Source organism: Perognathus longimembris, chromosome 11 (genome assembly GCF_023159225.1).
Source record: "Perognathus longimembris pacificus isolate PPM17 chromosome 11, ASM2315922v1, whole genome shotgun sequence".
NCBI lineage: Eukaryota > Metazoa > Chordata > Mammalia > Rodentia > Heteromyidae > Perognathus > Perognathus longimembris.
In genome coordinates, this window is record NC_063171.1 from 61274195 (window position 1) to 61412022 (window position 137828).

At 57.4% G+C, this 137828-nt stretch overlaps 4 protein-coding genes across 6 annotated transcripts in view; 3 read left to right on the forward strand and 1 right to left on the reverse strand.

Moving 5' to 3' along the window:
• The first annotated feature begins 66 nt into the window (after window positions 1-66).
• On the forward strand, window positions 67-751 carry Ascl5 (achaete-scute family bHLH transcription factor 5). The gene is made up of 2 exons (XM_048358251.1): window positions 67-218; window positions 328-751. Exons 1-2 carry the CDS (start codon window positions 67-69, stop codon window positions 749-751), a joined length of 576 nt encoding a protein of 191 aa, XP_048214208.1.
• Window positions 752-2556: 1805 nt separating this feature from the next.
• On the forward strand, window positions 2557-65918 carry Cacna1s (calcium voltage-gated channel subunit alpha1 S). The gene is given in 45 exon segments (XM_048358252.1): window positions 2557-2793; window positions 4234-4339; window positions 18467-18606; window positions 20090-20232; window positions 20404-20556; window positions 23786-23991; window positions 25663-25766; window positions 28087-28232; window positions 28630-28711; window positions 29897-30057; window positions 33646-33871; window positions 34815-35022; window positions 36213-36333; window positions 37123-37237; window positions 37937-38030; window positions 38768-38837; window positions 40779-40911; window positions 41204-41333; window positions 42521-42580; window positions 43038-43144; window positions 43297-43384; window positions 43632-43739; window positions 45528-45580; window positions 45831-45977; window positions 46074-46275; window positions 46608-46766; window positions 47731-47841; window positions 48389-48472; window positions 51383-51439; window positions 52530-52658; window positions 52786-52851; window positions 53458-53549; window positions 53993-54152; window positions 55692-55819; window positions 57154-57202; window positions 57204-57327; window positions 57635-57736; window positions 58558-58659; window positions 60245-60369; window positions 62345-62475; window positions 62804-63052; window positions 64143-64228; window positions 64942-65033; window positions 65121-65243; window positions 65358-65918. Coding segments are annotated over 45 exon segments (5676 nt in total). The 5' UTR covers window positions 2557-2641; the 3' UTR covers window positions 65610-65918.
• A 12345-nt stretch (window positions 65919-78263) lies between these two features.
• On the forward strand, window positions 78264-123818 carry Kif21b (kinesin family member 21B). 3 transcript variants are annotated; one of them, XM_048357430.1, is made up of 35 exons: window positions 78264-78380; window positions 92850-93072; window positions 93340-93522; window positions 95824-95973; window positions 96093-96227; window positions 96536-96703; window positions 96938-97053; window positions 97484-97679; window positions 98382-98571; window positions 99771-99834; window positions 99947-100165; window positions 100287-100368; window positions 100696-100813; window positions 101997-102188; window positions 103996-104195; window positions 107500-107607; window positions 108097-108165; window positions 108712-108944; window positions 109125-109272; window positions 109462-109656; window positions 109759-109860; window positions 110598-110763; window positions 110968-111019; window positions 111188-111245; window positions 111708-111913; window positions 111994-112068; window positions 114419-114532; window positions 116177-116215; window positions 117950-118086; window positions 118776-118956; window positions 120214-120378; window positions 120741-120858; window positions 121943-122113; window positions 122258-122457; window positions 123609-123818. In XM_048357430.1, the coding sequence occupies exons 1-35, from the start codon at window positions 78340-78342 to the stop codon at window positions 123667-123669; spliced, it is 4875 nt and encodes a 1624-aa protein (XP_048213387.1). In that variant the 5' UTR covers window positions 78264-78339; the 3' UTR covers window positions 123670-123818. The 3 variants fall into 3 exon arrangements, with proteins under 3 accessions (XP_048213387.1, XP_048213388.1, XP_048213389.1); XM_048357431.1 differs by lacking the exon at window positions 116177-116215; XM_048357432.1 differs by lacking the exons at window positions 114419-114532; window positions 116177-116215.
• Window positions 123819-129819: 6001 nt separating this feature from the next.
• LOC125360228 (maestro heat-like repeat-containing protein family member 7) overlaps window positions 129820-137828 on the reverse strand; it is a 19689-nt gene continuing 11680 nt past the window's right edge. Inside the window, exons 11-22 of the mRNA XM_048358253.1 lie at window positions 137589-137743; window positions 135887-136031; window positions 135461-135636; window positions 134940-135077; window positions 134744-134858; window positions 133412-133552; window positions 132828-133004; window positions 132546-132704; window positions 131653-131754; window positions 130996-131098; window positions 130503-130562; window positions 129820-129971 (exon numbers count right to left, since the gene is read on the reverse strand). Of these exons, the coding sequence (XP_048214210.1) occupies window positions 129820-129971; window positions 130503-130562; window positions 130996-131098; window positions 131653-131754; window positions 132546-132704; window positions 132828-133004; window positions 133412-133552; window positions 134744-134858; window positions 134940-135077; window positions 135461-135636; window positions 135887-136031; window positions 137589-137743 (1623 nt within the window). The remainder of the gene's footprint in view (window positions 129972-130502; window positions 130563-130995; window positions 131099-131652; window positions 131755-132545; window positions 132705-132827; window positions 133005-133411; window positions 133553-134743; window positions 134859-134939; window positions 135078-135460; window positions 135637-135886; window positions 136032-137588; window positions 137744-137828) is intronic.

Below are 137828 nucleotides of genomic sequence, written 5' to 3' on the forward strand. Positions count from 1 at the left end.
GCGACCCGTGACCCGTGGCTGGATGGGCAGGGGGCATCGCCAGCCTGCGCCAGGAGGACGCACACGATGCCCGGCTTCGGTGACTCGGCCGCAGCCACCCCTGGAGGCACAGGATCGCCCGTAGCCAGTCTTGGCGCCCCGGGAGCCGCGTCCGCCGCCGCCGAGGCCCGGCAGGCCCCCGCAGGGGCGGCAGCGCGAGGCCTCCCGTGGGTCCGGCCGTGAGCGATCGCTCGCGCGCGGAGCGATGGAGCCGACGCCCGCGGGGCCGTCGGGCGGGGCGCAGCGGGGCCTCGCGGGGCCTCCCGCCGCCGCCGCCGCCGCCGGGCCTGCGCCCCCGCCCGCCGCGCCCTTCCTGCTGTACCCGGGTCGCGCCGACCCCCCGTTCTACGAGCCCTACGCGGGGGTGTTCCCGTGCGCGCCCTTCCCCGGCGGCGGCGGCGGCGGCGGCGGCGGGTTCGGGGCCTACGACGGCCCCTTGGAGCCCGCCTTCATCCAGAAGCGCAACGAGCGCGAGCGGCAGCGCGTCAAGTGCGTGAACGCGGGCTACGCGCGCCTCCGCGGCCACCTGCCCGGCGCGCCCGCCGACCGCCGGCTCAGCAAGGTGGAGACGCTGCGCGCCGCCATCCGCTACATCAAGCACCTGCAGGCGCTGCTGGGCGCCGCCCCCGACGGCGCGGACCCGCCCCGCGCGCCCCCCCGCGCGCCCCACGCGCCGGCCCCCCCGGAGGACTCCGAGGAACCGGGACACTGATGCAGCTGGCGGACCTCCGCCCCCCCCACCCGGGGGGTGGGAGGGGGACTCACACCGCCTGGGGACCCCAGGAACGCCGGGCGCACCGCGGGGGCAGGGGGACTGGGGGCTCCCCCTCGGCCTCAGCCCTACGCTGGGGAAAGTTGGAGCCCAGTCCAGCCCGGAATGGGGGAGGGGGGTCTCTGCTTTGTCCATGCAGCCCGTGCCCCCTGCCGCGTCCCCCCCTCCCAGGCTCCTGGAGGATTAGGTGGGGAGGCCCGAGGGCAGACTGCTGCTCCTCCAGGATGACCTCACTCCCCGACCCTCTCCCCTCCCTGTGGCCTCCTTAGAATTCTCCCCCCCTCCCCGCCCCTTAGGTGAGGACAGCCTTTTTATTATTATTATTATTATTTTGAGGGGGGGGGACTGGGGGCTGAACTCAGGGTATCACAGCTAAGCACACACTCGACCACTTGAGCCACGCCCGCAGCCCCTTTTGCATTATCTTTGAGGATGGGTTGCGCCCAGCCTGGCAGGCCTGGAACTTCTTCCTATTTGTGCTTTCCGGTGTGGCAGCCGTTGTTTGAGATGGGGTCTCCCCAGCATTTTCCCCAGCATTTTCACTGCCTGGCTAGGTCTGCATTTGTATGTGTGTGTGTGTGTGTGTGTGTGTGTGTGTGTGTGTGTGTGTGTGTGTACGCTGCTACTGCTCCTGGGGCTTGAACTCAGGGCCTGGGGGCTGTCCTTCAACTTTGTTGCTCAAGGCTAGTGCTTTACCACTTGAGCCACAGCTCCATTTCCGGCTTTTTGCTAGTTACTTGGTGATTAGAGTCGCACGGACTTTTCCTGTCCTGCCAGCTTTGAATTGCTATCCTCAGATTCAGCCTCCTGAGTAGCTAGGATTACAATCACGAGCCACCAGTGCCTTGGCTTGCAATTCTTTCTAACCCTAAGTCTTGCAGGCCTCTGAGGTCCGTTTGCTGTGTGTTTTCACAAAGGACTGAGTAAAGGGACTGTTGAGTCGTGTGCTTCCTACAGCCTCGTGTGTCCCGGTATCCGCTCGCGAGGGCGGCGTGGGAAGCACTGCTTGCATTCATGTATTCCATTAACATTCACGGAGAGCTCGGGCCATCCGGGGGACTCTGGGAAGAGCCTGAGTCCCAGAGAAAACCCACAGCCCTTGCACACTTTGGGGTGGGAGGAGGTAGGGAAGGAAGACACTAAGTTGTAGGGTCACTTCACAGTGCGGCAGAGTCTCTGGGTCCTGGGCCTCCCACTGCAGTGGGAGGGGGTTCTGTGTTTGGAACCCCTGGGGGGCAACCCTGGGGAGGGGAGGGTTGAGGGCAGGAGGAAGCTTAATCTGATCCCTGCGGTGCTAAAATGGGGGGTGGGGGCTAGGCCACCCACCACCTCCTCCAAGACAACGTCAATCATCTGTTGGGGGGTAGAGGAAATGGGGGAAATAACCTCCACGTGAAGGGACGGCCTGAAGTCTGAGGGTCATTGCCAGAGGCTCTGCCTTCCCCCCAACTTCTTGCTCCAGCCTAGGAGCCCCCGCCCCATCTCAGGCCTTGGTGTAGCCTCCCCTCACCCTGCCTCCCCCCCCCCCACACCCCACCGTGCCAGCCCTCCTGCCGGGCAGATGGGGATGGCGTGGCTGGGCTGGAAGGAACGACAGCTGCTTGGCCCGGGAGCTCAGGCCGGCTGCAGAGGGGACTGGAAGCTAATTTTACTCCCAGGGAGCCGGGACGGTAATCCTCGGGCCCCACCCCCGCCCCGCCTGGGCACCTCAGCGGGGACGGGCTCAGCCAGGCCCAGTCCCCAAGACAGGCAGGGGGGCATTGGGGACAGACAGGGAGGAGAAGGCAGTGGGGTGGGGGAGCCGGGGACATCGCGGTTGCCAGGGAAGCCATGGAGCCAGCCGCACCCCAAGATGAGGGTCTCAAGAAGAAGCAGCCCAAGAAACCTGTGCCCGAGCTCCTGCCCAGGCCCCCCCGCGCCCTGTTCTGCCTGACCCTCCAGAACCCCCTGAGGAAGGCCTGCATCAGCATCGTGGAGTGGAAGTATCCTTCAGGACCGGGCTGGGGGGGGAGGGGGAGGGGGGGAGGGGGGTCACGGAGCACAGGCGTCAGGAGTTGGTGTGACGGGGGTCTTGGAAGGGGGCGCGCTGCTTCAGAGCAGTCTGAGGCGCCGCTGGGAAGGAAGGAGGCCTCCGTGACCCTGGTGACGGGATGTGGGGGGGGGGGGTCCCGCGTCCTCACCACCGTGGGGTTACCGGGGCTCGGAAGCAATGCCTTACTGTGGGATACATGGTGGAGAGAAGCAGTGGCCTTTCTGGGGAAAGTCTCCCCTGGGTGGGAAGGGTGACAGTTGAGGAAACGCTGGCCCTGCCGGGGGCCACGTCCAGCGGTGGACGGAGCTGGACGGGAGGAGACGCCGGCCGAGGGCGGGCCGGGGCTCACCGGGGCCCCGGGACGCAGTGGAGCCCATCTGGCTCTTTTAGCCCGGGGATTCTGTGGCGCCAAGCTCTGGGAAGAAGGATGGCAAACGTATCTGGGTCTATTTGGGGGGCCGGGGCCGGAGGTGCAGAGAGATGGGGAGGGAGGCTTGTGTCTGGGAGAGACAGGAATATTTGGAATGTTTCCACGGGGCTGTGGAAGCGTGGGCTCTCGCCAGTTGTTCCTTGGAAGAGAGGAAAAGGAGGGACGGCAGGAGGGACTGGAGAGGCAGGAGACCACATGGGGAGGACGGGGGGGGGGAGGGTCAGCTCTGAGCCCCAGGGCCTTCCCTCCTCCCTCCTCCCTCCTCCCTCCTCCCTCCTCCCTCCTCCCTCCTCCCTCGAGGTCTGGCTGCTGTCAGAGCAGGCTTGCAGACGGCCTTTCCCCCTCTCCCCATCCCTGGCTGCTGAGAGCCGCCTCCGCTCACAGCGTCTGCCTGCGGCCTCCCTTCTCCTTTCCACTGACGGCTGCTGCAAAGGGAAAGGAAGCTGCCCACCCTGTCCGTCTATGGGGCACACCTCCTCCCCAGACTGCACGGGGTGGGGGGCTCCCACCGCCCCCTCCGCGTCCCTCCCTCGGCCCTCCCACCCACTTGCTGTCTGGGAATGGCTGAGGAGGAAGAGGGGTGCAAGGCGGTACCCACAAAGTTCTGAAAATCCAACCACCAGCCCCTCCCCGGCACTTCTCAGGGTGAGCCCTGGCAGGTCTTAGGGGCAAAATCTCTGAAAGCCGGGACTCCTTGGGGTGGGAGGGCAGAGCCGTCAGCCGGGTGCCAACCCCCAGCAGCTCCATGGGTCCAAGAGGAATCTAGCCACCTGTTCGGGATGACAGGGATCCCGGGGCCGGGGCTGGAATTTGCAGGCAAGTTGGGAAGGAGCACCCCCATGTCTGTGTCCTTCCCCCTCCCCCCGCCCCGGGATTGCGGTCACAATCCAGGCCGCCCCCCCCCCCCTTTCCCCTCAACCCTACAGCTCAGCCAAGGGCTCTCCTTAACTCCAGCACCAGACCCTTCGAGACCATCATCTTGCTCACCATTTTTGCCAATTGCGTGGCCCTGGCTGTGTACCTGCCGATGCCTGAAGATGACAACGTCTCTCTGAACCTCGGCCTGGTAAGATGGGTCCTCCAGGCCCGGCTAAGGCTCTGTTGCACTGGGCAGCATCCAGGTCCTAGAGGATGCACAGGCTGATGTCCCATGCCTGCAGGTGTCCTATGCCGGCAGGGCCGCTGAGCCGTCAGGGGCAAGCCTGCTCATTCCCTACTTAGATAAAGCCAGGAGTCACTGTGCCCAGCCACTGTGCCAAGCACCACATAGGAGTGATGTTAGGAAGTCCCCCCAGCCCCCACAAAGAAGTCTCACTTGACAGATGGGGAAACTGAGCCCCGGTAAGGTCAACAGTGGGCAAAGTTGAATGATCATTTCCTTCCCTTGGGTATAATTCAAGGCCCCTCGTCCCACTGTAGAAATCTGCAGGAAGGATGCGTCTTAGAGATTGCTAGTGCCATTCTCCCCACTCCTGCACCAAGAACACCGGCACGGAACCAGCCAGTACCAGAGCTCCAAGTGATTTTCAAGACTTGGCTGGTCCTACCTCCCCCTTTTGCATCTCAGCAAACTGCTTCTATAGTACCAGGGTTTGAACTCCAAGTTGCTTGCTCAGCTGGTATTCTATTGCTTGTGCCGTGCCTCCAGCCTAGCCTTTGTGCTGATTATTTTAAAGATATAATCGTGTGGACTTTCTGCCCTGGCTGGCTTTGAACCTCAATCCTCTGGGTTTCAACCTCATAGGTGTGAGCCACTCGGGCCTCCCTGGCCTCACCCTGCTTTATACAGTAGAAAACGGAGGCCCGGAGAGGTTAAGGAACTTACCTACCCAATAGCTAGCTAATAATAAAATTATTATGCTCAATAAGTCATAATAATGCTACTTAGTAAGTGCTTGTTAGCTGCTAGACTCAGTGCCAAAAAGTAGTTTATATTACTGTATTATTGTATTCTACCCCTGGGGTATAAGTAACATTATTAGATGTACTTAACAGGCAGAAAAACTGAGATTTGGAGAAGTTTTGACACCTTGTCCAGGGTCATCCCCCACCCCAAAAGTCCTCTTACACTAGGGTCCCACGCTTGGGTCATGACAGCGTGGAGGCTTCTGGGAAGAGTGGGCCGGGGATGTGGCTCAGTGGGACCACACTTGCCTTACCTGCTCGAAGCCCTGGGTTCGGCTCCGAGCTTCTCAGAAACAACACATTCCAGGACCCCGGGGATCCTCGTTTCAGCGGGTCTTTCCCCTGCATTGAAGTGACAGGGGTGAGATGGGAGAGGCCCGCAGAGAGCCTCCCGGGCTAGAAATGGTGGTTGTTTTTCTCTGTCTTCGTGCTGGTTTCCATGGCAACCTGTCTTGAGCTGAGGAGAAGCCGGGCCTCTGCACCCGAGGCTTTCGGTGGTGGAAAGTGAGCTCCCAGGCAGGGCGGAAGGCGAGAGGCCAGGGGAGCACAGGGTCCCTGCGGCCGGTGCTGGCAGGAGTGGAGGATCTTCAGCACTCTGGGCTGGCAAAAGAATTCATGAAGACAGCAGGGAGAGGGGAGAAGAAAAGAGAGTGGCGGAGAATGAATAGTATCAACATAATTCACCTATGGATGGAGATGACATAATGAAACGCACTGAAAGCCAGGTGCCAGGGGCTCATGCCTGTATTCCTAGGATCCTAGGATTCCTGAGGATCGTGGTTCGAAGCCAGCCTGGGCAGGAAAGTCCGTGAGACTTTTATGTCCAATTAACACCAGAAAACCAGAAGTGGTGTTGTGGCTCAAAGTGGTAGAGTGCTAGCCTTGATTAAAAAAAAACCTCGGGGGACAGCGCTCAGGCCCTGAGTTTAAGCCCCATGACCAAACCCAAACCCAAACAAAAAACAAACCTCACTGAAAGGAGGTAAGGGGAAGGAGAGACCAATCTATGAGATTAATCTGCCTAAACTATAATAGATGCACATATGAATTACAATGATGAAATCTCTTGCTACAATTAATATACGCTGCAAAAGATGGATGTCAGGAAAATAAAGCTCTGTTGGGTCGTAGGTACCAATAGGAGAAGGGACAGGACAGCTGATGAAGAAGGTGAAGGGTGAATATAGTTGAAATACTTTATATGCACATGTGAAAAATAGAACCATGAAAGCTGTTGAAGTTGTTTTAAGAACAGGAATAAAGATGAGAGAGATGGAGGGGGAGAAATGACCAGGGTACATTGTATGTATGGGCGGGGTATGGAAATGTATGTACGCATTGTGTGTGTATGTGTGTGTGTGTGTGTGTGGTGTGTGTAAATGTCAGAATGAACCCCCTCGTACTAACATGCTAATACAAAAGAATTTACTAAGACAAGCAAGTAGAAGCAAGAAGTTTATTAGAACATGGAGAAACCTCAGGCAGCTAATCACACTGTTGCTTTGGCACCAACATGAGGGTTGGGGGGGAGGTCTTCTTTATGTAAAGCAAAGCAAAGTGCCCCTCTAGGAGAGTGGTCAGACTCAAGAAGGAACTGCACCTGAGGTCCCAAGACTTCAGACTTGTACTGGGGTCTGTAGAGATGGGGTTGATTTGTCCTGGAAACTATGAATCTCTCCTCTGTTTGCGGGGAGGTTGGGGGGCTGGTCTGCGAGGGTTAGAGTGGGGCTGTTATTTGGGGGGGATATGGTCAGCAGGATCTCACTGTATGCCATAAGCTGGTCTGTTAGCATCAGCAATTTGGTTGATTGAAAATGAGAGTCTCAGGAACGTCTCTGCCCAGGCTGACCTTGAACCTGGACCCTCAGATCTCAGCCTCCTGAGCAGCTAGGATTGCGGGCGTGCTTTCTTAGCGATGCCCGAGCGCTGATTCTCAGCCATCGATCTGGTTTCCTAACTCCCTGCCTGGCCCCATCGGCTAGGAAGGTGGTGTAGCATTTCCGACAGCACAGGCCCAGTTCCCCAAGTCTCCGTTTCTGGAGGAGTCTGGGTCCACCCCTTCCTCCTGGACTCCATATTTTTTAGCCCTTCATGTGCACCCTTTAAGAAGTTGACTACTTTTGCAAGCAACCCTGTCTTCCTTAGTGGGTACTAAAAGACCCCTGAGTGATTACGTCACCTTCCATCTTGAAATAAGATGGCTGCTTCGGATTTCAAATGGTCCTGTGAGTTCCCTTTAGTCCTTGGATGGGAACAGGTTCAGAGCCAGGTCTAGAGTTCATAGAGACGGGATGGAGAGTCCCCTGGAAGCGGGGAAGCTGACCCGGAAGCTTTCCGAGGCAGCCAATGTCACATGACCAGCCAAGAGCCCCTTGGATAGTCATCATAAGGGAAGGGCCCTATCTGATCCCTTTGTTGTGAAGTCCAGAGACAGCAGTTCATAACTCGGGGTCACACAGCAGATGACTCCTCATGCCTTCTTCCTGTCTCTTGCCAATGTTGCGTTCATCTCCATAACACCTAGCGGAAGGAAGTTAGAGGGGCCAGAGCAGGAGGAAGGCAGATGGTGAACTTACCTCTCCCTCAAAGTAGCCTGTTGGCTACTTTGAAGGTATCTGAGGAAGGCCAGGAACTTTCCAGTTATCCAAAATACCCCTCCCCGCCTTTTTTTTTTTTTTTCAAAAGGAAGGCCGTGGGACCCGTGATGAATAGCTTTCACATTCATTTTGCACACATATATTAAAGACACGGGATGGAAACCAGACATCAGTGGCTCGCCCCTGTAATCCTAGCTACTCAGGAGGCGGAGACCCGAGGATCACGGGTCAATGCCAGTTGGGAGTGGCTATAAGACGCTTCTCTCCAATTCACCACCCAAAAGCTGGAAGTGGAGCTGTGGTTCAAGTGGTAGAGCACCAGCCTAGAGTGAACAAAGCTCAGGTACAGCGTCTGGGCTGAGTTCAAGCCCTAGTACCAGCACACACACACACACACGCACACACACACACGTTGTGAACCAAGCAGACAGTCTTTCTATCCTCAGAAAGCTTAATTAAGGAAATCGATTAAATAAGTGTAATTAGACTGCTTGCACACACAGGTAGTTAAGATGAAGCCGCGGCGTGTGAGCTTGGGGACAGTGGTGGCACTGGAGGGGAAGCTAACGTGGTTCAGGCCAAGAAGCTTCCTGAAGGATGGGATGTGAGCTGACACACCCAGAGGAGCGGGCAGGGCCGGCTTTGTGGCATGTCACCCCTGCTAGGTCCACGCTTTAGGTCCCAGTGCTCTGGTCTTGGGACTGCCATTTTAATTAATTTTATGTTTGAATTTATAGTCCATACAAAGTCCATTGAGACGGTGCCACGCGCACTGCAAGCTTGGAGACTTGGCTCATACCTATCCTCACCTGCGGCCCCTTCCCCAGCATCCTAGAGGGGCTGCTGGGGTTGGCACATGAGCCTTTGCTTTTGTTCTGGGGCTAGTACCGGGGCTTGAATGCAGGGCCTTGTCCTCGTGCTGGGTGTTTTCTCTGAAAGCTGGTGCCATCGGAACCCTGTATCTCAGGGCGGGGCAGGGGAATTCAGTGAGAAGCTGTGAAAAACAGAGCCCCTAAGGCCCAGCCTCCACCCAGGGCCTCCGTGTCTCCCAGAATGGAGGCCATCAGGCCCCTGGGGTTTGCCTATCTATGGTGGGCTGCCATGGCAGGTGGGGGGTGGGGGGTGTACCCGTGCTCTCTGGGGGCAGCTGGCAAGGGTGGTGGGGAGGGGGTTGGAAGCGGGCGTCCGTGGGGGGTCTGCTCCCGCCTCACGGATGCTCACGGGGTCAGCTGTCACTCGAAGTGCCCTCGAGAGCCTTCCCACACCTATGAACGCTCAACCGGCAGTGAAACCACGCCATGGCAGGCCGAGAAAGAGACCACGACAACAGCCACAGCTTTCCCTTCTAGTACCTTTCTCAGCACGGATTTCTACTCCTAGAAGAAGGGGGCCCTGGTTTCATGTGCACTCCGCGCCCCCAGCGGTGCGGCGGCTCCTGGGGGAGGGGTGAGGATCTGCATGTTGCCGAAGCCGGGCAGGGGAGAGGGTTCTGGGTAGGAGAAGCCAGATGAGCCAAGGGCTAGAAGCGAGGCACAGTGTGGACCAGAGGCGGGAATGAGGCAGGGGCGGGGCAGGGCAGGAGTCCCTCCCCCCGCCCCCCAAGCCATCCCGACAGGAACTGGAATGAAGGCAGTGGAGATGGAGGTGGATGGGATGGGAGGGAGGGCAGGGGTGAGGGAGGTAGGAGATGGGCCCAGGGTGGCAGGGTGGCTGCCTGTGGAGATGGGAGGTGGAGAGGGGAAGGCAAGCATGGCGCCTTGATACAACTTGTAAGAGAAGGCGCGGGCCCTTCTCTGGTGCAGACAAGTCATGTGACCGCAGAGAAAGAACGGCTGGGTGACACACTATGGCCCCCAGGCCATGAAATCTAAGCCCTGTTAGGAAAGGTCTCTGTGGCAGGCTGAAGCCATCTCTACAAGGTCCAAGCGGGAGAGAGCAAGGTACCTCTGCAGCTTCGTAGGGTGCGGGCAGGGGGAGGACTCCTGCCCATCAAGAAACATTCAGCAGGGGCTGGGGATATAGCCTAGTGGCAAGAGTGCCTGCCTCGGATACACGAGGCCCTAGGTTCGATTCCCCAGCACCACATATACAGAAAAAAATGGCCAGAAGCGGCGCTGTGGCTCAAGTGGCAGAGTGCTAGCCTTGAGCGGGAAGAAGCCAGGGACAGTGCTCAGGCCCTGAGTCCAAGGCCCAGGACTGGCCAAAAAAAAAAAAAAAGAAACATTCAGCAGTGCCTGGAGTTGTGGAAGGAGGGTGGGGATTATGCTCTGGCATCTGGTGGGTGGAACCAGGGACCTGCGAAAGTCCTGCCGTACACCGGACAACCCCTCACCCGATGCAAAATGATCTCGCCTTGGACGTGGAGCTGTGGCTCAAGGGGCAGAGCGTTAGCTTTGAACAAGAAAAGCCCAAGGGCAGCATCCAGGGCCTGAGTTCAAGCCCCAGAACTGGCACAAAAATTTTTTTAAAAAAGAGAGAAAGAGAAAGAAAGACGGAAAGAAAAGCAAGAAGGAACCAGAATTATCCGGCCCACGTGTCCACCGCAGCCTAGCATGAGAAGCCGGCTCTGGACCGTGAAGTAGTCCTTGCTCCTATGCAATGTCCTATCATGGCATTGCAGAGATGCAGCACTCACCCTTTGCCTTGTCTCCGCACTCTAGATTTTTCTCCAGACCCATCAAGGGGGCATGGCCTGAGGAGGTGGCCCCCCCACAGCCCCCCACCGCCCCTCCTCAGCTCCGGAGCGGCCGCCGCCCCTAAGCCCTCGTGGGGCGCTCTGGGGGCACGGTCACATTCCTGGGGTTCAGGTTGCTGCTCGGCGTCCTCCGCGGGCTGGAGCCTAAGTCTCTGGCAGCTGGGGTATTTATCTTTTTATAGGGATCGGAATGTGCCGGCCAACGCCTGTGGCCCGCAGCCCATCCACCACGACATCTGGGAAGGCCGGGCCTTCAGGACCCCCCCAGCTCTGGCCTGGTCCTCAGGATTCCAAGGCCTGCAGGGCACACAGGGGTCAGAGCCTGGACCCCCAGACACAGGCCCGATGGCGCTCAAGAGGCTGTCAAAGCAAAATAAGCATCCGGCATTCGTCTGCGCTCCCCTACCGGGGAGCCTGCCTGCCTTCCCCCCCACCACAGTGGCTCTTAGCACCCCCCCCCCCATATTCTCCCCATCATAAGGGCAGTGATGTGGTATTTCCATTGCAAGGAAGAGCCCTTGGGCACTGGGCCATGCGTGCAGCTTTGTGTATGGGGTGGGGGGTACGTGTGTGTATGGTGCGTGACGTATTGGGGCTTGAACTCAGGGCCTGGGGGCCTTAGGGTTTTTTTCTCAAAGCTAGCACTACCATTTAAGCTACCGTTCCGCTTTCCTTTTTTGTGCTGGTTAATTAAAGATAAGAGTCTCATGGGCTTTCCTGCCTGGGCTGACTTTGAACCTTGATCCCCAGAGCTCAGCCTCCTCAGTCGCTAGGATTCCAGGCACGAGCCACCCACAGTGCCCGGCTGACTGCGCAATGTTTAGGGCGAGTGACGGGGACAAAGCTGCCCTCTATTGTTGGGCAACGTCGAAACCCTCTGGCCTCATTACTGAGCAGGGAACCACAGCCCCCTCTTGGGGAACCTTCAGATCTTGGGCACGGAACCACATGTCCGGCCCGGTACATGGCCATGGTGAAGAAAAGGCTCATTCCTTCCCCGTGTTCCTCGTCACAGTCACGCTGGGCCTAGGCCTGCAGGGACCATGGCAGAACCGGGGTCGTGTTGTTGGTAGGATCTGAGAACTGCATCCCAGCGTCCCAGGCGTTTCTTCCTCCTCCCACCCCGCCCCCACCCCCTTCCCAGTGCGGCACGGAGATGGAGACCATGGAGTCGGGAACCAGGCTGTCTGCGTTCATCTTGCGGGTGGATGTGCCATTTGGGTAGCCGTGTGGTGTGGAGACAGTGCTCAGCCTCTCTGTGTCTCCTCGTCTGTAAGATGAGGGCACGGCTGCTTCCCATGCAGAGTGTCGGTGTGTGTGCGTGTGTGTGTGTGTGCAGCTAGTGTAAGGTTTGGCAGGGAGCGGGTACTTAGAAAGGCTTAGCTGTTGTTACCCTCACTGCACAAGGCAGAGCGAGTCCGTGGCTCCCAGGCCGGGCGCTCTGCTCGCCTCCCCTCCGGGGACTGTCCGCCCCGTCAACCTGTCCAGACAGCTGTCGCATCTACCCACTCCCACCCCCAAGGGAGCTGGGTTCTCCTGGGTGGGGGAGGGAAAAAGAGACCAAGCCGCCCCCACCCCACAGCCAGGAGGGAGGGTGAAAAGAGAGACCCCACTTGAAGGGTGTCCGTTTGGGCGAGGGTTCACAGGGCTAAATATAGCCACGTTGCTCACTCCTCAACAGGTCAGTTTCCAAACGTGGAGGCTGAGGGGTCGGGCGGGTGCCAGGCCTGGGCGCCCCGAGGACAAGGGTGGACACGGCCGCAGGGCCTCAGGTTGGAGCTCGGCTGACTGGAGTGGGAAAGCGGTGGCCTGGGGACCCCGGCGTCCAGCGCCTGCCTCCCCCTCCCCCTCCCCCTCTAGGCTTCATTTTCCTCATCCATGAAACGGGAAGAATAACCGTCAGAGCCAAAGGGGCACAGAAAGGCCTTCTTTCTCCCGAGACCATGCTTCCCCTGGGTTCTGAGCCGACCCCCCACCCCCACCCCACAACTAGACCTTATTTCTTGCGCTTTGTCTTCAATACTTGGTGATTCGTTTTTCCCATCATGCCACCCAACTTCCACTAAAGGACATGCTGCCTTTCAACAAACCTACACTGTTGAGCCGCGTGCTCGGGCTCGCGCCTGAAATCCTGACTATTCACAACTAACCACCAGAACGTTGGCAGTGGAGCCGTGGCTCAAGTGGTTTAGAATACTGGTCTTGAATGAAAAAGCGGTACCCAGGCCCTAAGTTCAAGTCCCAGTAACAACAACAACAACAACCACACACACACACACACACACACACACACACACACACACACACACACCCCAAAGTTCACTTTATCATTTAAATCAAGCGTTCTTACTTTATCTAGCTTTCTGGGCATCATTTGCTTTTCAAGAGGCTGGTTTTCACGAAGGGCAAGAAAGCATTCAGCAGGAGCTGGGAATACGGCCTAGTGGTAAAGTGCTGGCCTCGTGTACATGAAGCCTTGGGTTCGATTCCTCAGCACCACATAGATAGAAAACGGCCAGAAGTGGCGCTGTGGCTCAAGTGGCAGAGTGCTAGCCTTGAGCAAAAAAGAAGCCAGGGACAGTGCTCAGGCCCTGAGTCCAAGCCCCAGGACCGGCAACAAAAACAAACAAACAAAAAAAGAAAGCATTCAGCAGCTCACACAAAGATTGATCTAAACACAGCTGATGATAACGGGAGACAGAGCGCTTCTCTGAGTCACCTGAGCTTCGTCATGTACACATGGGAACTAAAATTCTTGCTTTTAAAATGCTGGTGTTTGAACTCAGGGCCTCACCCTTGCTAGGAAGCACATTTGAGCCATGCCCCCAGCCCTGGTTTTTGAAATTGCTTTTGACTGTTTTCTGTTAGTGGGTTTTGTTGCTGCTGTTAGTCAGTCATGGGATTTGAACTCAGGGCCTGAGCACTGTCCCTGAGCTTCTTTGCTTAAGGATGGAGCTCTAACACTCAGAGCCACAGCTCTACTTCTGGTGCTTTTGGTGATCAACTGGAGAGAGGAGTCTCCCAGACTTTCCTGCCTGGGCTGGCTTCAGACTGCAGTCCTCAGATCTCAGCCTTCCGAAGCTAGGATTACAAGCATGAACCCCTGTTGGTGCTGTTCTTTTTAACCTTTACACCAACACCTGGTCTCAAGTACCTTCTTAAAATATTTCTCTAACATCAGATGTTCCTGAAAAGACTGGAAATAATCTTTCTTATTAGGAGCTACTTCTTATTCTAATTTGAAATAATAATAGTAATTTTATTCTTTTAGTAATACGTAGTTGTACAAAGAGACTTCAATTCTGTAAGTCGGGTTTTGAATACAACGCATCTTGATCAGTGTCATCCCTTTCATCATTCTCCCCCATTTTTCCTCTAGTAATAGTAAACGTAAAAGACCTTTTATTAGCGTACAACACACGTATACAGTGCACCCCATCAACCTCAACCCCTCTAGCACTGTTCCTCATCTCCCTTCTCCCTTTCTTTTCTTGTGTCCCTCTCCCCCTTTCTTAGAGCAATTTCAACTGGTTTCATTGTTCTCGTTCCATACACGTCTGCTCTTAGTCAAAACCACGGTTAATAAATCCGCAAATAAGCTGGGCTTCCTGTACCCAAATAAACTGAGATAGCAAACCAAACCTCAATGACTGTTCAACTAAATAAGTAACGTAAGGAGCTAGGTCTCAGGGAAGGAGTGGTTGGGAAGACCTCAGTGAAACATGACCGTCGAGTTGGGAGTTGAAAGAACGAAGACAGTGAGCCATGGGTCTATCCGGGGAACAGTATTGCTAGCAGTGGGAAAGCCAGGGAGGAAACCAGAACCCAGAGTCCTTTCAGCTGGGTGTGGTGGAAGTCCTCATTCCCGGGGGAGAGCATCTGGGTTACTCCTCTACCTGCTTGTGGCATCAACTCTCAGAGCCCTCTTACGGGGGACCCTGACTCTCTACCGAGGTACTATTGCAGATGGGGAGATGTTTCCCCTCCTCTGTTCCTGGGGCACAGTTAGAATACACAGGAGGAGGACGAGGTCATTCATCTAAAAGGCAGAGGTTTGCCTGAAGTTTGGCCTGGGGTACAGGAGACAGCAGAGAACATGCCAGTGGATTCTTCCTGTGGGGGTCACAGCTGTCCTGGGAGATGAGAGGTCTTCGTGGATGACAGGCCTCAGGACCTCAGGCAGACAGCCCGGTGGGGGGGTGGGGTGGAGGGGAGCGGCTAGTGAAGGCACAACAGCTGGATTGCTGTGGAATCTCAAGGTCATTCTACCTCACAGGGCAACAGGTCAGGGGTGAGCCAGAGAGGTCAAAGTCAGCAAGGGCCGTCTATAGGGGTGTCCTGCCCAGGGACAGCATGCAAGTGGACCCATGGCAGACCAGGATGGCGGGACCCAAATCTAGACAGACCTCTGGCATCTGGCATCTGGCTCGGGTGAAGATGTCATTGAGGAAGTACTCGTTCAAAGACAAGAGGAGTTCAGGTTCAAACAGGTTGTCAAGGTCAGACGGAGCCAGGCGCTGCTGAGCCAGCCACAGATGCGAGCCGATGTGTGAAGACTGATAGAAGAGCAGGGAAGCCAGGAGCAGGGTGTAGGCAGGAAGCAGGCCTCCCTGGGGCCATAGTGAGCACATGCTAGATGGGCTAGACGGGGCCTTGTCCGGTCATGGTAGCCACGCCCTCGCAGGTGCCTCTTTAATGCTTAGGGAATTCTTCAGCGAGGGGAAATTGTGTGTGTGTGTGTGTGTGTGTGTGTGTGTGTGTGTGTGTGTGTGTGTGTGTGTGTCTACCTACATGCTGGTTACTGAAGTTTGAACTCAGGGCTTGGTCACTGTCTCTTAGCTTTTTTGCTCAAGGCTGGTACCCTCCCATTTGAGCCACAGCTCCATTTCCACATTTCCATCTCTCTGTCTTTTTTTTTTTTTGTCAGTTGTGGGGCTTGAACTTGGGGCCTGAGCACTGTGCCTGAGCTCTTTTGCTCAAGGCTAGCACTCTACCACGTTGAGCCACAGCGCCACTTCCAGTTTTTTTGTGGGTTGGTTTTTTTTTTTTGGTGGCTAATTGGAGATAACAGTCTCACAGACTTTCCTGCTCAACTACTGGCTTTGAACCCCGATCCTCAGATCTCAGCCTCTTGAGTAGCGAGGATGACAGGCGGGAGCCAGCAGCATTTGGCTTCCATTTCCATCTTCTTGGCAGTTCACTGAAGATAAGAGTCTCACAAAGTGGTCTGCCTGGCTAGCTTCGAACCTCGATCTTTGGATCTCAGCCTCCTGAGCAGAGAGAATTAAGAGGCCTGAGCCACTGGCGCCCAGCAGCCAGGGTGAATTCTTACATCACGCCCCCCACAGCCTCCCACACGGACGACAGTCCCTTGAGGGGTGCTGGTGGAAGCTGGGTACTCTGTGAAGGCTGATGACTGATAGCCAGGCCTTGCCCAGGGATCCAGTTGTGAGCTTAATTAACGCCTGTGGAAGGAATAACCTTGCTCCTCTGTGCAAGACTGAGCCTGAGCTTGAGAGGCCTTGGACCAGGGCTGCGCGGCATTGAGGATGCTGCTCCTACGGCACAAGAGGGCATCCCTCCCCGGCCGTGTCTGCTCAGACAAGGGCCATGCTATTTACACACGCAGGATTCCAATGGCAGGGCGTTGTCTCCCCTGGCCCCCAAGATCAGGCTGTGGGGTGGGGTGCACAGAGCTTTAGTGCCAATGAGCTCTGGAACTCAGATGACCCCATCAGAGGCCCACAGCCCCTGACAAGTTTGCTCCGAGTCCAGCAGTGGCTGGACAGACAGTAGCAGGTGGAGGCAGTTCTCGGGTGTAGGTGGCCTGCTGCCCAGCCCTGTGAGCACGGCAACTATTTTGGGTCCTCGTTTTCCTTCCCTCAACCTGACTTCTGCCTGTCCCCTGGCATCGAAGCAACCTGGAATCCTAAATGCTGGCTTTACTTCCTTTTTCTCCCTTAGCCCTGTCCCTGAATAGTGGACCTGACTTCTAGAAGCCCAGCCTATAGAAGAGAGCCCCGCCCCCACCCCGCCCCGACTCCCTAGAGAAACTCCCATCACACCCTCTCAGCAGGAAGGGTGTCCTGGCCTCCCGGGTAGATTCCCTTGCATGGAAGGGCTTCCTGGCCACCTCACCGTCTGATGCTAAGCCTGGCCCCTAGCACCAGGTCCCTTAACAAAGCGAATGGTCCCTAGCCACACAGAACTTTACAGCCCTGCGGTTTAATCATACCAACTGCTATTTCTAGAAGGAGGAAGCCTTGGGCTTACACACCTGTACAGGTGGAGGAGAACAGATCTAGTTCGCAAGCGCCTCCGTTTCCTCCTCCACACGGAAGGGGAATTTGGGCTTTCAAGGAACATTCGAGTCACTGGTTTAGAGGTTTCTGGGGCCACATCCATATGAACGAGCCCTTTAGAGATCTCTTCCCTGCCTCCGCCTCCCACGTCGGAAGTAAAAATGCAACTGTCTTCCACATCGTTAATGGGGTTGCCAGCTCTGGGATCTAGCTTTGTCCAAAATGATCGTACTAGGCGTTGGACCTCCACGGTGAGCTGACGGAGGGAGGCCCAGGCTCCAAGGGACTGTCCCAGGAGTGGGTGCTGGCACCCAACAGTGACAGGAGGCTGGGTGGTGGGCACAGATGGGCCTTGTTGCACAGTTCTACGGGGCACCCGTCCAGTCACCTCTGGGCTGTACGGAGCTGCGTCAGGTCCAGCAGGAGGCTGGGTTGACACCGCCTGGAGAGACCAGGCTTGTTGGGAGAGGCCCGGGAGACCACAGCTCTTGGGAGCCACCAAGCCAGGGTTCAGGTAGCTGCAAGGAGAGCAGTTTCAGCACGCAGTCCTGGCAGAAGGACCTGCTTCCCCGATTAGAAATAGCTGTTGCCTGGGCCCAGAGAAGGGGAAGGGTGACCTGGCCAGACGCAGGGTGACCCAGCAGATCGGGCTACAGGAGCAGAGCCTGGCAGAGTCAGCAAGGCCTTCTGCAGGGCGGGGCTAAGAGGGATCAGACCTCCCCCACGCACAGTGCACCCCACATTCAGATTGCCCTGCCCACGGGGGGCTGCCTGCAGGAAAGTGGTGCGGGGCAAGAAGTGTGGGCAGGAATAGAAGTTAGAGGGCGAGGCCCTGCGCAGCAAAGGAGGGCCATCTAGGGTACAGAGAGGTTCCTCCCTCCTCCCCCCGCCTCCTGCCAGTCCACTGAGTGGAGGTGAAGGAAAGATGCCCCGACTGGAAGCTGCCCAGGGAACGAGGTCTTCGGGGCCGCCCCAGATCATCGATGTATTCACGTTGCTCTAGACCCGCGAAGGTAATGGGGAAAATGGACAGAAATCCCCTCCCCTGTATCCTGGAGTTCATATCCTGAGTAGGGAGGCGTAATGAACAAGATCGTTGTAAAGAATTGCAGCGAGGCGTGAGTGCGGACAAGTCAAAGGAAAGCTGGAGAGAGGAACAGGAAGCACGGGAGGTGCTGCCCTCGGAGGCCAGAGAAGACCGGGCGAAGGGTGCAGACTCTTGAGCGCAGACTAGATAGATGCAGACACTGGCTCACGCCCGTGATCCCAGCCACCCAGAAGGCCAAGACCTGGAGGCCTGAAGTTCAAAGCCCTTCGAAGTTGGCAGAAATGTCGGCAAGACCCATGAAGTCTGCCCGTCTCCAACTAACCAGCAAACCACTGGACTGGAGGCATGGCTCACGTGGTAGGGCAGCCACTGTAAGCAAGCAAAGCAGAGCAAAGGGGTGAGGCCCTGAGTTTAAGCCCTGGTACCTACACACACACACACACACACACACACACACACACACACACACACACACTCCTGCTAGAAGTGAGAGAGCAGGCGACACGAGAGTGGGTGGTCATGAGGTAGCCTGGGATTGGGTTTAGAGAACAGCACAAGCCAAGTGTCCTGACAGGATTCCTGGGGACCCGGTGGCTACGAGATGGGAGCACGCAGAGGAGAGGTGTGACCCCGTTTCCTCCCACAGGAAAAGCTGGAGTACTTCTTCCTCATCGTCTACTCCATCGAAGCGGCCATGAAGATCATTGCCTACGGCTTCCTGTTTCACCCGGACGCCTATCTGCGCAGTGGCTGGAACGTGCTGGACTTTACCATCGTCTTCCTGGGGTGAGGCCTAGCTGAGGGCTGGGGTGGGGTGAGGAGTCAGAGCCTCAGGACCCCGGTGGCGCTAGCTGCCTCCACTCCGGGCCGGTCCCCAGGGCGTGGTCCATGGTGGTGGAGAAGGGAGAACTGCCTCCTCACCCCGCAGCAGCCCACAAGCCCCTTCCCCCCCCCCCCCCCCCCGCTTATGACCCGGAAGTGGATGCGTGCGTGTGATGATGACCCGGAAGTGGCTGTGTGTGGTTCCACCGGCCTGGAGGTTCTGGAGCTTCACCTTCCTCTACTTTTGGTGCTGGTTCATTTACCCCACAGGCCGATCTTACGTACCTAGTATTTGGATTCTCACAACATGGACACTGAATCACCTTCACTCGCTTACAAGGGCAGTTGAGAATGGAGTCTTCCCCGTAGGCTAACACATAAACAATGGAGGTTTGTTCCCTGGCTGCTCTGGTGGCTTCGAGACCAAGGGCAAGCAGCTGCCTTCTCTTCTGTCCTCACATGGCTTTTCCATGCACATACATGTGTCCAGACTTCCTTTCCTAAGAGCATTGATTACATTGGATCAGCGCCCACCATGGGGGCCTTATGTGCACCACCTAAGTATAACAGCGACATTGACCCAGCACTTGCTGTGGATATCACACTCAATTCCCCCAATAAGCCTCTTGTTTCCCCCACGTTATAGATAAAGAGGCCAAGGCTAGAGGTGAGGGAACTTACCCAACGTCACACGGACAGCCAGTGGCAGTGACAGGATTCGAACCAAGGTGGCACCTTGGCGGCGTGTCCTGTCCACCTAACCTCCGTGCTGTCCTCCAATCCGGCTCATGGCAGCCATATTGGTCAGCGGCTTTACCCAGGGCTGCTTGAGGAAGGGAACAGGAGTCTGAGGACTCAACTTGGCCCTTAGTGAGCCGCCCCGGATGGAAGCCAAGACAAACATGCAGAAGAGAAGGCCAGAAAACCTCAGCGCGTGACGTGTCACTCAGTGTGTCTCGTGGGGGGGGGGGTGTTGCAAAAGGATTCTCGGGAGAAGAGTAGAGGTAGACTTGAGCAGAGGGAGAGGGGAAGGACACAGAAATGGCGACGGCCGGGGCTAGAAGAAAGGGCAGGGCAAGGGAAGGCTGAGGAGAACTCGGGGTTGTCTTCTGGGTCACCATCGAGTGGGGGGCTGGTCTGCAGCCCCCCCTCGGTGTAGCCAAAGACTGTGCCCGGGCCCCCACACCTCAACACCCTTTCATCACCCCAGGAAGACTCCACAAATGGGTCCCAGCCCCGCAGTCACTGCATCTGAACTTGACCTCTGAATCCTTTATAGCTCATTTCACCAGTGCAATCTAGTCGTGCGATAGCAGTGTGCGAACCACAATTGCCCTTGCCCCTAAGCTAGTGCCCTGAACAGAGGGGACCCTGGAGCCCCGGACCCCCGGCATGGGTTTCTAATGGACCCTTGGACCCCCCTGCTCTACCATCTTCTCTACTCCAGGGTCTTCACGGTGATCTTGGAACAGGTTAACGTCATCCAGAGCAACACAGCCCCCCTGAGCAACAAAGGAGCCGGCTTGGACGTCAAGGCCTTGAGAGCCTTCCGCGTGCTCAGACCGCTGCGGCTGGTGTCGGGGGTGCCCAGTGGGTGGCGACGCTCTGGGGACCCTTGCTCCTCCTCCTCCTCCAGCCTCCTCCCTTGCCCCCACCCACCCCCTCCCAGTGTCCCCCGGGGTTACCGAGAGGGAGGGCCCCGAAGAGCAAGAGCAGGGGGTGACGCCTCCTTTCCCCTTCCCTCCCCCCCCCCCCCGGCAGGCCTGCAGGTGGTCCTCAACTCCATCTTCCAGGCCATGCTGCCCCTGTTCCACATCGCCCTGCTGGTCCTCTTCATGGTCATCATCTACGCCATCATCGGGCTGGAGCTCTTCAAAGGCAAGATGCACAAGACCTGCTACTTCATTGGGACAGGTGAGCCTGGGACGGGCGGGGTAGAGGACCACTGGCAACATGAGCCCCCCCACCCCCACGGGCAGCAAGGAGCCTCCAGGGCCAGGCTTTCGCCTCCCCTACCTGTGGAAATGAGCTCCTGGAAGGAAGGTACATGTGCTTGATCGCGGAGGGCAGTGGCCTGAGCCACAGCTGGTCCTGAATAACCACCCCCCCACATGCCCATAGGAGGGGCTGTCTTCCAGGCTGCCTGGGCCTGTTGTAGATTGCCAGCAGCTTCAATGACTACCTCTCAGATCAGCTAGCAAGGTAGGCTCTAAAGGAGGCCTCCAGAAACGCTTCCATGTCGAAGTGGTCATGCGATGACTTGGCCGAACTAACCTCCCTCGAGGCCCAGAAAGATTCAAGGGAAGAAGCATCCTAAATAGTTTCCAGAAGTTCTCAGGGTTCTTGACTTTAGGACCCCTTTACCCCCCTGATGACGTAATGAGGACCCCCCCAAAGAACTTCACCTTATCTGCGTTTGGTCATTTCTGCTGGTGAAAACGGAGACCGAGGTCATGATGTTCTTCATGAAATGATTTGAAAAAGGGAACATTTGAAAACTCGTAAATAATTCTTATGACAAAGATTGTGTCTTCCAAAGTCAGAACGATTTAATTGGAAGTACACATTGGGAGTTTGCGTTGTCTGTAAACCTCGGTTCTTGAGTTGTGAGAAATTTCAAGGAAGACATGGAACACAGCAAAATGTACCACGACAGGGGGCTGGGAAGATGGCCTAGTGGTAGAGTGCTTGTCTTGTATACACGAAGTCCTGGGTTCGATTCCTCAGCACTACATATATAGGAAAAGCTGGAAGTGGCGCTGTGGCTCAGGTGGCAGAGTGCTAGCCTTGAGCAAAAAGAAGCCAGGGACAGTGCTCAGGCCCTGAGTCCAAGGCCCAGGACTGGCAAAAAAAAAAAAAAAGTACCACCACTGAGGGGTGAGCATGTATATCCTCACTCCTATAGAGAAGAGAAGATAGTCTCAGAACAAAGACAGACCATGCCCTGGCTTTCTTAGACCTTAAGGGGATGTTTTTTGAGAGCCTCTATAAATTTACAAGGACAATCTTGATTTTATAAATCAATTATCATTATAAGTGGTACACATTTGTACTTGGTTTTGTCTTTATCTGTCTCGGCCTTTCTATCCAACAATGGCCACTTTCTTTTTAAGCTTTGTTGTAACTCCCCATCTGTTTACTTAACTAGCTTCTTTTTACGTGTTACTTTTCTCTTTTATTATTATTATTATTACTTTTCTTTTGTTTGGTAGCAGGGCTGGAAATCAGGGCCTTGGGCTTGCTCAGCTTGTCTTGGGAAGACATCTTGGAAGCTCGCAGTTGTTGTTTAAGTCTGCTCTGTTTTGTTGGCTTGGTTCGGTTTCTTTCCTTTGGCAGTACTGGGGTTTGAACTCAGGGCCTCCCGCTTGTTAGGTAGACACTCTCATCACTGCCAGGCTCCAACCCTGCCTTTGCTGGGTATTTATAGGCCCTTGCACAGGGACAGGCCTAGGCACGATTCACCCGTTTGTCTTCCCATTGTAGCTAAGGCAACAGGCTTATGCCACTGTGTCCATCTCTCCACTGAGAAGGGGGTCTCATGTGTTTTTTTTTTTTTTTTTTTTTTTTTTGGCCTCGAAACATGACCCCTAACCCCCAGGCTCAGCCTCTCAAGTAGCTAGGATTATAGGCCTAGGGCACCAATGCCTGGCCAAGAGCTCCGTGTCGTGATCGACATTCCATCAGGCCCATTTCGCCAGCCTGGCTCATCTCTGGATTCCTTTGGGCCCATCTCCGCCTTCACTGGGTCCTCGGCACTTCGGTCTGTTCTGTCCCTTCGGTGGGCCCTCCTCCACAGTGACCAGGGCTGTGTCGCTAACTCCTGGGGACTGAACTATGTGTCACCCACCCCTCCCGCATGGCAGGTGGGGAGCTCTTAAGCCGGGGATACTCAGCCAAGGGCTGGGAGGCGTGTGAGCTGCAGGGTCTGGGGTCAGCCGCCCCCCCCCGCCCCGCCCCCCCCCACCCCGCGTGTTGTGAGCCGTTCTGTAAACATCCGCAGTCCACAGCAGCACCAAGTCCTCGTCTCCACCACTGGTTTCCTAACTCCCCGTCCAGCCCTGTGTCATTTCCATCGCCGTAGCCGTCCGTGTCCTGTCGTAGATCATCAGGCGGGGGGGGGGGGGGGGGGGGGGGGGGGGAGGGACTGGAAGTCCCCACCTGCAGTCCAAATTTGCAGATCCCACTGTACAGTCTTCTTTTTAATTGTCAAGGGGTTACAGTTACATATGTAAGGTAGTGAGTACATTTCTTGTCAGACTTGTTACCCATCCCTCATTTTTCTCCCACCCACCCCCTCCTCCCCAATGTTACCCATGGTCTTTTTTTTTTTTTTTTTTTTGGTACTTAAAAAAACAAAGTAGCTGCACCAGGGATTACGGTTCCACATGTCGGGTTATGAGCACCACGCATCTAGATCAGTGCCACCCCTTCCCCGGGAAATCTTCTCAGCACTGCTGAACAACAGTGGTTCAAAGCACCTCACGGGTCAGGAGTACTGAGCTCAGGGGACATCGATGCCCATCGGTGCCCACTGATGCCCATCGGTGCCCTCCCCCATCTCAGCGTCGTCGTGGGTCAGGCGGACTATTCCGATGAGCCAACCTGATCTCTAAACCCAGAGGCCATCTGTACAGCGTGCTAATATAAAAGGGAAGCCAGGACATTGTCAGAACTGCAGGTGTTGGGGGGCCACAGCTCCCGGGGAGCAGAGGGGGCTGCGAGCCAAGCCAAGGCGTGGTGGCTGCCTCCCCCGAGGTCAGACCTCAGCCAGGGGCACCGGGTCTGGTGCAGCTCACACCTGGCTGCATGGTGTCCGTTCGTCCCTCCGCTCCGAACTCACAGATGGGGAGCCCCCCACTCCAGTCAGGCAGTGGCCCCCATCTTTAAAGCTTGATGAGCTGTTACGGGATTGTGCTGCCCAGGACCATTTAACGGAGGAGCAGACCCCGCTAGAGGCCCCGAGGCCTAAGACCCACAGACCCCCTGCCCATTCTTGACCTCCGGCCTTCCTCTGGGTCTCCAGCCCACTGCTCCGGGAGAAGCAGTGCGTTGTCCCCCGCGCGTGTCCTTCCCTGTACCCGCAGCTTTTTCACGCTGCCGCCCACCGCGTTTTCTCCTGATACCGCTCGCCTCCTCCCTCCAGACATTGTGGCCACCGTGGAGAACGAGAAGCCATCCCCCTGTGCCCGGACAGGCTCGGGGCGCCCCTGTACCATCAACGGCAGCGAGTGCCGGGGTGGCTGGCCAGGGCCCAACCACGGCATCACCCACTTCGACAACTTCGGCTTCTCCATGCTCACCGTGTACCAGTGCATCACCATGGAAGGGTGGACCGATGTCCTTTACTGGGTACGTCTGGGCCTCCGTCTCTGGAGCCGGTCCCCCAACCTGCAGGCTCACTAGGGGAGCAGGTGCAATGGCCTCCTCCTCCTCCTCCCCCCCGAGGTGGTATCCCAGCATTCCCTGGGGCAGTCCCAAGCGGGTGGGGAAGGAAGGGCATGGAAGCCAGGAGCCCTGCAGGTCTCGTCTCTGTCCCCAACTTCTCCCTCGGCCTGGCTGTCTGTGACTCGGTCCTGGTGACCCACAGCTTAGGCAGCTCAAGAATGAGGGGCCCTTTGAGTTTTCGTCTTGGCCATGGGACAAGGCCGCTTTTCCGCCGGAAGATCACTCCTTGTCTATAAAGTGATAATGAGCTCCTCATATCACGGTGCAAGTGAGAGGGCTCGCCGAACCCCGGCACGCAGCACTCCGGGAGAGTTTTCTACTTGGAATCGATCATTTCTCTGTGTGTTAGTTAACAACTTAATTGTATTCCTATTTGTGCGTGTGTGTGTGTGTGTGTGTGTGTGTGTGTGTGTGTGCGCTGTTCCTGGGACTTGGACTCTAAGCTCTTTTTGCTCAAGTCTAGTGCTCTACCACTTGAGCCACAGCTCTACTTCTGGCTTTTTGCTGGTTCATGGGAGATAAGAGTCTTACAGACTTTCCTGCCCAGACTGCCTTCAAACCATGATCCTCAGATCTCAGCCTCCTGGGTGGCTGGGGTTAGAGGTGAGAGCCTGTAATGGAAGGCACTGTTCCCAGTTCCCCCCATTTTGTAGATGGGGAAATGGAGGCTCATAGACGTGAAACCGCTGGGAACCTAATTAGGAACTAACGAGAGCAACCAGAGCCAAGAACTGAGCTCTAATCCATCCGGCTACCACCCAGAGCTCCTAATCACAGTGCGGCGCTGCCTGTGAGCGGAAAATTGCAGCACCGTCAAACACTTGGCAGATACAAGGGATTAGGGTGAATATTTCTTATAAGCTGACTTTAGAGAAGCAAATTATTAAACATGTCAAAGGAATGCGGCACGTGTCACCTCACTGCCGCTGCAAGCCTGAGAGGAGACGGCAAGTGCCATTATCCTCATGGGGCAGAGACGTTAGGGGGCTTGTCACAGGGGGCCACCGAGATGGTTTGTTTGAAAAACTTGGGCTGCAAAGAAACCAGCCAAATGCCAGGCACTGATGGCTCACGCCTGTAATCCTAACTACTCAAGAAGCTGAAGATCACAGTTCAAAGCCAGTCTGAGCAGGAAAATCCCCCCCAACCCCAAGACTCTTATTTCAAGTGATAGAGTGCCATCATTAAGCAAAATTGCTAATCAAGAGTGCAAGGGCCTGAGTTTCAAGCCCCAGTACGAGAGAGAGAGAGAGAGAGAGAGAGAGAGAGAGAGAGAGAGGAGAGAGAGAGAGAGAGAGAATGAATCAGCTAGTTAACATCCAAGAAGTTGAGTCTAGAGAGAGATGGGAAACCCCTTGACTGGGTGGACAGTGGATGAGGTGGACAGTCAACAAGTATCTTCCCATGTCCCTGATGTCCTCCCAGCTCAGATCCTAGTGCTCAAGCCAGAAGAGGCTTCCTTGCTGGGCTCCCATGACTTTTCTTCTTATCCCCAGAGTGGGGAGAGCCTGACTGAACAGACTTGGGGACAGGATCTGAGTCAGAGGGAAGGACTCACACCTTTGTCTGCACCAGGTCAACGATGCCATCGGGAAGGAGTGGCCCTGGCTCTACTTCGTCACCCTCATTCTCCTGGGATCCTTCTTCATCCTCAACCTGGTGCTGGGTGTCCTGAGTGGGTAAGAAGCTCCAGGCAGCTGGAACAGGAGGAGGAAGGAGCGCAATGGGGACAGGCGGCGTGGGTCAGAACCCCAGCCCATCCCTAGGTACCTTTTCACCCCACTGAGGCAAGCAGAAGAGATAGAAGATGCGTACAAGTCTTCACTTTCCTCCCTTCTTGTCATCTCCTCCCATGCTTGCTTCCGTCTGCTCTTCTGCATTTGCATGCCTGCACCTGGTGGGTCTCCGTACCTGCTCCGTACTAGGAGACCACACAGCCTTCCAGTGAAATACCCGAACTCTGGAAGGAGCCCACCCATTCATTGCCTTTCTTCACCAAGGATTGGCAGTTGTGTGACCTTGGTCTAATCACCTCACCTCTCATGCCTCAGTTTCCATAGCTGTCAAATAGGAATAATTCCTATTGATATCATGGGTTATTGTGAGGGTTAAATAAGTTAGTACACAGAGCGCTTAGAACAGAGTCCATTGCATACAAAGCACTAAGTCTACTGGGCGCTGGTGGCTCTCACCTATAATCCTAACTACTATGGAGGCCGATATCTGAGGATTGTGGGGTTCCAGGCCAGCCTGGGTAGAAAAGTCCCCAGTTAACCAGAAAAATGCTAGAAGTGGAGGTGTGGCTTAAGTGGTAGAAAAGGCCAAGTGAGAGATCAAGAATCTGAGTTCACACCATAGTAGCAGCAATCACATAAAAAGTACTACTATTACTACTACTATTATTGCTGTAGTTATTACAAAGCTAAGGCCTGAATTCACATCTTAACCCTTTCTTTTTTTTGTTTTTTTTTTTTTGGCCAGTCCTGGGCCTTGGACTCAGGGCCTGAGCACTGTCCTTGGCTTCTTTTTGCTCAAGGCTAGCACTCTGCCACTTGAGCCACAGCGCCGCTTCTGGTCGTTTTCTGTATATGTGGTGCTGGGGAATCGAACCTAGGGCCTCATGTATCCGAGGCAGGCACTCTTGCCACTAGGCCATATCCCCAGCCCCTTCTTAACCCTTTCTAATCAAGTACTTTGCCACTTAAACCACACCCTTAATCCTTATTGCTTTCAGTGTGTGTGTGTGTGTGTGTGTGTGTGTGTGTGTGTGTGTGTGTGTGTGTGTTCCGATGGAGTCTCATGCTTTTGCCTTGGCTAACCTCAGATTTCAATCTTACTACCTTTGCCTCTGGAGTAGCTGGGATTATAGGAATGAGTCATCAAGTCCACTCGTTTCTGAGACAGGGTCTCCTTGGCTTCTTTTTTCCCAAACTGGCCTCATACCTCTATCTTCCAGTCTCCCCCTTCCAAGTCACTGGGATTACAGGCATTATTGAGCACTGTTCGATGTGGGGCAATCCGGCTTTGGTCCTTCCCCAGTGAAGGGACTATCGGTGGCCATCAGCGTCCTTCCCAACTATCATCATTCAGCCTGTAGACAGAACTCAGGGCGTCTGTGAAGTTAACTAGGAGAAAATTACGTTCATTTTTTATTCTGCCTATTGAAATTTTCTATTTCCTTTCATCATGAACATAGGCCACACACCACAGTGGTATCAGTAACTCCAAGTTGTGCTCACAGAAATCACGTGTGACAGTCTTTGCAAATCCGTTTTCACGTGTCCCTATCTGGAAATCATGACACACTGGACCTGCAAGTAGAGCTTGCAGTTGACGTTGCAGCTTGTAGTTGACGAGTCCATGAATATTTCGGCTACTGTATTTCCATAGAATGGGTTGCTATGTAAATGCTTTGGGCTCTATTTAGGGCATCGTGCAACATCATTCTGAGGAGGGGTCTGTGGTTCCAAGTATTCACAAGCCCCCACCTGGACATTGTCCCTCCAGGGAGAGATGGCTGCCCCCCTCAGAGCCCAAGACTTTGCTGTTAGCTCCCTCCCTGGTGACTGGAGGCACAGGGCTGCCCCCTGCTGGTCTGAAGAGCCCTTGCAACTCTCAGGCCGCTTGGGACACTGAGGCTGGGCTACTTTCAGGCCCGAGGTCTATGAGCAGAAGTCTCTTCCAAGGCAGCTTAAAGGGTCGGGCACTGTGACAGGTCCGAGCTCCAAGCCTGCTTCTGTAAGGGTGAAGGATTGTTCTGTCATTAACTCCTCACATCCAGGACAGAGCAGGAGAAAATAACACAGGTTGGGAAGAAATCAGAAGCGAGAGTAGACCCCAAGGCATCCCGGAGGGGGTGAGACACGGAGGAAAATGGCGACGGTCATCCCTCAGAGCACGCGCAGGCCGCGGAAGGTGCCTCCGTGTCCTCGAGCAGCTGCGTCTGCTCTCGCCCCGGCGGCTCCCCTCACCCCCTCTCCTCATCCCTGTCTACTCCAGAGAATTCACCAAGGAGCGGGAGAAGGCCAAGTCCAGGGGCACCTTCCAGAAGCTGCGGGAGAAGCAGCAGCTGGAGGAGGACCTCCGGGGCTACATGAGCTGGATCACCCAGGGCGAGGTCATGGATGTGGAGGACTTGAGAGAAGGTTTGGACCCGGGGCCCGCGGGCTGCCCGTGACCCCCAGCCCTCCCCTGGATGGCGGTGACCCCGTGTCACCCTCCTGAAAGCCCGTTGAGTGGGGAGAACACTTTCCCCTCAGAGGTCAACCGTGAGCCTAAAAGCCTTGCACCTCAAGATGGTAGAATTCCGGGTGCACTCTTGGACTCTCTCCAAAGTAGAGTGAGGTCACCCGCCGTAGCTGGGCGCCCCGCAGGTGGAGACTTGGAAGTCTGGCTCTCCCGGAGGGGCGGGGCACAGAAGGGCCACGCCCACCTAGGGCCCACTGCTGCCGGCGTCCTGCCCGGGGTACCTTACCTGGGCATGGGGCAGCCCGAGGAACCCAGAAGGCAGGCTGGCTCCAGCTAGATCCACTCTGTTTCCAGGGAAGCTGCCCTTGGATGAAGGTGGCTCTGACACGGAGAGCCTTTACGAAATCGAGGGCTTGAACAAAATCATCCAGTTCATGTGAGTCTATCAGCAGGTCAGCGGGACGCGGGGCTGCCATCCAGTCCCCTCCCTCCAAGGCTCTTTCCAGAGCCCTTGGAAAGGCGGCCTTTCTGAGACAACAGCGCGTGCTCTTGCTCTGAGGGCTTTGTAGCTGGATGCCCAAGGAATATGCAAATCAGAGAGGATCCTGTACAGGTGGCTGATGTATACGCCACGCAGGAAGGACACGGAGCCCTTGGGGGGCAGGTGGGCGGCTGCCCGAAGGGTGGGGGGGCGCTTCTAGGCAACTTGAAGTGGAAAGGGAAGGCAAGGGCGGAGGATAGGTTGTACAACACCGAGAGTTTTCCAGGAAGGAGACAGCTCTGGCCCAGGAGTCAGACAGAAGGGGATACGCCAAGCCCCCTTACATCCTTGTCTTCACAGGAGGGTTAGTTTGGCTGCTAGGCTGTGTCATTTGGCAGATTCATATATGATGGTGACTTCTGAGAAAGATCAAGCAGTAAAGAAATACATCAAAGATAAGATGAAGGCCCCTCCCTGGCTGCACTTCAAAGAGATAACCATGGCAACAGATGCCTAGCCCCTCCCACACGTTCTACAGCCACGGCTTACACACATACACACGTGTGCGCATACACACAGGAATATTTTGCTCTTTTTTTACGTAATGGAATTTTGTGATGTCAACTGTTGTCACTAAAGACACTAGAACAATGCCTAGCGCGTATCAAGTCTTAACAAATATTTGTTGAGTAGGTGTAGATGTAGAGATGTATGCATATGTATGTTGATGACATTTTTATTTCAGATTATCTATTGAGGACAGTTTTCATAGATATACCTGTATATTTGGGGAGCATATCATCAGATGTAAAGTTTTCCACAGTACGATGCACTGCTGCACCATCATGTTTTTAGTTAATCTTTCCTGGTTGTAGCAGTGCCACAGGGAACAATGGTATAAAAATATGACCATTTCAGCCGGGCAGATCAGTTACCTCGGGGGTCCTCCTCATTGCGATTCTTCTTTGAAAGATGGAGATCTTTGCTAGTAAGAGGCCAGCTCTCTTATGCAAGCTCTCCAGCCCACGCGCTTGGCTTCTCTCGGGTGGCTTGCAGGAGCGAGCTGGAGGAACGGGAGAACCGTAGCGTGCTCAGCTGAGCAGCTCTTGGCCCCCCCTCCTCTTCCGTCTCCTCCTGCAGCCGGCACTGGAGGCAGTGGAACCGCGTCTTCCGTTGGAAATGCCACGACCTGGTGAAATCCAAGGTCTTCTACTGGCTGGTCATCCTGGTGGTCGCCCTCAACACCTTGTCAATTGCCTCTGAGCACCACAACCAGCCGCTCTGGCTGACCCACTTGCAAGGTGAGCCTGCGGGCAGGAAGCGGGAAGTGGGGCCGGGAGGCCGGATGCTCGGACCTGCCAAGGGCTCCACAAGGTTTGCAGGAGAGGTCAGTTTAACCTTGGCAGTGTTTTCTAGAAATTACAGATATTGGTATTCGATCAGTGGCCGAATCCCTTCCTTTTATAGAGGAAAAACAGGGACCTCAAAAGACAAGGTAAAGCCGGGCTCCAGTAGCTCACGCCTGTGATCCTCGCTTCTCAGGAGGCTGAGATCTAAGGATCACAGCTCAAAGCCAGCCCCAGCAAGAAAGCCTGTGAGAGTCTTATCTCCAATTAATCACAGAAAAAGCCCAAAGTGGCGCCGTGGCTCAAGTGGTAGAGTGCCAGCCTTGAGCAAAAAGAGCTCAGGGATAGCACCCAGGCCTAGAGTTCAAGCCCCAGGACCAGCAAAAACCAAAACCAAGGTGACACACCCATCTCTCTAACTTGTGGCATCATTACTGCCCACGGGCAGTAACAGCAATAAATACATAGGGACAACTTTGTTCAGGTAGCTGGGAAAACCATTCCAATTCAGGATCATTGCCTATAGGATGACCAGTAATTTAGTTCCAAGCACCCAAGTTCAAATCCTACTACAAAACTAGCAATCTTTCTCCGGCTATTTATCGGCTACATAGACAAAGGAACATAGCAAACGGAGAGAGCTGACCACCGTGCTTGACTTTTAAGGACAGCACACTAGGCCAGAGGAGAAGACGAATAGTCATCGTTTCTGGTCCGCTTGGCATGGCAGTGATAGAGCTGATACAAAGGTATAGTGGGGAGGGGGGCTGTCACAAGACAGGAGATGTCTGAGCTCCATAGATCTTAAAGAAAGTAGATGAGGTCCAGAGGCCAACGGTTAGTAGGGATTCCTGCGGGAGAATGTCGGGAGCCACAGAAACCGTGAGTGTAACGAAGAGTGGCAGGAGCCGTGCGGCGGAACCTTACAAACTGCCACACAGTGCTAGCATGGTAGCCCGGGGACCAAGAGAAGCCAGTGAGGCTGTGCGGAAGGACATAACACAACCAGACTTGCGTCTTTGAACGTCCTGCCGTGGTGGAGAATAAAATAGGTCAGCTTCATCCATGCGGTGGATGCCCCTCTGGGTGCAGAGCTCGGGTCTTTCGCAACGAGTAGGGTCATCGGAAGAAGGACCAGTTAGTTCTCCCAACATAGCAGCCAGCCTGGGTGCCCTCTCCACTGTCAGTACGCGGTCATGCAGCACAGGCGACAACGTGATGCTTCCAGAAGGCGAAGCAAGTGTCGGAGTGGCAGAAACAAGGTGACTCAAAGACAGAGCAGTGGGCCGGAAGCTGACTTCCAGGGGGCGTTTCCGGATCTAGATTTAAACGGAGTGGTCCCTGGGCTCCTAATGTCTGTACAGAGACCACAGCAACGAGCCCTGGGCTTGCCTGGGTGGAAACTCTAATCGTGTAGAGCCAGCAGGGCCTGCAAAGGCTGCCCTTGCTTGAAGAGAGACAAAATCTTTATTGTCCATCAGGTCAGGTGAAGAACTTAAATGTTTCTCCCAGCTCGAGGTCTTGAAGGAAGGGAAACTGTGTCGAGGAAAAAATAAAACTCAAACTCCGATCTTCCCTGTGCAGAGTGCCCGGTACAGGTTTGGGGTCTAATTGACACTACTGTTCATGACACAAGGATTGGAAGCTAAGATAGAACCATTAAAAAAAACAAACCACAACCCAACTAGTCACAGACAAGTGAAATTTGCAGGGATCCAAGAGAAGCAAGCGCACACAAGCATGCTTGATGATGCTTCTCAAGACGAGGCAGCAGAATCCCTGAGGAGAACATTTCCCCATGATGAGCTCACAAGAAAAAATTACAAACCAGATAAGGAACGGAGCCATCCCGCAGACGAGTGGCGGGAAGTGGCAAACCCACGATCAGGACGTAACAGAGCAGTACCAAAGGGACCGTGGTTAAAGCGCTGAAACAGATGGAACCTTAAAGAACAGAAGGTTGTCTTCTATCGGAAAGAAATAGGAAGCAAAGCACGCATGCATCCGTAGGTCCCTTCAGTCCTGAGAGCCACCTTTGAATGTGCCATGCTCTGTGATGCATTGTCAGTGCCCTAAGGTTGGGAAGATGGAAACTCTGTCCACACAGAGGAGTCAGAGGGGAAGTCGAGGTTCCAGGCCTATGCAGATAAATGAGTGGCAGTAGCTCTACTTACTGAGAGGGAGAAGATGGTCAATGGACCAGGTCATTCCCATGGGTGGAGGAGGCTAGGCAGGATTCATCAGTTTTTCATCTTGGGCACGCTAAGTTCAAGATATTCCAATGAAGATGTCCAGGAAGCAGATGGAAAAGTAGGTATGGATTTTAGCAAGCATGTCTGAATTTATGAGGAATGAAATCTGGGAGGTCATTGGCAAGGATGACATTGAACAATGATCTTATAAATACCACCGGATCGCCGGGGGCTAGCACATCCTCAAACGCATGGCCCAAGTCCAGCGTTCAATCAAGAATGCAGCTGAGCCCGGCACTGGTGTTTCACGCCTGTAATTCTAACTACTCAGGAGGCCGAAATCTGAGTATTGGGGTTTGAAGCCAACTTTCCAGTTCCCATGAGACTTATCTCCAATTAACCAGCAAAATCCAAAAGTAGAGCTGTGGCTCAAGTGGTAGAGTGCTAACCTTAAGCAAAAAAAGTGAATGGGAAGCTCCCAGGCCCTAAGTGCAAGCCCCAGTACCAACACACACACAAGAAAGAAGGAAAGGAAGGAAGGAAGGAAGGAAGGAAGGAAGGAAGGAAGGAAGGAAGGAAGGAAGGAAGGAAGGAAGGAAAGAAGGAAGGAAGGAAGGAAGGGGAAAAAGGAAAAAGAGAAGATTGTATCTTCAGAAAAAGCTTAGAATTTAGAGTTATAGAGGAGGTTCTGGAAGATTTGGTGTCGCAGAAGAGAGGGCGAGGTAGGACAAGATGTTTGAAAAGGGAAAGGGAATTTCAGCAAAGCCTAGTGCTGCTGGTAGAACTGAGCGGAGGGCTTAGACATCTGCCAGATTTGACAACAAGGGGTGACAGGTGACCCCGGAGAGAGTCATGGCGAGTCCATCTGGAAGGAAGAGGGACCCTCTTGGACAAAGGGCCATTGAGAGTGGGCTTCCCAGAGGGGTGGGCAAGCGTAGGGGGACATGGCACATTCAAAGGTGGCTCTCAGGACTGAAGGCACCTACAGATGCATGCTTGCTTTGTTTCCTATTTCGTTCCTATAGAAGACAACCTTCTATTCTTCAAAGCGTAGGCTTTAGTGGAGGAAGAGCCTCTCCTATCAAGAGAAAGGAGGGAGCGGTGGAGCTTGTTAAATGTGTGTGAGATTAAAAGGACTACAGAGCAGGTGCTATTAGACATGGGATAGCGCAGCTCGTTGGAAATCTAGATCAGGACTTCTGCCGTGGGCTGCTGTCACCAGTTTTTACTGGGTTTGAGGATTCGTTAAAGGCTGGCGCCCTGGAAAGCTGGCGAGGGCGTTCTGGGCGCTTCGGCTCCGAGGCGGGAGGAGGATGGAGGGTGACTCGCAGACTGCCCTCCCCACCCCCAGATGTTGGCAACCGCGTGCTGCTGGCCTTGTTCACCATCGAGATGCTGATGAAGATGTACGGGCTGGGCCTGCGCCAGTACTTCATGTCCATCTTCAACCGCTTCGACTGCTTCGTGGTCTGCAGCGGCATCCTGGAGATCCTGCTGGTGGAGTCGGGCGCCATGACCCCGCTGGGCATCTCCGTGCTCCGCTGCATCCGCCTCCTCAGGATCTTCAAGATCACCAAGTGAGCCCCGGCGGCCGGCCTCCCAGCCCCAGCTCACTTCCAGGGCTCCGGGGTCTGGCAGGTTCAGGGCGAGCCCCGGCCCAGGACTCCCCCTCCATCCTTAAGCAGCCTTCCCCTGGGGAAAGAGAAACACCTCATATCGTCCCTTTTCTTGCCGTTATCTACGGCTCTGTGGAAGGAGAGACGCTCGAAAAGAGAAAGGAAATAGGCAGGGAGACACTGGGAGAGAGAAGGAATGGAAGGTGTGAGGGAGAAGTAAGGAGAAGGGATGGAAACGAGGAGGGGGGACGCGACGGCAGCGCGGGGAACGCGTGTGTTCACACAGCAGCTCCCCGAACCTGCTGCTGATCTGCTCCCAGACGCCAGCGGGTGTTTAAAGCTCTAACCGCACCCAGCCCTAGAGATACCACTTTTATACACACCGATCTATGGTAAGTCAGGCACCGTAAGAGACTAGCAAGCCAGGCACCCGTGGCTCATGACCGTAATCCTAACTGCTCAGGAGGCGGACATCCGAGGATCACGGTTTGCAATCAGTCTGAGCAGAAAAAATCCAGGAGACTTTATTTCCGAACTAACCAGCAAAAGGCAGGGCTGGCGTGGTGTCTGAGATGGTAAAGTGCCAACGACGAGCAGGCACGAGTCCCTGAGTTGAAACCACCAACCCCCTCCCCCCCCAAAAAACAAAGAGAGAGAGGTTAACAACAACGATTACAGCTGTCATAACTGTAATAAAATTCACAGGAAGGTGAGCCTGCCCTTTTCCTCCTTCCCTCGTTCTCCTATCTCACTGTGCATCTGTGCAGTGAGCCCCCAGCCCGCAGGCAGCCCTCCCCCCCTTCCTCAGCCCCCCCCTCCCACCAGGGCCTCTCCCCCTTCACACACACACCCCCCCCCAGCCTCTCCCACCCGGGAGCGCCCTCCTACCTCCTCCCCTCGCTAGGTACTGGACGTCCCTGAGCAACCTGGTGGCCTCTCTGCTCAACTCCATCCGCTCCATCGCCTCCCTGCTGCTGCTGCTCTTCCTCTTCATCCTCATCTTTGCCCTGCTGGGCATGCACCTGTTTGGGGGCAGGTATGACTTCGAGGACATGCCAGTGCCGCGCAGCAACTTTGACAGCTTCCCCCAGGCCCTCATCACCGTCTTCCAGGTGGGACATCCAGCGGGGCGCGCCACTTGGGGTGGGGGTGGGGCCCACGACGGCCACTGCGCGTGCGCGCTGAGGGGAGAGTGGGCGTCGCCTCCGCAGGAAGCCCTCGCTCAGCTGGTCCTCTCGACTCCCCCACCCCTGGCCCCTGTGGTTCCTGCCCCCTGTCTCCCCTGGAGCTGTGCTCTGTCTGATTCGCCTTGGCCTCCGGTCCCTGGCGCCCAGCAGGGCCCGCTACACCCCAGCTAGGGAGCGATTGGGCCTCGGGAGGGCCGGGGATCCACAGGCGAGCTGCTTGGGTCTCTGCTGGCAAAGGCAGCTAAGGTGAGCCCGTCCTCCCCAGGCTGGGCAAGACCTCGGCACCCAAGCACCCTTTTGCACCCTTAGAGGCGTGGTTCTCCCATCTGCTCGCCGGAAGCCACCCAAGGGAGTGTGGCGGTGTCCCCGTGAGCAGCGGCCTTCGCAGCTGCTGTCTCTGAGGAACGTCCTTTTTGTTGTGTTTGTTTCGTGTTCGGGTCCCAGGGCTGGAACTCAGGGCTCAGGTGCTGTCCCTGAGTTGTATTTGCTCAAGGCGAGCACCTCTACCCTTTGAGCCACAGATCCCCTTTCAGAATTTTGGGGGATTCGTTGGAAATATAAGAATCTCACGGACTTTCCTGCCTGGGCTGGCTTCAAATCACGATCCTCCGCCCTCAGCCTCCTGAGTAGCTAGGATGACAGGTGCGAGCCGCTGTTGCCTGGAGGACATTTTTGACGTAGAGCGTGGAAATGCTTTTCTTCCTGTCGCCAGTGCCTCAAAGGTCGCCTCCCTCATTTCGCCCGTGGGAAGGCCAGTGGGTGACATTCAGTGGGGCTCCTGAATGGTTTCCGTCTCCCTTTCCTTCCGTTCCCTCTGCTGCCTGGCTAGGCCATGAGACTTTCAGAGGCGCTGGTGCTCTTTACTTCCTGTGATCCAGTTCAGTCTGAAGACCAGGAACTCAGCTGGGGAAAGGACCGCCATCAAACCTCTTGTCCCTGGAGGGCCTTGATAGGCTTTTTAGATCCTAGAGGGGGCACGGAGGGGAGCGAGAGCTGGCACCTGCGCGGGCGCGGGACGCGCGACCAGCGGAAGCAGGCGTTGGGACGGTGCACTCGGGTGAAAGCCCCTTGGGTCTCTCTGTGTCCTCTCATTTTCTCCTTCCTCCTCTCCCCAGGTGCTGACCGGTGAAGGCTGGGCCTCCGTGATGTACAATGGCATCATGGCCTATGGGGGGCCGTCCTATCCCGGCATGCTGGTGTGCATCTACTTCATCATTCTTTTCGTCAGTGGCAACTGTATCCCCCTGCGACAGGGAACAGAGAAGAACTGAGGGGCGGGGGGGAGAGGGGAAGGGAGGGAGGGGTCTGCTGGACACACGTCACGTGCCTGTCACCCTAGCTGTTCAGGAGCTTGCGATCCAAGGAGTGCAGTTCAAAGCCAGCCTGGGCAGAAATGTCTGCGAGACTCTTTTAATCTCTAATTAAACAGCAAGAAGTCAGAAATGGGGGAGTGGCCCAAGTGGTAGAGTGCCGGCCTTGGGCAAAAACAAACAAACAAAAAGCTGATCAAGAGCACAAGGCCCTAAGTTCAAGCACCAGCCCAGAAACAAAAGCAGAAGAAAGAAAAGAAAACGAAGAGGGGTCACTCACCAGGTGGTAGAAACTTCCGGCTCAAGGGGAGCTCCCAGGCTTCTGGGGTGGGCTGTGGGATGCAGCGGAGAGCAAGTCCTTCCGCCAGAAAGGTTGGAGAAGCGCGGGGTGATGGGTCGGGAGGAGGCGTGCCGAGCCTGGTGCAGGAAGGCAGAAGGCAGGCAGGGGGGAATGGTGATCATGGCTAGCGTGGCTCCGTCTCAGCACTGAGACCAGGGGGACGGGGCCAGGGCGGTGCAGGGGCGGAGCGAGCAGAGCGGAGAGAGATCCCAGCGGACACCCTCCGAAGGGGGCCACGGGGAGCTGCCAGCCCTTTGCTGGCTGATTCTTACCCGCTTTGCTTCACTGGCTCCTCACCAGCCAGTCAGGGAGAGGGCCTGGGGACCCTCGGCAGGGCGGGACTCAACCCGAGGCTCCTTAGCTGGACTCTCTCAGACATCCTGCTCAACGTCTTCCTGGCCATTGCTGTGGACAACCTGGCAGAGGCGGAGAGCCTCACTTCCGCCCAGAAGGCCAAGGCTGAGGAGAGGAAACGCAGGAAGATGTCCAAGTGAGAGAGCTGCGCCCTCCCCACGCGTGGGGTGGGCTTCTCCCTGGAGCCGGCTGAACAGGGGTCACGGGGCACGTGCGTGCTCCAGGGGACAGGCTTCTGCAACCAGGGCGTCAGGGCTGCTGAAGCCTGAGGGGTAGACTCGGGGCAGGGGTGAGGGGCAGGCTGGCCATCTAGGCAGTGGCTTCTGGGATTTCTCCCCTCGGCGGGGCTGAGCCTTAGGCCTCCTCCCTCTGGGGAACAGGGTTGGATGCTCTCCCTGTGGGAGGTGGTTCCTCGCTCTCTGCAGCCCGATCTTCTTCTAGGGGTGGAAGCAGGGCTGGTCTAAGCATTATCTGGGGATCGTGTCAAAAATGCGGACTGTGGGCTGCACCAGGTGGGCTAACGCGGTTCCGCGTGTCTAGTGAGCTCCCAGGCGGTGCTGATGCTGCAGGTCATAGGAGGCATGCACGCGCGCACACACACGCGCACACACACACACACACTCACACACACACACACACAGCAGCCCGCTTCTCCCAGTGCCGGAACTCCCGTTCCTGTGGAGGCACGATGGGAAGAGCAGGGGAGAGCGACCAGGCCTTTCCAAAGAGTCGGGACCACCCTGGATAAACCAGGCACCCACCCTGTGAACTCTGAACCACACGCAACTCGACCGTCTACCCACTCGCTACCATTTCCCTTGGCTTTCCAACTCAGGGGTCTCCCAGACAAGACTGAAGAGGAGAAGACTTCGACGGCCAAGAAGCTGGAGCAGAAGCCCAAGGGGGAAGGAATCCCGACCACAGCCAAGGTGAGACTGCGGGGGGCGGGGGGAGGGCGATTATTTCACAAGATGGATAGAGAGGGTCTGAAGGTTCCCCCACCTGTGCTTCAGGTGACCCGTGAAGCCAAGCAGCGGGTGGGTGAGAGGGAGCGAGGGAGGGGGGGGAAGGGGGGAAGATAGGAGGAAGGGAAGGAGAGAGGGCGGTGGTCATCTGTCTGAAGAGGACATCCCCTTGGGGGGGGGGTCAGTGTGTGTGTGTGTGTGTGTGTGTGTGTGTGTGTGTGTGTGTGTCCAGGGACTTCCTCTACGTCCCGGCTTCCTACCCAGAGCAAGCAGGCAATCTACCTCTGCGTGAGAACCACTGTTCTACAGGGCAGCCCGGCCTGGCTTCTCGCCGTCCCTAGCCCTGCTGTGCTTGCTCTAGCCTGGCTCTGCTCATGATTCTTGGAGACTAAGGAGATGGAGTTCAAAGAGCCAGGAAACTGAGAGGGGTTCGGGATCCTGGCGGAAGGAGGTCAGCCCTGGTGGGGAGAATCGAGCAGGTGGCGCGGTGTAGACCGCTCAAGCGTGGCTCCCGCCGCCCGCCCGGCTAGGCCTGACTTCCATTTGGAAGCTGCGTTGGTCACACGCGCCCACCCCTCACACCAGTAAGCCGGGGATCGACCCGGTGAGCAGAAAGCTAGGCCGGCTCTGCGGCCCGTGCCCGGTCAGGGCAAGCTGCAGCTTTGGCTTCGTCGTCACCTTCATTTTGTTGCTCCCTACAGTTGAAAATCGATGAGTTTGAATCGAACGTCAATGAGGTCAAGGACCCCTACCCCTCGGCTGACTTCCCGGGTAAGGATCCTGGAGCCCGGGCGGGAGCCTGCTATTGTCTATGGGAGTGTGTGCTGGCTGAATCCTCTCCACAGTCGGCCCCTGTGTGTCCTCTGCCTGGGCCCCTCCCTGGGGAGTATAGGACACTGGAGATGTCCCTTCTGCATAAGCCACCTGCCAGCCCGCCTCTCCCCACAACACACCCAGGATCTTCATTGACCTCGGCCAGTGTGTGCTGACTGTCAGCTCCGTGCTTCAGGCCTGAGGCTCTGGTTTTCAAGGAGCGCCGAGCCGGTGGGGGGTGCACAGTCCCCCCGCCAGCCGTGCAGAATGGATCCTAAAGGAGGCCGCCCCCCAGCCAGCATCCAGGGTCTGGAATGGAACCGTAACTGGCCTTGCACAAAAAAAAATCCACAAGGGGAGAGGAGGGCTCACGGGAGGACGGATGCGTAAGACACAGCTAGGGTCTACTGCAAAACTCTCCTGACACCGACACATAACCCGCGTCTGCTGTGGAAACCCGACTCATCCCGACAGAGAAGACGACACAGGGACAAAGCAGAGCCAGGCTGGCTGACTCCAAGGAGCCGCCCGGAGGAGCCCTGGCGCCAAAGAGCTCTCAAGCGCTCTCTGAGCTCACACACATGTCCTTTGGAGCACTGAGCCACGGGACGATTTTACATGTCTTTGGGGGTGCTCAACTTGCTGTCATCTGTTTACCCCCCATGACTCTAGAGAGAAGAGAGGGCCCAGGGAGGAGGGCATGAGGGTGGGTTTGTTGCAAAGAGGTCTTGCCAAGGGGATCGAGTGTGTTTGTATCCAGCTTCTGGGATTTTTTTCTCTTTCTTTTCCTTTCCTTTTTCTTTTCTTTTCCGTTCTTTTTTTTTTTTAATCTTTTTTTTTTTTTTGGTGGTGTAGCTAAGGGTTTGAACTTAGGGCTTTGTGCTTGCTAGTCAAGCAGCTACCACTTGAGCTATGGCTAAGGCTGCTTTTGCTTTCATTATTTCTTAGGTAGGGCCTCACACTTTGGCCTTGGACCGCAATCCTCCTGTCTCTGTCACAAATAGATGGAATTGTAGGCATGCACCACTTCATTTAGCTGCCTCACGGCTATTTGTACAATGAAATGAACAAAATGGGATATAGACCGAGAGAGAGAGAGAACTATAGAGAACAGAGAGAGAACTATAGAGAACAGGATACAAATGTGGCAACTCTGTGAACTAACAGTCTCTGATAGTAAGCAGAAATTATGTCTCTGGGGCCCAGTGATAGTCCAGGTAGAGTAAGAAGTGTAAAGTTCTGAGCAGAAAACAGGAGTCCCAGCTTCTCGGGAGCAGAGGGGCGGGCGGGGCGGGGGGGGTGGAATATGGCACGGATGGGAAGGAGGACTCTCACGGGTCGGGCGGATAGACAACTGAATCCAGGAGCTCCTGGCCCGAGGAAGCCGCTGTCAGGAATCCCGGCTAGGAGCATTCCCCAGACACAAGCTCGGATATGCTTGGAATATCTACCCACCCCCGCATGCCCTCCACTCCTCCCCTCAACCTGCCCTAGTCCTGGAAGCTGACTGAAGCTCAAGAGATAGTGATTGCCTTCCTCCAGGCTGGAGGGTTCTCGCCATAATTGTTATGTCCTCTTGTCAGTCCCCCACGCTGTGTGGTGGAAACCCAGGAAGGGCTCCGTGTCCAGCACTGACCAGCAGCAGGGCCAGGAGCAGGGCCAGACGTCAGGGCCCCTGGTGAAGGTGTTGAACATCCAGCCTTGAGACAGGAGATGAGGCAACAAGACTCCTGGGCATCCTTCCAGAAGAGTCTGGGCCCCTCAGGCCCCTGACAGTTCAAGTCTATCCCCCCCCACACACAGGGCTGACTTCAGAGACTCCTTTTTAGGACACAGAAGCCAAGTGCACAGCAGAGTTTGGGGGAGGGGGAGCACCTCTGACTTCTCTCCTCTCCACAGGGGATGACGAGGAAGACGAGCCTGAGATCCCCGTGAGCCCGCGGCCTCGCCCCCTGGCCGAGCTGCAGCTCAAAGAGAAGGCAGTGCCCATTCCCGAAGCTAGCTCCTTCTTCATCTTCAGCCCCACCAATAAGTAGGTGGCGCCTGGCTGCTGGGGGGAGGGGGAGGGGAGGACTTGACCTCAGGGCCCCACCCTCACTAGGCCAGGGCTCTGCCTCTGGAGCCACGCCCCCGGGCCTGCAGCTTTCAGAGGCAGAGAGCGCAGGCTCGGTGGGGTTTCGTGGGACGGCGGGACGGGACGGTGCACACGCCGTCCCTGACCCAGGCCCCACGAAACGAACGGCCCCTCCGGGACAGAGGCCAGAGGCCGGCGGCGTGAGAGTGCCCAGCAGCTCCCAGCCCACCTTCTCCATCCTTCCCCCCAGAATCCGCGTCCTGTGTCACCGCATCGTCAACGCCACGTGGTTCACCAACTTCATCCTGCTCTTCATCCTGCTCAGCAGCGCCGCCCTGGCTGCCGAGGACCCCATCCGGGCCGAGTCCGTGAGGAATCAGGTGAGGGTGGCGGCCCTCCGCGGGCCCCGCAGCCCTCCCCTACCCGCACGCCGCGGCCCAGGGTGGGACCACAAGCGTGGGGGTTTCAGAGTCTAAGCTCCCGGAGGGTCAGGCCTGCCCGTGGCGTGGTTTCTGAACAATGACGGGTGCCACAGCAGGGCTGCCGGCTCGGAGGGTGGTGGTGAGGAGGACGGTGATGATGAAGGTCGTGGTGGGGATGGTCACAAGGTAGTGGTTGTGCGATGATGATGATGATGATGATAAAGGTGGCAGTGGTGGTGATGACGATGGTGGTGAGGATGATGGAGATGAGGATGATGGTGGTGGGAATGGTAAGGGTGATGGAAGTCATGATGGTGATCTTGGTGGTAATGGAGGTGACGTGGTGGTGGTGGTGATAGTGGTGGTAAGGGCAATGGCGTGGGGATAATAGTGGTGAAGACTGATAATTGTGATTATGTTGAGGATAATGGGAGTGCAAAGGTGATGGTGGTGGTGGTGGTAATGGAGATGATGGTGGTAGTGGTAATAGAGATGATGGTGGTGGTGGTATTGGAGATGATGATGGTGGTGGTAATGGAGATGATGGTGGTGGTGGTGGTATTGAAGGTGATGGTGGTGGTGGTATTGGAGATGATGATGGTGGTAGTAATGGAGGTGATGGCGGTGGTGGTGGTAATGGAGATGATGGTGGTGGTGGTATTGAAGGTGATGGTGGTGGTGGTATTGGAGATGATGATGGTGGTAGTAATGGAGGTGATGGCGGTGGTGGTGGTAATGGAGATGATGGTGGTGGTGGTATTGAAGGTGATGGTGGTGGTGGTATTGGAGATGATGATGGTGGTAGTAATGGAGGTGATGGCGGTGGTGGTGGTAATGGAGATGATGGTGGTGGTGGTATTGAAGGTGATGGTGGTGGTGGTATTGGAGATGATGATGGTGGTAGTAATGGAGGTGATGGCGGTGGTGGTGGTAATGGAGATGATGGTGGTGGTGGTATTGAAGGTGATGGTGGTGGTGGTATTGAAGGTGATGGTGGTGGTGGTAATGGAGGTAATGGCGGTGGTGTTGGCAAGGGTGATGGTCAAGGTGGTTTTGATGGTGAGGGTGGTGGTGGTGGTAGGGATGGTGGTACTGGTACTCTGGCCTTCCTCTCACTGGCTGTTCCCTCCCCTCCCCCTCCCCAGATCCTCGGGTATTTTGACATCGCCTTCACCTCTGTTTTCACCGTGGAGATTGTCCTCAAGGTGAGTGAAGGCTGTGGATGGACAGCCTTGGGCATGAGGCCAAACTTGCTGAGAGGCTGGGCTGAGGGGCAGAAGAAAAGCAGGTAGAGTGGAAGGAGAGGGGGCAGGGGGCCTGGTCCCTTCTTGGGAGGGAGAAGAGGAGAAGCGGGCTGGGGCTGCCCACTCCCAGTGTGTGTGAGTGTGTGTGTGTGTGTGTGTGTGTGTGTGTGTGTGTGTGTGTGTGTGTGTGTGCTGGGGGGAATCGGGGCTCTACGTGGCATGTGAAGCTCGGGACTTGGAGAACTTGGGCTGAAGCAGGGAGCTGAGCGGCGCCAGACCCGCCGGCAGCCATCTTGTCTGTACCGATGCTCTTCCTGAGCCAACTGAGGCAGGAAGCCTTCTCCGGGGAGGCCAGCTTGCTCCCCAGGCCCCCTCCCCCACCAGGTGCCGCCCTCCCCTCTTCCCCCCCCTCCCCCAGATGACCACCTACGGGGCCTTCCTGCACAAAGGTTCCTTCTGCCGCAACTACTTCAACATCTTGGACCTGCTGGTGGTGGCTGTGTCCCTCATCTCCATGGGGCTTGAGTGAGCACTGGCAGGGCCCTTCCCCCTGAGTGGGGGCGCGGGGAGTTCTGTGACAGGGTGGCGGGTGGAGAGCTCCGGGACACGGGGCGGGAAGGAGGCTGGTCATGGCGGCTGCCGGGCGGGAGCTCACGGCCCCTCGGCGGCTCCCGCAGGTCCAGCGCCATCTCCGTGGTGAAGATCCTCCGAGTGCTGAGGGTTCTCCGACCGCTCCGAGCCATCAACAGAGCCAAGGGGCTGAAGGTAGGGAAGCGCTGGGCGGGACCCCAGGGAGAGGGGCCGCCGGGTCTCGGTCCACAAAGCCCGGCCCAGCCGCCCATCTCCTGGGCCCAGCTGAGCAAGGGTGAGGGTGTGAGTCTGTGCTTCCCCACGCGCCTCGCCCTGCCTCCAGGTCCACTGAGAGGCCTCCCCCTTCCCGGGGTTCCCTCGCCCACCGGGGCTGTGGGGTGAGTTATGCAGGCTCCACCCCCATCCGGCCCTGTCTCCCCAGCACGTGGTACAGTGTGTGTTTGTGGCCATCAACACCATTGGGAACATTGTCCTGGTCACCACCTTCCTGCAGTTCATGTTCGCCTGCATCGGTGTCCAGCTCTTCAAGGTGAGGTCCTGTCCACCTGAGCAGTGCTCCCTCCCCCACCTGTCACCTGAGCAGTGCTCCCTCCCCCACCTGTCACCTGAGCAGTGCTCCCTCCCCCACCTGTCACCTGAGCGGTCCTCCCTTCCCACCTGTCACCTGAGCGGTGCTCCCTCCCCCACCTGTCACCTGAGCGGTGCTCCCTCCCCACCTGTCACCTGAGCAGTGCTCCCTCCCCACCTGTCACCTGAGCAGTCCTCCCTCCTGCACCTGTCACCTGAGCAATGCTCCCTCCTGCACCTGTCACCTGAGCGGTGCTCCCTCCCCCACCTGTCACCTGAGCGGTGCTCCCTCCCCCACCTGTCACCTGAGCGGTGCTCCCTTCCCCACCTGTCACCTGAGCAGTGCTCCCTCCCCCACCTGTCACCTGAGCGGTCCTCCCTTCCCACCTGTCACCTGAGCAGTGCTCCCTTCCCACCTGTCACCTGAGCAGTGCTCCCTTCCCACCTGTCACCTGAGCAGTGCTCCCTTCCCACCTGTCACCTGAGCGGTGCTCCCTTCCCACCTGTCACCTGAGCAGTGCTCCCTCCCCCACCTGTCACCTGAGCGGTGCTCCCTCCCCCACCTGTCACCTGAGCGGTGCTCCCTCCCCCACCTGTCACCTGAGCGGTCCTCCCTCCCCACCTGTCACCTGAGCAGTGCTCCCTCCCCCACCTGTCACCTGAGCAGTGCTCCCTTCCCACCTGTCACCTGAGCAGTGCTCCCTTCCCCATCGTGGCTCAGCTGCCAGGCCATGGCAAGAGCCAAACAGCCTCTCTCCCGGCACGCAGAGGACGCCCCAGACCATGGGGACAAACGCCCCCGCGTGAACGCCCGCGCGGTGTGGCGCTGCCTTGCATCGCCTTGTGCTTTACAGTACCCGGGTTTGAACCTGGCCTCGCGCTCGCGGGCGCTCTCGCACGCAAGGCCCTCCCGGCCCCTTTTGCTTCGCGTTTTCAGGCGGGGTCTGGTGCTTTTCCTCTGCCTTTCAGAGTAGCTGGCGTGACAGGCGCGAGCCGCCACGCCCAAGGACATGAGCCCACTGAAGGCCAGAGTAGCCCCAGTTTATACGTGGTTGTGCCTGCGTGCTGCCCACCTCCCGCTGCTCCCCCTCCTCATCCTGCCCACCTTCTACTTCGCCAGGCCCTCTAACACCCTGCACGCACGCACACACACACACACACACACACACACTCTAACACAGTTCCCACCGCCTCCCCAGCATGAGCTTCTGAAGTCACGCTGACAGGACCCCAGCGGGTCTCAGACACGCAGCGGCATCACGTGGCCACCGCTCACTCATCCGTTCATTCAACCAACACATGGGAAACGCTTTCCCCCTGAGCCAGCCAGGGCTCGTGACCTTTTCCTTTTGTGCAGCGGAGGGCTGCCCCTCTCCCCGCCCCAGGCTCCTCTTTGTCAAGCCGAGGACTCTGGCATCCTGTTGAAGACAGTGGGGACCTGACTCAGCCCTCGCCCTGGCACCCAGCGTTGGGCCTGGCCTGGGGGAGCCCACCCTCTTCATTCCTTAAAGGAATGGAGGCGAACCCACCCTTCCTCTGCCTCCTGTGTCCGGTGCTTCGGTGCCTGCCTGCTGCCCAGCCACTGGGAGCACCCTGCCACACACCCCCACTTTACACCATGTCCTACTCTGGGGATGCGTCCCCTGCTCCAGACAGTCCGCCCTCCCTTCCCTCTCTCAGTAACCCACTTTCTCTCCTGTTTCCATGACAACGCGTCTCCATCTCTCCCTCTCCCTCCCCGCGGCGGTAGGGGAAGTTCTTCAGCTGCAACGACTTGTCCAAGGTGACAGAGGAGGAGTGCAGGTACGCGGCGCCCCGCCCGCTGGAGGGCACGTGGGCGGGGCCCCACAGGCTGGGAACGGCAGGGCGTCGGCCCTGGGTGGGGGGAGTCACAGGAGCCCCTTTGCTTGGGTAGCTGGAGGTCGCGGATGCAGGCCTTGGCGTCTCTGGCGTGCTCACTGCCTCCCCTCCCCGGGGGCTCAGGGCTGAGGGTGGGGGCAGGGCAGCCCCCCCCCCCCGCGCTCAGCAGTGAGACGGGGCCTCGGCACCTCAGGGGCTCCTACTACGTGTACAAGGACGGCGACCCCACGCAGATCGAGCTGCGCCCTCGCCAGTGGACGCACAACCCCTTCCACTTCGACAACGTGCTCTCGGCCATGATGTCGCTCTTCACCGTCTCCACCTTCGAGGGGTGGCCTCAGTGAGTGAGGTGGGGGGGGGAGGGCACCGCGGGGGTGGGGGGGGGCAGTGCCAGGCTCCTCCGCCTTCCCATCCTCACCTCTTCGCCTCCCCTAAGGCTACTGTACAAAGCCATAGACTCCAACGAGGAGGACAAGGGCCCTGTCTACAACCACCGGGTGGAGATGGCCATCTTCTTCATCATCTACATCATCCTCATCGCCTTCTTCATGATGAACATCTTCGTGGGCTTCGTCATCGTCACCTTCCAGGAGCAGGGGGAGACGGAGTACAAGAACTGCGAGCTGGACAAGAACCAGGTGCGGGGCCCGCCCGGAGATGGAGAACGAGGCCTCGCGGGGCCTCTCGCTGCCCCCCCCCCGGTCCTTCCTGCAGCCTAGGGGTGACCTCAGAACCTCCACTGGTGTGGGTGGAGTGGCGGGGGGGGTGGGGTCCTTCTCATGGATTTCCCATGATGCCCCAGTGGGGTCCGGCTGGCGGCAGTGGTGAGAACGGGCCGTGACCCCTCCAGGGGAACCGAAGGGCCCCCGGCCCCCCGGCTGCAGGCCACGCGGAGCGCAGGGCTCCCCCTCAGCCCCCGCGCGCGCGCGCGGAGGGGTGCTGACCTCTCGCGTCGTGCCGTGTCCCTCAGCGTCAGTGCGTGCAGTACGCCCTGAAGGCCCGCCCACTGAGGTGCTACATCCCCAAGAACCCCTATCAGTACAAGGTGTGGTACGTCGTCACCTCCTCCTACTTCGAGTACCTGATGTTCGCCCTCATCATGCTCAACACCATCTGCCTGGGCATGCAGGTAAGCGGTCTCCTAGGAGACGGGGGACCCACGGGGCCCACCCCCACCCCCCCCAGGCCGGGGCCGGGGCTCTGAGGAGGGCAGAGAGGATAGACCAGAATTCTCTGCACCCCTCGCCCTCCTCCCACCACAGACATTTTTCCACATGCCGGGTGCTGAGCGGCGAGGTGCAGGATACAGAGGCGAATGGGTCCTCAGCCGAGGGACCCTTATACACCGCCCAGGCATTAATGACGCCTGTAATCCTTGAACTACGGATAGGCTCCCTGCGCCTAGGAGCCCCAGCCTCACCCAGTGTACCCACGGCAGGGGAGTGCGGGGCTGAGCCAGGCAGCGCGGCCCAGATGGGGTCTCGGGTAGCCATCTGGTCTACCTGGGAAGGTTTTTGTGGAAGACGTGAACCTCACCAGCTTTCTAAAAGTAGAAAGGGGGGGAAGGAGGTGAGAGAGGTTCTAGAGAACGAATGAGACACAGATTTACCGTGGGACATGGCTGTGGATTGGGGGGGGGGTCAAGGTCGTTGTCAAGGTCATCGATGGAAGTGCCTCTCCATCTGGGGCAGCGTGGTGACAGGAAGTGATGATACGGGAAGTGATGATAATAACCACCAAATCTAAGGCTCTGTCCAGCCCTGTACCAAAACAACTATATGGAAACTGTCCCCGAGTCCTCCTGCCCTAGTCACCGGGACTCATGTATGAGTGAGCTCGGGCCTTGCAGCCTTGAAATACACTCAGTAGGTCTTGAACTTGGAGAATCTCCCCTCCCCCCGCCTCTCTCTTTCAATGGAAAGGAGGGGAGCAAGGTTCAAAGATCTTAGTTACTGAAGCAGGATCCTGGATATCTGAGCGCAAACCAGGTGGGAAGGGGCGAGGGGCTGCCCAGGAAGAGGAAGTGCTCTGGGGATGGGATGTGAAGGCCAAGCCCCGCCCTCCCGGTGTACCTCTCCATGTTACCTCCGCAGCACTACAACCAATCCGAGGAGATGAACCACATCTCAGACATCCTCAACGTGGCCTTCACCATCATCTTCACTCTGGAGATGGTGCTCAAGCTCATGGCGTTCAAGGCCAGGGTGAGTGTCCAGGCATCAGGGCCCCACAGCATCCTCCCCCAGCCCTTCCTTCTCCTCACGGCTCCGCCACGCTAAGTTTGGCTCCCGAGTCGGTTAGCTCTTGGCCCACCTCTACTTCCCGGCACAGGTGAAACTACGGAATGGATGCTGGGTACCTCATCTCTGCCCCTTCTCGCAGCCAATCTTGGGGTCCTGCTTATTACCCTTCCGCCCTTGGGCTGGGGGTGGGGTTATCTTCACCAGTTTCTGTGGTTTACAAATCCACTCCCATGGTCCCTAATCCAGCCTAGGCACCCATCGGCTGTCAGTTCTGTTGCCAAACCTCAGGGGTCCCCATCTAGACCAACAACCTTCCCCCTCCCCTCCCCCCCAGCTTCTGCTAAAGAGCTGAGAGGAGAGGGGTGTGGGTAGGGGGGAACGTGGGGGAGGGGAGGGGCACCAGTGGACCGGCATCACCTCGGGTGGGAGTGGCGCCCCCTGCTGGCCGACGGAGCTTCCGCCTCCTCCAGAAGCTCAGTCCCTGCTCGCCCACTGCTTTCCTTCCCAGGGCTATTTTGGAGACCCCTGGAACGTGTTTGACTTCCTGATCGTCATCGGCAGCATCATCGACGTCATCCTCAGTGAGATTGACGTGAGTACCCAGAGGACGAGCGACCCCGGGGGGCGGGAAGGGAGGGAGGCCCCCACTCGTTCAGTCCCAGGACACGGGCGCCACGGGGCACCGTGCTGGTTACAGCGGCAGACATGGGGAGTAGAGACAGCGCAGGTACTCACGCGGTCACCGCCAGCGTCCTGGACTGCCTAGGGCAGAGCTGTGGTGGAAAGCCGCGGCTGTCTCGGGTTGGGTGTTGGGGAAGGTGTGGGCCCACCACGATCCACATGACGGGGTCAGGGCTGGGGGGAGAGGGTGAGAAGCGGTCGGCTTTGGATCTGGGACTGTGTGCTGGGCATGGGGGCCGTGGCCTCGGAGGCTGCGGACGAGACAGCTCTGCTCTGGATTGGTACCAGGCAGAGCCAGTGCAGGGGTGAAAGGGAGCAGGAGAGAGGAGGAAGGCAGGGGGGGAAGCGCCCATCTTCTGTGCCATCCCAGCCAGAGCCATGTGGGGCTCTACCTGGGGGTGGCTGACTGAGCCACGGGGGACCCTCACCCCCTGGAAACAAGCCGCAAAGCCAGGGGCTTCACCCACGTGCCGGGCTTCCTTCCCAACTCCTCACCGCTCAGTCCTAAGCGCCTTAGCCCTGCCACCCGTGCGTGAGCCTGATTTTGAGGGATCACAGTGGGGAGGGGGCCTCAGCTCTGGAGAGGCTAGGAAGGGGGGCAGCTGAGAGAAAGACCGCAGCTGTGAGGAAGGAGGCGGAGCTGAGCACTGGCAGGGGTGCCACCTTCTGGGGACTTGGCTGTCATGTCGTGGGGGGCGGGGCCTAGGAGCCCTGCTCACCCCTGTGCACAGATAGACAGTGCCAGACAGAGCTCCATCTGCTCCCGGCTGAGGAGGGATGGGACGAGGTGTGGACTTGCCAGGGAGAGAGAGAAAGAGGGGGGTGAGGAGGGAGGGAGAGAGAGAGAGAGAGAGAGAGAGAGACTGTTGAGCATTTCCATCTATGTTCACTGGGAACAATCGCATCCCAAGGCCCTGTGGTTTGCGAGTAGCACTTAATCACCAGCACCGTCAGGAGAGACCATTGAGCAGCCCAAACCACCCAAATTACAAATAATTACTTCCTGATAGTTGAGGGCTGTGTAGGAGGCCTGAATAAATCAAAGCAGTCTTCTTGGCTACCGGAGGGCAGAAGGACGTCATGGATCATTATCTGATTTATTTACTTTGTTTTTTATGTTTAAAAAAAATGTGATTGTGGGCTGGGAATATGGCCTAATGGTAGCGTGCTCGCCTCATATACATGAAGCCCTGGGTTCGATTCCTTAGCACCACATATATAGGAAGTGGCTCAAGTGGCAGAGGGCTAGCCTTGAGCAAAAAGAAGCCAGGGACAGTGCTCAGGCCCTGAATCCAAGCCCCAGGACTGGCAAAAAAAAACTAAACTAAAAATGTTATTGTTGTTATAAAGGTAATATACAGAGGGGTTACAGTTTCGTGAGTCAGGTAAACAGTCCGTTTCTTTTGGACAGTGTCCTCCTTTCCCTAACACCCTCTGACTTTTTTTTTCTTGAGTGGCAGATGTGCCTTACCAGGGTCATATGCTTAAAGTTAACGTTAGGATTGATTTCCATTCCTGAGTTGGGTTCAGCAATGTAATACCCATAATCCCAGCAACAGAGGAGATAGAGACAAAGGGTTACAGTTTGAGGCTGGCTCTGTTAGCATGAGACCCAATCTTGAAAAGACATTAAAAGCAAGAAAACCCAAAAACACAAAAAAAAAAACAGCTGCGGGTGTGGGTCTTGAGTAGTGGAGCCCTTGTCTAGCCGAGTTCAATTCTCAATACTGAAAAAAGGAATTGAATCACCTTTCTGACACATAAACAGAAAAGGTCAACCGTTGCAATGATATAGATTCTCCATCCTTCCAATACAGTCACGACTAGCCACGTGTGTCTACTGAGCACATTAAAACCTGGCTGGTGGAACTGAGAGACTGGATTGGAATTCGCTTGGCCGCCTGTGCCTGAGGCTGCTGTATGGACAAGTCTAGAACACAGCTGCCCTAGTGACTGCCCGTCAGATCACCCAGACAGCACACAAACCCCTAAAGCCAGGTGCTACCCTGTAGGATGGACTTCCCTGTAGAATGGGGCTCCCACGAAGGCCTGTATTTTAAGAAAAAAAAAATTCCAAGTAATTCTGACATGCACAGCCAGAAATGAGCCAGTGGTCCAAAGCAAAATGGCTCCGGCATGCTTGCGGGATGCCGCCACCGCACCAGCCTCAGACTCTGCAGAAATGGACATTCAACAAGTTCTTGTGACCCAGGGCTGCGGGGGAATGACTCCTCCTGAAATGTGGCCCAAGGGAGAAGCCTGGAGGGGGTGGGGGGATAGCTGTCTCCATACCCCCAAACCCCTGCTCTTTGAGAGCCTGGCCATTGACAGGTGAGCTGTAATCCTGGTCCAAGTCCTAGGCAGAGGGCCTCTGCTGGGGGCCCAGGCTCCCCCAGAGGGAGGGCCTCAGCCCAGCTTCAGGGCAAGAGGGGTGAATCCACTCAGAGTGATGCAGGAATTTCCCAGAATGCTCTTGGCAAGCGTGTCCCCGGCATCCCATAACCCTGGCGCAGGAAGAACTAGCCTTGTATCTGCAGCTGTAGAGTTGAGAAGGGGCCTGTCTGTGTGCAGTCTTCCCTCCCCTTCTTGTATCCTCGCCTAGCCTCTTGTTCCCACAGATCTCCGTCCTTCCTTCCCACCACCTCGGGCCCCTGATTACAACCACGGGAGTGGGAGGTGAGGGGGGGACTCACCTCCTGCCTCTTTTTCTCTCTTCAACTGTACCATGTGTCTGTCCTTCCTGACACCTCTCTTCATCTCCCTCCCATGTGTCCCTCCTCCTTCCTGTTCCTCCCCTCCCCTCGTCTCTTTTTCTCCACAGACTTTCCTGGCCTCCAGCGGGGGACTGTATTGCCTGGGTGGAGGCTGCGGGAACGTTGTAATTCCAGGCTGCATGAGCCCGTCTAGCACGTGGCCAACCAGCTCTGCCCTGCAGTTTGCATGCCCTAGCTGGCTGCATGCATGGCGTGGGGTGCCAAGCACTTCCAGGCTCCCTTCTTCTGGGGAGCGGGTCCACTGAGGGCCTGGCTGGGGGCGGTGGGGGCTCTGCATGGATGTGGTGGCCTCTTTTAACCCCTAGGGGCCACAGCAAGGGTCTCACCCAGCAGGGGAATCCAGCCCAGAGAGGACCGCTGTCACAGAACCTTAGTGACAGCTCACCAGGCACAAAGCCTGGGGGTGAGGGGAGACTTGGGGAGCAGGCCAGGGAGGCCTCTCTCTTCCCCAGTCATCTTGTGGTGAGGAAAGCTGGTGCGGCCCAGCGGCCGGTAGCTCACGCCTATAATCCTAGCTACTGAGGAAGTTGAGATCTCAGGATCCTTGGTTCGAAGCCAGCCTGGGGAGGAAAGTCCCTGAGACTCTCATCTCCAAGTAACCACCAGAAAACTGGAAGTGGCGCTGTGGTGGCTGGAAGCAGTAGAGCGCTGCTGGCCTTGAGCAAAAGAGCTCAGGGACGGCGCTCAGGCCCTGAGTTCAAACCCTGTAACTGACAAAAGAAAAAAGGCTGGCACAGGGCTAGCTAGGGCTTGCCTAAGCGGATACAGAGAATCCCCTAGAACTTAGGACTCCAGATCAGCCAGGCTTTGGGGGCACACCTCTGCATTGGAAGATTTGGGGGAGGGGGCACAGGTTGGCCCCTCAGTGGCAGCTTGAAGGGGGATGCGAGCCCCCCCCCAGGCCCCGGGGGAGCGGCAGTGGTCTGGCTGAAGCCTCGCCTCAAGGCAGAATCCCTGCTGCTGGCTGCTCTCAAGCACAGCCTGACGCCGCGCCCACCCCGCTCCCCGCTGACCAGTCCCAGAGCCCTGGGCCCCAGATGGCCCAGAGCTAGCGGCCAGCAGGGGCCCGGAGGTGGGGCTGGACACCCCCCCCCCGCCATGACTCACCCACCGCACCCCCTGCCCGCCCCGCCTCACTCCTGAGGCCCCCCCCCCCACTGACCTGACCTCTGGGGCTGCCACCTCGCCTCGCAGGACCCCGACGAGAGCGCCCGCATCTCCAGCGCCTTCTTCCGCCTGTTCCGCGTCATGAGGCTCATCAAGCTGCTGAGCCGGGCCGAGGGAGTGCGCAACCTGGTGTGGACGTTCATCAAGTCCTTCCAGGTGCGGCGCGGCGGCGTGCCGGGACCCCTGGCCTGCCCTGCTGCGGAGGAAGGTGGGCCGAGGGGCGGGCCGGGGGGGTGGTGGGGGAGGGCTGGGGCTACCGTTCCCTTCTCCTCCTCCTCTGCAGGCTCTGCCCTACGTGGCCCTGCTCATCGTCATGCTCTTCTTCATCTACGCCGTCATCGGCATGCAGGTGAGCCCACGCCCCTGGGGGACGCTAGTCCCCGGGAGAGGGGGCGTCTTGGGCCTGGGGAACCCTAACCAGCAGGGGGATGGGACCCTTCCTCTGCTCTGCCCCCTCATCCCAGCGGCCCAGGGAGCAGCACCCTGGCTCAGCAGGACTCTGTATAGCCCGATGCCTGGGGTTGGGGACAGGGCCAAGATGCCACCCTGGCAGGTGATAAACGGCAGTGGTCAGAGCTCCAAGGACTTGTCCCGGCCCTGGCCCTGAGTCCCGCCCACACCGTGACTTCCCGGGCCCTCCTTCTCCAATGGGACGCACTGGTCCGGCTTTTCTCTGGTTCGCTAGGAAGAATGTTGTGATCTAGAAAAGAAACCCCGGCTGATCTGGTTTTAGATCTGGCCTGAAGAGAAGGGGGGAGGGTAAGGGGAGGTGAATTGTGGGAGGTTGGGGAAAGGGGGGGGAGGTTGGGGTAAGGGGAGGGGAGTTAGGGAGAGGGGAGGGGAGGGGAGGGGAGTTAGGGAGAGGGGAGGGGAAGGGCAGCAAAGGCAGACGTCAAGGAGAGATAGGAGCCGAGGGAGCCAGCCGCCTGTACCAACAGATCTTTGTGCTTCACAGATGTTTGGAAAGATCGCCATGGTGGATGGGACCCAAATAAACCGGAACAACAACTTCCAGACCTTTCCCCAGGCCGTGCTGCTGCTCTTCAGGCACAGTCCTCCTGCCCCCACCCCCACCCCCTCCAGCCCGGCCCTCTTGCTCTGTTCCACCTGCACTGGAGACAGAGCTCAGCCCACCCCCCCACCCCCGTCTGCCCTGCACCCCAAGGCCCCTCACCCTGGCTTCATGGCCCGGCTGTCAGTTCTTACCTCTCCACCAGTGCTGCCCGTTCCTCCAGCCTCACCCCAGAACCAGAGCCGCCAGGCCGCCCCGGCCCTGCCCTCCCCACTGCTCTGTGACCCCAGCGCTGGAGGAGGGAGGAGGGAGGGCAGCTAGCAGGGCGCCCCCACCCCCATGCCTAAGCCTGCAGGGCCTGCAACCCTGGGCATTGGCCCCCAGTCTGCTCCTTTGCTGTCCCACCAAGCCGCGGGCTCCCGGTGGCCAGGCCGGGGCAGGGCCCAACGGCAGCTCTCTCTCCGCTCCTCTCCTGCAGATGCGCCACGGGGGAGGCCTGGCAGGAGATCCTGCTAGCCTGCAGCTACGGGAAGCTGTGTGACCCCGAGTCAGACTACGCCCCCGGGGAGGAGTACACGTGCGGCACCGGCTTCGCCTACTACTACTTCATCAGCTTCTACATGCTCTGCGCCTTCCTGGTGAGATGCAAGGGGGGGGGGAGGGGGAGGGGGAGGGGGCCTGGAGAAGCAAGGGCTGGGGCCTGCCAGGGCTCTGGACAGCCTTGTCCCCTCCAGGGACCCAGTGGAGCTCTGGCGCGCTGGTCCCGTGCCCCTCCTCTCTGGATCTCTTGGTTCGTGAGCCCTTTTTCTTGCCCCAGAGGCATTACAGACAGTTCCTACCGCATACGTAGTGTATATAATAGGTATGCCACATGCATTACGTACACGTGCACGTAGGTGCTTTTATGTGTTTCTTAGCCATTAGACATCAAGAGGAATTTAAAGAGGCCATGTCCCTAATGGGTAGGGGCTCCCCATAAAGACATTTACCCCTATGTACTCATGGGATGAGAACGTTACCCTATCTTGTGGACTGAAACTCCGCAAACTGGTTGGGGTTAACCCACACACAATGGTGCTTGCCTCCTGCTATTCTCTGAACCCAGCTCCATCCAGCTACGTGGAGTCACAGAGGTAGGAGAGGCACAGTCTGAGGCTGGCCCAGGAAAAAGCACAAGACCCTAGCTGAAAAGAGGTGGGGGTGGGGGGAAGCAAAAGGTTTGAGGACTCGTGGTTCAAGTGGTAGAGTGAGGCCTGAGAAAAAATGGAATGTAGAGAAAGGGGAAGGAAAGAAGGAGGGAAGAAAGAAAGAAAGGAAGAAGGAAGGAAGGGAGGGAGGGAGGGAGGGAGGGAGGGAGGGAGGGAGGGAGGGAGGGAGGGAAGAGAGAGAGAAGGAGGGAGGAAGGGAGGGAGGGAGGGAGGGAGGGAGGGAAGAGAGAGGGAAGGAGGAAGGGAGGGAGGGAGGGAGAGAGGAAGGAAAGAAGGAAGGAAGGAAGAAAGAAAGGAAGTAGGAAGGAAGAAAGGGAGGGAGGAAGGAAGGAAGAAAGGGAGGAAGGAAGGGAGAGAGGGAGGGAGGGAGGGAGGGAGGGAGGAAGGAAGGAAGGAAGGAGAAAGGGAATAGGAAAAGGGATTAGAAGCTGAGCAGTGTCAGTCGTGAGGCTTTCCAAAGGAAGGCCTTGCTGGGCCCTTCTTCCTACTGTTTTATTTTTTCCTAAATTCGTTCAAAACCTTTGATCGCCTGTGTGTGCCCAGCCCTGGATTCTGCTCAGAGACCCAAATCATGAATAAGCCCTATTCCCGACTTGGTGGAGCTCACAGGGACAAGGAGAGTCCATGAGCACACAAGCCTCACAGTTCCTATGGGCCCTCAGTTTGGACAGACAGACAGACATTGCGAGCGGGCCTAGGCGAGGCCCCGAGGAGGGCAGAGCACGTCCGGGTGGGGGCCACCAGCCAGGACTGGAGAAGCTGACGGAGAAGGCTCAGGCTGGGTGGAGAGAAGCTGTACGTGCAGGGACGCAGAGGCGGGGCCAGCCTGGCTTCCTGGGGACTGTGGGCTGAGCAGAAGGGTCCGGACGAGGGCTACCGTGGCCCCGCACCCCGTGGACGCCTCCCAGCCCCCTCCAGTCCCCACAGCCCCTGCCTTTCCTGTGGGAACCGGCAGTCTTCTTCTTGCAGATCATCAACCTCTTTGTGGCTGTCATCATGGACAACTTTGACTATCTCACGCGGGACTGGTCCATCCTGGGTCCTCATCATCTGGACGAGTTCAAGGCCATCTGGGCCGAGTATGACCCGGAGGCAAAGTGAGTCCAGTCAGGGTTCCCTGGAGACCCCCCCTCTCTTCTCCTTTCTTCCACCCAAGGGCTCAACCTAGGGCATGAGCTGGAAAGGACCTGCAGCCCCCCATGGGGGAGAGATGCTGGGCTTCCGAGGTCGAGCCTCTACTTGGCCTCACACTGCCTATCCCAGTGTGTTCTGCTGAGGACTGAACTCAGTTAAAAAGCAAAGTCCCTGGTCCCACCCAGACAGGAGGGTCAGAATCCATGTTTCCAGGTGCCGTGTCAAACCCATGTAATGCTCACAACAGCCCCATGACACAGACTGGCTGATCATTTAAGTGTCACCAGTGAGGAAAGTGAGACTCAGAGAGATCCGTCGTGCCCTGGCCTACGCAGTCAGGGAAGAGATGGGACCAAGATTCCAGGCGGGTCTGTCCAGGGGTGTCCTTGAGCAGCTGGGCTTTGCCACGTGTGTGTTAGGGGGATCAGAACCAGCCCTCCAACAAGCCCTAACCCAGCCCCCTGCCACAGACACCAAACAGTGCAGCTCCTTTAACAGCCAGCCCAGAGAAAGCGGGGACCATACTTAGGTCCTTCCGACATGATTTTTCTCAAGGCAGCGCCCTCCCCCCGCCCCCCGCCCCCCTCCCCCCCCACGACGCCCTTGCCTTGGTACTGGGCTCATCCAGCCTTTCTGGTTGCTCTGCTTTATGCTTCTTTGGCAGGGGCCATAGTTTCAATGAAAACATGGTTTCTAGCTCCCAAGCAGTCCCTGGAAATGGGCCTGCACACACACACACACACACACACACACACACACACACACTCCTTGATCTACTTGGAGATCCTCTACCCAAGAGGACACCCCTAAAGAGAGATCCTCCAGCTGAAACAGAGCACCACTCCTGCTAGTGGGCAAAGTGCATCCAACCCTCATCTCTTCTTTAAAAAGATGCTAGGTCTGGGTGCCGGTGGCTCACGCCTGCCATCCTAGCTACGTAGGAGGCTGAGATCTAAGGACTGCGGTTTGAAGCCAGCCTGGGCAGGAAAGTCTGTGAGACTCTTACCTCCAATAACAGCCACAAGTGGAGTTGTGGTTCAAGTGATAGAGCGCTAGCCTGGAGCAAAAGAAGCTCAGGGATAACGTCCAGACCCTAAGTTCAAGCCCCGTGAGGACCCGCACACGCAAAAATAATTTTTTTTTAAAGGATGCTAGGCTCCCTCATCCTCAACCAAGTTGGAAGACAAGGAAGTCTCCTCCCCCGTGCCGGGCCCCCCTTCCCTCTGGCCCCTCTCTGAGCAGGAGGGAGGGCGTGCGTGCGTGCGTGCGTGCGTGCGTGCGTGTGTGTCCTCCGCAGGGGGAGGATAAAGCACCTGGATGTGGTGACCCTGCTGAGGAGGATCCAGCCCCCCCCTAGGCTTCGGGAAGTTCTGCCCACACCGCGTGGCATGCAAGGTAACCGGCGGCGCAGGCGGCCAGGCGGGGGTGGCATCCTGGGAGAAGACGAGGCGCAGGGCAGCTGGCGGGGTGGGTGGGTGGGTGGGTGGAGGAGGGCAGGGATTTCCTGCCTCCCCAGGCCAGCTCCCATCACCGAGACAAAGATAAGCACAGAGTCCTTGGCGACGTTCCACGTGGGCGACACAGCGGTCACGAGCCGCCGCCCCAAGGGCGCGAGTCTTGATGGCGTTGCCCTGCATCATTCCAAGCCCTGGTGGAGGGGAGTCCCCGTCGGCCGACACCCCAGCCCTCAGATCCCTGTCCCTCCCGGGCCACACGGCAGGTCAGGTGACCCGCTGAGCTTGGCCCGGCCTCAGCTGCCGCCTGTCCCCCCCGCACAGCGCTGGTGGGCATGAACATGCCCATGAACAGCGATGGCACGGTCACCTTCAACGCCACGCTCTTCGCCCTGGTGCGCACGGCGCTCAAGATCAAGACGGAAGGTGAGGGAGGGCCCCTCTCTTCCCCCCGGGGGACGCTTGCTCACGTGGACTCTGCCAGGTTCTCAAAGCAAGAGCCCCAGGAGGGCGCGGAGGAGCTCAGACCATGGCCCGGTCCCCCTCGGGGCTCAGAGGAAGCTGGGGAACCCTCTCTCTCAGCAGGGCGAGGCCGCTGAGGACCCGTTCCCTCTCTCTGTAGCTAACGGTCTGGGGGCTGGAGGAACACCTCTGCCAGCACAGGGCTCCCCTGGAGTGGGCTCTGGGCCCGGGGCTGGGGTACAGCCCAGTGGTGTCGGGCAGGCTGCTGGGAGTCTACCCTTGACTCTCCTAAATCTATAGATCCTCACCTACCGGGACGGCGGACATGACAGGAGTGGCGGAAGGAATAAGGATGGGATCGGGGCCTGAGGCATCCATGGACAGGCTCCTTGGGAAGGATGTGGGGAGGAGTACATTAGAGCAGCAGAAAGGCAGCCTGGGGCGGGGGGGGGGGTCCTTGTAAGAGAGTGTAAGGGAATTGGAGGTTGGTGGGAGGAGGCAGGAGATGGACAGCCTTCAAGGTTAACCACTCTGGCACTGGAAGCCAAGGCCTATGGAGAGTAAGTGAAGGCCCCACGGGTTGGGCTACAAGTCAGGGGACAATGATGCCCTTGTCCCATTATCAGGACCCAGCTGAAGAACACCACGGATGAACTCGGAGCCATGTTTGCTCCAAGCGTGGCTTGGCTCTTGGGAGAGCTTGGGGAAAGGTCAGTGGCTATACAGAGCGCAGGCAGCTTGGCCTGGATGGTCTGAGGACCACTCTTACCTTTCCCTGGCCCCAGGTAACTTCGAGCAAGCTAATGAGGAGCTGAGAGCCATCATCAAGAAGATCTGGAAGAGGACCAGCATGAAGCTACTGGACCAGGTCATCCCTCCCATTGGAGGTGGGTGTGGCTTCAGGAAGATGCGGAAAGGGGACAGTGGTGTCAACAAGATGCTCCAAGAAAGGAGGGGCAAAGGTGTCCCTCAACTTCCTAATTGTCACACAACTGACAGGAACTTCAGACCCACCATGAAAAGTGTTTCAAGAAACTTTACAAAAAGAGTCTCACCAAGCCGAGGTTTAGCAGTAATTCACTTTAGTAAAACACAATAAAGTTTGGGGGACACAGGAAGAGAAGAAGAAATATCTCCTGCTTGACACACACACGAGAATCAAAAGAATCAAATCCTAGCTGGTGGCTCATGCCAATAACCTAGCTACTCAGGAGGCTGAGATCTGAGAACTGCAGTTCAAAGCCAGCCCGGGCAAGAAAGTCTGTGAGATTCTTATCTCCAATTACCATTGGAAAATGGAAGTGGTGCCGTGGCTCCAAGTTGTAGAGTGCCAACCTTGAGCAAAAGAGGTCAGGGACAGTGCCCAGGACCTGAGTTCAAGTCCCATGGCAGACCAAAAATAAGTCAAAAGAATAATCAAATCTTTATGTTAATGAGATGGGACACTACTTATGGTCTAGCATTCCCTAATTATTCTGCTGAGTTTCCAGTCATTGAGACAATGGGCTTAGAATGGGTTTGTTACCCAAAACACGGAGGCTTCTATTTGTCCAATCTGTCCCTTAAGGGTTTACAGATTCTTTAATGGGTACCAGTGGCTCATAACTGTAATCCTAGCTATTCAGGATGCTGAGAACTGAGGATCATAGCTCAAAGCCAACCCTAGCAGGAAAGTCCAGGAGAATTTTATCTCCAATCAACCACCAAACAAACTAACAAACAAAAGAATATCCTCGAGCTGGGTACCAGTGGCTCATACCTGTGATCCTAGCTACTCAGGAGGCTGAGATCTGAGGATTGCAGTTCAAAGCCAGCCCAGGAAGTTTATGAGTTCTTATCTCCACAACACTACTCAGAAAGAGAAGAAATGAGAAGCTCAGAGACAGTACTCAGCCCCCTGAGTTCAAGCTCCAAAATGGGCCAAAAAAAAAAAAAAAAAAAGCTGGAAGTGGAGCTGTGGCTCAAGTGGTAGAACACCAGCCTGGAGTGCAAAAGCTCAGGAATAGCACCTGGGCCTAGGCCCTAGGTTCAAACCCCAAAACCAGCACCGAAAACATAAACAAGAATGTACAGCTTCTTATCGTCCAAAATAAGAAGGCAGACTCACCACTAATTCTGACTCCTTAGTCTTAGAACTGAGCGTGTAGAAGGAGAAGGGAGGGTACATGGGAGAACAGCTAGCTGTGTCAGCTTTGATTGCCGGGTTCTGTTTTAACTCCTTATCCACTTCATCTATGTGGTCTCACAAGTAGTTCTACAAGAATCTGAGACTAGTCAAGAGCACTGTAACGACCTTAGCTAGACTCCCATGGGCACCTGTAGGGCAGCACCTGGCAGGTGTCAGGGTGGGAAGTGCCCACCCATTGACTCAGCCAGCAAGGCCAGGCAGGGCTTCGGTGCCCGGCTACCCCCCTCCCCCCCGCACCCACCTGAACTCGGTGTCAGAGCCTGCTTCCCTTGGCTCCTCTGCAGATGACGAGGTCACCGTGGGGAAGTTCTATGCCACCTTCCTCATCCAGGAGCACTTCCAGAAGTTCATGAAGCGCCAGGAGGAATATTACGGCTATCGGCCCAAGAAGGACACGGTACAGATTCAGGTAAGCCCAACCCAGGACAGTTCCTTGGGGTCCCCTCCCCCCACCCACCCCAGCCCGCACCTCACCCCTGCTGGTCCACAGCTCCAAGATCCAGATGCTCGTGTGTCCCCGGGCTGGAGAGGGAGAGAGGCAGAGGAGGAGGGAGGGAGGCTGGAGGAAAGGAGATGACAATCTGGGAGGGTCCACAAGGAAAGCAGAAGCAGGAGTTCCTCCTCTCTGGATGACAGGCCCAGGAATGGAGGGTCTTCTCAAAGGAGAGGTGTTAGGTGAGGGCTGCAGTCTCCGTCTCAGGAGAAAGCAGGTCTCTCCTGAGACTTGAAATAAACCCATTGTGTACGAAAAGAAAATGTTAGAACTTCGCGTTTTATCTCATGTGGTTTTTACTTCTCTGTTTTATGCTCATTTTGATGCACAAAGCCTACCAATTCAAAAAGTAAACAGGCTTTGGGCCGTGTGCTCACAAATTTATTTGAATTGCCATTTTTATTTTGAAATCTTATGCTTTAAAAAGATACAAGTATGAAGCTATATATATATATATATGTATGTAAATATACATATGCGGATATACATACATATGTCTGTATGTAGTACTGGGGCTTGAACTCACGGCCCTCATTTGCTGGATTTGCCTTCTCAGTTGGTGCAATGCCTCCAGTACAACCATTTTGCTGGTTAAGTGGAGTCTTTTCTGCCTTGGCACGCTTTGAACTATGATTCTCCAGGTCTCAGGCTTGAGCCACAAGTCCCCTGCCAACTCAGAACATTTAATTGTATATTTCCTGCAAGCAGCATTCCCCTACATAATTCTCCACAAACACAGTATACCCATTGAACACAGGAAGCTAATGTGGATGTCTTACTGCTGTGTGAATGTCAGACTTCATTCAAGCTTCACCAGTTGTCCCAATAATATCCTTTAGAGTAAAGGGATCCATTCCAGACTCACATAGCACATTCAGTTACCATGTCCCCTTAGTCTCTTCTCCTTGGAGCAGCTCCTCGGTACTACAATCTTGACCCTTAGAAGATTATAGGTGAGATGTCACTCCAGTTAAGTTGTCCCATTTTGATTTGTCTTATTGCTGGTAACTCAAACTTTGATCATACCAAAGATGGACATGGTGATTCAAGCCTGTAATCTTAGCTACTTGAGAGTCAAAGATCGGGGAATTTCAGTTCAAGACCAGCCCAGGCAAAAAAGAACTTCACAAGAGCCCATGCCAACCAATGGGTTAGCACGGCGGCATATACCAGGTATCCTAGCTACTAGGGAAACATGAGTAGGAGAATTGCAACCCAAGCTGACTTGGGCACAAAGGAAGGACAGATCTTGAAAAACCACCAAAATAAATGGCTGGAAGCATGGCTCAATGGTAAAGCACCTGCCTAGCAATAGCAAAGGAAGGCCTGAGTTCAATCTTCCCCAAAAAATACAACAATGGAAAAACAACAGAAAGCAATTTCTCCACCAGAGGCCTAAGTAGGGCATGAAATCTCCACCCATAGTCCCCAAAACAAAAACAGAAACTCTTTGGGAAGAATTAGATGTGCAGACTATTGAAAGAAGCAGAGCCAGGCGCTGGTGGCTCACACCTATAATCCTAGCTACTCAGGAGGATGAGATCTGAGGATCATGGTTCAAAGCCAGCCCAAGCAGGCAAGTCTGTGAAACTCTTACCTCCAATAAACTGCTTTTTTTAAAAAAAGCCAGAAGCGGAGCTATATCTCAAGTGGTAGAGCACTAACCTTAAGCAAGAGCAGCTCAGAGACAGTGCTCGGGCCCAGAGTTCAAGCCCCAGAACTGGCAACAGAAAGTTAGAAAGACCAGAGCAGGCCTGGGGACCCCACAGACACCCCTGTGACACGGCTGGGTCGAAGGGAGGGCAGGGGATGAGACATGAGCGGGGCCAGCAGCTCCAGTCTCCACTCGTGGAGACCGGAGGCGTGAGCAGGTCCCGTGACCACCCCCCAGGCTGGACTGCGGACCATAGAGGAAGAGGCGGCCCCCGAGATCCACCGCACCATCTCAGGAGACCTGACGGCGGAGGAGGAGCTGGAGAGGGCTGCCGTGGAGGCCGCCATGGAGGAGGGGAATATTCCGGGGTGAGTGAGGGCCATGACTACCGCTGGCGGCCTAGACAGGGGAGCGGCAGCAGCCGAGGGCGAGGCGCTCCACCCAACGAGAGAACCCACGACGCCACTGTCTCCACCCCACCATCGGCGGCTCTTGGGACTCGGAATCCGTGGCCACCCCACCAAAGCATCAGACAGAACTCACCCTTTCCTGCCATCCCCAAACCCGTGGCCACGTTCTATACCCAAGGGCCTCATCCTTCAATTCCTCTGGCCATCAAGACTTACCTCCAGTCCCACTCTCTGTTCCCACACCATTTGCCCCAGAGTGACAGCCCTGTCCTCTTTGCCTCCAGAGGACCGGAGGTCTCTTTGGCCAAGTGGACAACTTCATGGAAAGGACCAACTCCCTGCCCCCGGTCATGGCCAACCAAAGACCCCTTCAGTTTGCGGAGATAGAGATGGAGGAGCTAGAGTCACCTGTCTTCTTGGAAGACTTCCCTCATGAGCCAAGAACCCACCCTCTTGCTCGGGCCAACACCAACAACGCTAATGCCAATGTTGCCTATGGCAACAGCAACCATAGCAACAACCAGCTGTTTTCCAGGGTAATAGTGGCAACTGCTGGTTTGGGGGGGGCAGCAGGGTGGAGGGCTTGGATAGGACTTGAAGGGGTTAAGCTTAGCGGGCTCCATGCTTGATTGATAGGAGGCATCCTGAGATTGACAAGGTGGCCTTTGTTTGCCTTGGGGACCAGTCTGCATCTTAGGAGGCAGGCTTGGCCAGTAGGGGGCAGCCTCGTGTCAACGTTCATTCCACGTCTGAGCTGCAACTGGACACACGGCTGGTTAGAAGTACAGGGTCTCCCGCGGCAAGCGGTTCACACGACAGAACATAAAGGTTCAGTCGTTGGATTTGGGTTCCCAGGAGAGCTCGCTGCTCTCACCAACTGCAGGCTGTAGGCTAAATATAATCTGTGATTTCCTGAGTGTCATGAAAAGCAGCCGGATGAGGGGAGGAGTCACCCTATCCTGGGTGGGCTCCGCGCAGAGCTTCTCTTCCAGACAGGAGGCCAGCTCAGTGCAGATCTCTTTGGAGCAGCATGAGACGGAAGCCAGTTGAGTGGCTACAACCTAGGAGCAGGCTGCCCCCGCCCGGCTCCAGCCAGAGGGGCCATTCAAAGCCAGCTCGAAGGCTTCCTAGTGCGTGCGTCTTTGCGTCGCCAGGGTGCTACATGGAGAAGAAATATAGGAGCACCAGAGTGTTCTTTGGGAGGTGTCACGTGATGACAAATAATTGCATAGATTAGATGTCCTGAGAGGAGAGGTGATAGCGATCGCCCCGCAGAACCCAGCTTCGGAGCTGTCAGAAACCCCAGTGTCTGTGGGTGGGGCACACAACTGCTGGTGATTGTAAAAGCTTCCTAATGAGAACCAGGGTCTCGAGGGTTGTGAGGATGTGGAAAGGGAAGAAGGAGCATTGAGCAGAAGTAGAGACGGCCGTCTCTTTGGCTTATTCCTCCAGAGCCAGGGTTGGCTGGGCAAAGAGCTGGGTGCCTCTGCCCTGCACTACATCACCACCGGCTACATCACCAGCGCCAGCAGGGAGAGGGGGAGAGGACCGCAGAGGGAATGGCGTGCTGGAGAGCCAGCAGCCTTCTCTGGTTCACCGCGCTCGCTCTCTCGTTTCCATTTCAGTGTCTGCTATGAAGAGGAGTTCCCCGGAGAGGCGGAGACGCCTGCGGCCAGGGGAGGAGCCTTCGGCCAGCCCCGCAGGGCCCTGGGTCAGTCGGTCCCTTCCGCGTGCTGAGGAGCCTTCTTCTAAAGGAGGAACCGGGGAGTCTGGCAGGAAGGGCTGCTTCGAGCTGGTGCTGGGCCCGGAACTGGAGCATCGTGCTCCTGCCAAGGAGGGTCCCAGCTAGGAGCTGGGAGCAGGGCACCCTCTCACGGGTCTTCTTCCATAGGCTTGCCAGAACACTCGTCTCGCCCCACGCGAGGCCTCTTCTCCAGGGCCCAGCGTGAGGCCACTTCCTCCAGGCTCCGGGGTAGATGACAGCTGGACTCCAGGGCCCTTCAGTGGATGATCTTGCCATCCTCTAAGGGGTCCTGGACTGCTGTGTCACTGAACCTGGGCCACTGTGGGAGCCCAAGGATGGTAGGCTGGGACCCAACGGTGATGAACTCATGCTCTCTCTCTCTCTCTCTCTCTCTCTCTCTTTCACACACACACACACAGACGCACACACTTTGGTGCATAGGTATGGACACCCTAAAGAACCATTTAGCTGAAGACTCCACCCTCAGTTCTTCTCCCAAACCCACAGGGACAGAGCCAGGCAAAGAGGGCCAAGGCAGTTCTGCCTGGCCTACAGTGGTCTGGGCCCCAACGCATGTCCACCCTCTAAGCCACCTTCTGTGGCTGGACGAGTGAGACAGGGGACCCAGAGCTCTGGGCAGGAGTCATGGACCCCACGTACTCTTGCCCACTTTGCCACAGGACCCCACAGCGCACCCCAAGTGGACACTCTGGAAGGACGGCTGACCTCAAGGAGAATGCCCAGAGGCCAGGCACCTACTGCCACATGCCAGGTAACAGGGCAGAGGCCCTCCATCCCTGCCCAAGCTAGGTGTGGGGCTACAGCCGGGGGCGGGTCAAGCAGCAAGCTGTCCATTCAGCCTTCCGAGCACCAAGAGAGGAAGAGCCCCACAGCAGAGGCTCAGGAAACCCCGCACAGCAGGCCCCCTGAGGACAGCGCCCCCAGACGTCCAGCTCCGGCAACAGCCCTGCTGATCCAAGAGGTGAGGTGGGGCTGAGACGCAGCGGTGGACTGCAGGGAGAGGGTGGGTCCCCCCGGGTGGGTCCCCCCCCCCCCCCCCCCCGAGGAGCCCACCCAGCCTCCTCTCCTCCCACAGGCCCTGATCCGAGGAGGCCTGGACTCCTTGGCAGCAGATGCTAACTTTGTGGTGGCCACAGGCCAGGCCCTGGCCGATGCCTGCCAGATGGAGCCAGAGGAGGTGGAGGCGGCAGCTACAGAGCTACTGAGAGAACGGGAGTCCCGGGAGGGCACGTCCAGCGTGCCGGGAGGCCGGAGCCGCCAAGCTTCCCTGGGTAGCCTCAGTCAACCGCAGGGCTCCCAGGAGGCCCTGATTCCTCCTGGGCTGTGAAGTCTGTTCAGAATGGCCACGGGCTTAGAACTGGCATGACCAAGGGGCGAGAGGGGCCGTAGTGGAGAAGGACTCACCCCACACAGCACCTGCCCTCCCTCTAGGCAGCCAGAGGCAGAGCTGAGCAGGGTGGTCAGGAACCACCATCTCCAAAAGCTAGGAGTGTGTGCTGAGGCACGACAGGCCCCGCCCCTCACCAGCAAGAAGCCTGATTGGATGCAACTTCGAAGGTCATGCAAAAACGGGCCGTCTGTCACAAGGCCACGCCCACTAGCAGACATTAAAATCACCCAGTCTGTGATACCCGTACCTAGCCTCTGCTTGTCTTTCCCCTCTCTCTCTCTCTCTCTCCATCCCCCTCTCTCTCCTCTCTCTCTCTCTCTCTCTCTCTCTCTCTCTCTCTCTCTCTCTCTCTCTCTCTCTCTCTCTCTCTCTCCCCTCCATTCCCTTTTCCTTGGGGTTCTTCTGAAAGTTCAGGATCAGGCCCACTGTGGAGTGACCCGTGGCCTAAGCAGCACCCCCACACCCTGGCCACCCCACAGCCAACCTTCTTTGAGGCTATGAGCCCATGGCCAGCACAGCCCCGAGGCCTCGGAGGCCTCGGTGAGCTGGTTTATGGCTGTGGTCATCGCAGATCTGCCGGCTCCATGGCTTTGCTTAGCCACACCATAACCGATCCTCCTCCAGCCAGGGGGCTGAACACACATTCACAGAGTGCCCTCAAACACAATATCCATCTCACCTTGTGACAGGTAGAGAATCCAGGTTCTAGAAGGGGAAAACAGAGGCACAGGAAGGGGACTGCTTGCCCTGCCCACGACAAAGACAAACCCATCTCCTCCTTCCCTTCTGAACCCTGTGGACAAAAGCCAGCCCCTCCATCAGCCACATTCTCTTCCCATCCGGCCCTGCCCCCTCCATTCTCCCTCCTTCCTGCCGCTCTGCTGGCTCCTTCTATCTGCATGTAATATATTCTAGGTGCTTCTGGCTTCCAGAGCCTGCAGCCATACTGTCTTTCCCCGCCACGTCTCTATCTGTGGCCTCTCCATCTACCATCTGCTTACCAATCCACCTGTCAGCCAGCATCTATCATCGACCTCTCTGTAATCTATCTCTATCTATAATCTGCCATCTACCTCTATAATCTATCTCTATCTACCTATAATCTATCATCTACCTCTCTATAATCTATCCACCCATTGGCCCGCTCATTTCCATTACCGAGGGCCAAACTTCTCCTGTAGGTTGTCTCCTTGTCGCCATTTCTTTTTCTTATTAATAGATTTTTTTTTAATTATTATTAAGGTGATGTCCAGAGGGGTTACAATTTCTTAAGTCAGGTAATGAGCACATTTCTTTTTGGACAATGTCACCCTTTCCGTTGCTCCCTTGTCTCCATTTCTGCTTCTACCCCCCGCCCCCGCCCCCCGCCGTGTCTCCTTCCCACACAGCCTGCCCTCTGCCCTCTGCCCCCTCCCCTCCCCTTTCAGATTCTTACCCCCTTCTCCCCTCCCCCACCACGTCCCAGACCTCCTGAATTTCCTGTCACCTCACAAGTGTTCCAACTTGAAGCTTCCTTACTGCTCTCCGGGGAGAGGGAGTCTACTGCCTCAGCTGACCCCACCCATCCCCATTTTGCTCTTAGGGCCTGCACAAAGCTTTCCCCAGCACTTCCACTCAGGCTGTGGCCTGGCCAGACTTGAGCGCACCATCCTTCTCCAGCACGGATGGAAGCCTGGTGGTAACTGCTGTTTACCCCCACTGAGCCCCACAAAAGCTGCAGCTGTGCCGTTGGTCACAGCCACCTTCCAGGGCTCACGACTCACTGGTGGCTCCGCAGCTGTTGCTTCAATACAGGAAGGCATGAAGAGGCGTGGCTCCTGCCCCAGGCAGACTTGGTGCCCAGTGTCACCCAGTCATCCCTGAACCCTCAGCCACCTTGGCCACGTGTAGAGGCCTCGGGGAGCTGGGTGGAGAAGCTGCCTGCAGCCGGCCCACCAGCTGGCCTTCCCTTTCACCAGGTTTCACTCCAAGGACTCTTCTCCACCGGAGATAAGAATGAGCAATTTCGCTCCGGGCGCTGATGGCTCCTACCTGTAATCCTAGTTACTCTGGAGGCTGAGAGCTCGGGATTTAGGTTCCAAGCCAACTGAGGCACAAAAATCTGAGAGAATCTTATCTCCAATTAACCACAGAGAGAGAGAGAGAGAGAGAGAGCACGCTGAAGTAGAGCCATGGCTCAAGTAGTAGAGCATCAGCCTTGAGTGAAAAGGTTAAGGGACAATACCTAGGCCTTGAGTTCAAGCCCCAGGACCTGCACACACACATACAAAAGAATTGCAACTTTCTGGGCCTATACCTCATCTGCTGGAAGATTGTTTAAGAGTAATTTATAAGAGTGACCCGATCATCTCCTATTAATTTATAAGAGTGACCCGATCATCTATTAATAACCTATAGAACACTAATGACACATAGGTCCTATTCTAACAGTTTTGCATGCACTCACTTATTCAGTTTCCTTATATTTAAGAAAGGTGTCATCATCCTGATTTAGCAAATAAGTCACAGAGAGGACAAGTAACTTGCCTGAGTCCACACAGCTCCTATAAATGGGCCAAGATGGGGGAGATAAGCAAGAAGTTTAGTAATCAGACTCCATTTCTTGAACTGTTGTTTACGAGGCAAGCACTCTACCACTAGGCCACGTTCCCAGCCCTAACTGTTGTTTAATTGGTCACATTGATGCTTTCTCTCCCTGGCTGACAGCTATATCGAGGTAGACACAGGTTCTGGATCCCTTTCCTTTCTATGAGGCCCTCAGGCTTTTGAGAACTTCCAGGCCGGTTCCTCTGTTATCTGTCTTCAGTCTGAGTGCTGCCTCTCCAGCCTTCACTCGACTGAGTGGCTGTGTCCTAGCAGAGCCACCAGGCTGTCCAAATCAAGCCAAGGATGGAGGTGGGGATGGAGAGGGATTGAGTGGGCAAATCAGACAGATGCTCCTCTCAGCAGGGCCCCCCAACAGAGCCTGGGGTACCGTGGGCACAGGTGGGGCTACCTCCTGTCACTTGGGGGCACTGGCCAGAAGCAGTGTGTGTCAGCTCCCCGAAGACTTGGGGGCCAGCAGCTGGGTAGGGGTGCTGCCAGAAGGGGCGTGGATGTCACTGGTGCACAAGGCAATGTGCACAGGCCTTGGGGGGCCCCTCCATCTGGAAGGCACAAGGAAGGCCAAAGAGAGTGGGCTCCAGCCCCTCCTCAGAGCAGAGAGACCTGCTTCTCGCCCAGGACCAAATCGGAGCCTGTTCCTCCCGGGATTTTTATTTTATTGTTTATTTTTATTTTAGTTACTTACTGACTTGGTTTTTTGTTTTTTTGTTTTTTTGTTTTTTTTTTGTCTGTCCTGGGGCTTGAACTCAAGGCCTGGTTGCGGCTGTCCCTGAGCCCTTTTGCTCAAGGCTGACATTCTACCACTTTGAGTCACAGTCACACTCCTGTTTTCCTGGTGGTTAACTGGAGATAAGAGGCTCACGGACTTTTCTTGCCTGAGTGAGCTTTGAACCGTGATCCATAGAACTCAGCCTCGTGAGTAGCTAGGATTCTAGGTGTGAGCCGACACCCAGCTGTATTTTATCTTTTACTTCAGGGCCTTGTGCATGCCAAGTAGGTACTGAAAGGAGGATGAGGGGGAGGGGGAGGGGGGGGAAGGAGGAGGAGGAGGAGGAGTGTTTGGGGGTTAGTGTAAAGCAAAATGAGCAGAAGAAGAAATTCCACAGTGCTGAGAAAGGAACCAAGAGCCATAAATCCTGTGTGTGTGTGTGTGTGTGTGTGTGTGTGTGTGTGTGTGTGTGTGTGTGTCAGTCCTGGGGCTTAAACTCAGGGCCTGAGCACTGTCCATGGCTTCTTTTTGCTCGAAGCTAACACTCTATCACTTCAGCCACAGTGCCACTTCGTCTTTTTCTCTTTATGTGGTGCTGAGGAATGGAACCCAGGGCTTCATGCATCTTGGCAAGCACTCCACCACTAAGCCACGTTCCCAGCCCATAAATCCTTTTTATAGGAGGAGAAAACTGAGGTTCTGAAAAGCAAAGTGAATTAAATCGTCACCTGGCCACAAAATGGTGAAGCCAGGGGTCTTAACAGGAACCTGGACAACATTCCTAAACTCCTTCTTGTGTTACTGTGAGGAGCCCAGGACAATATCCACCTATCCCTCGACAAACGTGGCCTGAGAGTCAAGCCCCACACTCTGCTTGCTGAGCCCCAGAATGTGTTCCTCAGCCTCCAACCACCCCTGGGAACATCCTTCCTCAGTCTTCTCTGATTCCCCCCAAGTAAACTTACTAGATGCCTTTCATACACTGTGTCCTAATTAGGGGCTGGTTGGGTGTCTTCTCTTTATACAGTGTTTCTCAAGAACAGGGCCTGAATATCGACTTTGTATCCTCAGCAAAGAAAAAAGGGAAGGAAAGAAGAAATGAAGCAGGGAGGGAGAGAGAGGAAGGCAGGGAGGGAGGAAGGAAAGATGCAGGAGGTCAATATGCGCTGGATCATTTGAAATTGCCAGTATTCTATCTGTTCTGAGTTACACAGTAACAATTTGCTCATTTCACCTACAGCTCCAGGGAAGGTCTCCCACTGACCAGAGCCCTTCCTGTAGTCCAGGAAGCCCAGCTTTCAGAGAGCACACACAATGAAGTGGATAGGAACTCAGCAGATTCGGCCTGGAGGGGCTTTCGTGTTGTCTTTGGCCTGGATATCCGTCTCCTCGGAGGAGATTCAAGCAGAAGCTTTTTTGTTTCCTTCTGACCAACATCAGGACTTGAACTTGGGGCTTGTTTACTTTTTCATCTTGAGCCCTTGAGCCATAAGTCCAGCATTACTTATTGCTGGAGTTTTTGCAGACTTTCCCGCCTGGCTTGGCCTTGAACTGTGATCCTTAGATCTCAGCCTTCCCAGTAGCTAGGATTACAGATGTAAGCCACCACCACTTGGCTTTGGGACTCATTCTGACAACTCGGGGCTTAACTTCCACTACGGTTTGCCCCTCTGGCCTGGGCAGGGGCAGATGGGAATCAGAGGCTGGGCTTTTTCCTCTAGGCTCTTTCTAATTTTGGTTATGACTTAAGTTCTTGCTCCACCCAGTCTGGACCTTCCTTTTGGATCCTCCAATTCACTCTGAAAGTTAAAGAGATGGGGGTGGGGTGGGGCGGAATCCTTTTATACTGTTTGCATGCTCACTTGACCTGGCTCATTCCCTACATTCTGCTCAAGGCAACGCGGCTCTTCTGTCTGGGGATGACACCGATGCCCTGAACTTGGCCAACTGGACCATCTTAGTCAAGGGGCCTTTGACTTGCTCCCATGAGACACAACCCACACTGCTGCCTGGGGTGCCGGCCTCCTCTGGCGGCCCCTGCCTGGCAGCCTTGTTGGGGGAGCTGGCACGGTCACAGTGAACCTAGGGGGATGCTTCCCCTCCCCTCCCCTCTGTGTTTTAAAGCATTAAGTATTCACTTGCCGGCAATTTGCTCTGTGAGGTCTGGCTGGGGCCAAATATCTACTGAAATCCAAAGAAATGATGTATCCTTGGAGACTGAGAATCAATAGCTTGGGGCTGGAGATGGAACTCAGGAACTGGACCAGAGCAAAGGGTGGCATTGACAAAGAGGCTTCTTTGGGGCCCTGGCCAGGAGGTTTGCAGCAACCACTCACTAGGTGTGACATTTCCTGTGCCCCTCCTCCCTTGTCCCCTGTGGTTTTTGTCTCTTTCTCTCAGCCTGGCCTCCTGCCCGTTTCTTCCCACTTTCTGGCTCATTCCATGTCCATCTCCTGTGCTCTCCATTTCCCTGCCACTGGCCCCTGGTGGCAGGCCGTGGTCTCTCGGTGAGCCTCAGACCACAGAGTGCGCGGAGGAGCCTCCCCCAGCGGCCCGGACCGCAGTGACCTGCCCCCATGACCCTGGGTAACTCCTGAACCAACCGCTCTTCACTTCCACCTGGGCAGAAACGGAAGCTTCTAAAAGCGGCTTCGGTGAGATAAAATTCACATCGAGTAAATCGCACACACCCACTCAAAGCATATGATTTGATTCGTCTCGATGAATGTATGCACGTAGGGGACCATGACCACCAAGATAATAGAGAACACTCACTACTCAAAAACGGTTCCCCACGACTCACCCTTCCACCTCGTCGCCACCCGCTGCCCCCTTCCTCCTGCTGCCGAGCTACTGCTGGTCCACCTTCTAATTTTATAGTTTGTCTTTTCTAGATTGCCTTGCATGTCGATGGAGTTGTGCAGCAGGTGCTCTTTTCGGTCTGCCTTTTGCCACTCAGCACAACTAACCTTGAGATTCATCCCCGCTGCACTCAGCCCTGCGCTCCCTTGGATTGCTGAGTCGTATTTCACTGGGTGGGTATCGGTTTCAGAATCTACTCTGCTGCCGATGGATAGTGGGGTTATTTCTACTTTGGGCCAGGACAAAGCTGCTGAGGTTGCTCGCGTCCAGGTCTCTGTAGGTGCAAGGACACACGAAGCAGATGACTTCTCAGGATGCTCCGTGCACTCAGCTCAGCACCTGCCAAGGCCGAGGCGCGGCCCTCTCTCCCTCACTGAGAATCTAAGCTGGATGAAACTGGCCATCGGCTCACTTGAGATTCTAAGGTGTCACGACGTAACAGCGGGACCTGGGGCAACCTTGTTGCCCTGCTTTGTTTTAATGGGATACTCATGCCTACTTCCTGGGGCTGTTGAGGGCAGTACATTATGGCATGGGTCGGAGCACGTAGCACAATGCCTCAGTGTTCAGAAACAGTGGCTGTTGTCCTGCGTGTGGCTCAGAGGACACGCTCACAATCCAGAATGGGCTTCCTCTGGGATCTCTGAGCAGTTGCGCTCACCCTTTGTACTGGTTCCACTTTACAAAAGAGTAAACCGAGTCCCAAAGGAGCAAGTGGCTTAAATAGCATCAATCTCTGGGCTGGGGATTCCTGTGACGGTGGTTCCTGACACCCAACATGGGAACCATTCCTCATCAGGGGATCGGCACTAACAGAGAAGGCCCTCGGAATTTCCCACGACTGCTCAGAGCAGCTCAGGGCCCTTCGAGAAGCAGATCGGCACAGCCACTCGACTCCAAGCCACACTTAACCAGCACCAGTGGCTCATGCTTGTAATCCTAGCCACTCAGGAGGCTGAGATCTCAAGATAGGGTTCAAAGCCAGCCCAGGAAGACAAATCCACTAGATACTTATCTCCAAATAACCAGTGAAAAAGCAGAACTGGCTCTGTGACTCAAGTGGTAGAACACCAGTTCTGAATGACTGCAAGCCTGAGGCCCTGTGTTCAAAGCCCTCGAGGGGTTCCAAATAGCTCGGGAGAGCAGAACCCAGAAAGGGCTCCTGAGCGTCTACCTGTGTGCAGGCAAGTAGTCTTGGAAAAATGCTTCTAACCTTCAGCACTCCACAGCCCAGGGCTGTGCATTGGGGCTCCGCCCTTTCCTAGGGCTGTTAGAAAGCATGGCAACACACAGCACTCAAGTTCCCTGGCATACCATGATAAATGGCAATTCCTCAGTTGCAGTCTGCAAAGGACATACACAGGACGGGGGATGGGGCTCTTAAGCTTCACTTAGAGGTGACACGTATCAACTTCACTACATTTCATTGGCTAAAGTCACACGGCCCTCCGAGAAGAGTGGGGACAAGCAGGCTCGCCCTGTGCTGGAAGGCAGAGAACCGGAAGCATGCGAACAGAGCCAACGACTACCACTGCAGCTAAGTGACCTTTGAACCCACTTCCTCTTCTGCAAAGTGAGGACCGTGACAGTGTTTACTTCATAAGGACTAAATGAGGAAATTCATGTAACCCTTGTAGTCCAGTGTGACCACTGGGTGAATACAGGATCCCTTTCCGGGCGGCCCCAGTGAAGTTGGGCCATGGGGTTCCGCATGCCAGAGCTCCATCCTCACCCGGTCCTGCCACCCAAGGCATTGTGGAGTTGGCTGAGGATGAAGAACCCGCCTGCCCCTACTAGCTTTACTTGCTCTCCTTCAGCACTTCTGTTTCCTTCTCAAGATTTTCACTCTGACAAACCCACCTGCCTGTCCAGTTAGACAGGAACCCATTAGAGAAAGGATGGAGAATCCATCACAACCTGGCAATCATCTGGGTTGAGGGGACCAGGCTTATTCCGGTCTTGAGGCGGGGAAGCTCCTGCTTGTCATGGTGACATCGTCAATCCAGTGCTACATAGCTAGGAAGTGGCAGGGCTGGGATCGGAACCCAGATCTCTGTGATTTAGAAGACCACAGTTCAGTTTCTGGGCTGTCTTGTTATTCTGCTCAGACTCCAGACTGACTAAGGGCTCAAGAGTAGATTTTTTTTTCTTTAGCTTTTTTGTCCTATTGTGTTGTCATGGAAACTACTCTGGGAAGATGGAGACCTACCTCTCCCTACCTTGCTGTTCTGTGCAACTTTGGACAAGTCCTTTCACCTCTTTAGGTCCCCATTTTCTCACCCCCCAAAAAGGGGCCAGACTACTGGCCTGGGGGTTCAAAGTCTAGGATTTGGTGGCATTTAGAATTTCCCATACCTACTCCTACTTCTGGCTCTAATACTGTTTAAAAGCATCACAAAGTAGAAGGGTAAATAAAGATTCAATGTTTAGAAGCCAGGCATGAGCTAGGCATCCGTGGCTGGCTCTTAATCCTAGCGACTCAGAAGGCTGAGAGCCGAGGATGGAAATTCAAAGCCAGCTGGGGCAGGGAAGTCTGTAAGACTTTGATCTCCAATGAACCACCAAAACCTTGGAAGTGGAGATGTGGCTCAAGTGGTAGAGCACTGACCTTAAGCAAAAAAAGCAAGGGACAGCACTGAGACCACAAGTTCAAGCCCCAGTACCAACAACACACACACACACACACACACACACACACACACACACGCATGCAGGCACGGTGGCATGTATCTGTAATCCAGTACTCTGCAAGTGGAGGCAGAAGGATTGGGAGTTACAGGCCAGCCTGGCGGGGGGGGGGGGGGGGAAGAGTCCCTTCCCTTGCTTAAAATGACATAGAGCATTAATTAAACCCTAATTATTGTTTGAAACCAAAGACTGTTGGATGCTGTTAATCCACACCAGTTCTCTCCCTTCCTTGCTATTTATAACAAACTCTGGTTTCCTCTGTGGCTGAGTCTATCTTCTGCAACAAAGGAAGTAAGGCTGAGCCTGTGCGTGAACTCAGACACCCTGAGTTGGCAGTCTAGTGGGCCCAGTCGGGGGTTCTGAGTTCCTGCTGGTAGGCAGCACTGGGCTCTGCCTCAGGGCAGACATTGGAGGCCATGGCTGAACATCTACCAGAGGATGGGCTATGGCCTGTTTCCCCTGGACCCAAGCACAGCTGTCAGGGTGGGGCTGGGGGTCAGGACCCAAGGTCTGGAACTCTATCTTCTATCACTACTTTAGATTGATGCTCATATAGATTTTGTAAATCAGTGATAACCCTGAAGGAGAGAAAGAGAAGGAGGGCTCAAGCTCAGGGCACCTGTGGAGACATTCCCAGGGCTGAGGGGCATCCTTTACGTGCTCTGATTTGTTCCTAAAGGGTTGCTGTAGAGAACTAGGATATTTCTGAGAGCGGTCTGGACCAGATGGCTGCCCCAAGTTGCTGCTGGAGAATTTTAGTAGCGTGGGAGCTTCCTGGCTGCAAGGGGACCACACTTCCCCCAAGGTTCCCATATGCCCAGACGCCCACGGCTCCTGTCAAGAGAAAATGATGGAGGCCCCAAGATGAGGGCAATGGGGCAGGGCGGGCTTGACTCAAGACAAGAGCTCAAGCTCTAACTCTAGCCCAACCAGGAACTTAGGACCCATCCGTGTGTGTGTGTGTGTTTGCATTGCATCTTCCGAGAGTGTTGAGGGCTACATATACAACATAGCGGCTGATTCTGAGAACATAAGAGTATGGAAAGGAGGGGAATTAAAGGGTAGCTGAGAGGGGACAGAGGGTGTGGCAACAAATCAGAGAGGAAGCAAAGGCTCCTTAAAGCTGGACAGGCATGAACAGAGCAGAGATTGTCCAGGCTTCCTCTGATCTGTCTAACCCAAATCTCCCCAAGCTGTAGTGTAAGCCTCTTTCCCACCTGGGGTCGCCAGGTGGCCTCAGCCCAGTTAGCTCCTCCCTCTGGGCAGCAAAGCCCAGAAATAGGGCACATGCTGGGCTTCCCTGCGGCCCCCTGCCACTCAAGAGCATGCTTCTGAGGTGCCTGGGGTAGCTGACATCCCGATGTCCTGACTTCTAGGAAGCCTGAGTTCACAGCCCATGGGCCCCCCCTGGCCTGTGCTGACCAGACGCCCTGTGGCCTGGAAGGATGCAGAGGGGGTGGGCAGTGGCTTTGGCAGCATTTCCCAGCAGTAGAACTGTGAGTCAGCGGGGTCACTTACTGTCAGAAGTCAGAACGGACCTCCTGCCGGCGAGAAGCTAAAACCAGGCCCCAGAGAAGTCCGGCAGGAGAGCAGCTTTGCAAAATGCAGCATGATTATCAGACAGTTCTAAGCCCGGAGTGGCCATAACTGTAGGAAAAGCCTAGGCTGGCCTAGCTTCTTTGTCACAGGCTCTTGTTTGGGGGTAACATGGGGAGTCAAAAACTACACACGAGTTCAAACCTTGAGTCTGTTGCTGATATGCTGGGTGAGACTCAGCTTCCCCACTTGCAAAACTGAAAACAAGTAACAGAGTCTAGTTTCCAAGAATACGGGAGATAAAGCAGGATCTCCAATTCACAACTAAAATGTTGATGGTAGAGCTGTGTGGCTCAAGTGGTAGAGCATCAGCCGTGAGCAAAAAAAGCTAAGAACAGTGCCCAGGCCTTGAGTTCAAGCCCCAGTGCCAGTGCACAGGCATGGCACACACACACACACACACACACAGAGATGCAGGACCTGGCCCAACACCACTCTGCAGGTACTTACACAAGGACAGATATGTTGATTCACCCTAGGAAATCTCCTAGACAGAGACCTCCTGGATGCAGCAGTATGGGTGGTGGGGGGGGGGTATGGGTAGAGGGAGGGAGGAAGATGGTACCAACAGATGTATCCTTAGGACCCCCCCCACACACACACACTGACATGGTTTCATCATCTGAGGGTGATGCAAGAGGCTTGAAGTCCGACTCCCTTTCCTCCCCTCCCCCAGAGATCTCACCCACATCTGGAAGTACAGCTGGGTCCTCCTCTTGGGCCCTTTCCAGGAGAGGGAAGGGAGGGCAGCTGGTGGGGGACCCCGTGAATGGCCTCAATGTTGGGCGTTAGGGGGGGTGGGGAGGAGCCCGGCTCAGAAGGAGGGGAGGTGGACTGGAAAGGGAATTGTGATTTCACAGCCATGGTCTCCTCCTCCATCACTGCCTTGTATTCAAGTGGCCAGGGCTCCCCCCCCACCCCCTTGTCCTTACGTCCATCCCTGCTGCCTGAGGGGCAGCTGCTGGCCTCCTCCTCCCCTTCCCACCCGCTTCCCAGCCCACCCTCTCTGCCCAGGTGCCCAGGGTTGTGAGTCCCCCTTTGTTCCCTCCTCTTCCCAAGGCAGCGCCCGGCCGCCCACACTGACCCTCTGACCCCGCCCCCCCCCCACCGCTGCCACAAGGGGCAGAGTGTGAACCAAGGCCCGTGGGGCAGGAAGGTTAACGGGCTGGGGGTCTAGCCGTGGATGGTGGGGGGGGGGCGGTCTGGGCGAGGAGCCTGGCCGGGAATCCACTAGACGTTGCTGGGCGGAGGTGGGGGAATTTACTTCAGGCAAAGAATCCCCTTCAAGAAAGACCGGCGAGTTTACAGGAACCAAGGCCGGAGGGAAGCCCGTCCCGGCCTTTTGGAAGCACGAACCGCTCGGGTGGCGGCGGTGGGTGAGCAGCGTTGAGAGCGGAGCGGGTTCGGCCCCGCCCGGGAGGCCAGGGCCCTTCCCCGGGCTCCGCCACTCACTCGCGGCGTGACCTTGTGGCTCGTGCCCTCTCGGCGGCGTCGGGTCCCGCCGAGGCTGCGGGTCCGCGCCTTCGAGGGCCGCGCCGCTTCTGGAGACCCGCGCGTGCCGCTGCCCCCCGCTCCACCATCCCGCCCGCCGCCCGCCCATCCGGCCCGCCCCCGCCCCCCAAGCTATCCACCCCCCGGACGCGAGCCAAGAGGTCCCTTTAAAGGCGCAAGTCCCGCCCCCAGGGGCCCGTCCGGGTCTTCTATTGGTAGCCCCGAGGAGGGGCGTGGCCGGAGCGGGCTCTGCCGGGCCCGGGGGCGGAGCCTGTCCGGGTCTTCTATTGGTGGCCCCGAGGGGGGGCGTGGCCGGAGCGGGCTCGGCCGGGCCCGGGGGCGGAGCCTGTGTCCGGGTCGGCCCCCGCCCCCTTTGTTCGCGCGGCGGCGGGAGGCGGCGGCGGCGGCGGCGGGGCGGGAGGTGTGTGCGCGCGTGTGCCGCGCGGTGGGAGCGGCGGGGCGCGCAGCCGGCTGTCAGCGAGCTCTGCGCCGCCGCCGCTGCCCGCCGCCCGCCGCCGCCCGCCCGCCCGCCCTGAGGGGGCCGGCCGCGGGGGGAGCCCCTCTGCTGGTCTCCGGTGAAGCATGTCACCTTCAGCCTCCGCGGGAGCCGTCGTCAGCCGCGCCCGCGCCCGCGCCGCCTGCGGCCGCTGCCCCCCCGGACCCTGGCCCCGGGACCCCCGCCCCTGATCCCCGTCGGGACGCGAGCGCCTGGGCACCATGGCCGGCCAGGGGGACTGCTGCGTCAAGGTGGCCGTCAGGTAAGGGCGGGCTGGCGGCGGGGCACGGGTGCGCGCGAGCGCCGAGGACGCCCGGGCTTTGTCCTGCGGGGTGGGCTCGGCGCGGGGGGGCGCGCGGGCACCGCTCGAACCCGAGCCCGCGATCCCGGAGGAGGCGCCGGCCCGGGCCGGGCGGGAGGGCGCCGCGCGCTGGCCCGGCTGCCGCGGGGTGGGCGGGGGGGGGGGGTGGAGAACGGCGGCCCTGCCGACGGCTGGAAGGTGGCTTTGTTTGGGTGGTAATTTCGGGCCCCTCTGGGGAGCCCTTAATGATCAGAAAATCGAATAAACAAGGAAATCCGGTATTTCACACCCAGCCCTGGCCCAGGCTGAAGCGTCTGTGCGTTTCCTTTTCGCCTCTACCACGAGGCTGCTGTCTCATAACGGGGTGCTGGAGGGGAAATCCACACCCCCCCACCCCCTTACAATCTATCCCAGCTAGTTAGTTCTGGGCGTTTGATCCATCTAGCCAAGGCAGCCCAGCATCCTGAGAGCGCGTTCTGCAGACAAAGATCTGCTGTAGGACCCACGGAAGGGCTGGCATGGTGCCTTGGCTTTTGGAGAGAACCCTGCTGATCCTGCCCGGGGCCTGCCGGTCCTGCTGGTCCTGCTGGGGGCCAGGAGGGAGGGAGGAAGCCGTGTGTCTCAGAGGACACTGCCTCTGACACGGAGACGGAGGCAGTGACAGTGATGTCCTGTCACTCAGGTGGAGCTGAGCAAGTGGAGGAGGAGGGCTGCGGTTGCCTTATCTGGGGTTCCATTGCCCACACGGCCTTGAGACTTGAGGGGGTTCTCCGGGAAGGCCTCATTGCAGGGAGTGGACTGGCCTGGGTGGGTTCTGTTGGGCGGGGACACACAGAGGTGCAGAGGCAGGAAACACTGCAAAGTTAAACCATCTGTGTTCTTTGTGCTGGGTAGAGCAGCTTCACACCGCACCATCCCTCCTGTTTCTGTTTGGGGGTTTTCTCTTCCACAGGGGGATAGTGGGAGAGAGTACCAGCCTGGAACTGGCCATCGAGGCAGGGAGAGGGAGGGAGAGCTCTGTCTCTGTTTCAGCCTTGGATGATGGGGGGAGAGGGAGTGTTCCAGGGTGAGGTGGGTCTCTGAGACAGGTCTCCAGATCCCCTGAGTCAAGGTGACCTAGATTCCAGCGGTCCTTAGAAGTTGCTTCTATACACAGTCAAAGAAGGCAGTGGACAAGCTGCCATTTCTGCCCCCAGGACAGATGTCCCCAGCCACCTGGCCGACAGAGACAGGCACAACGGCTTATGACAGCTCTGGGATTGAGGGCGGGAGATTGGGGGATCCCCACTCCCAACCCACCCCTCAGAACATCACTGAAGGCCCCCCACTTCTGCACCCCAGGAAGCACTCAGAGCATCTCTTGAGCTCAGTTTTCCTGGCACCAAACAGCCTGAGACAAAGAGGAGCCCGGCAGGCAGGTGCCTGGTGGGCTGGTGGGGTGGGGTCAGGCTGCTCCAGGGGCTGACACAGCAGCTAGGAAGTCTTGGATGTCGAGGGAGGGAGGGAGGGGGAGAGAGAGAGGTGCTTGGGTGAGAAATGTAAATGTGGCATCTACTGCAGATGAGGATCCGGGGACCATAAAAGGGAAATGAAGCTCTTACCCCCACCGGGTGTGAAGCAAGGCTAGGAAAGAAGGGGCCGAGTGCCCCGTCTGTGGGGGCTTTCCTTTAGACTCCATCTTGGAGGAGAGAGACAAACAAAGGACCTCTGCCACCTCTGCTCAGGGTCCCCCAGACCAGACCTAGCACGGTGAAATGTGGAGGTACCAGCTGGGGAGCCCCGGGGGGTGGACACCTGCGTAGAGAGTGAGGACATCTGCTGTGACCTTTCCATCCCCCCCACCAGAAGGTTCCTGGGACCCTTTCTACGGTGACAGGAGGGTGCCTGCCTTCTCCATTGGGTTTTGGGGTGATCTTTCCCGTCTGAGTTGCTGATCTGGATGGAGGCTAGGGGGACTGGAGCATCTGAAGGTGAGAGCCCTGCCCACTCCTCCCCTGAGCTCTGGACTCCAGCTCCGCGTGATAGTCTAGCCTGGCACACGCCAGAGCTCAATGCGCACAGCCCGCTGGGGAAGGCAGACAATGCCTGGACAGAACCCAGTTTCTAATCAGAGAGCTGAGAGTAGGATTGGGTTGGAGCTGTGGCGGGGAGCCGGGGCAGATGTGACCAGCTGCAAGGGGACTTCTCCCTGCTTTTGCGTCTCCTTCCGTCCCCCACCCCCAAACATCACTGGTCCCGCTGAGAAGTCTGGGTTTGGGGTGCGTGTATGAGAAGGGCTAAGGATCTAGGATGGACCTTTAACAGCCCCAGGACTCACTACCTCAGGCAACTGCTTTTCAGCCATCCTGAAAATTCTTTCCACCTGAAATACTTGCTGAATTCCCTTGAGGGCAGAGGTGGACCTTGGAGTCCGGCTGTTTAGAGAGGCAAGCAGGGAGTCTAACGTATGTGTTAGGGAGAGAGCGGCTCAGGCTCTTAGACAGGAGAGAAATGCCAGAGCCGGGGCTCTTGGCCTCTAATCTAGAATGAAGATCAAAGCTGGCTATCTACAAAATGCTGCTGGGAAGGCCTGGCCTCTGAGAACCCATAGGAGGACCTGGAGTTTCGAGATTAGGGGACAGGAGCTAGGTATGAGCAGCCCCCCACAAGGCACACAACCCCCCCTTCCTGCCCCCGCCAGGTTTGCTAGGTAAAGTCTGGTCCATCTGTTCCTGAACTCAGCTTTGCACTAGAGTCCCAGGCCAGCCTTCCCTGTCCTGTGTCCCTTTATCCTTTAATCCTCGTGTATTATACTATGTGGACTCTGTGCTTCCTGGCCTTTACCTGGAGGAGGGGAGGGGGGAGGATGGGCAGCAAAGCTAGAAAGAGGAGAGGTTTAAGCTGCGACCTGCCCCCAGCTGCAGAAACACAGGCCTCCTGACAAATCGGGGGAGGGGGGTGGCTGTTAAGAAACACAAGTTGGCAAAGCTGAAATTGGGGAAGGAAGCCAAGTCATGTGGTGAGTTTATTTAAGACCCTTTTAAGCCCCCAGCCCTGAGGATCCCCCCCACCCACCAGGGGAGCCCTTAGAGTTGCCTAGCCCCCTCCCCCCTTATCTCTGCCTGGCTTCTCAAAGCTTCCTTCCGCTAGTCTGTGGGGGAAGGAGAGGGGGAGGGGGAGGGGCCTTGGTCTGCCCACATCCATTAGTTTAAACTAGAGTGGGGAAGGGATTGGGGTAAGCGCAGGCCTGGGACCCCAGGGACAGTGATAGGCAGGCCCATGCCTCCTCCCACTGGGGTTCCTTCGTTCTCAGCGAGTCTGAAATCATGGTCCATGCCTGTCAATTTTGAATTGAGAGCATTGGGGAGGAGAGGGAAAGGGGGGGGGGCGCCGAGAAAGACACAGAGAGAGAGAATGTGGGAGGGGGGAGAGGAAAAGAGGGAGAGAAAGAGAAATTGTGGACCTAGGCATGTTTTCAGGAGCCCAAAGCCAGACAATGCCATTTAATACCAGTTGTGTCTATGTTGTCCAGTTTATAGACCTGGGAAACTGAGGCCCAAACCAGAACCTTGTGCAGGCTGTGGTGGGGACTTAGGAGCCTTGGTGGCCTCCTGCTGTAAAAACAGGGCTTACGTCACCACAAGGAAGTGGAGTATAGTAACCACAGGCCCCGGAAACTGCCTCTCTCCTCCACCCCGCCGCCCTGCTGCCCTGCTGCCCTGCTGAATTGGACCTCAGCTTTTGTAAGCCTCCAGTGGAGAGAAGGAGGGGCTGGGCTAGGGAAATAATGAGGGTGACACCTGCCTGGTAGCAAAGGGCAGGGCTGGAGCCAACGTCATTCATCTAGTCAGTGGGTCAGCTGGCTCCCTCCCTGTAAGTCTTTCTGGATCTCAGTTCTACCCACTGGGAATGGGAATCCCTGGTGTGTTGGTTTGTACAGAGTAGTGGAAATGGAGAAAGTTGAGAGTGTAATATGGAGGTCAGATCTGGCCAGCGCCATTATTGGCTGTTGAGGGGTGTCAGATTGACTCCATCTCAGACTAGTTAAAGAGTGCAGAAGCTGGGCTGGGAATATGGCCTAGTGGCAAGAGTGCTTGCCTCCTACACATGAAGCTCTTGGTTCAATTCCCCAGCACCACATATACAGAAAAATGGCCAGAAGTGGCGCTGCGGCTCAAGTGGCAGAGTGCTAGCCTTGAGCAAAAAGAAGCCAGGGACAGTGCTCAGGCCCTGAGTCCAAGGCCCAGGACTGGCCAAAAAAAAAACACACAAAAAAACAAGAGTGCAGAAGCTGACTCCCATCTCCACTGTCTCCCCGCCCCTGAGCTATAGGGTCATGTCCCTCCCTTCTGCTCGGGATCCCAGGAAGATTGCCCCTCTCTGTAAACAGTAGTCTCCCCCCCCCCATCTGTGTGACAATTCTAACTAGACTGATAGGTTGGTTCAAGCAGATACTATGAGGCAGATTGTTACCCCATTGGCCACCTGCGTGTGACCTGGCATGCTCTATAAGTGTTATAACCTCATTGGCCACCTGCGTGTGGCAAGGTTGACCATGTGATACTTTTAGCATCTTGTCTTGAAGGGTGTGCCTGGATCCCTACAGGAAGGGAAGTCCCATCTCCAGGTAATGGAGTTCCTGAATTCCAAGAGATGGGTGGGCACATGGCCTATAGGTTACTGAACCTGTCAGTCAAGTGCTTGGGACTGGGGAGTTTCCTGTGACCCAGCCCCCTGACCTGACCCTAAGTAGGGGCAGGCCAGCTCAGGCACCATTATGCTATGCCACATGTTTGAATCTGGCATCTCATCCCCATGGTGTCCCAAGTCAGCTCTCCACTGGAGTTGGTACTTAGAAATCTTCCGGAAGTAAGTCTCTGTGCCGCTGTCCTGTTTTGTGTTACATGTTTTTCTGAAACCTGGGATCGATCCATCTGGAACTTCCCCAATAAATCCATCTTTTTTACTCGAGACTGTCTCTGAGTGGTGGACTCTTGGAGGGATGGGGAATCCCCTCCCTTGAACCCCATTACAGAGAGCATGTAAATAGTACCTGGAGGGAACAACACACAGGCGGGACTACTAAGGAATGGATAAAATATTTAAATGAAAAGTGTTGACAAGGGCTGGGGATATGGCCTAGTGGCAAGAGCGCTTGCCTCTTATACATGAAGCCCTCGGTTCGATTCCCCAGCACCACATATACAGAAAAATGGCCAGAAGTGGCGCTGCGGCTCAAGTGGCAGAGTGCTAGCCTTGAGCAAAAAGAAACCAGTGACAGTGCTCAGGCCCTGAGTGCAAGGCCCAGGACTGGCAAAAAAAAAAAAAAGTGTTGACAAAAATGAGCCCTAAATTAAACGTACACAGAGGTATCTCTGTGGTTGAAGATGTGGTGAACTGTAAAAGGGTCTCAACTCTAGCCTACTTTGTTTAGGGCAGCACAACACGGTGTGGTGGGAAGGAAACCGGTCTAGGAGGCGGCCACGCACATGGACTGACTTCATTCTTCCTCTGTGCCAGACATTGAGCCCATGCTGTCCCCCAAGCCCACCCATAACCGATGAGACCTCGAGGGTGCAGTTGAGCAGCCACGCAGGATGGCTGGTGGGGCGGGGGAGGGATCTGAACTCAGGGCCTCTCCTCTCCGGCACGTGCGCTTCTCTCCTACCTTGCCAGCAGCTGCTCCGAGTTTCTCCAAAGGCTTTACTACCTCGCTGTAACATGAAAGGGAACGTGGCAAGGGCATGTGGCGTGGCCATAGATGTGTGGCAGGGGGTGAAGCTACCCGACTTGGTCTTAGGGGGTCACTTGGTTGATGGCCACCACCGTGGTCCTTTTGTGTTTGAAAGCTCCTTCCTTCCCTTCACCCTCCCTTTTTTAGATCCCCACATCTGTCTCCTTGGCAGCTCTCTAGTAAAGGGAGTTTGGCGGGGGGGGGGGGGGGGGGGGGGGGAGGGAGGGGAGAGGAGTAGGGGGCAACCATGACTCCTCTTGCAGCTGGTTTCCTCCCAAAGGTCAAAACCTCAGGTGTCCAGGGTCGCCCAGCCCTTCATTGTGCCCTCTGGACAGCAGCAGCACATGGAAAGCTTTCAAAAGAAAAGCAGCGTCTTCCCGCCCCTCCCCCTTAAACAGCTGGAGGAGGCGCTTGGAGGGGGGGCTGGGTTAGGCCTTGGCTGTCACGGAGGGGAGATCCTTTTGGGGGGGACAGGGTGGAGCTTTGTGAGGGGCTGGGTTTGGGGAGGACCGGAGCTTAGTACAATGGGCTATGAAGCCCGGCGCAGGTGGCAGCCTTTTGGCTGAAGTGGCCTATTCTCTTTACTTTATTTTGTTTTTTTATTTTTTTGCCAGTCCTGGGACTTGGGACTCGGGGCCTGAGCACTGTCCCTGGCTTCCTTTTTTGCTCAAGGCTAGCACTCTACCACTTGAGCCACAGCACCACTTCCGCTTTTTTCTATATATGTGGTGCAGAGGAATCGAACCCAGGGCTTCATGCATGCAAGGCGAGCACTGTGGCCTATTCTCTACAAGGCTCCTTCTTTGACCACCACAGTCCTGGGGTGTGGAAAGGAGAGCAAGCATAGTCACGATGCCTCTGTCTTCTGTGGTGATGCCTGCCTGTCCTTGCTGTAGGCTACGCTGGTCCTACCTGAGCATGTACACTGTGTAAGCCCAGGCTGACAGTGGGGACTGGGCACAGACTGGGGTGGTGGGGAGAACTCAGCCCTCCACAGTCCTCCAAAGCCAGCCAGCTGCCTGTTGCTCTGCATTCCTCAGCCCGGAGCGTCCCTAGGGCCCAGTCTCCACGAACGGATCCCCAGCAGATGTAGATGCTGTCACAGCTCTGGAGTGGGCTCTGGGATAAGCCTGTCTCCCGCCTCCCTGGAGGTCATGGGAAACCCCTGCCAGATGCCCCGTGATGGGGGTGGACAGTCGAGGGGCACTTCCCTGAACGGAGCTGGCCGTTCTTCCCAGGCCTCTGGAGGCCGAAGAGCCAACCCAGACCAGGGCGCTCAGGAAACTCCCAGGCCCACCAGGGCGAGCTGAGGGGCCTCTAGCTCAGAACAGCCCCGCCCCTTCCCTCAGCCTCTGGTCCACATTCCCCCCCCACCTCCCGCCCCGGGTCTGGTGGCTAGAGGAGGAGGTAAGGGCATTTGTCTCGCAGCCTGCTTACCGCTTCCTCTTCCATGCCCACTTTCCACCCTCTGCCCTGGGGGCCCCCCACGCATGCCACCCACCCTGGGTTGCTGCTGCTTGCCTGCCAGTGCCCGAGTGTGACCCAGAACTCATGGACCACTCAGTACTCTGAGATGAAGCGAGAGGAAGGTCAAGGACACCCCCTTAGGAGGATGTGGGGTCAAAACCCTGAACCCCATCCTTTGGGGGTAATGCTTCAAGGTCCCCTGGGAATTTCACGGCTTGTCCATGCCCCACGCCACGTGCTCAGGGGCAAAAGGAACATGGTCAAGGGCAAAAGCTACGCAGAAAGGTTGGCAGACCCCTTTCACCAAGTCTGCGAGGGCCTTGTAAACCCCTGCCCTTTAGCCCCAGTACAAAGCTGCTTAGGGGTTCCAAGCCAGCCCAGGCTGGGGGCAAGTCTAGGAGGCCTGGGGAAAGTGTGTGCAAGTGCGTGCATGTGTGTGTGTGTGTGTGCACGTGCACACTGTAGAGAGTTCTGCTAGCTTTGCCCCCCCTCCAACCTTCCTACTGCAGCTTAAAGGGTCAGCACCCCCGAAGTAGCTCTTGTCACCCTGATGGAGAGAAGACGGGGCTCTCTGCTAAGTCAGCTAAAACCCCTGGGTGTCTGGGAGCCAGACTCCCCTGGGAGAGCAGAGGTTTTGCTTCTAGCCTCCTTCCCCCGGGCTGGCAGGCTGCCAAGGGAGGAGGAGAAGAGGGTGCTCGCTGAAGTGGGGGTGTAGACATCCTCTCTGCTGCAGAGGAACGCCGCCTTCCTCTGGCCGTGGAGCAGCTCCATGCTTTGCTATGCCCAGCCTCAGCCTCCTTTAGCTACGGCACAGGGAAACTCGTTTCCCAGCAGGCTGCTGGTGGCACCGCCGGCAGCTGTCGGTGCGATCAGCCTGGACATTCTCGGAGGGGATCATTTTTCTCCCGCCCTGCTGCAGCATTGCTTGGTAAATGTGGCAGGATTGGACACGGGCAGGAATGGTTTGGATTTCATTTCTCCCATTACAAATCGTGTGACTTCGGGCTCACTTTGTGAGCCTTAGGAAACCCATGCCCCTCGCTTCACAGAGCGGTCAGCGCATTACCTGTGTCCGTGGGCGCGAGTGAGCTTGCCGTCCAGGCACGCAGTAGATGCTGGGTTTAGTCCTTTTCAAATAAGGCCTTGGGGTTAGGGAATGTACTGAAGAAGACAAGCCAGTTTTTCCAGAGGAATGACTGCTGAGGAAGAAGACTCCTCAGACCAACTCCTCCTCACCTCAGGCTCCCCTTTCCAGGGTTTAACAATGTCCCGTGGGCAGGAAGTTCTTTTGGCTAGCTTATCTAGCTTATCCCTCCGGCTGTAGCTTAAGTGTGCCCTACCGGTCACTGTTGGGGAAGAGCTGGCAGGTCACTACAGCAAAGCTATCCTGTGTGCTAGGGAAACTGGAGATCATGGGGTTCATCTCCGAGTCCCTTTCCTTTCCCTTGCACACGCAGAAGCACAGCCATGGACACACACTTTGGCCGCGGAGGATAGGGCAGCTTGGCTCTCTGCCCTGCCACCTGCGGTTGGAGCCAAGCATGTGAATTTGGGGCTGGGTACAAGGGGGGGGGGGTGGAGCTGAGGGCATCTTTGCTCTCCCTGCCCCCATAGGAACTTGGGTGCAAAACACCCCGAGACTGAACGATGATGAGCTTCCTGACTTTGCACTGTGCCTCTAGGCTTGGGGGACTCCTTTTCAGATTGAAGCCAGGCATTTGTGGTCCTCTTAGAGCAAAGAGCAGATACGCTTTTATCCCGTGGAGCTTTTGCAGAAGGGTCTCATGGTATTGGTTATTTTGGCCATCTGAGAGGTGAATCTAGTTCAGATTTCTGGTCTCTGGTATGAAAGCCTTTGAGATGGGGCCTGGGAGAGAGTATCTCAGCCTAGAGGTCCCCTGCGTGTACATCGCACGCAGGTGCAGGTGTGCTCACTCTCCCAGGCTCTCCTCTGGATAGAATCTTTCGGACTGATGGCCAGCAAAGGAGGTCTTTATGGACCATGCTCCTGTGTCAGCTACATGACCTTGAGCCAACTTACTTAATTTGCTGTGCCCCAAGAGGCGCACACCTGTCATCCTAGCTACTTAGGAGGCTGAGATCTGAGGATCAAGGTTTGAGGCCAGCCTGGGCAGACAGGAAGCTGGAAGTGGAGGTGTGGCTGAAGTGGTAGAGCACCAGCCTTGATCAAAAAAGCTAAGGCCCCAAGTTCGAGCTCCAGTACCAACACACACACACACACACACACACACACACACACATACACACACTACTCAACTGCTTTCTGAGCCCTCGTGTACGTTAGAGACAAAACTGCCCACCTTAGAACAAAGTGGCCCAATGTGATGACCTACGTGTGTCTAGCAAGAGGCAGTCTTGCTCCTGTGGTGGTTGTTAAGAGTACATGTACTTCTCAGGCGTGTAGTGGCTTCCAGCAAAAGGCAGGCATCAGGAATCAGATCATGCACCGTCTTTGTAAGAACTTTTCTTTGTAAGAACACTCTAGGATTTAGGAATATTTCTTGGCTCCTGTTCTGCCTCATCCATGAGAAGTAAGACTCAGCCTAGGACTGCTGTCTTGGAGGTCCCAGGATAAGATTTGGGGAGGGCAGGTGAGTCCAGAACCCTGGGAGGAACCTAGCCATCTGATTGGGTGGGACTGACTTCCCTTAGGTGGGCCAACCCTTAGGAGCCCATGGGCACTGGGTGGAGCTCCTGGGCTGGGGCGTGGCCTACTCTGAGCCGCGTTGCTACCGATGGGGTGGGGGGCGAGGCTGGACTCACCCTCCTCCCACTCCTAGACTCGTGAGGCTGGAGGTCAGGCTCCAACCACATGTCCGGATGTGCCAGTTGTTACCCTCTGTGGAGGGAGCTTCCTCTCCTTGGCCGTCCCTCTGCCTCCCCTGGGCTTGCCTCTCCCTGGTTTCCTTCCACCTCCTCCTCCTAGCAACTGCTGAGCTCAGCTCTTCCCCACCGCCCTGGGCTCTGGCTGGCTGCCTTTGTCTCCTGTCAGCGGGCACCAAGCTGGTGGGGGTGGCTCAGGAGGAGGGGGCTCCGCAGCTGCCCGCGCCTCCCCACATCACCCCAACCCCTGTCCAATTATAAGCAGAGGAAGCTCGGCAACCTCAGGCTGGTGCCAGATCCCGCCTCTAAAAAGCGGTGGGCCCTTTCAGCCTGCCGTTGAACCTGCGGGTTGCCAAGTGGCGAATAGGCAGGGTCTGTTCTGGGAGATCGGGGTGGGGGGAGCGCCTTCTGAGCCTGGGTTGTCCTGGCCCCCGGCCCCGCCTCTCTGCGGGATTGAGAAGGGATGGAGGGGGCGGCTGGAAGTGGTGGGGCCTCGGGACGGATCGGGCTGCTTTAGATTCAGAAGGGATCCAGATCTAGGGGGCCCGTGGCAGCTGGCCTGGGGGAAAGAGTTTGCCAGTTTGGTTGTTTTTGTTGTTTTGTTTTTTACTGGTTCTGGGGCTTGAACTCAGGGCTTGGGGCTCTGTCCCCGAGCCTCTCTCTCTATTCAAGGTTAGAGCTCTACCACTTGAGCCACAGGGCAACGTGGGGCTTTTTCTGAGCAGTCTATTGGAGAGGAGAGTGTCCCGGACTTTCTTTCCCCGGGCTGGCTTTGAATCGCCATCTTCAGCTATCAGCCTCCTTCGTAATTAGGATTACAGGCCGGAGCCACCGGCGCCCGGCTGCATTACGTTGTAATTGATCTTGATCATTGATTTTTCTTTTCTTGTCTTCTTAAATTCTGTCTGTGCGTGACAATGTTTCACTTACCCTTGTTGGTTGGGCTCCTAGGGCCCCAAGGGGTCATGGGAAGACCCCAAAGGCTCGCCCTGTACCCCACTTCTCAGGCTTCGGTGGGACTGGCTAGGCCTGTGCTTTTTGGAGACCAGTCTTCAGAAGTAATTCCATCCAGGGGAGGGCCAGGAGAAGAGGCTGCTGAGGAGAGGAGGAGAGTCAGTTCAATGTGAGGAGAGATGTCGATAACCTAGCCGGATGAAAACTCAGGCTGTGAGCGGGCAGAGGCTGGACAGGGACCCTGAGCTGGTCTCTGTCTGTTCCCCGTGGACCATGGGTTTGTACTTCTCCACAAGGCAAGGTGAGGGGGGGTGGGGAGCCCAGGAGGACTGACCAGTGTCTCCTGCCGCTAGGCTGTATATCCTGAAAGGCAGGGCAGCCCAGTGCCCAGGTGGGCAGTGTGCGGGTGGACATGTGCTCCTTCCGGAGGAAGCTCGGCCAGTGGCGCTGGGGAGGAACTTCCCTTCACCGCTTGGGGACAGAGCCAGCCAGAGACGCAGACTCAGGGCCGGCTCCTGGCGCCACCGTCTTTATGTGAGTGACGTAAACCGCCTCAAGCCTCCACTTTCCTGTTCGAGGAATAGGGGTTGAAATTCCTAGCTCAGGGCGTCAGGTAAGTAGGGTCACCTGAGCAGGTGGCCTGGCCCAGCACTAACCCAGGGAATCTGCTTCTTTGCTTCGCATCCCCAGGCACTCAGCCTTCCTGGGACCGGCACCCCCTCCCTCTTCTACATCACTGGCTCTGGGAATTAGTAACTCATCCGGGGCCCATGGCCTCTTGTCTCCTGCTGGTATTTCTAGGTGACACTTGCTCATCCACCCACACCCTGGCAAAGCATCCTGGTGCTTAGAATGGGGCTCTGGCCCTAGACAACCCCATGTCAGGATGTGCTATGCCAACAAAGGGTCTCTGTGGGAAAGCCTGTCAGAACCCACAGCCCAGAGGAACCAACCCTCTTTCCCGCCCTTCCAGCCGGCCCCTCTGCCTGTAGCAGGCTCCTCGGGTGGTCTGGAGCCCCCGAAGAAGCCGCTCGCTGCCCGCTCCCCTCTCATTGAAGGGCTCTGGTAGAAGGGCCTACTCCCTCCCTCCCCCTCCACTCTCCAGGGATGCTGATTTGATTTCTCCCAATCGCCAGTGTTGCCATCTGCCTGCGGTAATTAAATGGTATTTGAACTGGATCCAGAAATCCCATCACAGACCGCCACGTGCTGGGGAGGGTGTCCTCGGAAGCTAGGCTTGCCCGTGTAGATCGAGGGTCCTCAGAGGCTGCCCGGGCAGGACTCGGGTTCCACCTGTGTATACTTCATGGCCCTGGGAGGAAGTGACTTGCTCTTACGCCCCACAGGCGCAGGCTAGAGCTCCAGATTCCTGCCCCCTGTTCAGTGCCAAACCCCCTCTTTGCAGCTACTCCCTGTGCTGTCCCCCCCGTTCCTATCCCCGGGATCTCTGAGTCCTGATCCTTGGAGGCAATCGTCTAAAGAACTCTCCCACCGGGCAGCGTCTGCCTGCGCTCACATTGGCTCCCCCGTGTCTGTGATTCTGGGTGACCCCATCCCAGTTTCCTCATCTGTCAGTGAAGCGCGCGTAGTAACCTCGCGGGGTGGTTGCGGGGTCAAGAGCTACAGGAGTCAGCACGTGGGCGCGATCCAGGCCGCCGTCCAGGGAGAGCCTAGGGTGTGTCAGCTGCCGTGATCAAGGCTGAGGCAGAGAAGTCTGTGCGGGAGGCTGCTGGCCCTGAGGTCTGGTGTGGAGGTCGGGGTGTCCAGAGGAGGCAAGTGAGGATCCGCTCCAGTGATAGGGGAGCGTGGTGGAGGGGGTGAATCGGATTGATACACATTGTATGCATCTGTGGACGTGTCACATAAAACCCCCGAATACAACCAATTCATGCTAATAACGTGGGGGGGGGGGGGCTACCATTCCCAGTCACAAACCACTTCTGGAGGAAGCCCGAGAAGCTGGCTTCGCATGTCAGCCTGGCCCGGAACACCTGGCCGAAGCTCGGACTAGCTTCCTTGGGTTTCTTTGCTTTCGGGGAGAGCCGTTTACCCCTGAGGACCTGTACATGCCTCAGAGGAATATTTCTAAAGAAAGCCAGACGGATCCTTGTGTGCGAAACTGGACTAGCTTACCACCACCCCCCCCCCACCACCTCGAGATTTCTACCTCCCCAAGGCAAGTGCAGGCTAACTAGCTCAGGTGAGCACCAGCCGAACTAGCCTGCAGCTCTAAGAGAGCGGGGGCCCGGGGCAGCCCAGGACAGACACCGGATGGTGACTTGGAGGCCCCGGGCTCTATGGCCGGGCGCCTCTGGGCCCTGGGTGGGTGCTGGCTGAGCCTCTCATTCCTTTCTTCCCTTGGTAAATGTTGGCTTAGTGAGAGGACCCTGACAAGCGGCTCATTGTGAGAGGACTGGGCTGACAGGGCTGGCTTGTGTGAGCCCATGGGCATTGGAACCCCACCCCCACCTCTGGCTTTACAGCGCTTGGGGTGCTTTCTGTGAATCCCTGCACACGCATGCTCACTGGCTCCTGTTTGGTTGCCATGGGGACCTCGTCATGGTGATGCTGCTTACAGAGGGAGGAAGGGGTGGCTGGATGGAGATAGTTCTGCCCATGGCTGGCTCTTCCACTCCATCTTGATGCCACTTTCTCTTCTCCGTAGGAGAGAGCCTGCCTGCCAGGGTCCGGGATGTGGGCCCACCCTGTGGGCCAAATGGGCTTGATGTTCATTCTAGTTGTGTCCACTTGACCTGGGCTGCCAAGATTGTGCCTGATCTGGCCCCTGGACTCCTAGGAGGAACCAAGCCTTGTGTGTGAGGCTGCCGGCAGTGTCTGGCATCGGGGAAGGGGGCTGCTGCCATGGAGGAACCTTGCAGTCCACACGGCCTGGGTAAAGGTTCTGACCTCTAAAACTTGGCCTTGCCTCAGGGGAATGTGTGGAGAGCCATGGAGAGCTGCCAAGCCTGTCCCTTTCTTCCCCAATTCCAGCCCTGAGCTTTGTCTCCCTAGAGCAAGTGAGCTGTCTTCTTTCTCTGCTCAGAGTGACACTAATTCCCAGGACCCTGGTCCAGCTAGGAGTATATGCTTTCGTGTCCCATAGGCTTGGGTTTGGCTCTGTCACTTCGCATTGTACAACGGTGGTCAAATCACTTAAATGTTCTTAGCCTCTGTTTTAAAATTAAGCCAGTAGGAGCCACCTCTCGGATTTATATATAGTGAAGAATACATGAGTTGATTTGTGAAAAAATAACATACTGCAGATTCACTATACACCGAGTGCTTGATAAATGTGAGCAGCTGCTGGTATTTGGGTGTTGGTGTTGTAACTGTTTCATCTCCATAACTGTCCTCTGGGTGTGGCAGGAGAAGCATTGGGGTAATGTGTGCAGGGGCGTGCACCCCCATCCTTCCAGTTGGGACTGATCCAGGTCTCTTCCCATCCTGGACAGGATTCGGCCCCAGCTGTCGAAGGAGAAAATTGAAGGCTGTCATATTTGTACCTCTGTCACCCCGGGGGAGCCCCAGGTCCTGCTGGGGAAGGACAAGGCCTTCACCTATGACTTTGTCTTCGACCTGGACACCTGGCAGGAACAGATCTATTCGACCTGTGTGAGCAAGCTCATTGAGGGCTGCTTCGAGGGCTACAATGCTACAGTGCTGGCCTACGGGCAGGTGAGCCCACCCGCCCCACCAATGCCCCCCCCCGCCATGTTTGTTTGGTCCCTCCTCCCCATCTGATGGAGCAGTAGATATAGTTGCCCTGTTTGATCTGTGGTCTGGGGATGGGGATGGCTAACAGGGTGAGCGCTGTCATTACAGCCTTTCTTGGGGGTGGCTTTGGGACAAGCTGGGCAGGGAACGTGGCCAGAGGTAGAGGGGTGAGGGGACCTGGTTCAAGGCTAGCTGGGCAGCACCTCTGTTGCATCTTGGCGCATGCAGACAGGGGCCGGCAAGACGTACACCATGGGCACTGGCTTTGACACGGCGATGGCGGAGGAGGAGCAGGGCATCATCCCCAGAGCCATCGCGCATCTCTTCCGGGGCATCACGGAACGCAAGCAGCGAGCACAGGAGCAGGGCGTGACTGGGCCTGAGTTCAAAGTCAGCGCTCAGTTTCTGGAGGTATTGTGGCCTCGTATGGGGTGCCGGAGGGAGATGGGATGGAAAACATGACCATGAAAGCTGGGGTCTCTTCCTGTACAGCAGAAGGAGCCCAGGGAGTCACGAGGGCACCCGCAGCTCATAAGCTCCCTGTTTCCGGAAGTATCCAAGCAAGGGCCGGAGGATCATGTGTTAGGCCCCCTCAGTCTGTGCCTGGCATCATCAGATGGGTGCTGGAGTCATGACCTATGACCTTGGGTCCTGACGGATTCTAGCTCTGACCTCCTGTAGTTCTGTGGCCTTAAGCCACAGAGTCTTATCTGCAAAATGGGGTGACTGTCTACTTCCTTAAGGGTCGAAGGTCACTCTAAAGCTGTGCCTGGCATGGAGTGGCCCTCTGGCTCTCCCCCCTCTTCCTGATGCTCACTGGGCCTCTCTAATCCTCCAAGCCCCCTCCCTGACTGTCCCTTAGGAGTTTTGGTGTTTTCTAGCCCTCTGAGTCTTCTTGGACCCCAGGACAGAAAGATCCTCCAGTTTCTGGGAGGGTGCCAGCCTAGAATTGCACCAACCTGGGACTTAAGGGCTGGAGGAGGGGGATCTCAGGGCTCCTTGATACCTAGGCTTTTCTGAGCCCTCGTTCAGGAGCTCCCCCTGTGAAGGGTCTCTGGGAAGGCCGCTAGGGAGGCAAGCCGGCCCCAGTAAGAGCCTGGGACACTGGGTTAGGCGGCTCTGACTCTCAGTGTCTACCGCCCCTAACCCCAGGATCCCACCTCTGAGCTCTCACCACCAAAGCCTGGGTGGGGTTCTCACTGCACCCTAGTGGCCCTCAGAGGGAGGGACACAGCCTCAGCCCTGTCCACATCTTATTACCCCCCGCCCCGACCAACTGTCCCAAGTATTCCCACATGGGCCCATCAAAACGCAGCAGTCTCAGTAAGGGACCTATATTTTTGGTCCTTCTGGACTTTAGCTTCTAATCAAATGTATGTGAATATGTGTGTGTGTGTGTGTGTGTGTGTGTGTGTGTGTGTGTACATGGGTATGTCCTACTGCTTATCACTCTAAGCTTTCTTGTTCTATCTCTTTGTTTTCTTACCTTCTCCATGCTGTTGCTACCCTGTCCTCAAGAACAGGCTAGCTAGAAAACCCAGACCAAAGGATGAGCAAGCCAAAAGGGGTTAAAGTCCAGGGGTAGAGGCTGAAAAGGTTTCCCACCTCTGACCAGCCATATAAGGCCCATAAAATCATTAGCTACATGATAGGTGTGACACATGCACTTACACGTGAGCTTCACGTCAGCTGCCTGGGCTCCATCTGCCTGTATCGATCATCCTGTATGACCTAAGAATGATGTACATACCCAAGTGGTCCTTGGCAGAAAGAGATTGCCACCCCATCCCCCCTCAAATGATGCAGTACGTCTGTCCCAACATAGACAGACAGACAGACACTGGCATTCTGTCTCCACCTTCCCTTCCTACTGTTTCCTCTTCCCTTTCCTGCCGGATATTTCAGTCCCTTTAAGTCTGTGAAAGCCTGGAATGTTGGAGGGCTGCAGTCCTCCCCCCACCCCCACCCCGTAGGACTCTCTCGGCTCCAGCCTTGGCTCTCTTGTCCCACCCCTTGTCTCAGTCCACAGCCCCAGCACCCTGCCTTGTAGGACAGTCCTTTCAGCCCTGCCTGTGATTCCAGTTGCAGGCATCTCCTTGGCCAAGACCTGTGTGAGATGTATCTTCTCCTGGCCAGCCTACCTGCCACCATGTCGCTCGAAGAGGCTGGGCCACCGGGTCCATGTTCCGTGCTCCTCGCCCCTCCCGAGCGCAGGGCCAGCACGTGGCCACATGACCCCTGCCAGGGGTTGTCATCACCTCCATCCCCAGGGACACCCCAGGATCAAGGGTGCAGCACCTGGCTCCCTATTGTCTGCTGAGCTCTACTTCTGCCCTTTCTTGGATGGAGTCACATCTCCACCCCGTCTTTTGCAGCCTAGTAAACAGCAGGACGGGCTGAAATCATGGTCCTCCCTTCCTCAGCTGCATGCAGGACCCTGCCCCTCTGTTGCCTTTGGGACCTTCATCCTCCCCCTGAGACCTAGAGCCTCTGGATCCTGGTTCGTGGGGGCAGCCTCGGCCTACTGCCCAGGCCCAGCTGCCCTCCTTCCCCTGTCCCAGAGGAGACCGGGGTTAGGCACCTCCACAGCCTCCGATTCTGCTTCTGAGAGTGGAGATGGCTTGTCAACGTGAGGAAGCCCCCCCACCGGGGGGGGGGGGCCCGCGCCGTGCCACAGGGACCCACCGGGCCACTGTCTCTCCCTCCGCACAGCTGTACAATGAGGAGATACTAGATCTGTTTGACAGCACCCGCGACCCCGATGCCCGCCACCGCAGGTCCAACATCAAGATACACGAGGATGCCAACGGCGGCATCTATACCACGGGCGTCACGTCTCGCCTCATCAACTCCCAGGAGGAGGTGAGCATCCCTCTGCAGGATGTCCAGGCTAGGCCGGGGGGGAGGGGGGTGGTCCTCCCACAAGGCCGGAGATGGGCAGCCGGGAGGTCCCGAGTCCTCACTTTCGCGTGTGTTCCCAGCTGATCCAGTGCCTGAAGCAGGGTGCCCTGTCCCGCACCACCGCCAGCACCCAGATGAATGTGCAGAGCTCCCGCTCCCACGCCATCTTCACCATCCACCTGTGCCAAATGCGCGTGTGCTCCCAGCCTGATGTGGTGAGAAGCCCTCGGCTCTGTGTGCCCCGGTGGGTCCCAGGGGGAGCGAAGGAGGAGCCGCCCACCCAAGCTAGCCCACGAGAGCCGAGGCTTGAGCCCCAGTGACCCCATCTATACAATGGAGTCACAACACGTCTATAAGTGCTGGACCAGTCAGGGACTCTCATGTGCCTGGGGTGAGGTACCCGTGACCTCTGACCCTCCTGGCTGGCCGTGCTGTGGGGCAGAGTGTGGTGGGCCCAGGAGCTGCGGGTTGGGGGGTGGGGTGGGGCAGGGCCTGGCAAGTCAGGCGCTGGCTTCTGCCGTAGGTGAACGAGGCGATGACGGGGCTCCCCGACGGTCAAGCCCCCGCCGGCGAGTATGAGACGCTCACCGCTAAGTTTCACTTTGTGGACCTGGCTGGCTCCGAGCGGCTGAAGCGGACGGGGGCCACGGGCGAGCGGGCCAAGGAGGGCATCTCCATCAACTGTGGCCTGGTAGGCTCTGTGACCCCGTGACACCTGGCTGCTGTCGGGTCTTTATTTCTTCACCCTCGGGCCTCGCTCTGCCCCAACTTCCTGAATCACCGGTTTGCCTCATCCGCCTGTCTATCACCCAGGAGCCTGAGGGCTGCTGCTGGGGGCCAGAAAAGCAGGTCCAGACGATTTGGGGTGGTGAGTCACAGAGCCCACCTCCCTACGGGCCTCACGAGCAGGGCCTGTCTCCCACAGCTGGCCTTGGGCAACGTGATCAGCGCCTTGGGAGACCAGAGCAAGAAGGTGGTCCACGTGCCCTACAGGGACTCCAAGCTCACCCGGCTCCTCCAGGACTCTCTGGGGGGCAACAGGTATCTGATCCCCAGTGCCTAGGGATGCGGTGGGGAGGCAGGGAGGTTCTTGGAGAAGGCTGATGTGAGGTTGGGTACAGATTGGAGGCAGGGACCTTGAGATTCTCTGTGACCTTTGACCAGAAATGTTCAGACTCAGTTTTCTTATCTGTACAGCAAGGAGAGATAGTCCAACAGGAAGTCATCCAGCCCAAATAGGAAATGCTAGGGAACACAGGGGCCCTTGGCATAGCCTGGTCACCAGGCAGAGGACTCTGAGGTTGGGCCTCACCTTCCTGCCTTGTTGGCTGGAAGCTCGGCCAGGTGGTCTAGGTCCTTTGGGCGATTAGGCAGGGGGGTCTGGAGAGGGAGCAGGAGGACCTGCCCTCGCGGGCAGTTCTCTGAGAGCTGGCTGTGTCCCTTACCCTTGACCTGCCCGACTGCACCCCAGCCAGACCATCATGATTGCCTGTGTGAGCCCCTCGGATCGGGATTTCATGGAGACCCTCAACACTCTGAAGTATGCTAACCGGGCTCGCAACATCAAGAACAAGGTGGTGGTGAACCAGGACAAGACCAGCCAGCAGATCAGCGCGCTGCGGGCTGAGATCGCACGGCTGCAGATGGAGCTGATGGAGTACAAGGCGGTGAGCACGCTCCCGGGCTCTTCCAGGCTCCTGCATGCAGCCTCTCGCCTACTCTGCGCGCGCGTGCGCGCACACGCACACACACACACACACACACACTTCCTCAGCATGCCTCCCACCTCCCGATCGCCTACCCATTCCCTCTTCAGGCCTCCGGGCCAGGCATGGAGCCCCGTGCTAGGTGACTCAGCACTGCTGAGTCCTAAAGAATACTAAGTCCAAGCACCCTGGCTTTGGTTACACCCAGGGCAGACCCTATCCTGGAGTGCTTACTCAGCATGCTGCACTGGAACAGCTGAGACCACAGTTCAACACCCGGGCCAAAGGACCCGGCCAGTGGCTCTCCTCACCTGGGGTGGTCAGGGAGGCCTCCTAGAAGGGGCCTGTATGTGGATTTTGAAGCACAAGCAAGGCTATCAGCCAGAAGGAGGTGGGCAGGCACTCCAGGTAGAGAACAAGCCATGTAAAAAGGAAGCAGATGAGGAAAACCTATACGTTAGGGGAAGCGTTTAATTCCACCACCCTGGAGATCATGTGAGGATTTTGAGTCCTGGGAAACAGGAACTGTGGTTTAGGCAAACTGGGGCGGGGAGACACGGGCCATGCCCTGGGAAAGGCCAAAGGCAGAGGGGGAGAGCCTGGGGCCCTTCCCGTCCGTCCTGTGAGGTCAGGTGCCTAACGGCCCCTCCCGCCCCTTCCCAGGGCAAGCGGGTGATTGGGGAGGATGGCACTGAGGGCTACAGTGACCTGTTCCGGGAGAACGCCATGCTGCAGAAGGAGAACGGGGCGCTGCGGCTGCGGGTGAAGGCCATGCAGGAGGCCATCGATGCCATCAACAACCGCGTCACCCACCTCATGAGCCAGGAGGCCAACCTGCTTCTAGCCAAGGCTGGTAAGCGAGGCGGGGGCGGGGGGGGGGGGGTAGGGCAGTGGACCAGCCCGGACACAGACCTGCTCACCCATTCGTGTTTCACAGTGACTTGGAAACAAGTCTGGTCTGTACAAACGGGACGTGCACACATCCTCCCCGTTAAACGATGCTGCAGAATAGAAAGCAAAGGATACAGCTTAAGATTCCCTCAGCAATCTCCCACCCATGCCCCCACTGTTTCACTACACTTGTTTCAAGTACCCGTGTGTATGTTTCCACATACACACGTGCGTGAATATATGCTGTGTCTATATATATATATGTGTGTGTCTATATATGTACTATTTTATGCCTTCCACTTTTCTTTTTCTTTTTTGTGGCACTGAGGCTTGAACTCAGAGCCTGTGCTCACCAGCCCCCTTTTGTGTTGGTTATAATGATTTGTATTGGGTTTTTTTTGTACTGGTACTGAAACTTGAAATTAGGGGCTCACGCACGTGCTGAGCCACACCTCCAGTTCCAGCTTTTTTTTTACTGGTGAATTGGAGCTATGAGTCTCTAAGATTTGTCTACCCGAGCTGGCTTCAAACCGCAATCCTCAGCTCTCAGCCTCCTGAGTAGCTAGGCTTCTCGGCTCCATCCTCTAGCACCCAGCAGTGTTGGTCATTTTCACGGTAGGGCCTCCCTTTATGCCCAAGCCAGCCTGGACTGTAACCCTCGTTCTCGGAACTTCCCTCCGTCACTGGGATGACGGTCTCATGTCGTCATCATCGTCGAAATAGATTCTTAACATTTTTTAATGCCCTGGCTGTCCTCGAACCTCAGTCTCCCGTCTCCACATTCCAAGTATCTAGGATTACAAGCTTAAGTCCCCTCTCCCAGATTCATCTTACATGTAGCATTATGTCTGATAAATGTCCTTATTAAAACCCACTTAATTTTTTAACTGGCGCATTATGTTCCATGTGTGCCGATGAATAATTTATTCTAAACAGTCTTCTGTTGATGGACGTTGAGATTGTTTCCAATTTCATGCCATTACCAGCCATGCCTGGTGCATCTGTGCCCGTGTGCAAGTATTTCCTTCACGTGGATTCCTTTGTGGTAAAGGCCGTGTGGGACCCTGCCTGAGGTCCACACAAGGCCACCCGCCTTAGACCTCTGGGCTCCAGTCATCGCTGTTTTGACCTCCTTTATTGCAAATGCCTCCCCGCTTCCAGGTGATGGCAACGAGGCCATCGGCGCCCTGATCCAGAACTACATCCGGGAGATCGAGGAGCTTCGGTGAGTGCGTGGTGGTGGGTGTAGGTAGGCTGGAGGCGGAGGCCTTGGCCGGGCAGGCTCAGGGCAGTGCCGGCTCACCGGCACTCACTGTCCGTGGATGCTTTGCCCGCAGGACAAAGCTCCTGGAGAGTGAGGCCATGAACGAGTCCCTCCGCCGCAGCCTGTCTCGGGCCTCAGCACGGAGCCCCTACTCCCTGAGTGCGTCTCCAGCGGGCCCGGCCTTCGCGGCCAGCCCAGCCAGCTCCATGGAAGACGCTACTGAGGTGATCCGAAGGGCCAAGCAGGACCTGGAGCGGCTAAAGAAGAAGGAGGTCAGACAGCGGAGGAAGAGGTGAGTGTGTGCCGCCCCCCCCTCCCCCCTCCTCCCCCTCCCCGCCTCCCTCCCCGCCCCCTCCCCTGACCGCATGCCCATTAGTCACCCTGACCTGGTTTCCCCTTTGCTCCCTGAGCAGCCCAGACAAGGAAGCCTTCAAAAAGAGGGCAAAACTGCAACAGGAGAACAGTGAGGAGACAGACGAGAATGAGGCTGAGGAGGTGAGGACCCCCACCCTTCCTCCCCATCCCCCCTTCTTTGCTGGGGTTGGCCATGGCGTATGGGGTGGGTGGGGGGGAGCCGGGTCTGCCTCCAGTGGATCCTTGAGCTTCCTGACAACTCTGGCTGGTTGCCGTGGTGATGGCCATCTCCCTTGCTCTCCCCTGATCCCACATGGATGATGCTCCTTCCAGCCCGCTAGGGGTGGAGGGCTTTCCCTAGCATAGACCTGGCTGATGTCCCCGCCTGCCCCAGGCATGGTGTCTGGCCTGGCCTCTGGACACCCCTTTCGTGAGGCAGGTACAGCCCTCATGATGTTTGCTACCTAGGAAGAGGAAGAACGAGACGAGAGCGGCTGTGAGGAGGAGGAAGGCCATGAGGATGAAGATGAGGACTCGGGCAGTGAAGAGAGCCTGGTAGACTCAGACTCAGACCCAGAGGAAAAGGGTGCGTGGACTGGGGCCAGGGGACCCCTGATCTGCAGCCAGAGCCGGGGCGGGGGTGGCTGGTCAGAGCCGGATGCACAGGAGGTCCAAAGGCTCTGCGTTCTCAGAGAGCACTTGCCGAGGGCCCACACCCCCAGGTGAAGAATCAACTCCTCTGTGCCCACTGCTTTGCTTAGCTTGGCCCTTAGTAAGCCTGGCGTGTCCAGTCCTGCATTCCTGCACTTGGTTTCCCCTGAATCAGCACTGAATGAGCCGAGAGAGGTGGCGTCCCTCCCCGGTGCGGTCTGTGCAGATCAGGGCATGGAACGAGGCTCCTCCGGTGCCCAGGCCCACGCCTCTACATAGGGTCTGACGCCTGGCCCTTCCACTTGGGCCCACAGCCCTGCAAGGCGCTGTCTCCCTCCTCCACCCGAGCAGAGTCCCGCGTCATCTCTGACGATGAGCAGATATTGGCCTTTTGGTGCAGCAGGAGCAAGAAGATGTTAAAACTCCCTCCCAACTCCTGAGCCCAGTCATCATGTCGTGTGTGTGTGTGTGTGTGTGTGTGTGTGTGTGTGTGTGTGTGCATCTGATGATATTGGAGTTGAAACTCAGAGGCTAGGCACAGTCCCTTAGATTTTTTTACTCGAGGCTTAGCACTCACACTTGAGCCACTCCTCCGGTTCTGTATGGTTTACTAGTTCATTGGAGATAAGAATCTCTCAGGGGCTGGGAATGTGGCTTAGTGGTAGAGCGCTTGCCTGGCATGCATGAAGCCCTGGGTTCGATTCCTCAGCACCACATAAACAGAAAAAGCCAGATAGTGGCGCTGTGGCTCAAGGGGGAGAGTGCTAGCCTTGAGCAAAAAGAAGCCAGGGACAGTGCTCGGGCTATGAGTTCAAGCCCCAGGACTGGCAAAACAAAACAAAACTCAGATTATCTGCCTAGGCTGGCTTTGAACCACGATCCCCAGATCTCAGTCTCCTGGGCCACTGATGGCGAGCTTCCTATGGTTACTTACTTCCTGAGTGTGTCACCCATCTAGCAGGGCTGTGTCCCACTGTGGCGTTCCTATCCCACTCACTGCTGCCCGCTGATGGGTCACAGTTGACCGGGGAAAGCCTGCTCCCTCAGCGGGCGAGTGTGATTCCCATCTGCCACCTGCCCTGGCCGGGCACTAAGCCTGGCCCTCATGACCCTTGCAGAGGTGAACTTCCAGGCCGACCTGGCCGACCTGACGTGTGAGATCGAGATCAAGCAGAAGCTGATCGACGAGCTGGAGAACAGCCAGCGGCGGCTGCAGACGCTCAAGCACCAGTACGAGGAGAAGCTGATCCTGCTGCAGAACAAGATCCGAGACACGCAGCTGGAGCGCGACCGCGTGCTGCAGAACCTCAGTGAGTCCCTGCCCCGCGGCCCCCCTGCCCCTGCCCCTGCCCCACCCGGCTTCCGTGGCAGCGCAGCTTCGGGATGAAGCCAGCCTTCCGCATACCGCCTCTGACCCCCGACCTCCGGGAGTTACAGGTTCCCGTGTCTGCCTCCGACTGCTCTGCTATGTTTTCATCTCTTCCCTCTCCTTTTCATCTTACATAGTTCAGTGCTTTCAGTCTTCACATGCCAACGAGACACCTCCTGGACTTTTCTCCTGCATTCTAGTTTGCAGATTGTGAATCTTACAGCCCTCTTCAGTCTGCCCATCCCATTATTCATTTCTTCCTCCACTTACTGGGCAAGCATTCGTTACGTTGGTCTCAGAGCCTGGGGGAGCGGACACTCCAGGGAGGAGAAATAGAACAAAATAAGCAGAGTCTGCAGCATGCAGGTTACACCAGCTGCTGATAAGTATTATTTAAAAAAACAAAAAACAAAAAAACAAACAGCAAGTAAGGGAGATGGGAACACTGGAGACTGGTTTGGGATTTGAGAAAGGAAGACCACAAGTGAAGATTACCTTTTTTTTCTTTTTTTTTTTGGTCTGTTGTGGGTCTTAAACTCGGGACCTGCGCGCTGTCCCCGAGCTCCTCTTATTCAAGGCTAGCTCTCTACCACTGTGAGCCACGGCTCCGCTTCCAGTTCTCTGGTGGCTAATTGCAGTTAAGAATCTCAAGGCCATTCCTGCCCGGGTTGCCTTCAAACTGCAAGCCTCAGATCTCAGCCTCCTGACTAGCTAGGATTACAGGCGTGAGCCATCCATGCCCACCACCCCCTCCCCCCCGCCCCCCACCCCCTTTGGAGCAAAGACTCACGGGTGAGGAAGTGCAGCCAAATGAGTCATGGGAAGAGCATCCCACGCAGGGGTAACAGAGGATGCCGGGGGCCCGAGTCAGGCGTGTGCCTGATGTGTTGATGGAGTCCCAAGAAGCTCAGAGGGGCTAGAGCACCAGTCATCTCTCTCATTTGGAAGGACATTGCTCACAAGTCTGCGAGAGATGAGAAGGTGCCATGTGCAAAGTTTTAAAGCGTTTGCGGAACATCGTTCTGACTGGAACGAACCTAAAAGCAGGAAATTTCTCAGGAGGGTGTAATACAAGCTCCGGGGAGCTGGGTGTGTAGTGGCTGAAATGATACGGCCGTGACGAGCAAGTGTGAGGCCCCTGCCTTCAAACCCCGGTACCGCCAAAAGCCCCAGGAAAGGTGAGGCTTGAGATGCGTCCCGATGCAGTGGGGCCAGAGGCTGAGGGAGAAGGCCGCGAGCCTCCGGCGGGAAGGTGGTTGCGTTTCCTGAGATGGGGCTGTGAGGTCAGGGGTTAGTGTGCAGTCTGCTCCATTCGACATTTCGGTGGGAGGGTCTCGGGCGGGGAGCCAGGTGTAACCCCTGCTCCAGCCCACATCCCACGTGGTCTTCTCTTGCTGACTGTCCCCTTCACACGGGCCCAGACCTTTTTCCCGGACCGTAGGCCAGAGCAGAACCGTCATCGACGGGGCGGCGAGGCCCTGTGTGAACAGAAATCCAGCTGCTCAGAGATCTCGAGATGAACACAGCCCTTCACTTCCAATATAGACTGCAGGAGCAGGAAGGAGCTCGGCCCGCTGCCGGCCCCTCCCTGATTGTTCAAATGGAGACAGGGGCTGAGGGACAGGGGCTCTCACGAGCACTCCCAGTGAGATGAGAAACCACACTGCCGCTTCCTTCCTTCCCAGTGAGCCACGCGTAGCGGGGACACCGGGCCCCTGCCGCTGACCGCCGCCTCTTGCTGCCCTCAGGTACCATGGAGTGCTACACGGAGGAGAAGGCCAACAAGATCAAGGCCGATTATGAGAAGAGGCTGCGGGAGATGAACCGGGACCTGCAGAAGCTGCAAGCCGCACAGAAAGAGCATGCTCGGCTGCTCAAGAACCAGTCACGCTACGAGAGGGAGCTGAAGAAGCTGCAGGCCGAGGTGGCGGAGATGAAGAAGGCCAAGGTGGGGCTGAGGGTGGCCATGATGTGTCTTGGAATTCACCTTTCATGCTTAAAAGAGTCAAGGCAGGGGCTGGGGATATGGCCTAGTGGCAAGAGTGCTTGCCTCGTACACATGAAGCTCTCGGTTTGATTCCCCAGCACCACATATATGGAAAACGGCCAGAAGGGGCGCTGTGGCTCAGGTGGCAGAGTGCTGGCCTTGAGCAGGAAGAAGCCAGGGACAGTGCTCAGGCCCTGAGTCCAAGGCCCAGGACTGGCCAAAAAAAAAAAAAAAGAGTCAAGGCAACTAACTAGGCACCCGTGGCTCACACCTGTAATCCTAGCTACTCAGGAAGGAGGCTGAGATCTGAGGATCATGGTTCAAAGCCAGAAGCCGGGGCAGCAAAGTCCCATAAGGCCCTTATTCCCACTTAACCAGCAAAAATCTAGAAGTAGAGCTGTGGTTCAAGGGATAGATAGAGCACCAGCCTTGAGCAAAAAGCTAAAGGATAGCACCCAGGCTCTGAGTTCGAGCCCCAGTATTAGCACACATACCAAAAAACAAAAACCAAATCACCGGTGTCAAGTATAGGTTTTCTTCACGGCATGGCCTGATTTGACCCCGTGCTAGCCTCGCTTTTCTCTCTGCTCACCCAAGTGTATTGTCTAAGAGGAAGGAGCTGTGTATCACGGATGAAGGCATTGTTCCTAGTTCTGGGCTCGGTGCAGGGTGATGGAATTCATGGCAGACAAGTGCAGAGGCCCTGCTCAGTGCTGCCTCCCTGTGGCAGGAAGCTACACCACAGTGGCCCACAGTGGTCTGTAGGTCCATATGCTCTTGTCCCAAATCGTGACAATTGCAACCGAGAGCCAAGCTCATGACCAGTCATCTTACATGTTTAGACACGTCCAGTTCTTAGGAGGACCTTGTGAGAAGATACCTACTACCATTCCCACTGTATGCATGGAAAGGGGGTTTGGGGAGGCAGTTCCGGCTAGGAGGAGAGTGCCGGGATGCAGACTCAGTCCTCTGTTTTCCAAGCTGGTTTGCATTCTGGAGGGCACAGTGCTCCCATGACCTCTTTGTCATGGCCCAGAGAGCCCTGATCGCTGGGCCTGCTGCTGAGCTCGCAGCTCTGGGCTCAGGTCTCGTGCCTCTGGTGCCTAGGTATTTCTACCACTGTCTTGGGGCTCATAGATCCATTCTGCTTCAACCCTCAGCCCCTGGTGCCCCACCTGCCACCCCAGAGCTCCACAGTTCTAGGCTGGGCCCCCGGCACCCGTGGCAGACCCAGCAGCCGTGGAGGGCTGGCCTCGGGAAGGGACACTGCAGAGAGAGGTGCTCTCCAGCGCCGGGGGCCCCGCGTCCCGGGAGCCTGTGGTAACCAGCCTCACTTGCTGACTTAGCTGACTCTCGCCGGCGGGAGAGGAGAGAGGCAGTGTAGTGAGCGTTGGTGTCACCTCCTAGAGGAAACCCCTGTGCAGCCGTTCTGAGCAGAGTGCTCAGACCAACTTGACCCCAAAGATCCCGTTTTTCACCTGTGTTCGTGCATCCACCCTGTAGAGAAGATGCCATTGGTACTGAAGGGACCTCGTAACCCCAGGACCCACAGATTCTCCTGGACCTTGGGCGCCCTCTGGTGGTGCAGGGAAAGAGTGGGAGAGAAGAGGCTTCCTTATCCTCTAGCAGAGCCTGCTACGTCCAGTGCGTACTCTAGCAGCTGCTGGGGTAGCTCTGGATGCTTCTGGACGCTTCCCTACTCTGTCTGTCTGGATCTCCACTGAGGCCTCTGAAGGACAGACAGCCCCAGCCTCTCCTGGCCAGCTCCCACAGCAGCTGGGCATGGCCCTAGAGAGCATTACGAGAAGATTCTCATCGTGTCGGAAGACGGCGGAAAAAAATTTGTCCAGTGTCTGGAATGTATTTGAAAGCTAGAAGGACCTACGTTTTTATCCCGGCTGAGGCCCGTCAGCCAGGCCCAGCCCTGTCATCTGACTGCTCTTAGGAGCCCAAGTCTGGGTGTAGAAAAGGTCAGCCTGCCGCCATCCCAGGGATTTTCAGGGACAAGAAGACAGAGCAGAAGCCAAGGGTTCTACCCAGACACAGCGGGGGCCGGTGTCTGAGAGTCTTCCCATCGCCTTGGGGCCCGCTGCTTCACAGAGCTGGACCGGGCGGGTTTGAGCTACAGGGTCTCTTGGGAGAGGACAGATTGCCTCTTATCTGGGATCTGCGGCACAAAGCTGCTGTCAGGCGCTGAGACCCATTTCAGAGTTGTCAGATGCCTGGGATGAGCGGTGTCATCACCGCTGCGGTCGCTTTCCCGGCGCTCAGCCCCGTGCGCAAGTTGAGGGGCTAGAGCCAGGATCAGGAAGTTCCTCCTCGGGGAGGCTCAGCTCCGGCCGTGCTGGAGTTCTGAGGTGCACCTGGAACCTTGGGGGGAACTCTCACACTGGACCCCAAAGACCCAGCAGCGGCCATTGCTCTGCTCTGTAGATTCCGCCTCCCTCCCCTCCTTTCCTCGGTGTCTGCAGAGCAGCACCGGTCGGTGACATCCCTGGTGGTGTCTGAGGCCTCAGTGGTAGACTGAGGACTGGCCCCCATTCTGATTCTCCTGCCACCACCGTTGGAAGGTATGAAGAACCCTACATTCTTGACAGGGCCCTGGGACCGTGGCTCGCCGCACATGGTGTTTGCGGTGCCTTTGGCCAGGCCTGGATTGGCATGGCGCCATGCTGTGAGCCATGGGAAGAGCTAGACTGGGAAGGCAACGCAAGGCTGGCCGTCCATTACTAGCTCTGTGGCGCGAAGTCATCCTTATCTGAGAAGCTCATTTTTTTTCTTTATAAAGCAAGAATGGTAATGCCTTTCATGTGATTGTCATGAGAACTGGGCCCGGCCTAGAGCCGATTCTCAGTAAATAATGGTGGTTTTCATGGCTGTCACTATGAACCTGGCCCTGGAATCTGACCCTGACCTTCACCTCGGTCCTGTGCACAGCTCAGGCTGTCATTAGAAGACAGCTCTGCCTCAGGCAGCGAGGCTGTCCTAGAAGAGTCAGACTGCAGACGGTGGCCTTGAACTGGGGCCAAGGTTGGGCCTTGCAGAGCAGAAGCCTCTACGCTACAAGGCTGGCTGGCAGGCCACTCCTTCCTGGCTGTAAGATTGCCTTTAGCTGCTCTGGAAGGAAAGATCTAGAGAGCCCAAACCTGAGCATTGAGCTGGTAGCCTTGTGGACTAGCAGCCTTGCCCGAGGTTGTCATCGCCAGCCTGGCCCTGGAGTCTGAGCCACCCCTGCCTCGTGCCCATGGCCCCTCTCCTTTCCCAGGTGGCCCTGATGAAGCAGATGCGGGAGGAGCAGCAGCGGAGGAGGCTGGTGGAGACCAAGAGGAACCGGGAGATCGCCCAGCTCAAGAAGGAGCAGCGGCGGCAGGAGGTGAGGGGCCCAAAGCATCCCGGGAGCCTTTAGCTGGGCAAAGGCCTTTAAGCCGAGCCTCTGGGCCCAGCTCCCAGCTTCCCAGGGGCCCCAGCTGCCCCCTCCCAACCAAGCTGGCTCAGTTCCTGCCGTCCTAAGGCACGTGGTTAGGCTCCGAGTAGTCCACGTTCCAAGGAAGTAAGACATGAGCCCAGAGAGGAACAGGAACTCCCACAGGGCCACCAGCCACCCAGGCACATCAGGCTGTGTCAGGCCTAGCAGAGAAGCCTTCTACCTGCATTCCCCGCCATCGTCCTCTAAGGACAAGGCGACTTCACCACAGCCTCTGGGGAGCGGAGCTAGACTCAGAGTTCCAAGATGGCTGCCCGAGAAGCAAGTACATGAGAAAAACCTAGGCTTCCAGCTACAGCGCTGGCCAGCCTACGACTATCCCGGAGAGGCCGAGTAGGTGCCGACGGCTGAGTGGGGACCCTGCCTCTGTCCTCTCAGTTTCAGATCCGGGCCCTGGAGTCCCAGAAGCGGCAGCAGGAAATAGTCCTGAGGAGGAAAACCCAGGAGGTGAGCACGCTTAGCCTGGTTCGAGGCCCCGTCCCTGCTTAGTTCTCGACTCTTTAACTTCCGCTTGTCTTTACGTTTCTATTTCGGTTTGGTTTGATTTCTTCCCACTCTCATGTAGCCCAGGCTGGCCTGGAGCTTGCTATGTAACCCAGGCTGACTTCCAGCTGTTCATCCTCCTCCCACCTGCTGGCCTTCCAGGGTGGGTTACCATGCCTGGCTGTTCCTTCTTCTATTCAACCCACACAGTGATGCCCAAGTTGTGTCAGGCTTGTGCAAAGCGCCTTTCTCAAGACAAGAGTTGGGTGTTGATATCAGAAACTGGAACGTTGTCGACGCTTACAGTGGCAGACACAAGTTTTCCATAACTCATTTCCACTTGAAAGCTCACGTTTTTGTCATGCAGCCAGTTGTTGTAACTGAAGTAAAACTCAGTTCATTCATCTCACAACCACTACTAAGCTTTCTGTGCAGCTCTGAGCTGCCATGCTCACCGGATCCCCGTTTCCTTGTTCTCCCCCCCCTCCTACCCCCCCTCCCCCCGCACAGGTTTCTGCCCTTCGGCGCCTGGCCAAGCCCATGTCTGAGCGGGTGGCAGGGCGCGTGGTGTCAAAGCCGGCCATGCTGGATTCTGGGGCCGAGGTGTCGGCCAGCACCACCTCATCCGAGGCTGAGTCAGGGGCCCGCTCCGTCTCCAGCATTGTGCGCCAGTGGAATCGTAAAATCAACCACTTCCTGGGGGACCACCCCACGTCCACTGTCAATGGCAGCCGCCCAGCTAGGTAAGACAGGCCGGCCCCGCCCAGCCCGTGTTGGCCGAGCATGGACCCGCTGCTCCTATGCAGAAGGGCAAGGCCGTGGAAGGGCGCCGTCCTAGGTCCCGTCAGCCCCAGCCTGGGGCTCAATGGAGCGGCAGAGGGGAAGGGTAGTCAACGCCATCCCCCTTGGCCTCTGCCTCCCAGAAAGAAGTTCCAGAAGAAGGGGGCCAGCCAGAGCTTCAGCAAGGCCGCCAGGCTCAAGTGGCAGTCGCTGGAGCGGAGGATCATCGACATCGTCATGCAGAGGATGACCATCGTCAACCTGGAGGCCGACATGGAGAGGCTCATCAAGGTGGGCCCGCCTCCCCGGCTCTCCCATCCCTCCTCCCGCCGGTCCTTCCATGGCTCTACAGACTTCTCTAGCCGCCCCCCCCCCCTTTCTTTGTGCCTGTGTTGAGATCCAGAGACATGGGGGGGGGGGAGGTCTGTAAGCAGGGCAGGAAATCCCCTGACATTCCTCCCCCACCCCCGCCCCCCCTAGAAAAGAGAGGAGCTGTTCCTCCTGCAAGAGGCTCTCCGGAGGAAGCGGGAGCGGCTGCAGGCCGAGAGTCCCGAGGAAGAGAAGGGGCTGCAGGAGCTGGCGGAGGAGATTGAGGTGCTGGCCGCCAACATCGACTACATCAACGACAGCATCACTGACTGCCAGGCCACCATTGTGCAGCTGGAGGAGACCAAGGTGCCCACGGGGCTGGGCATGGCCTGGGGTCACAGATGGTAGAGACGGGCGGGGAGGGAGGGACAGCCTGCGATGACAGCCGTCTCTGCTTCCTGGCCCCAGGAGGAACTGGACTCCACAGACACATCGGTGGTCATCAGCTCCTGCTCCCTGGCCGAAGCTCGCCTCCTGCTGGACAACTTCCTCAAGGCATCCATTGACAAGGTGAGTTGGGGGGGGGGGGGTCTGCGTGGGCAGCCCACAGGCCTGGGCGCCTCCGTGACACGCCCTGTAGTGGGGCACCCTGGGCCTGGCTCTTCCTCCTCTGCGTCACTCACAGGCCAGGGCAGGCCAGCCAGCCGCCAGGTCTCCAGTTGTTCAGCCATAAAACGGGAGTGATGACAGGGCAGAGGCTACGGCTGGTCACGTGGCTTCCGTGAGGTGACGCATGCAAGGGGCTTGACGTGGCTCCTGGCACACAGCGGCTGACGCTGCGTGTCTGGCCCGCGGCAGGGCTGGCTTGAGTCTGTCGGGAGGTGGAACCAATGGGTATAGGTTAGGGGTCAGGGAGCTTGAGACAGAGCATGGTGCGTGCTGGAAAACGGATGCCGGAAACATCGGGAGTCCCCTGGCCTCGCTTGGTTCCCCCCTCTCCCTGCCTGAGCGTGTGTTTCCTCTCCTCCTGGGTTTTGGGAACTCGTGCCGCTAATGTGCATGCCTTCCCTGTCCTGACACAGTCGTCCCTCTGTATCCTGATGTCCTATGAGGATGAGGGACCGATGTGACCTCCTACTACCCTAGTTACCTCCAAGGGCCCCGTCTCCGAATACAGTCCCGTCCTGGGTCAATAGGAGCTTGGGCTCCCACATATGTATTTTGGGGGGGACGCAGAGCTGCAGGGTTGGGGGTGAGCCCTCCCTCAGCGGGGAAGGGTAACCTCAGGTCTTGCTTCCTGCCCTCAGGGGCTGCAAGTGGCACAGAAGGAGGCCCAGATCCGGCTGCTGGAGGGACGTCTGAGGCAGACAGACATGGCGAGCACCTCCCAGAACCACCTGCTCTTGGATGCCCTGCGTGAGAAGGCAGAGGCCCACCCTGAGCTGCAGGCCCTCATCTACAATGTCCAGCAGGGTGGGTGTCGGGGTGGGGGAGGCCTCCCAGCTCCTAGGGCTCTCCCACTGTGTCCCCTGGGGGCGGCGTCTTTGTCTCCCCAGAACTCCCTGAGAAGCCTGGGTCTGATCCCTGTGGGAAAGATACTGGAGGGCGGCCATCCCCACCTCCCCCAGACTCTGACCGGGGGTCTCTCAACCATCTTTCCCTCCTTTCCTTCCCCAGAGAACGGCTATGCCAGCACAGATGAGGAGGTCTCGGAGTTCTCCGAGGGGAGGTAGGCGTCCGAGCTGGGCGTGAGCGGCTGGCTCTCCGCCTGCCCCTGGGACTGCGGGGGAGGGCAGCTGAGCCCGGAGATGGAGGCTTTCTGACACCCAGAAGTCTGAGCCTGATGGGGGAAAGCACAGGGCACCAGGATCCCAAAACCTCTCTGCTTTTTCCTCAGCTTCTCCCAGTCATTCACCATGAAAGGTTCCACCAGCCATGATGACTTCAAGTTCAAGGTGAGTTCCACTAGACGAGCGGCAGCAGGGGAGGCCGAGCCAGCCTCTTCCAGCCTGCCGCCTAGTTCCTGGTTCTAGTCTTACCCCTGACCCCAGCCCAACGTTGTCAGCTGGGATGAGGTGCCGTAAAGCATCTAGCTTGGAATTGGGGGATGTCCAGATATGTAATGCATTCTTTTTTATTTATTTATTTATTTATTTTGTGGCCAGTCCTTGGGCTTGAACTCAGGGCCTGAGCACTGTCCCTGGCTTCTTTTTGCTCAAGGCTAGCACTCTGCCACTTAAGCCACAGAGCCACTTGTAGCTTATTCTGTATATGTGGTACTGAGGAATCGAACCCAGGGCTTCACACATGCTAGGCAAGCACTGTATCGCTAAGCCACATTCCCAGCCTTCTAGAGCCACTTTTGACTTGTACCGACTGTGAAGGCAAATTGGTCCACCTGGTGCTCATCTTTCCAGGGTGAGCCCAAGCTGTCTGCGCAAATGAAAGCTGTGTCCGCTGAGTGCCTGGGCCCCCCGCTGGACATCTCGACCAAGAACATCACCAAGTCCCTGGCGTCCCTGGTGGAGATCAAGGAGGACGGAGTGGGCTTCTCCATCCGGGACCCCTACTACCGGGACAAGGTCTCACGCACCGTCAGCCTGCCCACGCGGGGCAACACTTTGTAAGGAGGAGGTCTGGATGGAAGGTGGGTCAGGTGGGCAGAGAGTCAGGTCTGGGCCTCATCAGACCCTTCTGTTCTAGTCCCCGGCAGTCTCGAGGCGCCGATACATCCCCTCTGACCCGGAGGAAGTCATACGACCGCGGGCAGCCCATCAGGTGAGACCATGTTCTAGAATCTGCTCCAGAGACCCTGCCAATCCCAGGCCTATGAAGGGCAGTGTGGCTCCACTCTGTAGATCACCACGCACACATTCAGATCGGTCCCAGCTGGCGGAGTCATTGAGCTTCCCCCAGGGACCTTGTCCACTCTGTCAGTCAGAGACCCTGGAAATGCCAATTCCATGCAGTAGCTGAGCCATAAGCAAAAACAATAATGTGCACTCAGCACATGTGGCTTTAGCATCCATTAGCAGGGTATGTGCGTGTGCATATATGTTTGTGTGTGTGTGTGTGTGTGTGTGAGTTGTTTACTGGGGCTTGAACTCTGGGCCTCACATTCTCACTTGGCTTTTTCACTCAAGGCTGACACTCTATCACCTGAGAAACACTTCTATTTCCAGCTTTTTTTGATAGCTAACTGGAGATGAGAGTCTCTCAGATTTGTCTGCTTGGACTGGCTTTGAACCTCGATCTTCAGGTCTCAGCCTCCTCAGTAGCTAGGCTTGCAAGCGTGAGTCCCTGGTGCCTGGCCTATGACTAGTTGTTTTACTGATGTGCCACATCCCCATTTCATGACCTTCTTTTCAAGGCTTCTTCGTAGGAAAAGAGTAGAGAATCTCAAAGAAAACCCAGAGGCACCAGCACAGAACAATGGAGAGCCTCCAGCTACTCTGGCACCTGTGGGTCAGCCCCTGCAGAGCTTTTGCACATTGCAGGATGACTCTTAGGGTCCTTGGGTCATGTACTTAATTTATGTAGGTTTGGTGGCTTTCCCCAGATCACACAGCTAAACACTAAAGACTTGGGTTGACCTCCTGCCACCTGCCTTGGTAAGAGGCAGAAACAGGACCTGCTTCCACTCCCAGCCCTCCCTCCTCTCCAGAGCCTTAGCAGGTGCTAAGACAGTGGCTTTCAAGTACTTGCAGTGTGAGAGTTGAGGCCAGACTCATGACGAAGCTCCCAAGGAAGGAGAACTTGGTCAGAACCTAATGACGGCCCTCCAAGGAGAAGGAGGAGCCTGGAGTGCTGTGGAGGGCAGGTCAAAGGTCATAAGGTCTTCCTTGGAGGTGGACGATTCTCATGGTTCGTGGCAGTTAGGTTCTGTGAGGTCACCATGAACACAGAGTCATGAGTGAGAAATGATCGCTCCTAGGGAGAAGTCAGGATGGATTCCTGCAAGCTTCCAGTCACTTTCAACGATCAACTGGTGTACTACCTTGTTATGTGTGTTTCTACTTAGAGACAACTTACTTAACATAGATCATTGGCCGTTAGCATTCAGTTGGCAGTCCGAACACTGTAACTCAGGCCAGGACGAAGCCCATCAGACCCACATACCCCAGCCGTCTCAGCATTATGCGTGGAGACTGTTTTAAAAATTGAACTTAGTGGGCTGGGGATATGGCCTAGTGGCAAGAGTGCCTGCTTCATATACATGAGGCCCTGGGTTCGATTCCCCAGCACCACATATACAGAAAATGGCCAGAAGTGGCGGTGTGGCTCAAGTGGCAGAGTGCTAGCCTTGAGCAAAAAAGAAGCCAGGGACAGTGCTCAGGCCCTGAGTCCAAGCCCCAGGACTGGCCAAAAAAACAAAACAAAACAAAAAAATTGAACTTAGTGGGAGAGAGCAAAGGAAGGGGTAACATTGTCCAAAAAGTAATGTGCACTTTGCCTGACTTACAGAACTGTAACACCTCTGTATCTCACCTTTATCTTAACAGTTTTAAATACTTTTAAAAAAGTTGAAATTAGCTGGCTACCATGGCACACTCCTGTAATCCCAGCCACTCAGGAGGCTGAGACAGTAAAATTATAAATTTGTGGATTAGCCTAGTCAACTTAGTGGTACCCTGTCCCCAAAAGTTTAAAAAAAAAAAAAAAAAGGATATGGGTCTAGCTCAGTGGTAGAACATTTGCCTAGCATGCACAAGGCCCTGGGTACTGAAAAAAAATATAATACTGGAATCACCATCCTAGAGCTCCTAGAGCACAGCAGTGCTAACACAGTGCGAACTAGACCATTAAACAGACGTGACCCAGCATCACCGCTGAAACAAGCTCAGCTGGGACTTGTGTATGACGTGACTCGATTTTTTTTGCTATTTCACACAAATCCTAAAATAATACAAAAAAAAAAAAAGGAAAACCGGGGACACTGATTGGGAGATTACAAAGGAATTCCCACCAGCAGATGGGTCCCCCAAAGCCCCGAGGAGCTGGCCTGGAAACTGGGCCCCCGTGCCTCCCAGCAGGCTCTGTCCTGTGGTCTTTCTGATCCAGACCAGGGGTGGGCCTGCGGGAAGGGGTGTGGTCACTAACAGACCTGCTCTCTATCCCCACTCCCCAGGTCCACAGACGTGGGATTCACACCTCCTTCCTCCCCTCCCACTCGCCCCAGGAATGACCGCAATGTCTTCTCTCGGCTCACTAGCAATCAGAGCCAGGGGTCAGCGCTGGACAAGTAAGAGCAGGACTGAGGGGCAGGCTAGGGAGGGGACTCCAAGGGGGGGACGGGAGCCTGCGGCTGAGCCTTGCTGGAGGCAGGGGTAGCTAAGCTGACTCCCAACCCCGCTCTTCCTGCCGCTCAGAGCAGTGAGTCACTGACATGCCTAGTCCTTTCTGGACTGACTGAGGGCGTTTCCTTCCCGGTGCATGCTGGGACCTCAGGAGAGGACCAGAAGGAAGCCACAGGGATGGAGGCACTGAGGATAGGCAGACCTGCCTTCCTCAGCTGAATCTTTGCTCTCCTCAGAGGCCCCTTCAGCTACCGCTACTGTCCTTCTGGACCTCAGACACATGGCCCGAGGCCCGGCGGCCCTCTTGGCCCGGCGGCTCCCGTGGCCTGTCGCACCGGGCCTGGCGGCCCCTGATGTGCCTGCACTTACAGCTCCTGCCGCAACACTGTAATTGCTTAGTGTCATTCCTGCAACCTGCTCGCCTTGCTTTCCGGCTCGTCCTCTCTGTGTGGTTTCATTGGAACAGTAAACCAGCCCTGACAGCTGACCCCACTGAGTTGCGCTACAGGAATGAGGCCCAGAGAGAAAGTAGCCTAGCAGGCCCCTCTCTTCTCCCCCCACCCCCAATTCATGTCCCTAACAATGTGGGCACTGGGTATTGGGGAGGACTCCATTCTGCCTGTGCTTGCTCCAAACTGTGGGTTCCCTAAAGCTTCCCTACCACAGGGGCTGAATACTGAATACTGAGTCCAGGGTCCAACTCCACAGACCTGGGACCCTGGACGGCTCCTTCCCGAAGCCCACCGCAGCCTCGGCTCTCACGGGGGGGAGCTGTGACCCCCAGCCGGGCCCCCCCAACCCTGCCTTCGCAGCCAACCAACCACACTCCACTTGTCTACTTGACTTTGGCTTTGAGACGGACTCTTGTTCACTCTGTAACCCCAGCTAGCCTTCAGACCTCAGCCCCCTGAGTGTGTGCATTACAAGCATGCATGGCCACACCTAGCCTAGATTTATTTTGTTGTTGTTGTTGTTGCAAGAATTAGGGTAGCTCTCTGCCCATCGCAGCCTGGTGGTGGACTCATGGTTTTGGGTCCTGTCCTGTGGCCCAGGTCTTGAGCTGTATGTGCAGACCAGAGCCAGCCCCCACACACGGCCCCGGGGGTGGGGGGCGCTGCCAGGGGTCTGGGAGCTTTGTGAGTCAGGGAGCCCCGAGGAATGGCTGGCAGCGGCCACCTCCCGGGAGCGGGTAGAGCCGCTCCAGCTTTCTCCCGCCTCAGGCAGGTTTGAGCGTTGCTGCGTCCCAAGCCGTGCCCTGGGCCAGCCAGAGGGCTTGGAGACGGTGCGAAGCCCCGGAACCACTTCCTTAGCGTGGGCTGGCCTCCCACGTCTCCTACAGCCCCCTTCTCACTCCCCCCCCCGCTAGCTGAGGGACCCCCATATCCTCCCCTGGGGGAGTCTCCCAGCTCCCAGGCTGGCCTGTCCCCCCCCAACCCCTCCGCTCTCCCTGAAGGCCCTCTCCCCTCTGCCTCTCTCCGCTCCCCTCCGAGAGCATAACCACCTCTGACCCCCGCTGCTGCCCCCCTCCCGCCATCCCTCCGTGTGTTTTCCTCTCTCCCCTAATCCAGCTAATTTTCTGCCCTCCCCAGGTCTGATGAGAGCGACTCCTCTTTGTCGGAGGTCTTGAGGTACACACAGAATGTCTCTCGTGTTTGACTCCTGCTCTCGCTGTCTCCCCCATCTTTTCCCTGCCTCCGCCACGCCAGTCCCTCCTGCCTGTACGCCGGTCCTCAGCATGCAGCCCTCCTCTCCCGCCCCCTGCCCGCCCCCCTTCTCCTGTCCTCCTGAGACCATCCCCCCCCCCCGCCACGTGGTTCCTTCCTCTCCAGTGGCCTCTGACGGCACCAGGCCCGGCTGGAGCTGGGGGCTGGGGGAGGGCGCAGTTGCTTGTGGCTGGCCCCGTTCTTCCCTCCCTCCTGGCCTGAGCAGGGTGGACTGGGGCGCGAGTGGGTGGGCTGAGCCCCGTCGGGGGACCCACAGCAGGGGAGAGAGGCTGTGTGGGAGCGCGGGGAGCAGCCCGGCTCTTGGTGAGGGGTGTTGGTGGCTGAGCGGGGCCCTTGTGACTTAGCCCGCACCTGTAGGCAAGCCCTGAAGGCGTTGTCGCCCAGAGGGCACCAAAGCGGGCAGCGCCCCTGCCCACGGCACACGGTCCCCTCCCCACCTCCTCCCCACGTCCCGGGGGACGCGCGGGGCCTCCGCCCAACCCGAGGCAAGGGCAGAGTCTCAGGACCCAGACACACGAGGGGGGGGGGGGCGGGGAGGGGTCCCAGCCCCGGGGTTGGCGTGGGGGCACCCTTGCAGCAAGCGAGGCTAGCGGATGCGCGCGCCCCCTTAGAGGGGAAGGCTCGCTGTTCTCTGGTTCCACGGCAATCCTGGGCGAACTGGGCCCAACGCAGCGGCGCAGCAGGGAGCTTAGGGCAGCACGGGCCGGGCCGGCAGCTGCGGGCGTCTGACTGCCGTCCTGGTGGCGAGCTTGATCGTGGGGCCCTGGCCTTCTTAGCAAAGCCTGGGCCACAATGCAAAAGAAGTAGAGTGTTTTCAGACACAGTTACAGCCACTGTCTTATCCCAGAATACCCTCCCTGAGAGAGAAAACAAGCCACGGGCAGAACCCTTTGCTGTAGCCAAGTCCTCGTGCTCCGCCACGCTCTGCCTCCACGCCTCCCAGAGCTTCGTGGGGAGCAGATGGACACCATCTCAAGGCCGCCTCCTCCCTGGCCGAGCTGGGGTTCCCAGGGGGTTTTATCTCTTTGCAAATGACAGGCACAGCCTTGACCGTGCTGATCCGATAGGCTACGGGTAGAACTCTGTGTGTGTGTGCATGCATGCGTGTCTGTGCACATGCATGCGTGTGTATGTGTCCATTCCTGTACCTGCGTCTCACTGGTGGAGGGGCCAGGCTCCAGGCAGGGTCTAGCAAATGGAAGCGTTGTGTCGGGATGTCAGGAGGCGATGGCTGGTGCCCCTCCCGCCCTGCCCTCACTCTTGAAGTAGCTGCAGGGGTGGATTAGCACCGGGGCTCCTCTGTCCTGCTCCCCGAGGGCCTGCATGCGTTCGATCTCAGGCTGCACCTAGGCCAGGCCGCACTGGATGGGAACCCTCCCTTACGCCTCCAGCTAGCCCCACCCTACCTCGCATGTTCTGGGCCTCCAACAGTGTCCAGGAAGGTGGCTGACAGATTGCTGTACGAGACAGGCCCCTCCCTGCCCTGCACAGCACTTCCTGGCTCTCGGCCCTCGGTGGAGTTCAGCTAGAGGCCTTAGAATCATTAGCCTTCATCCCTGCTCTGCGCGGTCCCTTCTCTCCCGTGGGCCCCGTCAGCCTGGCTGACCCACCCGTCCTCTCTCCTTCTCTCCCGGGAAGGGGCGTCATCACCCCCGTTGGAGGAGCTAAGGGTGCGAGGACAGCCCCGCTGCAGTGTGTCTCCATGGCCGAGGGCCACACCAAGCCCATCCTCTGCCTGGACGCCACGGACGAGCTGCTGTTCACTGGGTCCAAAGGTATGTGGAACCCCCCCCCAAGGGCCTCAGTAGGGTTAGGGTCCCCCCCCACCCATCCCAACTGCCTTTGCCCAGGGTGGGCTTTGAGGGACACAGAGCACGGGGCCCCCAGGAAGTGAGGCTGAGGAGCAAGGGCGACCACAACCGACTTCGCATCCTTGCCTTTCGCCTCTCTTAATAGAAACAGGCATCTATGGAGGCAGAAGGGGGATGAGAAGACACGCTGACATTCACACACACACACACACACACACACACACTCACATCCAGACCAACTGGAGATAACTTGCTCACCACATTTGTCTCTCGCTTTTGTCAGTCAAGGCGTGATTGACTGGTTCTAAGTTTTTTCTTGTAAGATTTGTTCGCCATTATTCGGCTAGGTGGTGGTCTGTGTTGGCATCTGTAAGGATGAGCATGGAAGCCTCAGGAACTTTGTTTCAGGACCGGCTAGCTTGGCAATGCTGGAAGAACTCAGCATTCTCAAGTCCTCACCTCCCCTCTCCCCCGAGGGTCCCACAGAAGCTATGTGTGCAGGTTCTTTCCGCACTCAGACTGGGAGTTCCTTCTCCCAGACCTAGCGCCATCTCTCCCTGGTAACCTTGCCAGTGCGCCCTCACCAGGGGAGCTGCCTAGCTCCGGTGGCTGACCTGGTTCCTCTCCTCTTGGCTCTTTCCCATCTGCGGCAGACCGGAGCTGCAAGATGTGGAATTTGGTTACGGGACAGGAGATCGCAGCTCTAAAGGGCCACCCCAACAACGTGGTCTCCATCAAGTACTGCAGCCACTCAGGCCTCGTGTTCTCCGTGTCCACCTGCTACGTCAAGGTGTGGGACATCCGGGACTCGGCCAAGTGCGTGCGCACCCTCACGTAAGTGTTCCCGCCTGCTTCACCATGCTGGCTGCCGCGTGGGTGACAGCTAAGCGTAGCCACGCCTGGCCGCGTGGGCACAAAGAGCCCTCGTGGCTGGTGGGTTGGACTTGACTCTGTGGCACAAGGCGGAGTCCCTTGGCTTGACGGGACCGGTACCTTGAACAAGTTGATGAGCCAGTGGGTCAAGCCCCAACTTTCGTCCTTTGAGAGGAGCTGGGTATAATCCTAGGAGCCCGGAAGGGAAATCAAGAAGCATGGGGAGCCACGGGTGGCAGCAGCCTCCCCAGCCAGGCTGGCCACCAATCCGCACGGATGAGTCGCCCAAGCCCCGGACTGACAGGCTGTCAGGGGCTGACGGGGACAGACCAGAGAGCCTTACAAAAGTCACGCCTCGTGCTTACATGTATAGAGTCTTTATGACATTAACTTAATCCTTACAAAGTAATTAGAAGCCAGGTGCTGGTGGCTCACACTCCTGTCATTCGATCTACTCAGGAGGCTGAGGTCTGCGAATCAAGGTTCAAAGTTAACCCTGAAACGCTGAACGTGGACTATGGCTTAAGTGGTAGAGTGTCAGACTTGAGCGAGAAAGCCAAGCAAGAACACAAGGCCCTGATTCCAAGCCTCCGGTACTGGCTCACACAAAAATAGAAAGCAAGCAGAAAGGATTTCATTTCTTAAACTAGGGAAATTATCCTGTATGATGCCATAATGGCAGGTAGCGTCAGTCATTACACATTTATCCAACCCATAGAATGTGCAATGCTGCGGATGAACCCAGAGCAAACAGCGGACTTGGGGTGGGGTGGGTCATCGGCTGTGCTGAAGGGTGATGGGGGGCTGTGCCCGTCTGGCAGAGAAGGTAGATGGGAACTCCCCGGACCCTCCCCTGGGCTTCACGATGGGCCTGAAAGCGCTCTTTAAGAAAGAGAAAGAAATCTCGGGAAAGAAGTAGATGCATTTGATCGCTGCTTTCTACCAATGAGGGAACCGAGGCTCAGGGGTGTTGGGTGCTCTCTACAAGGTCCAGGTTCAAAGCCGGTCTCCTGACTTGGTCTTAGGGCCCGTCCAAACCCATCCGGGCCTAGTGACAGGTCACGCCGGTTTGCGTGGCGAAGGGCAGAGCAGAGCTCTTCCGTCCACCCGCTTCTAGGGGAGCCAGTGATCTTCCTCAGCCAGGGGGGCTTCCTGGAAGAAGGGAGGTAAGCGCGTTAGACCGCGTTGACCTCCGGTGTTGCCCCTTCGTCACCGTAGGTCCTCGGGCCAGGTGATCTCAGGAGACGCCTGTGCGGCCCCATCCACACGGGCCATCACCAGCGCCCAGGGCGAGCACCAGATCAACCAGATGGCCCTCAGCCCCTCGGGCACCATGCTGTATGTCGCCTCGGGCAACGCCGTCCGCATCTGGGAACTCAGCAGGTCAGTAGGTGTCTGAGGAGGAGGCCCTGCTGGGGATGACCCGCCCCCGAGGGGGTGGGACCCCAGCTTGAGGTAACAGGGCCCTGGTGGGCTGGACCCCAGCTGGGGGTGACCCGGCCCCGAGTGGGTGGGACCCCCAACGTGGGCTGACACGCCCACACTATGAGCTTGCACCCCCTCCTCAGGGGTAGATGGGTACAAGGCGACATTGGTCTACTTCTTAATCTTGCCTGGAAGGGAAAGGAGCTCACTTGGACCAGAGCTGTCTGTTCCAGGGCAGATCCCCGCCTCTCACCGCCCCCCCCCCCCACTATCCCCGAGCTCCTCTAACCCACTCCCCCACCACCCCTCTCCCTCTGCAGGTTCCAGCCCATTGGCAAGCTGACGGGCCACATTGGTCCTGTGATGTGTCTGACTGTCACCCAGACTGCCAGCCAGCACGACCTGGTGGTGACTGGCTCCAAGGACCACTATGTGAAGGTACCTGAGGCTTTGTCCACTCTTAGGCCTGGTTGGAACTGTGTGTGGTGTATGTAACCTCCAGTGTTGCCTTGGAAACACTCATGAAGATAATGAGACTTCTGGGGATTTATGCTGTAGGGAGCACCCCCAGAAAGTCAGAAGGCATGTGCAAGAAGTTATAGAAGGCAGCTTAAAACACCCCACAAAAATCAGGGGTACTAGTGGCGTATACCTGTAATCCTAGCTACTCAGGAGGTTAAGATCCAGAGGATCAAAGTTCAAAGCCAGCTAGGGCAGAAAAAGCCCTGGGACTCCATCTCCAAAGTAACCAACAAAACTCTAGGCTAGAGGCATGGTTCAAGTGGTAGAATGAATGCCAGCCAAACAAACAAGCCAAGAAAACATGAGGCCCTGAGTTCAAGGTCCAGCACTGCAATAAATGAATAGATAATAAATTTATTTAAAGTAAACAAACAAAACAGCCTAAATGTCTAAGGATAGATGGAAAATCACTGGGTGGAATGCAAAGTAACTATCAAAATGATAAACGGCGGAAAAACAAACTATACACGGAGAATTAATTGGGTTTGTTCCCTGACTATGTCGGTGTTAACTATATGTGGCCAAAAACTTGAGGGAATCCTATAAAAAGGAAATGGAACTGTGTATAAGTTACTTGGGAGGCAGAGATGGGAGGATTGTAGTACAAGGCCCTACCTAAAAAGATAAATAAATCAACTAAAGCTGGGTGCTGGTGGCTCACGCCTGTAATCCTAGCTACTCAGGAGGCCGAGATTTGAGGATCGTAGTTCAGAGCCAGCCCCAGAAGGAAAGCCCGTGAGAATCTTACCTCCAACTAGCCAACAGAAACCTGGAAGTGGAGCTGTGGCTCAAAGTGGTAGAGCGCCAGCCTTCGGCAAAAGAGCCCCATGGACAGGCCCCCAACTCAAGCCCCATGGCCGGTAAATGAACAAACAAAACCACAAAGGGTAGAGGACCCGATTCCAGTAGGGTGGCGTATTTCCGTGACAGTGAACCGATCAGCTACCTGGGCCTCCCCGGGCCCCCCCTCCAGCTGCCCTTGCCACCCCCCTTCCCGCAGCTGTTCCAGCTGGGGGACTGTGTGACCGGCACCATCAGCCCCACCCACAACTTTGAGCCCCCGCACTACGACGGCATCGAGTGTCTGGCCATCCAGGGCGGCATCCTGTTCAGCGGCTCCAGGGACAACGGCATCAAGAAGTGGGACCTGGAGCAGCAGGAGCTCATCCAGGTGCGTGGGGGGGGGGGTGTCCATGGCTTGCACCCCAGCCCAGCCTGGCTCCCAGGACGGGTGACGTCAACAAGCACATGTGGGGGGGGCCAGGTCCCCCTCTTCCTCCTCCTCCTCCTCACCTCACTCCGGTGATCCTCACAGCAAATCCCCAACGCGCACAAGGACTGGGTGTGCGCGCTGGCCTTCGTCCCCGGCCGCCCCATGCTGCTCAGCGCCTGCCGCGCGGGCGTCATCAAGGTGTGGAACGTGGACAACTTCACGCCCATCGGGGAGATCAAGGGCCACGACAGCCCCATCAACGCCATCTGCACCAACAGCAAGCACATCTTCACCGCCTCCAGGTGAGTGCCGGGCGCCCAGGCGGCCGACGCCCCGCCTCCCGCGTCGCCCCGCCTCCCGCGTCGCCCCGCCTCCCGCGTCGCCCCGCCTCCCGCGTCGCCCCGCCTCCCGCGTCGCCCCGCCTCCCGCGTCGCCCTCCCCGCGCATGCGCGTGGGCCAGGGTCTGGCGGGGTCTTCCCCTGCAGGCTGGTCTCCTCCCTGCCCTGTCCCCACGCCTCTCTGGCCCCTCGCACGGAGGCCCCCCCTGTCTCCCCACCACCACCCCGATCCTGGTAGCTCGCAGACCACAGAGCGGCCTCCCCGGGGCCCCCACACCGCCCGCCAGACCCCCCCATCTGCTCCCCTCTGTGGGGAGTGCCCAGACCCCCCAGTCCCAGGGGTGCTACTCAGACTGGTTTCTTCTTTTCCCTTCTCGTCCCGACCATGGACCCTTCTCTCTCTGACCCCCTCCCCGTGTCCTCCTCCTCTCCTCTCCGCCTCTCTGCCTCTCCCTCCCCCCCCCCACCAACAGTGACTGCCGGGTAAAGTTGTGGAATTACGTCCCTGGACTCACCCCCTGCCTTCCACGCCGGGTCCTGGCCATAAAGGGCCGCGCCACCACCCTGCCCTGACCTCCCGCCTCCTCGCTCCATCCTCCCTTCCTTCCTTTCCCCTCTCGCCATCTTCCCCTCTCTCCTTTCCCCTCTCGTCTTTCCCCACTTCGATCTGAGCTGCTTCTTCACGGTATGAGATTGTTTTACTCTCCCTTCTCTCCCTGCTTGTCCTGCCTAGCCCAGAGAGACGCCCCCTCCCCCCCCTTCTGATGGCCCCCGGGGCAGGGGTGCCAGGTAGCAGAGAGCAGAGGGGAAGCATTCAGGCCTGGACAGAACCAAAGAGGAGAGCTGGGGGGGGGGGGGCGTCTGTGCTGTGGGGTCCCTGAGACCACAGGCCCGCCCAGCCCTCACCATGCAGTCCACCCGATTCTGCCCAGCCCCCCCCCACCATGCGGTATACCGGATTCTGCCCAGCCCCCCCCCCCCCACCATGCAGTCCACCCGATTCTGCCCAGCCCCGTGGGGAAGAGGGGGAGTCAGTCCACCCTTCGCTTGTGGGTGGGGAGGCGACCCGCGGGGCTGCCTGGAGGTCTGACCGCCCCTCCCCGTCCTCTCTCCAGTGACCTGACCGTGAAGCTCTGGAGCATTCGGCGGCTGCAGGCGACCCACCCCAGGAGCTAGGTCAGCCTGCCCCGCGTGGCATGGACGCCGTGGCCAGCTGCTTTGGGGACCGGGGGGTGCAGCCCTTCCGCTTCCTGCCCCTTGGCCTTCCCACGGGGATGCTGTCCCCTCCTTCTTCCCTCCTGCCCATCCTGGGAGCCCCTGGGGAGACAGGGGTGGGGTGGGGGGAATTAAGCTGTGAAGCCAAAGGGTATTATCTCCTCTCTCCACCCCCCCCGCCCCCCCCCTCCCGTCGCCCCCTGGCCGCCTCTTCTGGCCACGCTGTCCTGTGCTGAGCCAGCTCCACCCCTTCCCCCGGGCCCGCGGAGGCTGCCCCAGCCCCACCCGTGCCCCTGCAGAGCCACCGCGCCTGCCTCTGAGCCCCGTAGGGTAATCCTCAGGTAACCATGGAAACCAGGGATAGGCAGCCGGGCCCTGCCGCCGGTTCTGAACTCTGTGGTCACCAGCCGCTCGTCCCCCGTGGGCCTCCACCATTCCAGAGTGTCACCTCCGGAGTGCTCACAGTGGAGCTTCTAGAAAGATTCCTTTGGGGACATGGTCAGAGATACTTCAGTTATTTTAATTTATTTTTATTATTTCTGTTTTCTGTGCTGGTAACTGAGGCTTGAACTCAGGGCCTGGGTGCTGCCCCGTAGCTTTTTCACTCGAGCCTGGCGCTCTACCACTTGAGCCACAGCTCCACTTGAGCCGGGTTGTTTTTTGGTTTTTTTTTTGTTTTTTGCTGGTTCATTGGAGGTAAGAGTCTCGCCGGCTTTCCCGCCCGGGCTGGCTTTGAACCACGATCCTCAGCCCTCAGCCTCCCGGGTAGCCGGGCTGACAGGCGCGAGCCGCCGGTGCCGGGCTTCTTTTATTTTGTTTTCACGTTTTGCTGTTGATCCTGGACGCTGACTTGAAGTTTCTTCCCACGTGTTCTTTCTCCCAGCTCGGGTCAGGAGCTGGGCCTCCGCCCGGCAGCCCCGGCCTCGCCCCGGCCTCGCCCCGGCCCTGCCCGCGGGACCCTTCAGCGCAGCCCGGGCCTCCAGGCCGCCCCACGCCGCAGTGCCTTCCTCCATCCCGGGGCCTGGCACCGTGCTGGGCAGCCTTAAGCCAGCCACGCCCGCCGCTCCACTCGTGTCTTCTACTCTCGGGTCTCGTGCTCGCTTCCCCGTCAGCCTAGGCCCAGGGAGCTGCTCGGGTGGGGAGGCTCCCCCGCCCACCATGTTTTCACCCCGCCGGGGCCCAGAGCCTCTCCGGACTCTTCCCGATCATTCTAGATGTGGGTTTTCAAGCTGTTAAAACCAGCCTAGGGCAGGGCCTTGCCTTCTAGATTAGCAAGGAGAGGAGTTGCTTCTATCTTCTTTTGTGGGGCGCTCGGGGCGGGCGGGGGGGGGGGGGGTCCTACGGAGACAGCACCCCCTACTGGGGACAGCTCGGGTTCACCGGCGCGGCCTCGGGTTCTCCTCCGCCCCAAGCCCGTCCATGCTGTTTTCCTCCTTGCTTCCTGGCCACCCGGAAGCCAGGAACCCCAGCTCCGTCCGGAGGACACGGGGACTGTCCTCCGCTGGTCTCTGCGGCCGGGGCCTGGCCCAGTGAGCCCCCCCCCCCCCTCGCCTCCTCCCCGACGCCCCTGGAGCTGCCCCGAGGCTGGCGGTGCTGTCCTGCTGGTGGGCGACACCCGCGGTGAGCCCCGCGGCTCCCGCTCTCCTCTGGACGGCCCGCGCGTGGGGACCGCGAGTCCTCCTCTTGCCGGTGCCGAGGGTGCCGGGAGGGACCTCGTCTTTTCCCCGCCGCCCGTCCTCCTCCTGATGTAAAGCTTTGCCCTGACCCTGCGTGACTGTTTACACACCGAGAAACACGGAGACTGGGGCCCCGGCCCCGGGGCTGCGCTGCCCCCGCCTGGGGCGGCGGGACTCTGGGCTGAGGCCCCTAGAGAGGTGCTGCTCCGGTGCTCTCGTCTGCGTTCCCGATGGGTCTCTACCTCACCCGGGGGGCTCTGCCCCCAGCGGGTCACTCGCTCAGCGTCAAGGCCCCCCGGGAGCCTCGGCGGGCATCGGAGGCCCTGCCCGCGCTCTCGGGGTGCCGGCGGTACAAGAGGTACGTAACGGGGCAGGGCTCCCCCTCCCCGGCTCCTCCTCGCACAAGCATCTCAAGTGTTGGAAGCACAAACTGGTTGTGATTTGAGCACAAAAGCCGGGCCGCGGCGGGCGGGCGGGCGGGGCCCCGAGGTCCCTCTCCCAAGCCGGGTCCCAGGCCACACCCCACGCAGTCCTGGCCTGTGGTTTGCGCTTGTACTCCTGGGATTCATCCTAGGACTTCCTGTGCCATCCTGAAACCTGGGGACCAGGCCGCATCTGTGTACTGCAAGTCCTTCCTACCCCCCCCCCACCCCCGGTCTCTAAATGCCCGGCCAAAAATGGGGACCCAGATTCCCTGTCTCCGGGGCAGAGCCCCTGCCCGGCCTCCACCTGGACAGAAGGTGTCTGTGTGTCCGCCAGCCCGGCGGTCGCAGGGCCTTTGCACAGGCGGGGCCGGAGCCCCGTTCCCAGTATTAACCAGAGCAGTGTTGGGGAGACGCGTTCCCCCAGCCGCCCACCGCGAAGGCAGCGCGAGGAGGGAGGGGGCGCGGGGAGGCCGGCACGGCTTGCCGTGGATCTGGGAATGGCCGCCGCCCACCCCACCTGGCCCCGGCCACGTGGGGCCCTCGCCCTCCTCAGCCGCCCGGCCGCGTGGCTGGGACGGACGCGGAAAGCACAAAACCGCAGGGACGAGGCTGAGTGGCTGGAACCCTCCCTGCCTCTCTGCCCTGTGGTGGCAGTCCCTGCAAAGCCAGAACGGGGGCTCCCTCCCGCCAAGCCCCCGCGGGGCTCCCTGCTGGGGGGGAGGGCCCGGTGTGGCCCTGTGGGAGGGCAGCTCCCCCCCCCACCCATGGCCCGCGCCTGCGCCAGCAAAAAAACTTACTTCCTGTACCCCCACCCACATCTACTTCCTGGTCAGTCTGCCCCCGACGCCCACCCTCCCTCCATGTCTAGCACTCAGATCAACCCCCCCCTCCACCCCCGGCCCCAGCACCCCCGTAGCCAGCCCTGCAAACCGGGGTCCCAGCGGCCTTGGCAGCAAGGCAGGAAGTAGACACTGCTTGATGAAGAGCCGGGGGTTGGGAAAGGCCCCCCCCACACCCCGCCCTCACCCCCATCCCACCCCGCCCCCCGCCCAGGCCGGGCTCGCGCGGTCCTCTGCGAAGTGGTAGCACAAGGTGTGTATATATTTTGTACCTCTGCTGATGATTGTACATAGTGTATGAAAGTTATTTAAGCCTCACGCTGTACATTTCTGTCCTTAGATTGGAGATGTGTGTTCTAAGCTGTCATAAATAAAGCCCGAATGATCTTGTCTGTTGAGGTGCGGCCTGCGGGCAGTGGACCAGTAGCCCGGGAGGTGGGGGGGGTGAGGAGGGGGGGCTGGGGGGGGTTCAGGGCTGGCCTCTGTCACAGGAAGCAGCGCCTGGAGGGAGCTGCGTTCGCCACCGGCCCCAGACCTGCCAAGGCGGTGCGGTTGCTGGAGCGGAGCGGAGCGGAGGGCACTGACATTTATCCAGCCTCTGGCTTTGTCCCGGTTGACGGTGCGTCCCTGCCTCGTGTGACAGGTGACCTCACAACGACAGGAGAAACATCTCCACCTGGGCGGGACTCGTCCCGTTAGCAAGGGCACAACCAGGAGTTTGCTCTGCCCAACCGCGGCCCCCTTCGTCTCACTGACATCTTATGCCTTCTCTGAGTCCTGGAACTCGCTGTGTGTGGTATGTGTTAGACATTATTCACTGCACTCAGAAGACAAATATAAAAGGTTCATGTATGAGAATACCTCCACAACTGTTGTTTGGGGTTTGGTTTTGTTGGCTTGGGGATTTTTTTTTTTTTGTCTGCCCAGGGTTGGCTTTGAGCCTTGATCCTCCAATCTCAGCCTCCTGAGTAGCTAAGAATTCGAGGATGAGCCACCAGCACTTGGCCCATCAACCATTTTTAATAAGATCTATCATTTATCACTGCCTAGAGTAAAGCAGGATGGCCCTTTGCTGGGCTGTGCGGTACTTCGGTCGCGTCCATCGGTGAGGTATTCGGCTCGTGTCCCTGGTGCCTGCAGTGGGAGCCGGGTAACAGGCCAGAGAGGGAGGGAGGAGAGCATTCTAGTCCATGACCAGGCCGGTGTGGCCCGGGGTCACACAGCATGGTTTCTAAGCACAAGGACCCCCCCAGCAGCTGGGCCCAGGCAAAGAGAAGCAGCACGGGGATAGGAGCAAGGTGCTTATTGGGACGTCAGGCTAGTGTCCTACGAGATTTGCCGAGGACCCAGTAACAGATGAGGGTAATGGCTGGGGGGGGGGGTGATTAGAGCAACAAGGCTGGTGATCATGGGAGCAGTAAATGATCCTGAACAGGCAGAGACACTGCCACCAGGCCCGGGCGAGATTGATTCCATCGGGGCCGTGGCGCGGCGGGGAGCGTTTCTGAAGCAGTGTCCCTAGCACAGGAGGAGAGCACCGCTGGCTGGCTGGCTGGGAGAACAGGATTCAAGCCCGATGTCTCTTGGGCTGTGGTTTGGGCTGCACCAAGGAGTGGCCACGGCTGCTTTTATAGAGCAGCCCTGCCCGTGACTACGTGGACTCCAAGCTCGGATCTTTCAGAACATTCTAGGAGCTTGCCAAGAACCCTTCAGTACATCACTCTCCTCATTCAGCCAGCCTGACTAAACTGTGTTGCAATCACTAAGAACGCTGTCCCGGGAGCTGGACCCCGGTGGTTCATGCCTGTGATCCTAGCGAGAGACGAGGAATGGTTCAAAGCCAGCCCGAGCGGGAAAGTGGTGAGAATTAACCACCAAAAACCTAGAAGTACAATAGCGGCTCACGTGGTAGATCACCAGCCTTTAGCAAAAAAAAAGCTAAGCGCACCCAGGCTCTGAGTTCAAGTACCGTACTGGTGTAACGACAAATACTGCCCAGCTACACAGGGAGTTTAAGATTTGCCTGGGCCTCATAGCAATCCTCTACTTAAAAAAAAAAAAACCGGGCTGGGGATATAGCCTAGCGGCAAGAGTGCCAGCCTCGGATACACGAGGCCCTAGGTTCGATTCCCCAGCACCACATATACAGAAAACGGCCAGAAGCGGCGCTGTGGCTCAAGTGGCGGAGTGCTAGCCTTGAGCGGGAAGAAGCCAGGGACAGTGCTCAGGCCCTGAGTCCAAGGCCCAAGACTGGCAAAAAAAAAAAAACCCACCCCCCAGATCCACGCCTGTAATCCCAGCCCCCACCCCCCAGACCCATGCCTGTAATCCCAGCCCCCACCCCCCAGATCCATGCCTGTAATCCCAGCCCCCCACCCCCCAGACCCATGCCTGTAATCCCAGCCCCCCAGACCCATGCCTGTAATCCCAGCCCCCCAAACCCCCAGATCCATGCCTGTAATCCCAGCCCCCCACCCCCCAGACCCATGCCTGTAATCCCAGCCCCCCAAACCCCCAGATCCATGCCTGTAATCCCAGCCCCCCACCCCCCAGATCCATGCCTGTAATCCCAGCCCCCCACCCCCCCAGACCCATGCCTGTAATCCCAGCCCCCCAAACCCCCAGATCCATGCCTGTAATCCCAGCCCCCCACCCCCCAGACCCATGCCTGTAATCCCAGCCCCCCAAACCCCCAGATCCATGCCTGTAATCCCAGCCCCCCACCCCCCAGATCCATGCCTGTAATCCCAGCCCCCACCCCCCCACCCCCAGATCCATGCCTGTAATCCCAGCCCCCACCCCCCCCACCCCCAGATCCATGCCTGTAATCCCAGAGCTCAGGAAGCTGAGGCCAGAAGAGAGAAATTCCAGGCCAGCCGTGGTGGCGTAACGAGACTCCTCCTCAAACAAGCAAAGCACTGGGCCATGCAACTGGATTCTACATAGCTCTCGTGTCCAAATATCCAGCTCCTAGCTTGGGTTGATTCGGAGGAGATCTGGCAGCGCCCCCTTGGCTGGGGGGGGGGGGGGCCGGATCTGCGCACACAGCCACTGGCAGGTGGCTCACCTCCCGCGGCCAAGAACTGACACGTCCACAGACGCGCTTGCTGTCCCTTTTATTAGCGGGGTCCTCAGGAAGGCGCCGTCGGTGCGTCCGCCCTGGGGACGGGTTTAGGGGCTGCTCCTCCGGGGCCGCCTCCAGCAGAGGCCGAGGGTGTGGGTCTGGGCCGGCTGCAGCCGGTCCTTGGCCTCCAGGACGTAGAGGGTCTGCCTGGTGAGGCAGCTGACGGCGGGGTCGGGGTCTCGCTCCATGAGCCGCAGGGCTGTAACAGACATGCGCACCGAGGGGCACTGCTTCCGGGAGGGCCGGGGCAGGCGCGTGGGGATTGGCAACTTCCCAGCCGTGAGCGAGGCTCTTCTAGAACCTGCCCCGGGCTCAGAACGACGCGGGCCCAGTCCCGCGGCCGTCCCAGCGCCCCGATCCCCCCCCCCAGCCCCCCGGCTCTGCCTCCCGCCCTGAGCAACGCCCCCCAGGAAGCCACCACGCCAGCGACACGCGTGGGAACGGGCCGCGTGGGAAGGGCGCGTCCCCGCGGGGCCGTGGACGACAGTCTGGGGGGGGGGGGCGAGGGGCGGGAACCCCTGGGTCCCCCAGTGAAGAAGTTGGCGGTGTCTCCGAGGAGGATCTGCGCCTTCCCGGCAGAGCGACGGCTCTCAGCGAATGCCGGGGGGCCCAGGCCAGCGCCCCAAACCTAAGTGACTTGGCGGTGAGCTTTCCCTTCCCGCTCCAGGGGTGCCCCTCGTCCCCGAGCCCTCTCGCCGCCCCGGCGCCCCTCGCCCGCGCCCGCACTCACAGGCGTACTCGTCCTCGATCCCGTCCATGTCGTCCTGCCCCAGGACCTGGATGATCTGGCCTGCGGGGCGTCACGCACAGGAGCCCTCAGCCGCCCCCCAGGACCGGGGGCTCCGGCTGCAGGGGCTCGCCACCTCCTCACTATGGGCCCGTCTGTCTGTCTGTCCGTCCATCCAGCCCTCCTTTGGCCTCCCCCGCACCCCTATAAAGTCGCAACCGCTTTCCTCGCTGCGCTGAAGCCTCGTGGGGAAACGAGGCAGGTCCCGGGGCTCCTCGGCCCCCTCGGCCCGGGGGCCCCACCCTTCGGGAGCCCCATGGCCCTGCAACCGAACCCCGAGGGTCTGTGCGGGGGCGGGGAGCCGGCAGAGGCCGGCCAGCCTGAGCCCCACGTCCTCCCGCCCCGGGGCCTCGGCCTGCTCGGGGGGGCCCCCACCTCAGGACGCCCGGGGCCCCCACCTCAGGACGCCCGGGGCCCAGGCCGCCAGCAGCCGTACCTGCAAACCACACGGCCAGCTGGCGGATGGGGGCCTGGGGGCTCTTGAAGAGGGCCGTGCACTGCTTCAGAAACCAGGGGGCTTTGCTGGGCTCCTGCTGCAGCTGTGGGGGGGGCGGGGGGCAGCCGGGCGCGTTCTCAGGTCCGCTGCCCTTCCGCCAGTTACGTTCAGAACAATCTTCTGCGATGACCTTTGACATCTCTCCCCCTTGTGCCCGGGCACCTGGCACCTCGTCCCCCCAGGAAGCCCCCCTGGATGGCCCAAGCCACTGGGATCGCCGTGTGTGCGAACCCCACACCACCACGAGGGCCTCATCCACGTCCATGACCCGCGCCGGGCTCACGTGCTCTGCTCTCTTGGTCCCTTCCCTCGGTCCCAGCCTGTCCCTGCCTGAACAGGACACCTGCCCAGAAGCCGCCCACTCCCAGACGAGGCCGCGCGGGGTCCTGGGTACCAGACGTCACATTCGTCTCCTCCCAAGGGACTCTGAAAGGATCGCCTCGTATGCCTGGCTCCCAGCCGGGAAGAGAAAGCCCAGACGTGCCGGAGCCACATCCGGGTGCCTGGCACAAGGCGGATGCTGCGTGGAACTGCACACCCCAGCCACGGCGGGGCCTGCGCTACACGGGCACAGTGGCCGCTCAGCTGGCGGCTTACCAGGGCTCTGAGGATGGTAAACACATCGCTGTTGGCAAACACTGCTTGGAGCCTGGACCAGCCCAGGATGGTGGCTGTCTTGCAGAGGCTGAACTGGCAGATCTGGGGAGACAAGAGACTCCATATGGGGGGGCCACAGCGAGGGGGACTGGGCAGAGGCGCCACGGACCACCAGAAGGAAGACACGTTCAACCGATGGCCCTCGAGGGAGGGAAAGTCGGGGCTGTCCCAGATCCAGCACCAGAAGGAACGCGAGGCCTGTCCAGACATCGGGCTGTACTGACTCAGCCCCCTACCGCCACCTTGTTTTGGCGGGACTGGGGTCTGAACTCGGGGCCTTGTGCTTGCCTGGCAGGTGCGCTACCTCTTGAGCCACGCTCCCAGTGCTGTCGATCTGAGCTACTTTTTCAGATAGGGTTTGGCATTTTTGCCCAAAGCTGGCCTGGCCTCGGACTGGGATCCTCCTACCCAGAGCTTCCCGAGAAACAGATCACAGACACGAGCCACGGTGAGGGCACAGGCGGGGGCACCACAGCCGGCGTTCCCGAGTGCTCGTCATCGCGCGCCAGGGCTGGCTGCCCACTCAGGACACCGCCCAGCTCTGGCTCAGTGGCGCCCTCGGACAGAAAGCCACCTCCAGGAAGCCCGCGGGCCCCACGGGCAGGACAGCAGAGAGGAACTGGGTCCCCCTCCGTCCCCACACCCACCGTGGAGCCCGGGGCTGGGGGAGGCTCCGGGACTGCGCGGGGTCGCCTCTGGGCTGACCGTCTCCCAGCCCGGCCTTGAACACGCTTCTTCGGTGTCGTGCGGGGGGAGCCCGGGGTTTGCCCGCTGGGCCTTGGCCTCCCGTGGGCACCGGGGCTCCGCGGGGGCTCCCGGGCCTGGCCTCTCACCTGGCGCACCTCCGCGTTCCGGTCCTTCGTGTGCAGCACCAGGAGGACCACCAGGTTGAGGAGCTGGTGCCTCAGGGGGAAGGTCAGGACGCTCCTCCTGGTCGTGGCCAGGAGACTCGCGTAGATCTGGAAGGCCATCAAGCGCAGAGGCTCCGACTCCTGGGGGAGAAGACACGCGTGGAAAAGACACTTCCTCCCCAGCCCCCCACGGAGGATCAGCAGCCTTTCCCGACAGCCCCACCCGCCCCACCCCGTCACACAAGCCCCCCCGGGAGGCTTCACCGCCTCAAAGAAGGTGGCCAGCACGAAGGCCAGCTGGGTGAGGAAGGACGACGAGTACTGCCACTTGAGGTCCCCGAGGAGGCGCTGCAGCGTCAGGAAGGTCTCCGTCACGATGGCGGGGTTGGAGGAGTAGCAGCAGTTCAGCACGTGGGGCTGCAGGATGTGCAGCCGCCTCAGCTGCGGAGGGGACGAGTCCTGAAGCCAGCGCCGCTAGCCACGGGCACCGCGGGCCAGGCCCCCCACGGGCACCCCCATGCCGCCGCCTCCTCTTGCCGGTGGCCATTGTGTCATAGGAGAGCACTCGGCAGGAAGGTTTTGCCCCTCGTGGGCAAAGGGGAGTTTCTAGAGGAAGCCCCCACTTCCACTACACCCTACGTTCCCCTCCCCCTGCCCCGCCTTGTCCCTGTTGATGACCCCGATCTCCAGGGACCTGGAGGAACTCTGGGGGATCCTGGGAAGTGACCCACAGAACAACAGGAGGCCTTGCCCAGGAGTGAGCTATGAGTGCCTCCACCCCCGTCCTGTCCTTGGGGCCCATGAGGACTCGCTTTCCGATCCCGGGACTCGGCCCCTGCCCCACGCACCATGTTCTTGTGCTTCGCGAAGATCTCCGTCACCTGCAGCAATGGTTTCACCGTGGCCAGCTCCTCGCTCTTGAACCAGCTCGCCAGAATATGGGCGGCAATGTCATCCACATTGGAGATCACATCTGGACAGTGCAGCAGCTGCAGGAAGCAAAGCAAGACTGAAAGGTGGGCAAAGACAACCCAACTTGGAACCGAGATTTCTTCTTATTAGTAAAGCAATGTTCCTATAAATATGGAGGGATCATTAGAGAGGCCAAAGCTTAGTTAAAAGGCCAATTCATAGCCAAGTGCTAGTGACTCACTCCTGAAATCCTGGCTACTCAGGAGGCTGACATTTGACGATTGTGATTCAGTTCATGAGACTCTTACCTCCAACTAAACTGCCAAAAAGCTGGAAATGGAGCTGTGGCTCAATTAGTAGAGTGCCAGCCTTGAGAAAAAGAGCAAAGGGGCTTCAAGCAGGCCCTGAGTTCAAGCCCCCATACTGGTACAAAAAAAAAAAAAAAGAAATCTAGGCCTTGGTTGTAGCGTTAGCCATGCACAGCTTATCAGGAATGGGTGTTGATTAATCTAGGAAGAGTTTGTGAAGGAGGTGGAGCTTGAACTTGAAAAATAGGGAACTTTCAGGAAAATCTAGGGAGAGAGAGAGAGAGAGAGAGAGAGAGAGAGAGAGAGAGAGAGAGTGTGTGTGTGTGTGTGTGTGTGTGTGTGTTTGCTGGTCCTGGGGCTTAAACTCAGGGCCTGAGCACTTCCCTGAATTACTTTGCTCAAGGCTAGCACTCTACTACCACTTGAGCCACAGCGCCACTTCTGGTTTTCTGGCTGTTCATTGGAGATAAGAGTCTCAAGGACTTTCCTGCCCAGGCTGGCTCCGAACAGTGATCCTCCAATCTCAGCCTCCTGAGTAGCTAGGATTACAGGTGGGAGCCATTGGCACCCAGCCACTTAATGGTTTTCTAACCTCTTATATTTCCCCCCATATTCGCTAAATATTCTACACGCTTCTTTCCTGGCAAGTGACTGAATTCTACTGAGTCACTTAGGGATGATGATCAAAGGTCAGTCAGGGCTGAAGTGGCTATAGAGAGCTGTGTTGCTCCCGAAAGCCCGTCAGGGTGGACCTGCCTGAAATTCAAGAAAGGACCAATGCCTATAACCCAAGGACACCAAATGATGCACCATCCAAATGTCCCCCAGACCTCCCGTGGGGCCAGGCCAGGGTTGCAGCCACCGCTGTCCCCAGGGATCCTCCCTGGAGGAAGCCGGCGGGGGTAACTGTCTCCCGGAGGACCCCCCCCCCGCCCCCTCCTCCCACCCAGCCCCAGGCACCTCTGCCAGCAGCACCAAGGCTGTCACATGACTGGCACAGTCCGGGTCCTGCAGGGTCCTGATGAGGAGGCTGAAGATGGGGCGGTTGTGCCAGCAGTTCTTGATGACCAGGGATCTGCATGCACGTGGCGTTCAGGATGAGAACCCGGCCGCGGGAGGGGACCAAGAGCACAGGGACCCCAAAGTCACAGCGCACCTGGCCAGCAGAGTGACTCCTTCGTAGTGTGTTTCAGGATTGACAAGCCGCTCCCAGCCCCCGAGATCCTGGATGTGGGCCACGTGGTACCCGTACCCAGAGGTGCTTATCAAGGTCCTCAGGGTGTCTGTGGAAAAACTGGGGAGGGAGCAAGAGGCGGGGGGAAGTCAGCCTCTCCCCTGCGCTCCTCTCCTCTCCCCCCGGCCTCCTGTGAACCACGAACACCTGTGGGGCAACCCTTGTACCCCCAGGTAAGACCGGGGAGGCCCCGTGGGGTCCGCGGGTGATACAGGAGTCCAGGAAGGGGCGGGGGGAATGGAATCCAGGCCCGTGGGCCCAGAAATCTCCTTTTGATTTCACTTTGGTCCCGGATCTCTGTGTCAGCCTAGTGACCCGGATGTAAAGTCTCTTCTAAGAACAGAGCATCTCGCGATGGTGCGCGAGCGAGTGATGGCGGGTGGGAGGTGGCAAAGAGTGGGCCGTGTCCAGGCGGTGGGAGGCTGGAGCGGGGCCCACTGCACCTGATGGGGTTCACCCACTCGGCGTCGTGGGGCCGCTCCTCCATCATCTCAGCCCTCCCTTCGAACACGAGAAAGGAGACCCGGAACAGCAAGGCCAGGAAGAGGGACGAGAAGAACGTCTGCACCTCCAGACGCCGGCTGGGCTCCAACAGCAGCTCCCGGATGGCCCTGGTGGCCTGGGGGAGGAGAGAGGGGACACCATGGCCTTCCCGCCACAGGAAGTCCCTTCGGGATGGGCTGGACGCGCCCTGTGACCCCACAGTTGCTCTGAGTGACACCCAGCACACAGTCGTCAGCCCAACCCCGGACTCTGCCATTAGCACGCTCCAGCCAACAGCCACCACCGAAAGGCACAGCCCCCCCCCCAGCTCGCTCACCACAGCCAAGGCCAAGACCCCTCCCGAGCGCCCGCCCCAGCCCGCCTACCGCGAGGGGGGAGAGCTCCGGCCTGCGGCCCGACGCCCCCGCCCCGGGCGCCGCCGGCGGCTTGAGCCTCCGCAGCAGGTGCTCCAGGATCAGCTCGTAGCCTTTGGGGAAGGACGCCAGGATTTCCCAAGGCTGCCGCAGCCCCCTACAGAGTCAGAACCGCCAGGTGAGACCGGCACCGCGACCCTCGGGGAGGGGCCCCCAGGCCCGCCCCCTGCTGGCTTCCTCCTAGCTCATCTCCCCCTTGGGGACCCCCTCTCCTTTCCTCCCATCTCCTCCTCATCACCGGCAGCGCTCGCTGCGCTGGCACCTTGAACACATAGAAGAGCCGAAGAGCCCGAGTTGAAACAAACACATCTGGACCCAAAGCTTAATGGCCACGCGGAGTGCACCTGCTCAAGCCCCAGCCCAAGAGCCCGGTCCAAGCTCTCCTTACCAACTTGCACACGCGCGCGTGCACACCACACTAACACACACGCAGGCCCCCCTGCACACGCCCATGCCCCCCTGCAGTCTGTATTGTCCAGGACTGACTGCCCCTCAGGCCAGCTCGGATGGGTTTCTAGCCTCGCCCCCTGCCGTCCTTTTCTCTGCTCTTCTACAATCGTTGCCTGGCAGATCTCACCGTATCTACACCTGGCAGCGCCATACCCACAACTACTCGGTACTTTCTACTAATAGAGTAACAAAATTTGAAGCAAATCTGCCTAATGTCCTCCAAAAGCCATGGCTGTGCACGCACGTGTGTGTGTGTGTACACACGCATGTGCATATGCACACATGTGCCAGTCCTACAGCTTAAACTTAGGTCCTGGGCACTGGGCTCTACCACTTGAGCCGCAGCTCCACTAGCCAGCCCTTTTTGCTGGTTAGTTGGAGCTCAGAGTCTCACGGACTTTCCTGCTCAAGCTGGCTCTGAACTCTAGTCCTCAGATCTCAGCCTCCCAAGTAGCTAGGATTACAGGCACGAGCCACCAACACCCACCGAGATTACCTTTTTTCTAAAATTAACAAAAAGAAAATATAATGTAGCACAGCCACAAAATACAGTGTCAGGAAGCCATTAGGATTATGCTTACAAGAGGGTTTTAACATGGGAAATTCCATAAAACGTTAAGCGGGGAAAGAAGACATACAAATGGGTAGACTACAAGCTTGACTATGCATTTTGTAACAGCACCATGAGGAGGTGTTAGGAATACAAATGATTCCCAAGTGACAGCGGAAGGTGCATTTGGGTGGAACTTGTTTTTTTGTTTTGCTTTTTCTAAACTTAACATGCTTTCCAATTATTTTTTTTCTACAATAGTCATAGTACGCTTAGAATCACTTCACTCAAAGTGAGTAGCAAATTATTAAAAATGAAACAGATGCTAGCTGCTGGTGGCTTATGCCTACAATCTGAGCTACTCAGCTGCTACTTAGGAGACACAGGCCCTGAGGATCACAGTGCCAAGCTAGCCGGGGCAGAAAAGTTCATGAACTTACGTCTCTCACATAACCAGCAAAAAAACCCCAACACCAGCCAGGGATGGAGACATGGCTCAAGTGGTAGAGCACCAGCTAAGCCAGCAGGCCAAGACAGTGCAAGCTCTGAGTTTAAACCCCAGTACCACCCCCTCCAAACAAGCCGAATCCATTTTCAGACGAAGCAAGTCACAAGGCCATTGGGCTGCCCGGCCTGCAGCCGGCAGTGCCTTACTTTTGTGACCGATCTTCTGTCTTAAACAGTGTCAAGATCACTTCATCAGTGTAGGATTGGGTAAACAGGTGGAAGATTTTCTTTATGGTGTTCAGGGCCGTGGGCTCCGTGACGTGGTTCATGTGGTGGTAAATGTACTGAATGATCTCCGACACCTGAAATGACAGAGGGGAAGACTCTTTCATGACACCAGCTCCTCAGACACCCACTTAATATAGGGGGCCGGAGGCTGGGAATGTG

Bases quoted from the DNA above. Each gene is read 5' to 3' on its own strand.
- Ascl5 (XM_048358251.1), top strand. From the start codon at position 67: ATGCCCGGCTTCGGTGACTCGGCCGCAGCCACCCCTGGAGGCACAGGA. The intron at 219-327 runs GTGAGCGATCGC...CGCCGCCGGGCC, and splicing joins GGCCTCCCGTGGGTCCGGCC to TGCGCCCCCGCCCGCCGCGC.
- Kif21b (XM_048357430.1), top strand. From the start codon at position 78,340: ATGGCCGGCCAGGGGGACTGCTGCGTCAAGGTGGCCGTCAG. The intron at 95,974-96,092 runs GTGAGCATCCCT...GTGTGTTCCCAG, and splicing joins TCATCAACTCCCAGGAGGAG to CTGATCCAGTGCCTGAAGCA. The intron at 100,369-100,695 runs GTGAGGACCCCC...TTTGCTACCTAG, and splicing joins ACGAGAATGAGGCTGAGGAG to GAAGAGGAAGAACGAGACGA.